Consider the following 144,179-nt stretch of genomic DNA (forward strand, 5'->3'; position numbering starts at 1 on the left):
AGACTCAAAAATGTTTAGGTCAAAACTGTTCTACCTAATTGATTGGAAGGGGTACGGACCTCAGGAGAGGTCGTGGGAAGCCAGCGACCATGTGCATGCACCTTGATTAGTCAGGAAATTCCACCGACTCTTCCCAGACAAACCAAAACCCCCGGAGGGAATAACCTTGGGAGGGGCCTTGGGGGGGAGTGCTGTCATGATGCCCGCTCCCGGGGAGCCGGTTCAAGCCCGGCGTCCCCGAAAGCGGACATCCAGTCCCCAAGGAAGGACCCAGCAACCCCATGTAGGGGCCCTTTGGACAGTGTCCTGGCGCCTATGGCGCCAGGCTCATAAAGGACATCAGTCCTGGCGCCATAGGCGCCAGGCTCATTATGGGAATGCTTGGGTGCACTTACCTGATGCAGACCATGCTGCAGGATCCCGGCCTCCTTGAGGCCTGAAAGGAACTACTTTACCTGTGGGACTATTTACCATCCGGGCGTGGTCGGGGAAGGATACATACCTGATTGGAGGAAGGATACATACCTGGAACTTTTTCCAAGGCTATTTAAACCCCACCCGAACAGCCACACGTGCTTCGCGTTGTTCTGCATCTAGCAGCTGGACGCTCACCGTGTCTGCTCCTGCATCCTGACTTCTGCCACGCCTGCCAGCATCCTGGATCACCTGCAAAGGAAGAGAAGAAGAGAACAGAAGAAGGAAAAGTCCTTACCTGCTAAATCCGCATCCCGGAGACATCTCGCCGACAATCCTGAAAAGGAAGACTTTAATTTAAAAGCTCATTGCGTCGATCGCTGCAGCGCCGCATTCCATTCACCTTTACAGGGCGCCTCCATGTTCAGCAGCGATCATCCGGATTCGCAGTCACGCCCCAGCGGCTAGGGAGAAAAAGACCAGAACAAAAGGTGAGAGAGAGAAGGGAATAAGGAAAGCTAAATCTCCATGTTAAGACTTACCTGTTGATTCATTCCCTCTTCATTTCGGGTCCGCGCTGCATCCTGGCATTTCCGGACCCCGGCCCCTAAGGGGAAAAAGAGACATCAGCGTTAATGAGCGAATGAAAAGACATTACCAAAAAACGCTCATTAAAGACTTACCTGATTTCTACAAGGATTTCACCTCTCATCTCGGGTCGGTGCCTGTTCCCCGGCATTCCGTACCCCGGCCGCTATGGGGAAAAAGACACTAGCATTAGTACATTAATGCATGGACACAAGGGGAACCTCTTATCAAAAAACTTACCTGGAAGCCAAGCAAGTTTGGTTCTCACCAATCCGAAAATCCAGTGAAGTAACTGGATACCAACGCGCCCCTGCATCAGAAGCAGGATGGAGAGCTCATCCTTCCAGACCCTAAGGTGAGATGCTATGAGAAATCACAGAAGGGTTTCAAGGAGGGTGAGAGGGGAAAGTGGGAGGCCGATTGCATTACCCCGCAGACAGTTAATCCCCTATTTTCGCCTACAGAAGGATACTTCTGCGAGCCAGACAAGCCACATTTGGGGGCCCGGTCCAGTCCGTCTTCCGAACCCTGCGCATCACCTTAGAAGAGGTCACAGCAGCGCGAATCAGGCCAGCGCCTCCGTGGGAGTCAGGAGAGCGTACCATCTGCCTTCTGTCTTGGATGATTCTTTCTTCACCTCATGATGAGGGCTTTGGAGAGTACCACTCTTCCAAAGGAAGTGTGGGGCAGTTGCCCAGCAATCAGGCCAATAAAATACAACACACTAGGGAAAAAGTCTAGGTGCACCCTCTTATGAGAAAGAAAAGAGCTTTATGTTGTACACAAAAGAATAAGGCAACAGGGTATTACAAATCCACTGCCAAAGAGATCTCTGTTGTCTTTTGTATAAGATTCAGGTTATAAACACACACATTGTCAGTCATGGTGCACTAGATATATAGTATTAACCCCCACCCTCATTGGCTACCGCCTATATACATGCTAATGATTACATATAGCCCATCAACTTTGATGTCAGCCTGGTCCTAGCGAACAAAGCAGCCTTTTTCTCATCCCAGACACATTGGTACCTCCATCATGCCCTCCGCAGTGTATGGGCATTATTCTTAGCTCTCCTTGGCACAAAACATAGATCATATTGTTCTCCGCTTTCCCCTTTATCAGTTCCCCTCCCCAAGAGTGAACCTAGCGTCCCACTAATCAATCAAATTCATGAAGGACATAAAGCCCATTTCCTTACACATCTGGTAGTTCAAACAGAGTGACCATCATTCTGGAGCGGGGCGCTAGTTTCCTAAATCTTGATTCATGTTTGGGCATCCCAAGACCTCTGCCTTTGCTCCCACAATCACGACCTTGGTGCTAGGCCACAGCTCTTCAATTCTTCAGCTGCACACATTCCTACCTAATTAGTTCAAATGCCTAACTTATGTAGGGGCATATGCGTGTTCTTTGCCGCACCTGGGAATCAGGATACAATGGTGAGGCGTTGTTCTGTGTTTCTGTGAAAACATGGCCTGCAAGGATTCAGGCCTACTTGTAGACTCAGTGTCAGTTTGTGTTATGACTGTCATGTATATATGTATACTACATCCTACATAATTCAATTACGACACCGCTCGTTAACTTCTCCCTTTATGATTTCATTCTGCCGCCAATAGTCCCCAACGATAACACCCTCCCACCCCCTACACCATCCCTACTCATTTCCATAGTTTCATATATTTTTTCGCAATCTAAATCGTCTAGGAGGAGCGAGGAATGTGGCATTGTTTTTCTGTTTTTCTGTGAAAACAAAGCCTGAGAGGATTCAGGCCTACTTGTAGATGCAGTGTTAGTTCGTGTTATGACTGTTGTGTTTTATATGTATACTGCATCCTTCATAATTCAATTGCAACACCACTGGTTAACTTCCCCCTTTATGATTTCCTACTCCCGCCATTTGTCCCCACCCATAACACCACTCCCACCCCCCTACACCGTCCCTACTCATTTCCATAGTTTAATATATTTTTTTGCAATCTAAATCATCTAGGAGAAGCAGCGATCTGGACGTGCATCCCAACAGAAGTACAGTAATATCTTCAGAACAAATCTGCAGCCTTAAAGGAACCATGAGGAACTGAGCAAATCTGCAGAAGGGATATACGACCTCTTCTTTTAAAGGCAAAAGTCCTCAGGTAATTGGAATAAAGTAATCCTGCCTTAGCGCTCCAATCCCTGCTCTTGAACGGAGTGGACTTTGCCCTCCTGATGCCACACTGACAGGCTGGACTGGCCCACCGGACATCCCCAGTAGGCCTCAGGGCATAGGGCCTCTTTGGGTCTTAGTGGTACTGTGGAAGGTTACATAAATAAACAAAAGAACATCCAGCTAAACTGGCTTGCATGAAATTGGCTGCGCATTTCTTTTCTTCCTAGGGTCGAGGATGGGCCGGCTTGCGCCTCCACATTTGAGGCCAGAGCACTGCACGTGTCGGGTCTGCATCCCTGGTTTGTGCTCGCTGGCATGCATCACATGATGTGCTGCACACATTGCGCAGGGGCAGGGCTGCGCACAGGGGGCAGGCGGGCGACCTCATGTCTCACTGCACTGTTCTGACTGAGATTTCTCTCTGAATCTGACAACGATGACTGGCATGGCGAGTGGAGCAGGGCAGTATTTAACCAGGTCAGTGTGTTATTGAATAGATAAATTGCTTGGTGCCGGTGGGTGGCAGTGTTGGTGCTCGAGCCTCGGACTGGCTTCAGACGATGGAGAGGAGTGGAATTGTGATTGCTCAGTGCTGGTTGGCGGGGCTTTTAGGGCCTGGTTACCTACCCCGCTCAATCAGTCATTGGAAAGCACCCTGCAATTTAGGAGCGCTCCGCTCACGGTTGCTGTGCTTGTTAAGAGCTTTTTTTTAAATCATCATCAAAGTGCTTGCCTTTTTCTTTAATAAGTATGTGTGCAGCGATCACTGGCATCCTGCATGTACAGTACCAGTATTTTCAGTATCCCACATGTCCTGGAAATCCCTGTCTCTCGTATGTAGCAATAGTACTCCTGGGCTCGTATCTGCATTTATTCATTGAAGTTGCGTAAAGCGCTACATGCAGAGCAAACTGTTTCAAAGCGCAGAAGAAAAACTGAGCGGGGTAAACAAGGAGGCAGAGACATGAAGGCATGGGTGCAGGGGATTTACCACTGCTTTCCCAGCGATCCTTGTTGCATTTCAGTAGTGGAGGACAGGCACTTTAACAACAAGCATTTAACGATATGTTACATAACATATGATCAAATACATTTAGCAAAGTTAGAGTTCATTACAATTGTCAATGTGGTGGGTATGTCACAGTGCAAAGGCCTACGATAGATGCATGCTGTCGTGAGTTGGCGGATTGGTTGTTGGATATGGATCAGAACTTGGTGTGGGGTGGGCAGTGCACGGGATGAGGAGGGTGGGGTTGTGAAAGACTGCACGCCCTGCAGTTAGAAATCAAGGTTGATGAGTTGGAGGAGAAGCAAGGCCTCAAAGACCGTGTACAGCATTGAATCATATTTTCTTCTCTTACATTCAGAGGGCGCTCACTGCACATTTTGGGGCCTAGGTCGGTGATAGTCCTACCTCTGCCGCAGAGATGATTTGGTTTGGCAGCCTGAATTAGTACCAGTGTTGCAGACCTGAGTGACCCCAATGGTTGGTTTGTTAGGCGTTGTGAGCAGAACAGACAGATAATTGTGCCAATTATTCAAATACGCTGTCAGGATGATGCATAGAGTTTTGAAGGCCCCTTTCGGTGGGCACTGTAGTAGAGATACTAATGCCCTTACATGGTCAAATTTCTACAAACAAATCATTAACCAAGGTGCTCTGTGGACGTTTGCAGGTAGGCTGATGTAAATGCTGCTGCTGTATTAGGCCAGGCTAGGCAGCGGAGTGCTCTCTGGCACCTCTGGCTAATCACAAATGTCAAGTAAGGGTTGATTTTTACTCATGATGTGTAGCTGATGATGGGTATTTGTGCATCCATTGGCCGCGGCACTCCCCGGACATTGCATGTGCTAGTAAGCCCGGTGTCATGTGTGTGCTGCTAACAGTGTTCATGGCAACTCCATGCACCAGGGTCCCAGTATTGTGCATGCGCCAGCACTTCCAGTCAGTAATCACGCTATCATGCACACACCGGTGTGCAATATGGTACACGTGCTGCTGCTGCTCCTGGTATCTTGAATGCTCTAGCACTCCGGTATTGTTTAAGGCAAGGGGGGTGCTCAAACATGTTGAAATTGCCTCTTGCAGCCCTAACACATCTTCAGCCGGCCCTAATACATAAATGGTAGGCATGAATCGTGACAGTGGATTCATGCCTACCATTTATGCAAATAGACATATTTAAAGGATACTGTGCAAGTGAGCCCACTGAGTCTTTTCTACTTTGCTTGAATTTATCCTGGAAGCATGTTCTCTTCTGTCCTAGGAACAAATGAGACACAAAATGCACGGCACACTTACCATGAGCATATTCTCTGTCTCACTGAAGATTAGACATGTGCCAATTTCCTATGTGCCATAAACGGCACTCGCCCACTGACAGCTGCAGAAGTAATGGCAATACCATGGTTAGATCTTTCATGGCAGCACCGCCTAACGATATCCCCGCTCCCCAATGGGTCTTTTCCACTTGGCGATGAACTGCGCATGCAGGACCTTTTACAAAACCCAAAGCACACACATGCATCAGAGACTGGAAATGTCCCGATCGACATGAGACTGTTTCTACTTAATGGGGTCATTCATGACGATGATACCTTCATGAAGCGCGCACTGAACACAAGACTCCAGAAGCTAAATGAGTTCATGCATCTATAGGAGCAGCAGTGCATTTATATATAAAAGACAAGGCTTTCGGGGATGGGTGGCTTCTCACTCTACATCAGTATGTGACGTTGCATTTGCCACCAGGGTCCCCACTATTCAGTATGTGACTCTGACATGCAGCAGACTTTTTGGTAACATGATGCTACTTTCACCAGCAAAGAGAATATACAGAATTTCAAACAAGCAAGCAAGTATTGAGTCTTTGTCTCAGTGATTGGGGGTAGAGGCGGGTTGGGGAGGGTGCTGGGTGGAGGTGCCGAGTTGTATTTAATGTGAGCTGCTAAAGCGATTTCCATGGCAGGCGTAGGTATGCGTAGGTGTAGTACGTGCATTTCGTATGCATGGCACAGACTTATTCTGCATGGGCTGGCAGGGGCTACAGATCTCGGTCACCCTTGTTCAGAATTATGTTAAGTAATATGATTAATTAAAACACCCTATCCCTCCCCTTGCAAACCGAGCAGTGTATGTCAGCAGGGCATCGTTGGCTCTAAGCACACAGCACACAGGCTATCATTGAGGCTTTTCAGTCCGCAGCCTCACCCACACAGTCCAATATTGTACTACCCACTTAGAGGAAAGGACTTTGAAAGCAAACAAATGGTGATTGTCAGAAGGTCTCCAGCAGCGGCTCCTGGGAGCAGAAGGAATGTGCGAAATGCTGCATAGGAAAAGGTGCACGGTCTCATCTTCCTAGGCCAAACAGCTCTCTTGTAACTCAAACTTGTATTTCAGCTAAAACACAGAGAACTCGACGATACATGAGCATTGCCTGCTGATAGGTGACATTGGGAACCCTTTGCCCACGTGAGGGTTATTTTGAGAATATGGGGTTTTCGAGGGGCAGTGACTTGTGCTCCCTTCCAGTCCAGTGCAGGGTAGTCTCTTAAAGGGGCAAGGTGATCAGATCCTACATTGTGGGCTTACGAGAGTAGTGAGCCCTACCACATGGACAGTTATTTAAAAATGAGGGCCTGCTGACATCTGTGGCGAAACCCATTGACCCACATTATAATAATCCACAAAACAATAGTGCTCCAATTCACCTAACTTCAAAATAGTTGTCCGCTTGATTAGGGGAACAATGTGAACTGGCTCATCTACCCAAGAACCGCCTTCCAGACATGGGTGGAGCCAACCTCAAAGTTTGGACAGAGAGTGAGGGGGCTGAATGACACGTTTGAAAGCTGATCAGGCATAGGGCCATCCACCTATTGGGCTTTCGGCCCCGCCTCTGAGCCCAGGAGGCTGTATACCTATTTCATTCTCCTTTTGCCCATCAGATGCATCTTTCAACCCAATGCAGGGGATGTTTAATTCCACAGTGCCATGCTAATCCCTGGAGATGTAGGCCATCTGCAAGTTGAGGCCGTCCTTTCGCTTCATCATAGGTTTTTTTATCATGGCCCGGTCAGGTTTTTGTCCTCTGGCTCTGTATCTCTTTTGTGCTGCTGTCGCAAAGTTAATTATGTAAATCCATTCTCCCACGTGAGAAATTTGACACGCTCTTGCCATCGCAATCCTTTGCCATAGGAACTCTCTGCTGGGCAGCACAACTACTGCTACCATCTGCCTCAATGTATGAGGGCTTCAGCCCTGCCAAGCCAAGGCCTGGCACCGCCCATGTCTCCAGACCTGGACCGCGATGGGGACACCCACCCATGCAGTAGGAGCGTGTAGCTCTATAAAAAGCAATACCTTCATACGTTTAGGACACTGCCTTCTCTACTTTGAGAGATCATGAACTTATTTAAAACATTCCTTTTGAAGCCATATATGTTTAAAACATGCTTTAAATTCACTCATTTTGACTAATTGTATTCAACGTTTTCTTGAGGGATATTCCTAATCCCGTTTTAGAAGGGTTGGGCTCAACGGCTGTGCTCGCTCGTTCGGCGAAATATGGGGCCACTTTAAAAAAAAATTCCAGGGCCACTTTTGGTTCCCAGTCCAGCCCTGCACACTGAAGGTGTTATTGCTCCAGAGGAAGTGGAGGCCACAGGAAAGAGAGAGATATGGTGGATGCCATCTTCCATTGACCAGAGCACCCCTGTCTATCATAATCCCACCCCTTTCATTTCTTACTACGAATAAAGGCCCTCAGAGATGCATCACCCTGGTGTGTGGCTTCTCCTTTTGTATGGGTGTGTTCCCTTGATGCCCAGGCCCAGGACAGCTGCTGCTGTGTGGCTTTGGGTATTACCTTCCATTACAAAGAGATCAAAGAGGAGGCCCAGCCCTCCAGGATCCTGCCCTGCCTTTTGGTGGGCTACATCCGGCTGACCAGAAAACACATCACTTTCCACAGCAGAGCTGACTCACAGGAGCTGACACATGTGCGATTTCAATTGGAATGTGGCGGTCGTGATAAGTAGTACCATGCACTTTGCCTTTGTAAGCGGATTCAATTCAACACTACAGCTAAGTCAATGCCTAGTCTGGGATGCTGATGGAAGCCCTTATTGATGTATTTTTATGTCCAGTTCATTTACTCTGGATGACAACCCTTATATAACACCCCTCTCTCAGATTCCCCCCGACCCCGCTGAGCCAAGAAGTAGGTTTGTTTTGCAAATTTAAAAGGTTTATTTGAAAATTAAGCAATATATATCTATCACACTTTTATAGTAAATTAATATTTGATAGCACACTTGTGAGGATGATAGTGATCAACAATGGATAATGTTACAGTGGTACACTCTTTTTGATGGCTTAGAAGTGATATAGAGAGGATGAAGTAGCTGAGAATGCTTTTATGGCTTCAAGGACAATGCAATGATGAATGAAAATGCAGTACAGAAAATAAACTTGATATGACTTCAACAAAAGACAATGTAATCACTTTTCTTTGACAATTCACCCTCCTCCCCCTTTATGCAAGGTAAGGAGATGAAAAGGAGAGCATACAGTTCTCAAGAATGCAAACAATATAATTCAGTTCCCCCCTAGCAAGCTTAGAGGAAACAGGTAGGAGTTTTAAACACAGGCAAGATACTTTGATGCGGTTGCAATTAAGTGAAAAATATGCTCAAATTGCTTTTAATTCCCTATAGGAGGTTCAGGGTGAGTGAGAGATACTTAAATTAATTCAGGATCACTTTAGCAATGCTCTATGAATGATTGTCAGGTTGCACACGAATTTCAGCAAGGAAAGCAAGGACAAATATTTTTACACATGGCTGAAATTAAGCAAAATGTCAAATTGCGGCAAATTTAGTTGCGTGCGTCGAGCGCAATTACGGAGGCACTATAAGGAGTAGGAAGTCTAGGCTCGTTGGAAAAGCTTAGAATCCTAGCTTTAAGGTGACAGTTAAAACTTGCTCCTAGCACAAACGGTTCCGGAGATATGGCCGATTTAGTAAAGGTCGTTTTTCGGATTTGAAATTTTAAAGCTCAGAATGACAGATGACAGTTTTCAGTTTTAAAGATGACAGAATGACACGATTCTAGGAGGCAGTTCTAATAGGCTAAAATAGTTTGGATTAGATTATTTTAAACTAAGAGATTGGTTTTGGCACAGTCCTGACTGGGTACTCATACTATAATTTAGACAGGAATGCGGCTTCGTCACCGATCGGGTCAGGATTGGCTCGACTTCTGCTAGCAGTTCTTCACAGCGATCTGGTCTCTGGTTCTCTCTGGTTCCGGATACAGCACTGCTTTCTGGATACTGCTACAGGTTCTTGCAAAAGTTCTTGGCAAAGTATTCAAACAGCTCGCCCGGCTGTTGAATAGTTTGGTTGGTTTTGAGGCCTGCTGAAGAGGATTCAGCTTGTGGATTCAGGCCTCTCTGCTACAAATTCTGGAGTTAATTTCTGGTCTCTGGAGATTGATGGATTTGAAGTCTGGATTTCTGTACGTGAAGTCTGAAGTCTCCCGGCAAAGCGTCCCGCAAGAAAGTGGAAAGTGAATGTCCCTACCTGGGTTTCAATGTTCCTTTTATGTGTTTTGAAAATGGGTGTGTCCCTGGGCCTAGCTAAGCCTGCCCCTCTCACTTATCATTGGCCAAGCTTTCCTCTCTCCCTTGATTGGGGGAAAGAAATGGAGTGTCAGAGTGATGCTGTAGGTTTTAGGTTTTCAGAGGAACCTCCCCTTGTCAAATTGCACACAAATCTATTTCTGACCCAAATACATATTTATCTATGTGCCATTTTTCTCATATTACAGGTCCAGTTAACATATTTCCTGTAGCACCAAACCATCCGATCCCTATCTTTGTACGATGTCGTGTCCACTGATGACAGAATTCTCCCCTTTTCATCCAGATAACAACCTCTAAACCTTTCCAGATTTTACACAAATGTGCACCAGGAATATGGGTTTCAGATGATAAAGTGTCAGATTTTTAACATGCATACATTTGGAGTAACAACCTTTTTTTCCGCTACTATCCCCAAGAACATACCACAGGGTCCTAACACCTCTTAAAATGTACACAGAAAAATCACAAAAATGATGATGTTATTTATATAATTTTGACAAGTCCGCACTGTGAATTATCCATCTTTTTAAAATCATGCTCTGGCCCCAAAGGGGTGTGGTTTTCCAAAGCACATGGTGGAATTTCTGGTTTATCCACTTCCCCCAAGCTCAGCTTGCCCTCACAGGCACTGCCCCTCTCAGTTTCTCCCAAGAGGAAGCCACTTTACGACCCCCCCAATATAACATTTGCCTTAGTCCAGGACAGGGCTTTGTTCAACTTCCTGCAGTCTGCAGGTACCACTCCCCTTCAATCAGAGAGGTGTCACCTCCTTTTGGTGGGGGCAGCAGGATGCAGCCAGACCTGGGAAGAGTTGTTGAGCAAGTTCAACTCCTGTTGGGGGTAGTTGCCGGGCAGAATTCACTCTCTTCAGACAGGCTTCAGCTAAATGTCCCTTTAGTTCCCAGTTTTGTACATTCAAATCCAACTTACAATGTTTGCACAAGCAGCTAGAATGCTGATTCTAAGTTCAAAACTATGACATTTAAACAATTGCAACCTATGTGACACTCACAAGTAGGTCAATCATTTATTCTAAACATTCGATTTTAGTGGCTTTAAACCCAAATTCACTTAAGCTGCTGACATCCCCAGCTATTTTTTAGATATACATTAAATAATGACTTCCTTCAAGTCATTTCAGAATATAGTTTTACATTGTATCCACCTCTTAGCAAGTCTTTCCTTGGCATGGTTTGGGTTCATTTGTTCAGTTTTACACAAAAGTCTGGTGGTTTTAAAACGCCGGCTTTCTGATAGTGGTGAGCACCAGTATTGCATCCATTTTGACATTAAGAAAATGAATTCCCCACAGTTCTGGGTTGCTTTTGGCAATCAGCATTGCCATTCCCAATGGTTTCAAGCTACTGTGTTTGTAGCCCAATGGTGGTTTTAGGCAGTGCCCTCCTGTGCTCACAACATAGGCAAAAATGGGTGGCAGCCTATTCTTCATGTTTTCCCTGTGCACTCTCTGGGGAGTTCTGGCCATCATGATGTTTTCAATGCCAGTAATGCACAGTTTTATGGTAGGGCTTGGATGCATGGGTAAAAACATCCCACACCTACGATTAGGAATTGCTTGTATTTGGAGTTTACCCTGCCGCCACCATGGGTTAGTTATGATCATCACAGTTCTGTTTACAGGGGGCATATGTTAAATGCTGCCTTTGTCTCTGCAGCTGTTGAGTGGGATCTCGTGATCTTCGTACCTGCTCTGTGTCACAGGAGCATGTGCCGCAGATCAGGCTACTGATGTGGCAGAGCACAAGTGCACAATGCTTTTGGCATGTGGTCCCCTCTGAGCGTGTTCAATATTAGATACAACCCATACAAATGCAATAAGAATCCTTGCACATTTCTTTTATTTTTTTATGTTGATTTTAATACAGTTTCACAGAAAAGGGTTAGATGAGCCATTGAAGCTCTACGTTTAAATGGTTGTCTGTCCTGATGAAGGCCCAATAGAAAACCCACTAAGATGATCTCCTGGATGTGCGAATCATCATAACAAGGGCTGAAACACCCTGTGCCGACAATACGCCATGGAAACATCCAGCTGTGAAAAAACAAATCAGCAAATACATCTACTTGCGCGCAGCTGCCAGGCAGTGCTCTGTACATCCGCTGTCAAACAAGAAGACTACATCCAGATATGGTGCAAATCTGTCACACTGATACGTATTGGATGTATTAAAAGTGGTTGACCCTGCATACCCGCACAGAAAGACTATGTGGAATTGATCAATATAAAACACACCCTTTACTAACCCCACACTGCACAATTATATTCCAATGAGTTAGGAATTATGTATCATCCGAAATGAGAAAAATGAGAAACTATTTTTACATTTGAATGTTATATGTACGTGAATTGTTTTTTGTTATTGTGAACTGTATTGATTGTGTATTATGACATTTTGAACAATAAAAGTTTTAAAGATAAAAGGACAAGTGAGGCATAATGCAGCATTCATTCCACATCTGCACAGATTTTTAGAGATGACGCTAGGTCTGGACACATCAGGGAGGGGCAGCTGTGTACTGACTCTTTTTTAATAATTACATTTCCCCTCTTTTGAGTATAAGCCCCCAGGCACAAAAATTAGGGGAAACCCCTGTTTTTTCAGATGTAGTTTAATACAGGCATCAGGTGTGTCCATGCATTCAGATTGTATTTAATCAGCTGATGATACAGTCCATCTGGCCCAGAGCCGTTCAAGGAGTGTAAATATTTAATGTAATGCTACTGAGTATTTGTATAGGGTCTTTTATCATTGGTATGATTCCAAAGCGGTGTGGGTTGTATGCCCTCAAGGACAGTAGTCCAGGTCAGTGCAGTGAGTAGTATAGTAAAAGGTGCTTCGGTGCACTCAGTATGTGAGCAGCCAGGGCGGATTAAGTGGTGTGTAGCTGCATTCTAGCGCTAGCCATGTTTCAGTGGTTGTTTGAGATCAGTAGAATGTGTGCAGCCAGACAAACTGGATTTGGGTTCTGCATTCTGGCTGTGGTGGAGTTTGTGAATGGGATAATGTGTGGAGCAGAGCCTATTTTCATGGGGTATACATGCGCTCTAAAGACTGTTGAGATGATCATGAAGATGTATAGGTATGTGTGCAGCTAGGCCTAATTGAGGGGCCTGGCTGCATTTTATTGTGTGTTGGTGCAGAGGAGAGAGTTAGCATATTGGTGTGTTTGAGTATCTGTGTGGATTGAAGGGAGACCCTGTTCTTGATGACCTTCCAGTGCCTGTTGAAGTGACAGTATCTCCCTTTGGGTTTGGGGCTATTAAGGTATGGTCTACACTGTGTCTTTTTGGATCTGAAATTGCTTATTGGAGTACTGCTGCATCCAGTTCATTTCTATCGGTTCTAGCACTACATACTAGAAACTGTGGCTGGTGCTCATAAACCCAGTCCAGCATCAGTGTCTGTGGTCATCCCTGTGTCTTGGCGAGTCTGCAATTGCTTTTAGTTAGTACCTTCTCAGTGTGTGGTTGCATCAGGCTCAGGCTGGAATTTCAGGTCAAGTGCTAACCTGGTTTACTTCCTTCCTGGCAGACAGAACTCATATCCTTTCTCTCCATCCTTTCTTCTTTGGCCCTTGTCCCCTTGGCTGTGGAGTGCTGCATTGTCCCGCCTTGTCTCCCATCCTTTTTAACATCTATATTTGGCCATTAGTGTGTCTCATCCACTAATCGGCATCAGGTGCTATTAATATGCTAATGACACTCAGATCCTGATCCGTTTATATCTTGAGCAGGCTGATATGCCATCGTGCTTGCATCAGTGCCTGTCTGCTGTGGGAGACTAGATGAACCACAATTGGCTGTAGTTAAATGGAGACAAGACGGAGGTGCTGGTGGTTGGCTCTCCCCCTGATCCTTCACTTTGGGTGTCCTCCTTTTGGCCATCGTCCCTTGGCCCTCTTCCTGTCCCGGTCGTTAAAGTAAAGAATTTAGGTGTGGTCATTTTTGCTACTCTGTCTAAGTATCAGCGGTTAGTCAAGCCAGCCATTTTCATCTCAAGATACTGATAAAGGTGCTTCCCTTTTAACCCCTGAACCTGCAGCTGCCAGTGTTAGTTACCTTGGTTTGGGACGCTTTGACTATTGTAATGCATTATACTTGGCCCAGCCTAAGGGCATTGTCCAGCTGCTGCAGCGCCTGCAAAATCTGTCCGCTCATGCGGCAAAGGTATCCCCTTATGGGGCTCATATCTCGCCAGCTTTGCGCTTTCTACATTGGCTGTCTGTGGCTCAGCGCATTGGGTTTAAGGCACTCTGCCTTGTTCATTGTGCATTGCACAATCAAGTGGCAGAATATCTATGGTCCAAATTCACCCGTTATCTTCCTAATTGGTCATTACGATCAGCTTCGGTGGGTCTGCTGTGCATATCATCCTTCTGCCGCTCTCATATTGGAGGCCGGCCTTTCTCGGTGGCCGAAGCTAAATTATGGAATGACCTTCCATTGGCATTGAAAAATCTGTGAAATCATTTGGCGGTTAGAAAGGCCTAAAAAACCTATTTGTTTTAGATGACTTTTTAGTTTTAGATGGGCTTGTGGATCAACTACCCCCCCTCTCAAGCACCATGCTATCTTTGGGTGACTGTGCGCTTTATACATTTTCATAACATAAAATAACTTCAGGTTCTGTACTGACCCGGCATAGAAGTGCATCGTAGATATGGTGACTGGTACTCAGTGAGCCCGAAGGCCTAGCATTTGGCCAGGCCTTGTTGTTTGTGCTGTGTTTGACTACCAGTTAGGTACAACACATCGATGTCCCTTCCAGGGATTTGCCTCGCAGTTTCATTGCCTTTTCCCTTGAAGTTGTAACTAAAGTTAGCACATAAGTGCTAAAGCATGCACATATTTGGATCCCGAGTAATTGTTTAAAGCGGGTGGTCTGGTGTTCCCGTCCTAGTTCATGGTTCAAATGAGTGAAATAACGCCACATCAAAGTCCCTTGAGAGAGCTGGGCATGCTAGAGCGCTCAAGAACTTATCTGATAAGAGAACATAGTGAATAACAGCAAGAGACAGATAGAAAGCCAAATAAAGCATCAGAATATAGGTGTTTCTGCACCCCACATGAAAGGAGTTCTGTGATCAATTCCCAGACATATCAGATTAAACATCACATGATCCGAGGACATTCATGTCTGTTATCCGATGGCAACCTGATCTGGCTCAAATCATATTGTTTCAAAAAGGTGCTAGAAGGCCCTTGGTCGGTAGTTCTGCTAAATACATTCCCATATAGTAGGATTAGCAAATATATAAGTGCTATTGGGCCCTCGGTATGTAGTTCTGCTCAAAGTATTTCCAGATAAGTAAGATTAGCAATAATATACATCTCCTGGACTGATATTGTAGTGCATATATGGAGGAGCCAATGATCAACTCAGTCATGGCGTTGGTACTATTAGTGCTAGCATTACGAGTCTAGCACAATCGATCCAGATATTCAGAGACAGATATCTCTTGGCCTCAGAACCTAGTGTGGAGGTAGGCAATGATCCAACTCTGTCATGGCGAATGTACACACATGCTACTAAAGTTCAGGTTTCAAGTCTAGGGCAATGGTTCCTTATATTTAGAGGTCAATATCTCCTGTCCTGCGAGCGTAGTGTATACCTGGTGGAAGATAATGAACACACAGAAGCCCAGTCATAGTGTAGGGCATGGATGATACTATTCTATGATGTATAAGGATAGCACAGTTAACTGCAGTGGTGTGTGAGATCAACTAGGTGTTTTGCCAAGCTCGTAGGATGCCAGCCGGTGCATAGCACTCAATTTATTTGATCATTGGAGCTAGTTCCTGTGCCCCAGTTGTTCTTGCCTTCCCATATTGAAGGAGTTAGCAAGTCATTTCTTGGACGAAGTGGTAGAGTGGTCACACCAGTCCCTTACCTGATTTTAGGGGAAGAGACAGGTTCTGAGCCCCTTCCAGAAGCCATGTTGTTTTCGAAGTGTTTATAGCAGGAAGGCAGTGAGTTCCAAAAAAACAGGCAGACCCTCCGATCTTGGTAAAATTGGAGGTGGGGACCACTTGGAGGAGAGCTGTGCTTTTGCTTAGGGTGAGGGTTGGGTGGTAAGGCACAATCTTTTCTTGTAGGTTTTTGGAGCCTGATTTGTTCACCGATTGGTTAGTAAATCACAGAATTTTGAAGGTGGCCCTATGTCCATTTGGGAGCCAGTGCAGAGTGCGGGGAGCAGGTGAGATGTGATCCCATTGTCTCAGTACGAGAAGCAGTCTGGCAGCCAAGTCTTGAACGCATTGCAGTGTGTTTAGTTGGTAGGACGGGGCAATCAGGTAGATGGAGTTCGCTTAGTCAAGTCTGGACATTACAATGGACATAATTACGGCCAGTCTATTGGGGTAGGAGAGGAAAGGAAAGATGCACTTCAGAAGCCTAAAGTGGAAATAACAGGATTTGGATGCATTGTTGATGTGGTCAGACAGAGTAAGTTCAGAACCCATTATGCTGCCAAGGTATTAGACAGTGGTGGTGGTCGGGGGGCAGTGAGGGTGGCCAGGGAGTTGTTTGGGCGAATTTAGATGTTCTGCCCTATACCATGATCCCCAGTTTCCTTGGGTTCAGGAGATAGTTAGTCCTCATCCTGATCAATGTCAGTGAGACATGCTGCTAGGTCAGGGTGATGGTCGGAGGTCAATTTAGGAATTCTCAAGATGATTTGTGTGTCATCAGCATAGTTATAGCAGGCGAGGTTGTGTGAGCGAATGAGCCCAGGCAGAGGGGTCATGAAAAGGTTCAAGAGAAGGGGTGAGAGACAGACGCCTTGCAGTGGAGCGGAAAGGGGTGAGATGGGTGATTTGCTGTCTGTTAGTGAGGAATGAAGCAATCCAGTTAAACGCTGAAACTCGTATTCCTAAGGAGTGCAGTCTGTCAAGGAGGATCATGTGTTTAATGGTGTCAAATTCTGCAGAGAGATCAAGAAGAATAAGTGCTGCGCATTCTTCTGGGTCTGCAGTGACTTTTGAGGTTGTCGCAGATAGAGAACAGTGTGGTTTCTGTTCCGTGGCATGGATGGACAACTAATTGGGCATGGTCTAGGAGATTGTTCGATTCCACAAAACCATTGAGCTGTGAGTATGCAGTGCAGTCGATGCGCTTTGCCAGGAATCTGGTGCTGGAAATGGACCTGTAGTTGATTGGTAGGGGAGGGTCGAGAGATTCTTTATTAAGAAGAGGTTTGATATGTGAGGAATTCTTCAATTTCACTAATAGTGGACTTATAATGACACTCAGCTGATTTGTTGACACCCTTGTAAAAGGTGATTCACATAGTTTGAGTGAAATATAGATCAATATGTTGCAGCTGTTAAAGATCATAAATAACAATAGTCTGGAGGTGTAATGGTATTGCATTGGGTCCTTAAAATAATTTTCGAAAAGGCTTTTATTTAGTTCCAGCTTCTCAAAATAAATCCTTGGAAGGCTCTTATATTAATCTCGTGTTGTGCTCTTTGTAACTTTTTGCTATGTCTCTGTTTTGCCATCCTGATTTAATTGGTTATTACACTCAACCCACTACTGTCTGCAACCTATGGATCATCATGTTTTCGACTTGAACTCCAATCAGCTCTAGCCAGCATAGTCAATGGTGTGGTATACTGGGAGTCGTAGTCCAAACCATCTGGTGAGCCACATGTTGCAGACCCCCGCAATAGACATTTCTTGGGGGCGGGGAAGCTCATATATGACCCTCATGTTGTGCGTGTTGGAACTATTCTATTGTCTCTTTTTCGTCAACCTGATTGAATGGGTCCTAGTTTGTATCCACTGGGATGGTTAATGCAAGATATGACAAACATATTTCTGTATCTCACTCGTCCTGTATTGCTTAGGATCTTCTAATAGAGAGCATACCAACATACTGCATTGCAGTAACTTTCAGTACAAGTTGAATTTGGAATACAGGTTTCATATAGAATTTAAAATATTCTGCGCGTAGCACAATGCAATGACATGAAATGCAACACTATAAGCTCACTTTAGGTTGTAGAAAGGTTTTGCATCTGAAAAGTGAAATACATGTTGGTGTGTTATTTGGCAACTGACAGATGGCTTGATCTCTAACAAACAAATGCATGTGTCTCTAGTTTGATACAACCTTTCACCATAGCTGTCACTTGGGGTTACCTTTAAGTTGCTACTTGAAAACCTTGTGTTCTCCTTTGCAAACACAGTCATGGGACCATTATTTCAGACTAATGATCCGATTATAGAAAAGGCCCATCAAGCCTATTTCAAGTACATATTTAGAAGGACTGCAGCTGTCCCTCTAGAATGGCCAATAGATCATCCTGAATTCCAGCAGCCACCATCTTTTATGAGCAAGTGCAGCTGTCTAAGTATTAAGCACATTTGTGAAACATTCTTTTTAAGTGTTGTTTTGTTTACCTCCTTTAGTGTTCCATTACAATGGGCTTATATTATTTTGCTAATGGCAGGTTCCAATCCTGTTCTCAAACTATATTCAACTAAGTTCCTAGCTGTAATGCCTGCCATGGGAGTTCCAAACTATAATGGCTGCCATGGCCTGAGCCGATTCCCGTTCCTGCAGACCACCTGTCCGTACTCCGGGTTATCCACCAGCACATTGGCACATAGTTGGCAGACTAGAACGTAACTCTGTGTGTTGTTTTCAATGTGCCAAAAGAAAATACTGGTATACAAGTAGAATTAGCTTCAGGGCATACGTAACATGAAGGGCACGGTAAGAATATTGATCATCCGCTTCTCTGTGCCACGTGTCCAGTTTGTAGGGAATGTTCGAGACAGCAACATAGATGCTATTTCTCCTGTGGCTGTCGGGCACAGCTTGGCATCCTGATTACGTGGGGCACTCCAATGTATTATGTGAGCATCGATGGTAGGCAAAATCAGCAAGATGAAAGCTGGTAGGCAAACTCAGCAAGATGAAAGCTCCAAGGAGCAATCGCTGTGATGAAAGGAAGTCTCTTTGCACGTGTGATGGGTGAGGCTCATGTAGATTTCGTTATTTCTCCAAGTGACTTGTGCATAGGGATATAACCAGTAAAATAGCTCAGTAGGCTGAGCACTCGCTGCTGCAATGTGTCTGTGATCAGCAGGTTGGAGGTTCGACTCTGGGAAGATCAACTCAGCCTTTCATCCTGCTGAGGGTGATAAATTAGTATGATATTGCAAATGAATGGGTGCTGTTGTATGTATATTTGTTCTATATGAAGCGCTTGAGCGCAAGTGCTATATAATAACACAACACTGTTGTTTGGCCTTGGACATCTGCTTGCATTCACTGTACTTTGGTAATATGGGCCTATACGAACTGATATTAACGATAGGTATGGTGATTAATTCTTGGATGAAATGTATATCACTTTACAGTGATATCATAACCATAAATGCCACTTCCTGTTTTGTCAAGGGGTGAAAGGTTGTGTCCCAGCGTGTCCTGTGATGTCACTTCGAGGTGGGGTTAAATGGCATCACTTCCTGTCATGTCATCAGATGTCGAGGGTCATGTGATGTCACTTCCGCTACCCCTAGCAGTTTGGTGAAATGACGTGCCTGCTTGTGCACAGCACAATCAGCTGCTAAACATGTAGCCTTGCCTCCCACTCAATCTAGAGTAAAACGAGTGTCCAGGCAAACTGCTAAGCCCATTCAATGGAGGGTTTCCAGCTTGGATGACATGTAAATAACTGAGGTGCAGATTGAAACTAGTTGATGGTGTGGGCCAGCTGCCGCTTTGCTTCATTTAGACTCATTTCCGTGCTTAGGCGATCAAGTCATGAATTGGACAAACCTACTTTTCAAAGTCGAGACTGCTTTCACCCACAAGCCACTCCCCAAACTGAGGTGTTACACAGATTGAGGTAAAATGTTGAAAAGCAGACCATCGCTAGCTACTTAGTAACATACTTTTTTTCCGAAACTGCCTCAAGATCAAACAAGGTGCATGTTGTGGCCTTGAAGGACGACAGGACGCTGTAGTGAGTCTACTCTACTTTATTAAATAACAACTGGTGTGGACTGGTATATGTCCAAGTTCTCATCAAGCACGTACTTACAGTTCAGTTAAGTTCAGGACTTCCCCAGTTGGATCACTGAGGGAAATGGGTGCACTAGGATGGCACGCTGTAAGCTTCTAGGGCTCCCAGGTAGCCTCCTGTGGCTGTGGTGTTATACCCTAGAAGCTATGATGTACGGCTGCTGGAAGTTCTCACTTTCTTGGCTCCTCATCAGGAGCAGCGCTGTGGTGCGACCGCTTCATCTGGCGGGCTGCCAGCTATGAAGCGGGAAACGTTTTCCCGCGGAGCGTGGGCTCGCGAGATCACGTTACGTGCGATCTCGCGAGAACACGCTCCCACGATCGTGTGATATCCCCACAGTGCAGTCCATTTTCATTGAACCATTTCTTTCTTTCTAAATACATGTGCTTCTTGGGGCTCTTCCTTGATCTAGCCTTTTGACACCCCATGCCACTTCCCCCCCCCTCCTTTGCTATAAATAATTTCAGGTCTTTGTTTATGAACAACTTGCAATGGCAGGTCGCTTTCCCGTCTGCTGAGTGCAGGTCCAGGTAGCTGATAGGAGACGTGGGGGCCTCGGAATCACAAACTGCAGTTAAGACGAAGGCCAAGACGAATCAAGGCATCTGGGACTCCGAAAGCAGAATCTCTGCCATTCTGCGTTGCTGGGCAGGCATCTCCCTCGTGGTCTGTGATGCAGTAGTCCCCGGGGCTGGGCGAGTCCTCTCATTATGATCAATCAAGAGCCATTACAGGTCGCAGATGTCTTGCCTTGACTCCAGGCTCGTCCTGCTCGTCTGTTTTTTTTTAACAGTGGTAGAAGACAGAAGTACTTGAACTATGACCTCTGCAGGAGACAGGGGTGGCCAGAAAGTCCAAAATGTGTCATGGGGTTGGGGAAGGTTGGCCTGTCGTCTTCACAAGGCATATGGGTGGAAACATTGTTTTCTAGAACATCCCGTTGACTTAGAAAATCTCTCCATTTGGAGACACATTTAAAACAGTTGAGTATTCCATATCTGATCCTTAACTAAATGCAAATTAAGAACATCTGGGCCCTAATTTATGGAATTTATTGCGCAGTATATAGGAACTTGGTGCGTGCAAACCGCATGCAAAACCCCTTTCATTGATCCATGGAATCGACTGCGCGATACTTTTCCGGGACTTGCTTGGACTTCGCACAGGTCCAGCACACTAGTGCGAGCGATCGGGTGACTTGAGCGAGACTTGTATAATTGTAATTGTAATGGGGTAGATTTAACAGGCTTAATACCCAGAGGTTTCTAAGCGCGGACCGAGGATCAAACTTCTGTTGCTGCGTGTTGTCTTGCTTCCAAGATGAGCGTGTTGCCCCTGAGCTATCCTCACAAGACCTAACTTTGCAGAGTGTGGATTGCTCCTACGCAGCGAACTAAATAGGGGGTGGGTTATACAGAATGGGGAAGAACCAGGGAAAATGTGGGCGTTCCGAGGGACGACCCGCATGAGACAATTGCGCGCCTTCAACAACTGCGCAGTACAAATAGTATTCCTGGATCTGACCGTGCAACCACATGTCTTGGAAATGACCACGCAAAGCTCTGGATCTAATCGCCACCCAAAGGCAGGCATACTGACACTTGTGCATGGGAATCACCACACAGAGGTAAGATCGCATGTTGGATTAAGGGGTGCGTGCGAGCAGCTGGGGTTCGATCGGACTTAGGGGTGAGTGTAAGCAGTGTAGAAGGGTGCAATAATGGTTTATGGGGGTTTGCAGGCATATTTTACAACTTTTATAATGCATGGTACACGTGATGTGGGGGTGCTCGGAATAGTTACAGGGGAGCTTATGCAGTGTCGCCGGGGTGCAGGCTTTGTTGCAGGGGGACCCCACGCAGTATTACGGGGTGCATGAGTTTGCGCCCGAGGACCATGCACAGGTAGGTATAAGTGGCTGTTTCTGCTTTGCGGGGGGCATGTTGGGGGCAATCCGGTTGCAACTTGTGTATGGGCTTACTTTGCGGGAACAATTCCATGAATACGTGGAGCACGCAGAATAACTTATGCTCGCAGGCTCGTGCAGAGCCATTCTCGGCACGCAGGCATTGCAGGCTTTATGCGCACTTTTCCTTGAATCAGGACTTTGTGTTTTATTTTTCTTTGTGTATGTTGGGGTACTTTTCAAATTGTTTTGTTTTTTTGTTTTTTGTTTAAAGTGCAGACCTAGCTCGAGAGCAGTGGAGCGCTGTACAGAGTGTGGGTAGCCAGCATTTAGACTAGCATCTTTGAACAGTAGCGCAGTACTGTGAGGTCTGCGCGTCAGTATGTGTGTCCATTGGAATTAATCCTTGGTCAGGTGTTTTGAAAGAGCCATGTTTTGAGAGATTACACAACATGAATTACATTATATTTTTCACTCTTGTTTCTGGCAACGTTTATGTTTCGTATGTTTTAACCAGTTACCATGACGCATATCAGAGTCGGTTCTGTGCGTGTTCCTATGCACCATAACTCTTGGGATTAGTTATTCATGGCTTACAATGTTCCCAAATAGGACATCATAGTTGCTTCATTCTGTTTAGTTTGTTAGCGTGTTGTTCCTTGTGTGTATTCCATTCCAGAATCTAGGGCTATATAGCAGAGCTCCTTAAAAAGAATGATCAGCATAGAGAGGTCATGTTTACTTGATCTGGGCTTTGCCTTCAAGCCTTGACATATTGGGGTGTGTTGATGATAACTAGAAACAACATAACCCAATTCATGTGTTTGTTTTTACTCCAGAAAAGTGACTGTGCTTGAAGCACAGTCTTTTTCTTAGAAATATGAAAGCTGCAATGTACTGTGTTAAATTGATGAATGCAAGGACATCATAAACTGGGAAAGAATTGCACTTCTGACCTGGATAGTAAGTGCTTTGACAGGTTTGTTTAACAATGAAGGCTGCAAGGATGAGGACATTTGCCCTCAGAGTGGGCAAAGCCCCCTCTCCAGTCATTGCGCATAAGCCTGAACCCATCTTTTAGCATACATTGGTTTGCAGAATCGCAGCTCAGCAACTGTCCAATTAAATAAGCTTCCGAAATTACTACAGTCCTAGAAACTGTGAACATGGATATAAAAAACAGTGTTACTATGGAACCAAAAAAAGGAGAGTAACGCAGTTTGATCTGTGCAAGGGGGGGTTTCTTTCTTGAATCAGAACCACCAGGATTTTTTCACTGGAAAAAACACTCATATGAAATTAATTATCAGTACAGCAATATTCTTCTACAAAGCATACTGACTTAGAGAGCCAGTGAAGTCTCATTAGGCTTAAAGCAGAAAAATATGTGTCACAAAAACTTCTGCTTTCAGATTTGGGGCTTTCTGGCTTTTTGGGCCCCACTTGAATATATTATCCTCGCAATTAAATTCAATGCAATAACTAAGAGAGAAAAGTAGGGATTGCACATTTTGAAACAAAATAGAATTAAGCATTGTCTGACAGCATAGGGTGCCCATTTTTGTGTACTGGTGGGGAGGGGTGGTGAGGATGGATGCGAGATGAGGACAGTTTGGTCCTATTGCAAACACCTCTGGACAGGCTTGAAGATTCATAAATTAGAGGAGACTAGTAGGGCACAGGAATATTGGTCAGGCATAGTGACATGCCCGACCAAAGAGGCCTCTCGGTAGAACTTCATGTTGTGAAATCACTCCAGTTCATCTCTGGACCAATCTGTTAGATGGAGTGCATGTGTTTGTTTAGGAAAACTATGAAACTGCTGGGCTTTGTTGGTGACATTGGTAGGATGGGAGGATGCTTGCAAATTGAACAACTTCTTAACAGGTGGGACAATATAGATCCGGATGAGTAATTTACATATTAGTTGAGAAAGATACAGCCAACATTTCCCAACCAATATTGGCCTCTTGAGAGAACCTGGCTCTTATGATCTCTCTCGAATAACATCAGTCAGTCTGCCCCAACAGCAAAGGTGTGAGAGATGAGATCATGTTTCTGTGTGGCCAAAGGGAGATATCTTCTGGTGCTGTAGATTGGAGGGTTGACGTGGGAGGGACATAGAAAAAGCTATACAGCCTTGCAAACTCTAGTGTGTTGGCGAGGAGTTGGAATAAGTGGACATGGATTGAGATTTGGTAGAATCAAGCAACCGGCCAGCTGGCAAGTGTCTTCTTAGAGCTTAAAGGTTTTGGGCAGATTCAGCCACATCTCAGGAGTTTCCTACATCTTACCTTTTCTCCAATTCTATCAGTCTTTCTGGGAGCGTCAATACACCAAACTAACGAAAGTCTACCCAACACACAGTTGATAGCGATTTCGAATTTTTTAAAAAGTGGTTGAAAGAATCCACCAGCCCTTTTCAACCTGCGTCATGGTGTGTAAGAAACACAATCAGAGAGTAAAACAGCAACAATGCCTAATTGACTGTCAATGATCACCTGCAAGGAGAAGATACAAAAAAGTCTACAGCCCTTGCATTCCTCACCTAAAACTACTGTGTAAATTAAATATGTAAGTGGGGATGCAAACGAGCCCACCACCCACTGCCTATGGAGAAAAGCCTTAAAACGTACATATATAGACTACAATAAACTTTTTGCATGCACAAAATGATTGTACCATGCATTTGTAACTATTTCCTCTGCAAGAGCATTTGCATGTACATATTTAAAGGGACCCTACCTATTCTGCCAAGCTTCACAAGTGCATCCTGTTGACCAATTTCCAGCAGGATTTCCGGGGGCACTCACACATCCACCCACCATGTAATCACATTCATCCAAATACATTCAAATAGCCATTCATACCCAATCATATATACATTTACACTCATTCTTCAATCACATTCATCCATTCTTCATCACAATCATACCAATCCATTCCGTGTTGCCCATTCCCACAGATACACCCACACAATCACCTATGTGCATCCCTTCACGTAATGAATTGAAGCACCTGCTATGCTCATCAACCTATACATCCATCTTCCAGCCACTCAAGCAAACTGATCCATCCATCCAAACAAACACTAAGGCCCTCATTATGACCCTGGCGGTAGCAGGGCCCTTGTTAAGGGCACGGCTGCCGCCGGTAATGATTTTTGACCGGATCCAAGAAAAGAGCAACTACCGGGTTATGCCGACCTTGGCGGACCCGGTAATTGCCGTTTTCTCTGACCTGGTAAAAATCAATCCCCATTCCCATTTGTGCACCATAGGGCTCAATGGGAATGGGGAGGATGCTAACAATGGGCCGTTAATGACGGGCCCGCTGTTAGCTTCCTGGCCTGCTAGCGGGTCCCGCTTTTCACGTCTGGTCAGACCAGACGTGAGAAGCAGGACCTGCTAGCAGGCCTCGTAATAGGGCATCCTGTAATGAACGTTGCCGGTCCCGTACCGGCACTGTTCATTATGGGAGCGCCAAGGTCCTAATGAGGCCCTAACACATTAAAAAAACAGACTCATTGGCTTTGCTAGTGCTTGTATAAAATCCATGAACACCTACATCCGTCTACTGGACTGCATCATGAACTCTAAAGGAAGTGTGCGCTTTTTTGCCAACGTAAAATTATGTGACTTATAGAAAAAATACAATTTGATTAGGCAAAGCGTTGGACATGCTGTGCATAGTGAATATTGTTTAAAAAAAACACCCATAGTGTTCAAGTGGCTGTCTTTCATTGCAGTGAGAGGGGAGTAACTTTAAAGCCAGGCTCATGTTTTGGGCAGAGTCAGTACTGCAAATAATAATATGACATTGTGCCATTCAGGAAGATGGGTAAGCTACATCATTAAATGCAATTGATTGTTCCTCTCATCTGAGACGAGAAGAGAACATTCTGATAATAACTAAAATCAATCAAGAATAAATAATTACAAAGGAATTGAACTAAATTAGCTTCAACCTCTGGCAGCGTTGAAGTGAGAAATGAGGAGATAGGGAAGAATATGCAAAGGATATGAAATGTGTACTTGAGTGGAACATTAGTTTACATTGCAGTGTGTCAGTGCCTGAGCAAGGGTTGAGGGAAATGGAAAAAATACAGTGTTTTGTAGTTGTGAATATTGTCATTACCTAAAACCTTGATTGCATGTTAATAATAAAGCAGTGCAGTCTGGTGTCTGCATTGTGCCATGCATTATTGATTTCATCATTGCGTGCAATTCCGTTGTGTTTTGTATTGAAATACACTACCTACTGTATTTAAGAGGAAATGCAGATTAATTCTCTGCATGTGCAAAAGAGGAAGTGTACCATGTCTAATGTCTCCATTGCTATCACGGTGCATACTTCCAACAGATGTGCCAGGACACATCCTCAGGGTGATTAATCATCTTTCTTTTCTCTGCACTAATCAGTGAAGCTGTGCACCCTGACTGCGTCTCAGTTGTGAAATGCGATTTCCTGCAAATCAAACAAAGTGTAATTCATCATACATTTGCTCCGATGCAACCTGGGGCAGATCCAAATGATGTTCAGGGCTGTTTCAGGTCACAACCCCAGGTGACCATGAAAATGGCAGGAGGGCGCTTTATATTTCCCAACAACATACCCTAACATAACACAGGTAGCTTCCTATGTTCTACTGCATACAAAATAGAGAAACATGTCAGTGGTGCAGTCTGGGCTTGTCAGTAGTACAAAAGGAAACAGACCTAAGTTGTATCACAACATTTTCAAGTACATTTTTATACATTGATTGCTTTTGAGATATGACAATGTGGTTAATAGATTGTACACAACCTTTCATGGTCATGCCGATGGGTCTCATAGTTGCAACAGCATGATAAAGTGAACATCGAATCAACTCATTTTACCAATAGCCATACCAGGGGGCAGGAGAGCATGTTCTCGTTTTAAAGACTACAATGCTGAAGTTTTAGTTCCACTTGGGAGCAGCATTTGTGCATATCACTCTTTTTTATCACCCTAACGAGCCACATCACCAACGCTTCTCACATTTTAAAGTATTTCCGCTCTGCCCTACTCTCATGATGTATAGCTGCACAGTTCTCATAAGCATTCTGGTGTGCTTCATTTACTGTAGTTACTGGACTTGAGGATAGAACCCCCCAGTCAACTGGAAAAGAGAGTTTATTCCTGGTGATCCCTTCAATCAAATGTGAAACTCTATTTGATGCTCCTCAGAGATGTTCGTTTACCAGCATAATTTGCTTTTATGTGTTGCATGTTTTGTTTTGTTTGTTAATTTAACAGCTCTTCACCCGTGCTTGGTGTAAAACACATGCCCCCACTAACCATGTAAGTGCCCACAGTGTATAATTTTGTCCTACATTACAATGAAACCCAAACCTGAAAAACGGAAAATGAAAGGGAATAACAAATCAAGAGGAATTGACTAATGGATAAGTCATATATTTAACCAATACCGAGTTCGATCCTTATTAGATAACCAATGCTGGTTGTAGGAATGGCAAAGGCTGGGGCTATATTCCCTGCATATATCAAGAGTAAAATGTGTATTCAAGTTATTCCATTAACAATATACAAATAATACATAATCCAAATTACGTTCTATTATTTACCAGCCAGATTAAATAAGAATGTATTTGCAAAAAAACGTTAAAACCAAAAATAAAAAATACCCCGCACCATGGGCGAATATTCATACAAATGTCACCTATAAACAGCAGCCAATTTGCAGAAGGTTATACACATTAGCTGTTTGTATTTTGAGCAATTTTATTTGTAAGGCCATGTCTAGGAACTTAATCAGATCGAAAAGAAACTGGGGCTCAGCACAGTTGAGCACTAAAGTCATGGCTTCCGTACAAGATCTGATATCATGGACCCAAAAGTGCGGTTTAAACCATGCCATCTGCGCCTCTTTATTAAAAGGGGCAAATCTAAAGGAAGTGTACCAGATCTTCATCCACCCGCATATCACACAGGCATTTAGGTGAGGCCTTGTACCAACTGGCTCTTTTGGCAAGCAGAAGTAGCTTTAACCTAGTCATAATGAATAACCTCCTCCCTGCAGGTGAATTGAGGCCACTGATTGGTCCAGGGACTAGAAGACTCCTTTTAGCCTCAACATGCATTGCCAGAGAAGGCGAAGATTTGACACTGTATGCATCCACCAGCAATGCTCTTTCACTAGACCAACATTTAATTGCAGATTTCACTTGAACCAGGTTGATCTCATGATTATCTGCCTCCTAATAATGCAGTGATCAAACATTTTATGTCTCCTATCGTGAGTGTAATACCAGCAATCAGTTTTTCAAGTGCATATATGCATTTGCCTGTTCTTGTTGCGAGCGACGGCAGTGCCTTCATCAAATTGTTTCCATCCATGTGTGGCCACGCATGTACTACACACTGCCAGGACCTCTATGTAACAATGGAAGCTGTGTTTTCACCCGCTTATCTGGTAACATTTTCCCCACTTACTTCCCCTTCACCAGCACCATTCAGCCTGTTCGTGTTGTCAGTTTGCACCCCACAAACTCTCTCCACTCGTTGTCACCTTGGGTGGCATCACATCCCCCTGCTCCTCATCTGTGCCCCACTCCTCCTCTTCTCCTGATTCTGTATCAACATCTGATATGATTGATTCATAGTTTAAACTACCCGCCCATGGGAATCCCTCTCCATACCGCTCATCATCCTTTTCAACATGTACGTTGCTAATCATAGTACTATCAATCCTAGATAAAATATCACTCACTCTGCATTTGTTAGTGTGTATTGGCACTTGTAGCCTGCCTTCCATTTCTAGATTTACTCGTGACAGCTCTGTCTCTGTCTTTCGCAGTGCTGTTTCTAAATCTCTCTGTGATCTTTTTTTCTGTTTCTATAACTAATGGGCATGTTGGATCTGCTGTGGAGGGCTCTGGGACAATTTCATAGGTTCCAGGGGCTCTCTGTCACAGGGCTGCATGGGGCACATACTGGGGTTAGTGTAGCCTGCATTTGCTTGCATAGGTTAACACTGATGTGGGGGTTGCAGGGCTGTGGGGGTTGTAGGTATCTCACAGGATGTAGGTACTACACTAGGTGCGTGGACAACACAGTGCACTTGTATTACAATTTCTCCACTTTTAGAGTCCTCAGGGACATCTTCCAAATTCTTAACCATTCTCCAAACCTCCAAATATGTGGTCCACAACATCTTTATTATTTGTTCCTTCTTCAGGCCACGGCTTGTATATCCCCTGCTAGTGTCCGCGACCCAATCCCTATGACATCATTTATAATCTTCTCCCGGTATAGTGGTAACGCTGTACACATGTATTCGAGTGAGGTGAGGGAACTCATAGACGCATCCGACCCTGCATCCATAGTAATCTTTTGTTTCCTAGACACTGATCAAGCAGTGCTGGCCTACACTGCCCTCCGAACACTGCCACACTCCTTGCTTCTCTTTCCCATTGTCTACCCCCACACACCACACACTTATTACACCACACCACCTTCCACACATTCAATATACCGCCACTCCACACTATAACAACACAATTAAATACACAATGGCTTAGACACTTGTTCAGTGTCCTCTTCGGGGTGAGGGAATTTACCTCCTTACACCCACTTATGCTGGGCGAAGGGATCCCACGCCTTCCATATGATGGGCCACACAAAAAAATCACACTTAGTTACACAATGGTTTTTGACTCTTCCTCTATCCCCTTGCCTAAGAAAGAGGGAATTTACCTCCTCATTTTTCGGAGTGGAGGGATCCCAGTTCCTGCATTTAATAGACCCCTCACCTCTATTTTACTTGCAACTCTGCATTTTCTACGCAATAGAAAAAATCCTGTTTCCTTTCTTTTCTCTTTTCCTCACAATGTATAACGTGACATCACCTTTCCTCTCGGCGGAGGAGATCCCTATGGCAACACTCACATATATTAAAAGCACTATATATTGCCACATGTTCTTTTACAAACCCCAGACTCACAATCAGCTCATTTATTGTATTTATTTATTTATAACATGCTTAATACCTGAGTTCGGTTTCTAAGCGCAGATCCGAGGTTCAAACCTCTGTTTCTCTGCGTGGTCTTGCTTCCAAGGCCAGCGCGTTGCCACAGTTCTATCCTCCATTCACAATTCCCCACACACGAAAGCACTTTTCCTGTTGTTTTCTCCCACAAAGGTTCATTTGCATATATGCGTTCTCCTGAACGCCTATGATATGGGGTCCCGTCAACAGCCTGCACAATCTGGGACCAGTGCCCCACTCCAAGGAGTAGGCAGGCTTTCTCACAAACAGATCCTGTGAACCTATTCATATCATGCACAGGGGACTAGTCAGAGAAGATGGGAACCGCACCCCAGAACATGCAGCTGGGACACCCCAGATTTCACAGAAAGTCTGGGATCAAATCAGGGTCACCAATTTGTAAAGAAAATAGCAACCCAAACCCAAACAGTAGCAATAATCCAAAATGCCAAATAATCAATGCTCTGCTTTTCAAGGGAAAACAAGGTTTACTACAAGCAAAAAGGTCTCAGATGGTCACATAGAATCAAACTGACATGGAGCTCATCATTTCCCAAGTGGTTAAAGGTTATAGAGCAGTAAACCACAAAATATGAATATGTAGGTTACAATCCTATTCCGCCACCCTCATTGGCTACCTCCTCTAGAAAAAGCTAATACCCACCTATAGTCCTTGGACCGATTGGCCACACATTATCTAAACCCATTCCCCTAAAGACGTGGTCCACTACATCATCACTATTGAATCCAGGTACAGGATTGGTGGTTTAAACTTATTGACACATTAGCAAATGCACCCAGATGTCTTTGGGCCAGGCGCACTATACAAATAAACAAAATAAAAATACAAATCGAGACTGCCACGTGATGGTCACCCCTCCAATCCAGCTGCGATGAAAGTAAACTGGCAAGGCAAGCTCTGCTTTGAATAGACAATAGGCCTTCTCATTATAGCAGGTGTCACAGAATACACGAGCTGCACCCCAAACATGTACTGAATTTACTTGCATCATCTCTGTTCCTCCTATCGCAAATCATGGAACGTTCCTGACACGGCTCCCCCTTATCTTCTTCCACCCCAGGTGCCCAGTAATGATGTGACTGGGGCACTGCTCTTGAGTCTGAATTTCACGGATTTATTTGTTTTCAGTTATACATGTACTTGTTGTTCAAATGGGATGACCACTCTTGGGTGAGGGCAGTAGTGCTCTAATTGTCATCTTGCCCATTGGCATCACAAACCCTTTTGCCCTATTCTCATGAGTTTGTTCTTCAAAGGGAGCATCTTTTTGTGCTCTTCCACAATAACATTCTGTTCCCCCCATGTTCAAGCGCTGCAGCTGAACACAATTATCTTTTATCTCTGCACCACGGGTGCCTCTGTCCTCAGCTTTTCTCCTCAGGAATGGGACAGGGGATTTGTTTTTGGCACTGAGATAAACAAAGCTTCACCTTTACATTCGGGGCTCATTCTGTTCTGTTCATGGTATACTAGGATTTAACATCTACTATGGCAACACATCTGCCATGTTAGCATACTGAGCTCGCTTCGACCGCAGTAGCTATCTGACTCCATCTTCCACTTGTTTCAGCTCTTCCCGCACACCTCACTTCAGACCATAACTAAATATACAACAACTAAACTCTGGGTCTATAATACTGCCCTATCTATAACCTCTGCATTCACAACATTAATACATGTGCTGCTCTTATGTGAGTATCTAATATGTGTTGAAACTAACTAAAACAATACATGCACCTTCTACTGCACAACCCTCCATCTGCTCCCACGATAATAAGTGACAATAGGTTTTCCACTAACTAAACCTTTTTGCCTAGCTGTGACGCGGTGCGTGCATTCTAACAGTTTGAGAGTGTAGGAGAAGGTGTGAGGGATTAGAAATGAGAGACAGACACAAGCTTGTTGATTTCTCAAGTATAGACATTTTTATTGCATGAAAATGGGTTTGACAAATGCCTCCCTAGCCCTATTCTAATGAGGAACTAAAACTAAGGATCTGTCTGTGCGCATCATCAAGGGTTAGGCAGAGCAGTAAAAATGTGGCAGTAAAGCTATTACCACTGCATTACCGTACTGCCCAATCCCGAGTTTAAGCAGAAAGTAGCAGATTTGCCTCCAGCTTTAAGCTGGAGGTAAATCTTGCCACTGTCTGCCCATTTGTGGCGCTATTACTGTGGCGCATCAAGTGCCAGTGGTAATCAGCTCAGGATCTGGTGCTAAAGCACCAGACTGAGTTGCAGTAATGAATTTGCATTGGCGGTATACAAGTGGATTTTCCACTAGAATACTGCCAAACTTCTGATGAGGCCCTGTGTCAGGATGTCAGTAACTGAATGTTACGTCCTTGTATATAAAATAACCTATACTGACCCTCACACTTAGTAAAACAGACAAAGTGTTCAAAACCAAACGTGTAAGAATGTCTCCAACAACAATTGTCCCAAAGGTAAAGACCCTTGAATGCAGAGGATGGTCCCCTTTCTCTGGATTCCTAAACATGATGGCAAAATGTCTCTTTACCTAACAGTTCCTTGGTGTCTTCACTGGATCAAAGTTCTTGTTCATTCAAAATGTTTTGTTTAAGCAAAATGTTCTGTAGCAGTCTTCCCGTAAAGGAGCATACATCTCTACTGATTAGCTTGTATAATCCCCTGCCAGGAATCTTAACACAACTTTCGATTGCCCGGTGAACTCTCTCTCTTTAGGATTCTCAGATTACCTGCTGTACTCGCCTGCCAGGAATCTTCGTACAATATCAACTGCCTGGTAAACTCTCCTGCCAGGTCTTCCTCTATGTTTCACAGTTCTTAGATTCATCTTTAGCTGTCTGGGGTATTCACCTGCCAGAAGTCCTATACATTTCATAGTTCTTAATTGTGCCACGATAGCATATACCATGCAACGTTTGGTATATCTATCTGTGGTAATATTCTGCTAAAATGTACTTGTTAAAACTTCTTCCCCACATTGACATATCCTGCTTCTGTATTTGATTGGGGTTTTGCTTTTATACTTTGTCTTGTCTGCATACAAACATTCTTCTTATAGCACATTGACTTGTTTCTTTGACTTGGCTGCATTCAAACAAACTTTGCCTTTGTATATATTCTGCATCACAAATTCTTCTTGTTGAGTGTTAAATCTGTACATTGCCTTGACTGCATTCAAACAAACTGCGCCTTTGTATATTTTCTGCATTAGCAATCTGGTACCTGTTAATAACTTGTTGGAGTGATTGTCGGAAGGCCCCAGGATCCCCATCTGCGTTGGGCAGACTCAACGGTCTTCTCCAGCATTCTTGACGTTGCGCGCACCTCTTCGGTAAGGCTTCTTCCTCTGCTTTCCAGGTTGGAGTGTGCAGACGCTTGCCCAGCACACGGTGCGGATCCGTGGTTACATGCCAGCTTTCCTTCTTGGCCCCAGGTGAAGTCTGTTGTCTCACAAAGCGACCGAACCTCCAGGAGCTTCTACACTGCTCCTGGTGTCTACACAGTCTCTCCTGCTCACTCACAGCAATCCTCTTTCTTTCCCAACGGGCTCCTCTGCATTGCCAGCTCAGTCGGTGTGCTTCACATTCAGGAGCCCCGGTGTGAATTGAAACATCTGCTTCTGCACCTCCCGCTGCATCTCTGCTCTTCATAGTGCAGTGGCCTTTATAAATGTCCCACTCATTGCACGTTTGGAAAAACAACTTGTCTGCATGTGGCACTTTGAGCACCTGTCACTCTGTGCAAACTCCCTTGTCATCTTCCTTGTCTCAGTGGTTATGGAAATTGAAGTCCATATTTCTTTGGGGCTTTTAACTCCTGGGTTGTTTTTTCCATAGTTTTCATAAAAATATACATCAAGAACAAAAGGTGTTTTTCGTGAGTCATGAGTGTTTGGGTGAGTAATGGGGGCCTGACTAGAATAACAATAGGCCATTAAGAACTAGGGTATCAGAGGGTCTTCCTCATTGGGAAGGGGAAAACACTTTGACTCTTCTAATGAAATCATGACATCTCCCCATTAATTGTCTCCTCCCATGTGATCCCCCTCATGAAACCTTTCCCAGGGTCAGAATCAGGTATGGGCTCCTGTCCACTGGCCACATGGGAGGAGGTCACCACCGGGGAATTCGTGATGACTCTATTGGATTCATCACATACCCTTCCCCTAATGTTGCTGGTTCTGTCAGCACCTATTGGAAAATGGGAAAGGAAGTCTTAAGTCTAATACGCTGGCTAACCGGCAGCCAATGGAGGGAACATACTACTGGAATTATATGAACTCCAAAAGAGGTGGCAGTTCATGCTGCTAAATTTTACAGACGCTGTAGCCGCAGCTTAAAACCAATCGGCTGGGCCAAATACAGCGAATTACAATAGTCTAGGCGAGTTAGAACCAGAGCCACAACTACCGGAGGGTGGATATGTTCAGGGATCATGGGGAGAACCTTCTTAAGGACCTTAAGTTGGTAATGGCCCTCTTTGGCAGACAGCTGCGACTTGATTCGCCATAGACAAGGAGGCTGAGAGGATAACCCCAGGTTTTTCACCTTACCAACCGGAGTGGGGAGAGGACCAAGAGTGGAGGGCCAGAAACATGAAACCCAGAGTGAAGGGTCAGGGGGAAACCCAACCACCAGGACCTCTGTCTTGTCTGCGTTCCGTTTGAACAAGTTGTAGTCCATCCACTCAACAATGGCAGTCAAGCAACTCTGGAGGGACGACAACACTTCAGTTCGATCACGGTCCAAGTGGATCAGGATCTGGGTGTCGTCGGCGTGAGAGTAGCAGTTGAGGCTGTGAGAGCGGATGAGACAAACCAGGGCCCAAATGTAGATGTTAAATAGGATCAGAGACAACGACGAGCCCTGTGGGACACCGCAAGTGAGGTGACAAGGAGTAGAAAGGAAATGTGGCATAGAGAGAGTCTGCGTACGATCCTCCAGGAATGAGGTGAACCAGGCTAGGACCAGCCCATATATTCTTATATGGGCAAGGTAAGATAACAGGATGGGGTGGTCGACAGTGTCAAGAGCCGCTGATAGATCTAATAAAATCAGGGCCCACACCCCACCTGAATCCACCACCTGGACATATCATCCTGAATGGAGACTAGCACACTCTCAGTGCCTCTGCCAAGCCTGAAGCCAACCTGTACAGGGTTGAAAACATTAGAAAATTCCAGAAAAGGCGAAAGAAGGGGTGCAACCAGGGATTCAAGTAATTTGGAGAGAAAATGAAGCAGAGAGGTAAGGCGGAAATTAGCTATGGTGGTTGGATCAAGTGATGACTTATTAAGAAGCGAAACAACCCTTGTGGATTTCAGCTCGGGTGGAACAACCCCTGATTGACATGAGTCATTTACAGCAGTAGTTTATGCTTCTAAAAGTTCTGGTGCAATTTCTTTCACAATCTCCACTGGAACAGCATCTGACGGGGAGGAGGATTTAATCTTTAGGATGGCTGCTAATACATCTCCTTCTGTGAAAGGAGGGAAGGTAAACAATTTAAAGGTATTTTCTGGTTGTTGTACATGAGGAATCGCCTTCACATTATCAGCACATAAAGCTAATGATTTAGCGATATTGGTCCGAATATCGTGGATTTTGATGAGACAGACACATAATTCTTCGAGGTTTAACCCTCGAAGTGAGAGAGCCCAAAGAAGCCAAAGATTTGACAATAGAGAACAATGTTTTTGGTTGACACAGAGCTGTTTCAATCCTGCAAGAAAAATAGAGAGCTTTGGTGGCTTTGATGTCCATCAAATAAGTAGAGAGACATGATTTATAGCTTTCTCTAAGAAGGGAGTGGTAAGATTTGCGCATCTTGCATTCGGTCTGTCTCACCTTAAGCCACGCTGCTCTGAATTGGTCGGAAAACCAAGGCTGAGAGGGCAGTCTCTGACATTGTATCAGTTTCAGAGGGGCACATTTGTCTGCCGTCTCCTGAAGCACCTGAGACAACAGTGACAGCGACGTGGGTGGTACAGAGCTGCATCTAGAGGCTATCTGTGCAGCAAAATCATTAGTGTTGACTGAGCGCTAGGAGCACAGTCGCAAATTAGGTGCCGGGATCTTGGTTGGTGGGTTAGAGAACTTAAACATGCAAGTTATCAGGAAATGATCTGACCAGAACACTGGTTCAATAGCATTAAAACTGAGTAAGGATTCTTCAGAGAAATTCAGATCGATAGTGTTTCCCAATTTATGTGTGGAACATTGGACTAGTTGATATATTTCAAGATCAGATGTGCTATCGAAAAGAAGATTTGTGTCAGCAGGCCTAGGGGAATTGAATTGCAAATTAAAGTCTCCTAACACTATAAGATTAGTATAGCGCATATGCATGTCGGCCAAAATATCCAGGGCCTATAAAACCAGTTCAGGATCTGTGCCTGGGTTGTTAGGCAGAATCATATGCAGTACCCTTTGGGAACACTACACACAATTAAGACTACAAGTGTAAGTACATTGTCACCTTTGGTACAAGCCTGTACTACAAAGTGAGCAGCCAGACTCATATCAAGAGAAGTGAGCAGTACAATAGGTTACACAAAGGACTAGCATTCACAGTGATTCAAACAAACACTCAAGGTTTCTTGGTAAAAGAATTTACATTTATTTACACAGTCATTTGGAAAACATTCCACTAGCAAGAGCAGCTCAATATCACAATCTAATACACTACAGTACACAACCAATCAGTTTCTGAACAAGTTCAGCTCCCCTGAAGTGGGTGCAAAATGGCACGTCACCTACTTTAAAAAGGGGTAGAATGACAAGGTTAAAAGAAAGATAGCACAAATACGTTCTAGAGGAAGGGCAAATAGTTTCAGTTCACTACAAGCAGCAATTCAATTAAATATGCCTGGACCAATTTCAATGGTTCAGAGTCTTGTATAGGATAGCTTAGTTCTGGTCGTAAACGGTTAAGTATTTGCCACAGTTCTTGGAAGAATTTGGTCAGGCGAAAAGTTATACGTTGGTTTAGGGAAGGACAAACTTTCAAAGTCAGGAAAGTTTCACAAACTTTCACCACGGTCGAACGGGGTTCTGCACCGCACTTGCACAGTACCTTGTAAGTGAAGAGAGGCTGTAGCTGAGGCAGTTGTTCCTGGCAGTTCCTGCAGATCTCGCTGTTCCTGAGCTTCAGTCGTGGGGACAAGAAGGAGGACATCGGGAGGTTCCTGCACTGCCCAGGGAAGAGGCCACAAGCTTGGCTCAACAGCACTCTGGAGAAAATTCGACCAGTATGGGGACGTTGTCCAGGTGGCTTACGAGTTGGTTGTTCCCATCAAAATCAAGGGAAGAAGTTAACCTTGAAGGGCTTCTCTGTCGATGGAGTTTCAGGCAATTTGGACCAGCAGCAGGGCTTGACCAGTGGACCATGAGTTGTAGCCGTCGTCTTCCTTCAGCTCGTCTTCGGTTCTTTTATTCCAGTGGTCGACTCTGCTTTCCAAGTCCCAGAGACCTACTTTTAAACAGTTTTCCCCCATTCATCAGCCGGTCAATCACACCAGGGTGCATTCAGGTCTCCTAGGAGACTAAGCACAGGGAGTTTCGGGCACCTCCCTCACATCCTGTCCACCGCTGACACTCAGGTGCTAGAGAAGGGCTTCAGCACTGAAGCCCACCGAAGGCCAACGAACAATGGGACCAAACCTGGTTTGGCACGCAGAGACAAACACAAGAAGGACCTTTCCAAAAAGAAATGGAGAATAAAGTTGACCAGATTCTGTTTTTACAGATAGGTCTTGGGCGCCATATGGAAAACATGGCTGAACTGATTTTTAGCTATTTTGTTTAAACCACTGCCACCAGCCATTTCAAGTGGGAAAGGGTAACATTTGACTGTTACATGAGTGTGTAGACTCAGGAGAAGCTAGGCAACCCCACCAGGACTCTATAGGAAGATAGTGTGTGCTGGGGCTGTACATTTAAAAAGACTAGTGAAGTCAAATTAACTTTACATGCTGGGGGACAGTAGTCAGTCCCAGAGAATGTATTTAAACCTTGGGGAGTCTGAAAGACACCCCTGTGCCACTGCACTGAGGGTGCTGTGTGACACACAGAATCATATGATGCCTATTGAGTTGTTTTAAAACTCGATATCCAAAGAACACAAAAGTAAAACACACATCAAAATACATGAAAGAGTGGGAAAAAAGGCTCACACTCTTTCCAGGTAGAAATTAAAATCCTAGCAATCCAGCCAAGTTTCTGGGGGTCTCAAAAGGAAAGGGAAATTAGCACATTCTTGAAAATTCTCCCTAACACTGCCCCCCCGCCCCCCATTTTGATGCTGACACCCAGACCTGTGTTTAATGGAAAAATCAAACCCTTGCAGGCTGATTGACCATCTCAGTAGTTTAGGGTTTCCCCTTTCATTTGCATCAACCATCTCAAGGGTTGGTGGTCAGTCTGAATCACAAAAGTAGATCCATACAAGTATGGTCTAAACTTCTTCAGTGACCACACAATAGCAAAGCACTCATGGTCAATGGTTGCCCACCTTGTCTCAGGTTCCTTCAGCTTCCTGCTGATGAAGCAAATGGGGTGCTCCCTACCTTTCCCATCCAGCTGACTCAGAACTGCACCTATACCTGTATTTGAAGCATCTGTCTGCACAATGAAGTTTTGGTTATAGTCAGGAGCTCTTGGGAATGGAGCTTGACAAAGGGCTTTCTTCAGGCCTTCAAATGCTTGAGTGCACTCCTCATTCCACCTGATCTTTTTAGGAAATTTGGGTGAGGAGACTACATTCAAGGGAGAAGCTATGGTCCCATAGTTCGCTATGAAGTTCCTGTAGTAACCAGTGAGGCCTAGGAAGGCTCTTACCTGGGTTTGAGTAGTAGGGGTGGCCCAGTTTTGTACAGCTTGTACTTTGCTAGGCAATGGCCTGATGTCACCTCCTCCTACCTCATGTCCAAGGTGGACCACTTTGCTCTGACCAGTTTGACACTTATTTGCCTTTATGGTCAGATGGGCCTGCTGCTCAAGAGCCTACAAAACATATCCTAAGTGGTCAACATTTTCTTTCCAAGTAGGCCTGAACACTGCAATGTCATCCAAGTATGCCATGCAGAAGTCCCCCATCCCATTCAGAACTTGATTAACCATCCTTTGGAATTTAGCAGGTGCATTCTTTAGTCCAAAAGGCATTACCTTAAACTGGTAAAGGCCTGCTTGGGTTGAGAATGCAGTTTTCTCCTTGGCAGTGCTATTTGCCAATAGCCTGAAGTGAGATCAAATGTACTGAGGTACTTGGCTGACCCAAGTTTGTCCACCAGTTCATCTATCCTGGTAAAGTGTGGGCACCAGTCTTGGTGACTGCATTAAGAGCTCTATAGTCCACACAGAATCTCAACTCCTTGGATCATGCCTTTGGCACTAGTACAACTGGACTAGACCATGGACTTGTAGATGGCTCTATTACCCCGAGATCAAGCATCTTGTTGACCTCCTCCTATATGTGGGCCCTTACATGGTCTGACATCCTGTAACCTCTGCTTTTAACAGTTAAACAGTCACCAGTGATATCATGCTGGCCCCAAGGGGTCAAGCCTGGTGATAGTGAAAACAGGGAAGCAAACTGATTTAACAGAAATGTGCACTCCTGTTGTTAAGGTGTCAGATTAGAAGAGAGATTGACTCCTTCTATGTTCTCATTTCTCATCTAATGGCTGGCCTCTGAGTAGGTCAGGTAGAGTTTTGCTCTCCTCCTCCTCTTGAGCTGTAGCTAGAAGCAGAGCTCCCACTTCTGGTCTTGAGACATAAGCTTTTAGAAGGTTGGTGTGAAAGTCTCTTGGAGCCTCTTTAGGTTTGCCTAAATCCACCAGATAGTTGACCTCTCCAAGTTTTCCCACAACCTTGAAGGGTCCTGTCCACTTGTCCTGTAAGGCCCTCTGCCTTGTAGGAACCATAACTAAAACTTTCTGATCTTGAGTAAACTCAACCATGTTGAACTTCTGGTCATGCCAATGTTTGACCAGAGCCTGACCGTCTTTTAAGTTATCTGATGCTTCTGTCATCATGTGTGAAATTCTCATCCGTGGACCTATCACATATTCAGTGACTCTCACCGGCTTGGGGGAAGGAGCACTCTCCAACCCCTCCTTAATCAGGGCCAAGGGGCCTCTAACTGGATGGCCATAAAGAAGCTCAAAGGGACTTAATCCAACTCCCTCCTGAGGGACTCCTCTATAAGCAAATAGAAGGCATGGCAGTAGAAGGTCCCACTTTCTCTTAAGGGGTTCCTCTAAAGCACCTATTATGCTCTTCATTGTATGGTGTAACCTCTCTACCAATCCATTTGTCTGTGGATGGTAGGCAGTTGTTAACTTGTAAGTTACTCCACAGTGTTTCCACATGGCCTGCATGTAGTGGGGCATAAAATTAGATCCCCTGTCAGAGATAACTTCCTTAAGAAAACCTACTCTGGTAAAAATACCAAGTAGGGCCTTAGACACCGCTTGAGCTGTAACAGTCCTCATAGGTATGGCTTTAGGATACCTAGTAGTATGGTCGACTACAACCAGGATAAAACTGTTTCCTGAAGAGGTTGGAGGGTCTAAGGGACCAACAATGTCGATTCCTACCATCTTAAAACTCTTGCCAGAGGATTGGCAAGTGTGACAGCTCCTACAGAACTTACCTACATCAGACCCCAACTTAGGCCAGTAGAAATATAAAGAGAGCCTTTCCTTGGTCTTCTTGAAACTCAAGTGACCAGCCAAAGGTATCTCATGGGCTAACTGTAGGAACTGGAGTCTTCTTTCTAGAGGCACTACAAGTCGTCTGTAGTCCCTTGGGATAGACTCAGTTGGTTCACTGTAGAAGAGGCCATCTTCCCAGTACAACCTATGCTTCCCTGGCTCTTGCCCATCCAGCTGGGAAACTGAATGTTGACGAAGACCATCAAGAGTAGGACACTCCCTTTGCCCTCTGTGGAAGTCTGCCCTGCAGGGTCCACCTTCTGCCAGTAAAGACTGCAGCTCAGGATGGTCTGCAGGATCCAGATCTCAAACAGGAGCAAGGTCCTCTTTCAGCTCTGATTCCTCAGCAGTTGATTCAACCACACAAGTGTGTTCCACACACTCAGCCTCAGCTGGTGGAGGAGTCACACTTGTGACTTTGGAGAGTCCTCTCTGGGATGTCCTTGTTGGTAGCACAGGAGTGCTGGCTACTTTTTTTTTCCTGGAGGTTTTAGGTTTTCCCTATTCCTCCTTCTTTTTTGAAATTGCAGTCAGTAAGTCCTGTGGACTGGGAGTTATAGTTTCCTCTATCATCTCCTCTTGAGAGCCTTTTAAGGTACTCTCTCTGTGCTTCCTAGTCTGCTCCTGTTTCCTTTTGCTGGGAGGTCTGGGGCTGCTTGATACAACTCCAAGAGTTTTCAAGTCATACCCCAACAGGATTCTCCCAGGTACTTCACTCTGCACACTTACAGGTATATTGACAGTCATGGCATCGCACTGGATGAGAGCTGGTAGCTGTGGAAGCATTTGGACCGGGCCTCCAGCAAGCTTAGTTAGGTATTTGGGTGCCTTAGCAACATCTTCTACCTTGAAAAAAGATTCATCAACTACAGTAGTACTGGCCCCAGTGTCTCTGATGGCCGGGGTCTCCTGACCATTCGCAAGAGCACTGTCTTTGTAATACCCTTTAGTATTGTCTCGAATGGAATAGGAGACATCTAAGTACTGCCGTTCCCACAGACCCACGGATATTAAAGAAAACTGGCTGAGACTTTCATGGTTTCCTCAGCCAGTAAGTGAAAGTTTCCACTTGCCATTGGTAGTTCATCCTCTGGAGAGAAGACTAAGGAGGCAGTGTGGATACCTGAATGTTTACCGTTACATCTGAGATCCCATTTCACAGTTGACCCACAAGCATAACATTTCCCAAATACGTTTATGAATGGGGGTTTGTTCTGACCTCCTTCTGGTTTAGCACCACAAGGTACAGTAGCCTGATTTGGTTTCCCAGGGGGCTTACCCTTATTATGTTTGTGGCCCTCTTTTGGAGTGGAGGTATTAGAATTCTCGCTGTTGTCTCTCTTGTGCTGCTTTCTCTCATCCTTCTTCAGTGTTATCCCAGAATCTGTGTGAGTAGCCCTGTTGGCAACCCACAAGTCAGCTGCCCTTGTTAACTTCTTTGGATCCATTTCCTGAGAGTCAGCCAAGTGCTATCTCAGCTCAGGAGAGCAGGCATCATAAATAGATTCCACCATAAACAGATTTCTCATACCTTCATAAGTGTTAACTCTGTAACCCTTAACCCACCCATCTAAGTTTTAAAACATTCAGTCACCCAGGTAGCCCAAGGGGTACCATCATGCTTTTTGAGCGTTCTAAACCTCTTAAGATATTGGGAAGGGGTCTTTCCAAACCTAGTTATTAAAGCTAGTTTCACACTTTCATACTCCTTTCTGTCTATTTCCCCCATCTCCATTACCACATCAGTTGCAACAGGGGATAGTCTAGAGAAGAGCCAAGGAAGCAACTGATTCCCTGTAATGTCTTGAATCCCATGGTTATTTTCAACCATCGCCAACCGATCCAAAATATCAAGCTTAACCTCATACGTACCCACAATTTCTTTAGGCATACGGGGCCTCTTGCTTTCAGTTTGGGCTTGGATTCTTTTAAATTACAATTCTAATCTCATCCTTTCCAGAGAGAGAAATTCAGAACTTAGTGTTGGACCTGATTGGGTCCCTCTGGTCAAAGATTGAGGCCTAAGATCAGGTACAGGTAAAACAGGGCCTACATTTTGAGAATCTTCTGCCTCATCTAACTCATCCATAACATTTGAGTTACCCTCTGAAAAATTATTATCCTCATCAACATTTTCTACATTTGCTGCAGGGATAGGTGTTTCAGACCCACTCCTCAGACTTTGGTATTCCAACAACTTTTCTATTAGTTCAACCTTTTTGCCTTTTACAGTGAGATTCCTAGCTTTACACATTTCTCTCAATTGATCAAAACTGTTAAAGTGACTAGGGACCCCTGTCTGTAGCTGTCCAAATCAGACATGAAAAAACAATTGCTTCTCTAGTGGTGCTTAGCCTTTTGAAGGTTATTTGAACAAAGGTAAGAGTAGCACTCTAATTGTAACAACTATACTTTATCCTCACCACTGTACACCAGTGTTAGGCAGAATCATATGTAGTACCCTTTGGGAACACTACACACAATCCAGATTACAAGTGTAAGTACAATTTCAACTTTGTTACAACCCTCTACTACACAGTAATGTGGTAGCAGTGGCTGAGCAGCCAGACTTATCTCAAGAGTAAAGTGAGCAGTACAATAGGTGTTAGGGAGAATTCTCCAGAATGGCTAATGTCCTTCAGCCGCTTTGCTGGATTTTTAGGATTTATTTTTTTCACCTGGTATGAGTCACCTGGTATGACCGTGAGCCTTTTTTCCCACTCTTACATGTGTTTTGCTGTGTGTGTTAAATATTTTTGTGTTCATAGACTGGAGCTTCAGCTACTCCATAGGCATCATCTTTTTACTGTGTGTTACACAGCACCTTCAGTGCAGTGACACAGGGTTGTCTTTTTCAGACTTCCCACTTTAAGCTCCATTTTCTGGGACTGACTACTGTCTCCCAGAACATGTAAAGTTGCCATTGACTTTATTAGTCATTTTGAAATCCCAGACCCAGTACAAACTATATTACATAGAGTTCTGGAAAGGGTTAATAGTTGGCCCTTTTTTCTGTTTCTCATGGAACATTGTTTCGTTCCCTTTTCATTAAGATTTGGCTGGTGGCAGTGGTAACTACCCTATTTTTCCTACTGTGGTTTTTTTAAATAGCCTTGGTATTGTTTTAGGCTATCTTAGTAGCCTCAAACTTAAACCCACTGGTTCCAGCTGGGTTTATTCACCATTTCTTTTTGTAAAAGTCTGTCTCGTGTTTTACTCTGTGCGCCAAACCAGATTTGGTTCCTTTGTTCGCCGACGTTTGGCGGGCTTCTGCATAGAAACCCTCCTTAGGCGCCTGAATGTCTGAGGGGGACAGGATGTGAGGGAGGGGTTTGAGACTCCCTGCACAGGGTCACCTTGGAGACCCATGTAGCACTCTGTTATGATTGGCTCTGGTGACTATCCCGGCGGGACAGCCACCCTGCTGTGTGATTCACAGCCAGGCTGTGTGAATGGGGAAAACTGCATAAAAAGCATGTCTCTGGGACTTAGAAGGCAGAGTCGCCACTGGATCGAGAGAACCGAAGAGAAGCTGACAGAAGAGGACCTCTACCATGACTGAACCTCCCGGTGAAGCCCTGCTGCGAGTCCGAATCTCCAAACTTCGACGACAGGCAAGATCTGCAAGCAATCTTCTCAGCTTGAGCTGGTGGGAACAACCAGTTCGCCAAACTGCAAGCCAGGCCTCCCTCCTCTGGTCGAATTTGCTGTGCACAGCTACAGTGAACCGGATATCCAGGAGGATCGGACCCGGCATGAGTTTTAAGGAGCGCATCTTTTATTCGTTGCTTTGCTCTGCTGTTGGTTTCTTCCATGGGCAGTGTAGGACCCTCCAGTCTTCCTACTTCATGTCAGTCCGACAGTCGCTTCAGGAACCGTGAGCCTGCAGGACCTGCCAGGAACATCTGCCTCAGCTACAGCCTTTTCCTTCATTTAAAGTACTGTTCAAATCCGGTCGTTCGTTCCATCCGACCGCGCTAAAAGTGTTTGAAATCTTTTGCCAATCCGAGGGCTTGTCCTTCTCTATACTTTAAAGTAACTTTTTATCCGACCAACTTCGTTCTGAACTCTTGACAAAGACTTAACTGCAAACTACTCTGAACTGTGTGATCCTCTGCAAAGACTTTGGTCCATTGACTTTGGCACTGGCCTCTTGATTTTATTTCCTCACAGTAGTTACTTTTTCTAGATTGCCCTGCTTACTTACTTGTTGGTGCTGCTCAACTTTTGTCTAACTCTGGCTTTCCCTCCCTTTTAAATTACTGGAGTGCCATTTTGCTCACACTTCATTTTGAGCTTAACTTGTCCAGAATCTATTGGGTGTGGTGTAGTGTATTAAGATTGTGATTTTTCGACTGCTTGATAATAGTGAAATGTTTTATAACTGATGTGTAAATACATGTATATTCCTTTACTCAGAAACCTTGAGTCAGTGTTTGTTTGAACCATAATAATTGCTGTCCTTTGTGAAACTATTGGTACTGCTCACTTTACTCTTGAGATAAGTCTAGCTTCTCAGCCATTGCTACCACTTTACTGTGTAGTACAGGCTTGCACCAAAGGTGGATTTGTACTGTCACTTGTAGTCTTAATTGTGTGTGGTGTTCCCAAAGGGTACTGCATATGATTCTGCCTAACAATAGGTTACACAAAGGACTAGCAATCACAGTGATTCAAACAAACACTTACTCAAGGTTTCTTGGTAAAAGAATATACTTTTATTTACAGTCATTTGGAAAACATTCCACTAGCAAGAGCAGCTCAATATCACAATCTAATACACTACAATACACAACCAATCAGTTTCTGAACAGGTTCAGCTCCCCTGAAGTGGGAGCAAAATGGCACTTCAGTTATTTTAATAAAGGGTAGAAAGACAAGGTTAAAAGAAAGATAGCACAAATACTTTGTAGAGGAAGGGCAAATAGTTTCAGTTCACTACAACCAGCAATTCAACTCAATAGGCCTTGGCCAAAGTCAATGGTTCAGAGTCTTGTATAGCATAGCTTAGTTCTGCTAGTAAATGGTTAAGTATTTGCCACGGTTCTTGGAAGAATTTGGTCAGGCGAAAAGATATACGTTTGTTTAGGGAATGACAAGCCTTCAAAGTCAGGAAAGTTTCAAAAACTTTCACAGCGTCCGAACGGTGTTCGGCACCGCACTTGCACATTATCTTGTAAGTGAAGAAAAGCTGTAGCTGAGGCAGTTGTTCCTGGCAGTTCCTGCAGATCTTGCTGTTCCTGAGCTTCAGTTGTGGGGACAAGAAGGAGGACATTGGGAGGTCCCTGCATTGCCCTGGGTAGAGGCCACAAGCTTAGCAAAATGTTGGTTTAAGGTGTGAGTGCCTTAAAGTCAACAAACTGGTATCCTTCCCACTGGCTATCCAGTTTTCAACAACACTCTGCAGAAAATTCGACCAGTATGAGGACGGTGTCCAGGCGGCTTACGAGTTGGTTGTTCCCACCAAACTCAACGGAAGAAGTTAACCTTGAAGGGCTTCTCTGGCGATGGAGTTTCAGACAATTTGAACCGGCATCAGGGCTTCACCGGTGGACCAGGAGTTGCAGCAGTCGTCTTCCTTCAGCTTGTCTTCGGTTCTTTCGTTCCAGTGGTCGACTCTGCTTTCCAAGTCCCAGAGACCTGCTTTTAAACAGTTTTCCCCCATTCATCCCATCCTGGCTGTCACTCCCACAGCAGGGTGGCTGTCCTTGCCTGACAGCCAGTCGGCCAATCACGCCAGAGTGCACTCAGGTCTCCTAGGAGACTAAGCACACAGAGTTTCGGGCACCTCCCTCACATCCTATCCACCCCAGACACTCAGGCGCCAGAGGAGTGCTTCAGCACTGAAGCCTGCCAAAGGCCAACAAAGAAAGGGACCAAACCTGGTTTGGCGTGCAGAGACAAACACAAGAAGGACCTTTCCAAAAAGAAATGGCGAAAAAAGTTGACCGGAGTCTGTTTTTACAGATAGGTCTTGGGCACCATATTGGAAAACATGGCTGACCCAATTTTTAGCTACTGGCGTCCGAGGTTGGGAAAAATCATGGTAGTTTGTTTAAAACCACTGCCACCAGCCATTTCAAGTGGGAAAGGGTAACATTTGTCTGTTACATGAGTGTTTAGACTCAGGGGAAGCTAGGCAACCCGTCCAGCAATCTTTAGGAAGATAGTGTGTGCTGGGTCTGTAAATTAAAAAAGACTATTAAAATCAATTTAACTTTATATGCTCTGAGGGACATACGTCAGTCACAGAGAAGGTATTTAAACCTTGGGGAGTCTGAAAGATACCCATGTGCCACTGCACTGAGGGTGCTGTGTGACACACAGAAAAAGATTATGCCTATGGAGTTGTTTTAAAACTCCAAGTCCTAAGAACATAAAAGTAAAACACACATCAAAATACAGGAAAGAGTGGAAAGAAAGGCTCACACTCTTTCCAGGTAGAAATTAAAATCCTAGCAATCCGGCACAGTTGCTGGGGGTCTCAAAAGGTAAGGGAAATTAGCACATTCTTGAAAATTCTCCCTAACATGGGTTTTAGCTCTCCCTAGATGTCTTCCTTTCAGGTGGGAATGGACAATTTTCAGCACAATCCTCTTATGGATTCTAGGTACCACAACTTGTGATCAGATCCAAAATACTCCCTTTAAAACAGTACAGTCTTTACAAAAGGAAACACTCCACCCTTCTTTCTTCCATCCTCCTTGGGTAATACCAGAAGAAAAGGCTTGGCCCGCAAGGGATCATTCCTTTGGGCAAAGGCTAAATAAGGGATAACTACAGGTTCCTCCTTTGCCACAGGAGGTGGAGCTTGTTCAGATGTAACGTGAGGCTTTATATTTGACTCTCCAAAACCCTTGGTTCCCTTTTTGGTTTTGGGATTTAGGAAACAGGGCCTTCTCCAAAATCCCTTGGGCTATTTTCTCCACTGCCTTGATTTGATAGGCATCTTTGCTGTTATATTGCATCAGTGCATTTACATCTCCTCTGTAGTCAGGGTCTATGATGCCTGCTAATATGTCTAAGCCATATCACTAGGCTAGACCTTACTTAGAGCAGGTCTAATGTAGGTTCCAGGACGAGGAATGGGGACTAAATATGTGGGTATTAAAACCTGGTTGCCAGGTTGAATCAATTCTCCCTACTACTGCACAAGTCAAATCCGATAGAGTGTTCCGTGGCAATGGTTGGATCGTAAGCTTGGTTACTGAGTTTTGCAAATTTACGGGTTCCCCAGTTTATATCAACTGAGCCTGATCCCATACCTGAAACCTGAGGGGTTAGAAATGAGAGATGGACACAAGGTTGCTGCATTCTCAAGTGTAGACTTTTTATTAAATGAAAATGGGTTGGAAAAATGCCTCTCTAGCCCTATCCTAACATTTTTTTTAGAAACTAAAACTAAGGATCTGTCTGTGTCAAGATGTTAGTAACTGAAAAACCGTCCTTGTGTCCAAAACAACATATCCTGACCCTCACACTTAGAAACAAACAACAAAAGGTACAAGGAAATATCTTTAACTTAATGTTAGGAAAAGTGTTCAAAACCAAAAGTGTAAGAATGTCTCCAACAAAAATGTTCCCAAAGGTAAAGATACTTGGATCCAGAAGATGGCCCACTTCCTCAGGATTCATGAACAGGACGGCAAAATGTTTCTTTCACTAACATATCCTTGGTGTCTTCACTGTATTAACAAAGTTCTTGTTCATCCAAAATGTTCTGTTTAAGCAAAAGGTTCTGCAGCAGTCTTTTCGTAAAGGTTCTTGTATCTCTGCAGATTACTTGGTATATCTTTGTACAATCTCAACTGCCCGGTAAACTCGCCGGCCCGGTCTTCCTCTGTGTTTCAGATTTCTTAGATTCAACTTTAGCTGTCAGGGGTATTCACCTGCCAGAAATCTTATGCATTTCACAGCTCTTAAGTGTACCACAATAGCATATAACATGTGACGCTTGGTATATCAGTCTGTGATAATAATCAGCTCAAATGTACTTTTTCAAACCTCTTCCTCACATTGGCATCTCACGCTTCTGTATTTGATTGTGGTTTTGCTTTTATATTTTGTCTTGTCTGCATACAAACATTCTTCTTATGGCACCTTGCCTTCGTTCTTTGCCTTGGCTGCATTCAAACAAACTTTGCCTTTGTATAAATTCTGCATCAAACATTCTTCTTATTGAATGTTGAATCTGTACATTGCCTTGACTGCATTCAAACAAACTTTGCCTTTGTATATTTTCTTCATTAGCAATATTGTACCTTTGAATCACTCGCCGGTGTGGTTTTTTTCAGAAATCCCCAGGGTCCCCAGCTGCTTTGGGCAGACTCACTGGTCTTCTCCAGACTTCCTGACGTTGCTCATGCCCCTTCGGTGTGGCTTCTTCCTCTGCTTTCCAGGTTGGAGTGTGCAGACTCTTCCCCAGCACGGCTCCACGGTCACATGCCGGCTCTCTTTCTCAGCCCAACGGGGAAGTCTGTTGCTCGCCGAGAGACCGAACCTTCAGCTGCTTCTGCACTGTTCCGGAGGCTCCACTGTCCTTCCTGCTCACTCGCAGTGATCCTCTTCCCTTCCCAATGGCCTCCTCTGCATTGCCGGCTCTGTTGGTGTGCTTCATTTTCAGGAGCCCGGGCGTGAATGGAAATGTCTCTTTCTGCACCTTCTGCTGCATCTCTGCTCTTCATAGTGTGGTGGCCATTTTTAAATGTTTCGCTCACTGCAGGTTTGGAAAAACAACTAGTCTACATGTTGCACTTTGAGGTCTGTCACTATGCACAAAATATTTTGTCCGCTTCCTCAACTCAGTAGCTGAGTGGTTAAGGGAGTTGAAGTCCATAACTTTTTTGGGGCTTTGAACTGCTGTGTGTTTTTTCCATGGTTTTCAAAAAAATACACATCAATAAAAAAAGTGTTATGTGTGAGCCATTAGTGTATGGGTGAAACCTTGTGGTCGGACTAGGATAACAGGCCATTAAGAACTCAGGCATCAGAGGGTATTCTTCATGGGGAAGGGGAGAACACTGTGACTCCTTTAATGAAGTCATGACATCTCCCCGGTAGTTGACTCCTTCCATGTGATCCTCCCTCATGAAATCGTCCCTAGGGTCAGGATCATGTAGCGGCTGCCACCCCATGGCCACATGGGAGGAGGTCAACAACAGGGAATTCAAGAGTACTCAATTGGATTCATCACAAGGTGTAGTGGGAAAGTGAGAGAGTGAACGGAGGAAGAGAGTGTAAGAGTAGCCAGAAAGGGAAAGAGATTTTGTAATGAGTGAAGTAGTAACAGGCATAGAGAGATGAAACTGAGGGATATCAGAGGAAGCGGAGGGTAGTTGGAGAGATTAGGTAATAGAAGTAGGTGGGAGAGAGGATTGTATATTATCATAGGGGGAACTGGTAGGAGGAGAGAGAGAGAAAGAGAGAGAGAGAGGGGCAGGGAAAAAGAGGTAGAGTCGGATAAAAACTGAGTGGAGACAGAAGGGAAGTTAGAGGAGGCAATAGGAGAAGATTGGAAAATCAGGAAGGGAGGAAGATTGGAGGTGAAGTACAAGAATTAAAAAGGAGTAGAACATACACGGATATCAGATCAGAGAGAGGAACAAATGGGAGTGCGCGGGTGAGAGTGAGTGGGGTGAGTGGCTGGAGAAATACAATCAGTATTCATTTTTGGGGAAGAACTACATTACGGATTAGGGCTTTCCCTAGGGAGTCCTGGAGGGAATCAGACAGCAAAAACCTCACCCTTTAGGTCCTCCTATGGTAGAGAGGGTATTCTTGATCGTGGGTGTTACCAATGTCTAGTGTTCAAGTTGACCTTTGGTGTTGGGGAAGCATGTGCTAGGGTGGAAAGAGCCCCAGGAGAATCAGGGACAGGCCAGCAGAGAACATAGCCATAAACCCCTTCAGTCATTTTACCATGCAACTAATACCACTGCACAGCAACCTCCTACAAAACCTGCAAATAACATATGTTGAACCATATATTGGGCTTGTGAGTTTTGTAAGGCTATCTGTGGTAAGTGGTGACATTGTAATTTTGTCTCAGCCACAATGTAGGGGGCCACCTATTTCCAAGATAAATGTTTAGAATGCAATCTGAATCATGAAGATCACTAAATTGCCTACAAGGGCTACAACTGGAGCTTCCAGCTCTAATCTATATGGAGAGGAGGATGTAATTCTGCCGCCTGCAGGAAAATCCATAGTCAAGACTGGCCTTCAGCTCGAAGTCCCCAAAGGCATGTACAGAAGAATTGCCCTGAAGTCTGCTTTGGGATACAAGCACTCACTAGATGTAGGAGTGGGTGTCCTAGACAGGGACAACGAGGGAGAGCTCAAGGTGGTACTCTCCATCTCAGAAGCAATGCTAAAATGTTCAAGCAAAGTCAACCAATCGTCCAGTTGGTATGTGAAGAAATCCTGGCCGAAGAGGTTGAGGATCTGGATGATAGTGTTAGGGTTGACGATGGATTTGGGGATATGACCAACCCCCAAAGGGGACTGCTGTGTCCAGCATCATTGGAATTTGTCAAGAGTGTAGATCCATTGTTGTGTCATGCGCACAAAGCCTTTGAAAGCAAACATGAAAGCAAGACCCTGAAATCTCTACACTTCGTGGAAAGAAAATCATTCCTTTACTGAGTTGATGTAAACTCGAAGAAAGAAGGAGACAATTACTATCAACTATTGATCCCGAAAGTGTTTCAGTTGCACTGAAGTTGGCAAATGCAACTTCACTGCTGGACATATTGGTGCAGGAAACCCAAAAGAATGTAATGAGTCGATTTCTCTGGCCTGGGGTCTATGCACAAATAAGACAATCTTTTGGTATTTCAATAATTATATGCACTGTACCCAATATATCAAAAGACCGCCCAGGTTGATGCCCAAAGAGCTCTGCTTTAGCCCCTATCATTGATGAGCCATGCAATTGAATAGGTGTGGATTTGTGAGACTCTTGGGGTCTTCTCGAGTGGGGACTTAATATATGTATTGGTTAGTACGGACTGCACAACCAGATACCCAGAGGCCTTCCCATGGAGATACACTACTATGAAGTCAATCCTGAAAGTGGTAATCACGTTCTTCAGCCAAATGGGATGGCTCAGGGACTCTCTGATGGGCTAGGAGAGCACCTTTGTGTTGAAACCGATGTGAGAGATCAAGGGACATTTGAACAACAAAAACGTATAAAACATCAATATATCATCCCCTAACCAGTGAGCGCATGAAAAGTTTTAATCATAAGCTCAAATACATTCTACAAAGACTAATCTGTGATGAAGGAAAAAAAAAATGGAGTAGATTTAGTACAACAGGCTATCTTCAGTGTAAGGAAGAAACCCCAAGCCTCAACCAGATTCGCACTGTTTGAATTAATCTATGGATGAAACTGCAATGTCTACAATATAATCTTTGCGCAGTCCAGGCAATGGAGTTTGCCACCTACACTCGCTACTAATGTCTCCTCTGCTGGTTATTTAACACGTGAGGATCTACTGTCTCATGCTCCTTCTAATACCATTTTTCCACAGAATTGTACTATATAAACCCAAACTACTGTTGACCAGTCCAACATTAGAAACCCTTTCTTACATTTTTTAGTTTTTTATTAAATACAGGTTCACTAGCTTCCCATGACCATGATTGCTATAACCTGATAGATGACTATCACCCTGGCTTGCTTTTCGTCACAGAAACATGGCCACGTGTGCACTCTGACCCATCAGTAATTTTAGCCTTACCCTCCAACTACAGCATTCTCAGTGGGGACCGATTGTCGACCTATCCGGGTGGAGGAATTGCTGTAATTTATAAATCTACATTTAATAGATCCTCTATACAAATTGACCATAGCCTTAAAATGGAATCTAAACTGCTCTGTCTTTCGGTATCTGCTTCCATGTCTTTGACTGTTGTGGGTCCACCGCCCTCCTGGCTATGACCGCTCTTTTCAAGTTATTTGCCTTGCAATTGCTTCTGAACTCCATTTAAAACACTCTAATCTGCTCATTGTTGGTCATTTTGATCTTCCAATCACTAAAACCAGTGAGCATTCGATATCCCAACTGTTTGCCACCATGTCAGATTTAGGTTTCCTGCAAAAGGTTTCCTACCCAACCCACCGTCTTGGCAACACTTAAGATCTTGTGTTTGCTGATAAAGAGATCATTAGTATTTTTCATGCGTTCCCACTAACCTGCTCATTTCACAGTTCCTTTCTCTATCCCGACTTTGCTTCGCCCCGAAGCCCGGCCAACACAGTTCTTCTGGAAACGTGGCTGGCATTCCACCTCTCGCCAATCTATATGTACTCAAATTGAGTCATACTGTGCCAAGTCAACTCCCTGCACACTAACCACCTTAGAACAGGCCTTTGGCAATGCAGCAGATTCCATTGCCCTCTGAACCGCTCTAAAGCTAAGGCTCATCCTTCAGAACCCTGGTATATGGAAGATCTAAAGGCACTAAAGCTTCTCTGTAGGCAGGCAGAAAGAAGATGGCGACTACATTACAAGCCAGCCAAAACAATCATACTCTAGCAAGCCTCCAGTAACTACCAGAAAGCAATTTTTCTGGCAAAACATTCCTACTTTAATGAGAAAGTCTCAGCTGCTATTAACCAACCTAAAGCTCTCTTTGATTTGGTAAAGTCGTTATCCTCTACTGCAAAAATCTCCTCCAATATGATATCTTTGCATCTTTCTGTGACTCTCTGTCTTCATTTTTTGAGTCTAAGATTCTCTCAATCCGCAAAAACCTCAATAGTGTAGGCTCTTCTGTTGACCTCCTGAAGGTATCTTCTGTTGACACTGGGTCCCTGGCAGGTTTGACATCATTTCCTACTTTGTCTTTGCAAGATGTACTATCTGCTATAAATAGGCTAAAATCAGCTTCTCCCATAGACCATATTACTCTTTCAATTCTGAAAGATATTTCTGCCAAACTTGCTTCTGGGTATATCCCTAATGATTGATAAACCTACTAGGGGGGCACCACAGGTAAGTACGAAATACTACAATGTCACTGGTTACTAATGTATCCTGGAGCTCCGGGTTTAACCCTTGCTACAAGAGACAATATACCAATATAATATTCATCAGAATCTCTGGTGAAATGCCCGGTCACTACTCTCAGGAAATCATAATTATCTCTTCTTGTTTGTCACAAAATGATATAGATATATAAGAAATATTAATGTATCACTTGTAAATAAGCCAAATTTATTGAGCACAATTGTATAAAATTATATCAGTCTCCTCACTGATCACAGATCAATTCAAATCAAATGTTTCTCTCCATGAGTCCATTAACACAATATAAATTAACTTTTCAAATCAATCACATGAAAGTAATTCAACAATTGTTAATAATTTCACCACAGTACAAATGTACAGTTGTAATTATTTACAGTAACCACTCTTTTTCAATGTGTTAAGGAAACCACATCAGAGTTACTTTCAATCTTCATTTTCAAGATGTGGTCCACACATCTACATCACTGCGCGTTTCGGGGCATCAAGGCCCCTTCTTCAGGTGAAGTTGTGACTGTCAAAAGAAACAGAAAGATGCCCATCAATCAAAAACCCATCTTACAAACTATGATGTCACTTATAAAAATTGTGTCATAAAAATTTACTGACCAACCTGTCTATTTTCTTGAAACGTAATGTTCCTTGAGGTATGTGACTTGCACCACACCACAATAGGGGATGAAAGAATGTATCCTTCAGTTCTAGCCTTCCCATGAAAAAGATAAACTTCAAAAAACATGGTACCAAAGTCCAAAATCAATGATATTTACCAACTTGTTCTAGCCGTGGTTGTTCACTCCATGGGTCAACTTATCGTTGTCCTGATTATTCATTGGGGAACATACTCTCAACGTTCTGTACTAAAAATTAGATAAAATGAAATAAATACCTACGTTAATGCGTACTGTATTCTATTAATTGCCTTCTTGGCATTAGCGTGGCAGCAGACCTGCCCGCTCCTCAATCCCCCCCGATTCTTACCTCTCGGTTGGTTTTCTTGAACGCGATGCAGGAAAAGGAAACGTGGCTGCATCAACAGCCTCCCGTCCCTCATCCGTTAATTGACTTCCGTTTAAGTACATGTGATCAAACCTTGTCACGTGATTCCCCACCGCTTTTCTGTTATTAGTACGTCTTCCGAAGGTTGTGGCATATAAAAACCTTAAGGTATGTTTTGATCTTGAATGTATATGGTACGCTTTATTTTTCACAAATATTCACCCCCAACTGTGTACCGAACAGGCCGCTAGAACCTCACTTATTCAAGTCATGTGGTGACTATCAGGTGCATAAATCAGTAGCTTGCGCCAGCCATATTTGAATGAGGACTGATCCACATATTACTCAATACTTACTATGTGGTTATCCCAACACACTGACAATGATTTTCAGCATGGGACAAGGAGGGACCTTGGAGCACACCACATGCTCAAGCTTTTCAGCATGAGTCAACAGTTCTGTATCAACTATCAGATTCTTCAACAGTTAAGTCTCCTTTAAATAAAAGTATTTTGCCTTTGAGGGCCTGATTCATTCAACAAACAAACACAAACTTCTGTTCCACATGTACTGTAGGTGATGGCTTCACCCCTGGGTCCCTTCTTCTGGGCACAGACCCTTCACCATCCGTATTCAATGAAACAACTAAACAGTTCCTTATCTCAATGAACTTTGGGTGATGACTTTTCACCTCTGGATCTCCCTTGGCTGGGGATGGACCCAACTGACAAGGGGGACAATATGCTTCCCCTGGTCTTCCAATACTTCTTGCTTTCCAGAACCTTAATGTCTTTTTAAACAGTTCTTCAGGCTTTGCTCCTGGTTGTCGGCTTCCCTGTGATGGGTTCACTCTCGCCAACTTTTAAGGACAGTTCACTGTGCACACCCCTTGGTCGGGTTCACTTTGTTCAACACACTATTCTGGTTGTCAGCTTCCCTCTGCCGGGTTCACTCTCGCCAACATTTACCAACAGTTAATTACGGAACTTTAGACTTCGCCCCTTCTCGTTATTATCACTGTGCTGGGTTCACTCTAGCTAACTTTACAAAACACAGTTCATTACAGTTAATTATTCATGCGCTCCTTTTCACCAAGCAGGATTAATTTCCCTTGGTTTCCCAATCATCTGTCGGGCAAAGACATTCGACGATACAGATAATTTCACAAGGCCCCCTTATGACCACTTTGACCTCTTCTTACCTTCTCCCAAGGCTGGCTATGGTAGTTTTTACCATTGGGTAAACACCAGAGTTTTCTGCGTGAGCACCCATGTGGTGCCAGACTTCTCTGTTTGGTGGTTTTCACCCTCTTTCATCAAAGGCTGCCTTACAAAGTTCAAATTAGCTGCTTGCTACTTTGCGTTCAACACAGCCCGGTTTCTTATGGATTCTCCCCACGACTGACTGGTTGTGATGAACTGCTTGGCTTTTGTCTCCTTCTTTGGAATCAAGGTTGGTACCTCTGAGACAAGCGCCTCTCCCCACCTTGGTAATCAGTGGAGGAGGGTCTCGTGTCCCATTGACATCTGCTGCAACACACGCTGGCCTTTGTTTGCAGTATTATGTTTCTATCTGTGGATGTTTCAAAGGCCTTGATAGGAAAGGGCAAGGTTGCTTCTCTCCTTGTCACCATCTTGGTATTCGCCCTCTTTTGCCTCCTCTTGAACTGCCGTGCTGCGTTAGCTCTCACGTTGTGCGGTCTGCCTTGCTCGTAGTGTGCTTCTTGCTCCACTTTTTATCATTGTGGTGAGAAAGGAATGGGTCATCAGGTGTGTGTGCTTCGGGTTAATTGCCTGACTCTACCTGACCCTTGGGTTGGAATATGTCAGGTAAACAGTTTTAGCATTAGTTCATTTTTTATCATAGTGTAAAAAAAGTGTTTGTATTGGAAAAAGAGGGGTTTCGAGTTTCTGAGTGTCCTACGGTGTAGGATGGGGAAAAGGTGCCATATGAAAGAAGGTGGTTAGGCAAGTCAGAAAGGTAGAATGTATAGGGGTTATGAAACTAACAGGAATGACAAGGCTTCTTATTATAAAATAAACAGGAGGAGATGTGGGAATGGTAGGGTTTAGTCAAAGAGGACCAGGAGTTTGGAAAATAATAATTAAAGGGATGAGAGTGGCTGGGAGTATTTGGATAGGAACCAGGAAAACAGGGATTCTGGGAGTTGTGGTTCTTAGCAAGTTTACCAGATGCAAATGGGTTGTTGACTTTACCTTTGAGAAAGAAGATTCAATGGATGGAAGAGATGATGAGCAGGAAAAGCTTATAAAAGCTTGAGGGACTTTGTTCACCGCACCATTCTCCCCATGATGGTGTGAAAACAAAATCAAAATATCGAGGCTGGGTACCCCAAAAGGAAATAAACTGAACACGGGTTACAAAGGAACATACAAAGTACTTTATTTTATACTGAATCCAGTTACTAAGAACAGAGCAAAATCAGATAGCTATCGGCCCTCAGTGCAACACAACATACTCCAGCATGGTTCACTGTGTTCAGTGAGAGACGCTGTACATTAGAATGCATTTGGTTTTTATACTCTTTGTGAGCACGATGTCCAGCCCCACTTCGGTTTAATATTCCACTAATACATCACCGATCTAGGGTTCATGCCGAGTCTCGCATATCCGCCTATTACTGGTTTGTTTTTAATAAATATATCAACAAGCCTATACGGCAACTGTGTATTCTGAGATTTTCCATGCAGGTCTTCTCAAACATTAATACAATGGGCCTCATTACGACCCTGGCGGTAAGGGGTTTACGCCAGCGTTAGCTGCGCCGACCCCTTACCGCCAATTACGAGGTCCCCTAGCGCCATGGTGCTTTTAACACCTGCTTTTAGCAGGTGTTAAAATCCATGGCGCTAAGGGACCATGGAGTTAATTACGCCACCGTAATTTACGGTGGCGTAATTAACGCCTTCCCCACTCCCATTATGCCCTATGGGGCAAAAATGGGAATGGGGAAGGGTAAATGGGGATTGGGGACTTACCGCCCCGCCAAGGTCGGAATGGGGCGGTAAGTCCGCCAACCACCATGGCGTAAACGTAGTTTACGCCATGGTGGTAAAGTCACGGCCCAGGCGGTAACTTACCGCCTGGGTCGTAATGAGGCCCACTGTAGTTAAACAAGTGTTCTATGTTCAGTATTTGAATACATTGTTCTTAACATATGCTCGCGGATTAATTTCATTGCACGAGTAATCCTTTACACACAGGTCAACGAAGGACAAGGTCTCCGTTCACGACCTCAACAAGTGCCCTGGAGGCAAGTTACATATTAGCTACATACAGAGGTCAAGACGGCCATTTTGTATTTTGGAATGACATCGTCCACCATTTTAACTCACAGGGTGACTTTACAAAGCAAATCTAAAATGGTGGATTGACCTAAAATGGTGGCTTACATTGATTTTAAGGTCAGGACCTTGCAACACGGATTTCTTCGCAAACGACTTGTGAGCAGCTTGGCGTAGGCCAATATACATATATTTATTGCGATAGGAGGCACGATATAATTTCTCTTTTAACAAACCCTCCTTTTGGCCTATGCCAAGTGCTAAAACTACTTTGGATCTCCTTGCAAATAACTCCATGCATCACCGTCCATGCACCCTGAATCGCTGTCGGAAATATCTATTGCCATTAGGTCATTCGCTAAAATTTCTTTCAACACATATTCTTTGGAAGTTTTATCTGACTCCGCCATGGAGAAAGGGAGAATTACCACCCCATTACAAGGTTGGCAGGGCGGTAATTCCCCCTTCCTCCATGGCCCTTCCCCATTCCCATTTTTGCCCAATAGAGCTCAATGGGAATGGGGAAGGCGCTAAGTACGGTGCCGCAAATTTCGGCACCGTAATTAGCACCAAGGTCCCTTTGCGGGTCCCTACTTTAACGGCTGGTCTACACCAGCCGTTAAGGTCGGGTCCCGCAAAGGGGCCTCGTAATTAGACGCTAATAGGTTAACGGCGCGGCAGCCTTTTACGGCGCCATTAACCCATTAGCGCCTGGGTCGTAATGAGGCCCTTTATGTCCTATCGTACCTATCGCTTGTGCGTGTGCGCAACATCCCCCTAGCATCGAACATAGCATCGAACATATACTAGGTAGACACTGAATACAGCAACAAAGAAACAACAGGATTCCCAAAATAATCAGCAAGACCAAAAGTACCATCCAACCCCAAGATCGCAAGAAGTCCCAGAACCAAGCGCTAAGATCCCAGTTTCCCTCGTAAACGTGCACTTCTGAACTAAGGACATGCAGATTCTGTATTGCCTTTGGTTGGGGAGGAATCTGGCACAAAAACACAGCAAGCGGACCCCACTAATTTACACACTCCACCACGTTCAGCCAGAATGCCATCTGGTTTTGAAGTGCTACTAGTCTTATTGCCTTTTGTTCTAATGTCATATTATAGAGTATGTCTGTGGTCTGGTTGATGGTTCTCTCCAGTACTCTCGCTAGTTTTCTAATATCTTCGGAATTCGCTATCTGCCCCCAAAATGGCACAACTGATTTTGCCATATCTCCCAAGATTTGTGCTGGGGTGTCACCATTCTCGTCCCGCCGTGGACGAGCCTTTGAAACTTCTTTTGTACTAGCTATAAACACCCCAGGTAACAGGATCCCTAAATAACAGGTTCCCTGCCAATCCCTGGGCAACCATGGGAATGCTACATTACCACAGACAAAGTAGACAGGTTCGCCTACATACAAAGGTCTGTTTTCCCCAGTCAAATTTGCAACATTGGCACAACCTAGAAAATCTCCCATTGACTGAGTTCCATTCCTCTGTATGCAAAAAGAAACTGAATCGGGGCTATGATTAACAGTGTAAGAAGGAGGCATGGCATCCTTATTGCCTATTGGAGCCATCTTGAAGGAAATCAAAGATTGAAAAGGACGAGATAGTCTATCAGAAGGCCTAATAGTAGCAACGTTAGGTTTACTCCCGTTTGCGAAAAGCGAGCATCCCAGGGGAGTCAAAACACGTTTCTCAAAACTATTCAAATTGGTGCCATCAAAGTTCCCTGAGATGCTGTCATTCCAACGACCAAAGAACAGTGCTCTAAGAGAAGCATAGCAAGCAGTTGTCAAAGGTAAAGGATGAATATACCAACCTAGCCCCTTATCCCCCTGTTGTGGTAAATGTGAGCAGACCCAACAGTTAGACTTATTAAAAATGGCATGCATAGCATTCATGATAAGTAGTAGAGTATTATTGTGGTACCTTTGTCTATGCTGAGAGTCCCTAGGGGACAGAGTATGCAAATGTACAAAGGGAGTAGGAACAGCGGATACATTTTCAGTGGGCAACAAGGATTCTAAAGGATGCATTTCCTCAAGGTACCACAATCCTAAGACAGTAAAAACCCAAATACCATTATAAAAACACAGCAATACGTTTTTGCAGCACGGGCATTTTGTCCATTGTCCCGGTTGGTCACCCCCTCATTTACAAGTCCCATACGAGCGGTAGCGGTGGCAGACATTGTAGTCTTCAAACGGATACCCCCAATGTTCGTTGCTGGCGACCTCCCGGCCGCGCGACTTCTTAGTCCTTCCACAACCCTAGCCAACAGAATCCCCTTTGTCAAATTTGGGCAAAAACAAGCCCTCGATGATCCTTTTCTTCTTCGAATGCACAGCCGAACCGTGCCGTAAGTCTATCAGATGCACAGCAAAACCGTGCCATAAGTCTATTTTCTTGGACGCAAATTGTACCTTACTTTTCCCGGTACTGATTGATCCGGAAGCAATATGTCGTCACTTCCCGTTGGAAGCAACGTGTCAGAGACGAAGTGAAGATGCCGAATTTGAAACAGCAGTTTCCGGATGCAAAACTTTTGGAGAGTGTGGAGACAAAATGGTGCTTCACTAAGCCTCACGGGCTCAGAGAGATTCTCTGACTCACTCTAGACGCTATTTACTGATTTGGGATCATTGGTTGCAGCATTAGCGAGGGGTTCTGTTTCTTCTGTAACGTGTGGCACTGGATGAGGAAGTTTCTTGATGTGGGACGCGTGGATCCAGTTCTTTCTTCCAGAGACCCGCACCGCTGTTTGGGTGAACAACAGGACCTGGAACAGGCCACGCCAGCGAGGCGCAAGGCAGGAAGAGCGCTCAAATGCCTTGATGAGCACCCATCATCCAGGCCATATACTGTGGCCTGGGCCCTCGTATCGCACAGGTAAATCTTCTCGTACCTGGTGATAAATGAAATACAGGTTTTTAGTCAACTGGCTGCAATAATCTGAAAGTAATACATTTTCAACATTTCTCAATGAATTGCATTTAGGAAGGTTGCAAATATTGGCAGGTCTCCCCATTACCACCTCAAATGGAGAGAGCCCAGTCTTAGTTTGAGGGGTTGTACGCATGGATAATAACATGATCGGTAAGGCGTCCCGCCATTTTAGTTTGGTGCCAGCACACGTCTTAGCGAGCTTGTTCTTGATGATACCGTTGTGTCTTTCTACTAGTCCGCCGCTCTGAGCATGTCTGGCCGAATGGAACCGTTTGTCAATTTGTAATGCCGCACATATCTGCAGAATTACAGCAGCGACAAAATGTGGACCATTGTCCGACCAGATATCTCTTGGTAGCCCGAACCGCGGGAAGCATTCCCTTAACATGGTTTTTGCAGTAGTCATGGATGTAGCATCTTTAAAGGGGAAAGCCTCAACCCATTTACGAAAAGCACAGATGACCACCAGCACATATTTTTTATTGTCACATTGTTCCATTTCAATAAAGTCAAAGTGGATAACTTCAAAGGGGACAGAGGGTGGCCCAAATCTTCCCCTTGGCGTTACTGTCCCCTTTCCCACATTGTGCTCTAGGCAAATCATGCATTCCTGGTCGTAGTGGTGGGCAATTTTCAAAATTTTGTCATTTTCCCAAACTTTTCTCTAACATTTTTGTCATCTTCTGGGCACATACATGTGTAGGACCATGGGCCATGACGACCATCATCATTATGTATGCGTCAGGGAGTAGCCATTTCCCTCCAACTATATCCACCCAACACCCATCATCATCAAGTTTCCCCAAGCCTTCAGCCCACCTCTTGGATTCTTCTAACGTGGCATCAGCTTGGATATCCGATACAGACCCAACACCCTCATCCATTGCATAAGCATTTACAGTCTCCCTTGAAACATACATCTCCGTAAGGGGATCTGTAGTAGTTTGTCTAGCTATCTGATCAGCGAAAGCATTCCCTTTCCCTATGTCATCTGTAATCTTTCGATGTGCTGCACATTTCATAACTGCTAACTGAGTAGGGAGCGCAAACGCTGAGAGTAGTTGTACTATTAGGGAGCCATGTTGGATTTTAGTGCCATGTGAAGTTAGGAACCCTCTCTCTGACCAAAGTCTCCCAAAGTTGTGAACCACCCAAAAGGCATACTGACTGTCAATATATATATTTACTGCAAGCCCTTCGGAAAGTTCACAAGCTCGGCTCAATGCTATAATCTCTGCGGCCTGCGCAGAATTATGCGTGATTCTCTTAGTTTCCACAACCGTGCTTAATTTAGTGATTGCATAAGCAGCTGTGGATGTACCATCCGGAAGTTTGAAGCAGGAGCCATCAGAGAACAGCTCTCCTTGCGGATTATCCAAAGGAGTGTCTTTCAAATCAATTCTACCCTTTGTTTTTTGTTCGGTAGTATACAGACAATCATGTGACTCTTCATTGCCGCAAGTAGTATCTTGCGGGAAAGGTAGGAGTTCAGCTGGATTAAGAACACAACACCTCTTAATTTGAATGTGAGGAGAAAACAAGATCAATTCATATCTTGTCAACCGTGCAGAAGTGAGGTGTTGCGTTTGGGTTCGGTTCAGTAGAACATCTACAGAGTGAGGCACCATCAGGGTTTGATCATGGCCTAGGACCATTCCCTCACTCTGTTTTACAGACGCAGCAGCAGCATCGACTGCTCGTAAACATCTTGGCAAAGTGCATGCTACAGGATCAAGGGCGGAAGAAGAGTAACCGCATAGCCTATTCTTCCTCCATGTTCCTGCGTTAATACTGCCAAAGCACATCCATCACATTCATGCACAAACAGCACAAAGGCCTTTTCATAGTTTGGTGTGCCCAAAACTGGTGCCGAGCATAATGCAGTCTTAAGAAAGTCAAACGATTGCTGGTGTTCCGCGTTCCATGGCAATGGCGAAGAAATGACCTTCTTTGTCAAAGCCAACATCGGTTTGATCACTAGTGAAAAATGTGGGATCCACAACCTACAGTACGGAGCCATACCTATCAAGGCTCTAACTTCCTTCTGTGTATTTGGGACAGACATGCCAGAAATGTGTTTTATTCTTTCAGGTGTCAATCTTCTTCCCTCCTTTGACAGCCTCCTGGCAACAATATTGACATTTTTTAAGCAAAGCTTTGTGACCATGCTTAGCTAGATGGATAATCAATAACACAGTGCCCTCCTTACAGGCGCTCTCAGAGTCAGCAGCTGAAAGCAAGTCATCAACATACTGAAGCAATGTACAAGTAGAGGGCAATTCAAGGGTATCAAGCTGTTCTTTCAAAGCCCTACTATAGATGTTAGGACTCACTGTGTACCCTTGAGGGCACTATCCTTGTGTATAGGAATACTAAAGAAAGCATTCTTTAGATCCACAACACTAAAGTAAGTAGCTGTAGCTGGAATCATGGTTAATATTGTCATCACATCAGGCACAATTGGAAATTGTGGAGCGACGACTTTGCTTACAGTACATAGTACATGCCGGCGACCCCTCCTGTGGTGCGGGACAGCTAAATTCCAAAGATTGTCTATCGCTGCGGAACAACGCCCTGAAGCAGGTAGACAATTTCCCAGGCATATCAAATTATTGGTGATACCTGGTCAATAATTGTGTCTGCAGATACAATGCGCCAAATTCAAATTATCAGGGTTGAATTAAGAGTCGGGTCACGACTCACCTGAACAAACGTAAGGAGGACCGATCGGATTTCAAAGAATCTTACCTAACTAATCTTACCTCGTGTATGGTGATTTCGGCAAATCTGCCCGCCTCTATAAGTGGACCCTCGTCAAGATGCCGTCTCGGACCACAAGCTAATCGTCCAGGGATCGGGTCGTGCAGCGCTGCTCAGGTGTCGCGTCTCGTTCAGTGGGGCCCCCTTTTTGCCACACTGTCCGATCCCAGTCCGATAGCCTGCGTAAACCTTCGATAATCCGGCATCAATCTTGAGGGTCCCTATTCGGGCACCAACTGTGAAAACAAAATCAAAATATCGAGGCTGAGTACCCCAAAAGGAAATACACCAAACACGGGTTACAAAGGAACATACAAAGTACTTTATTTTATACTGAATCCAGTTACTAAGAACAGAGCAAAATCAGATAGCTAACGGCCCTCAGTGCAACACAACAAACTCCAGCGTGGTTCAGTGTTTTCAGTGAGAGACGCTGTACATTAGAATGCATTTGATGTTATACTCTTTGTGAGCACGATGTCCAGCCCCACTTCGGGTTAATATTCCACTAATGCATCACCGATCTAGGGTTCATGCCGAGTCTCGCATATCCGCCTATAACTGGTTTGTTTTTAATACATATATCAACAAGCCTATACAGCAACTGTGTATTCTGAGATTTTCCATGCAGGTCTTCTCAAACATTAATACAATGAAGTTAAACAAGTGTTCTACGCTCAGTATTTGTATACATTGTTCTTAACGTATGCTCGCGGATTAATTTCATTGCACGAGTAATCCTTTACACACAGGTCAACGAAGGACAAGGTCTCAGTTCACGACCTCAACAAGTGGCCTGGAGGCAAGTTACATATTAGCTACATACAGAGGTCAAGACGGCCATGTTGTATTTTGGAATGAAATCGTCCACCATTTTAACTCACAGGTGACATTACAAAGCGAACCTAAAATGGCGGGTTGACCTAAAATGGCGGCTTACATTGATTTTAAGGTCAGGACCTTGCAACACGGATTTCTTCACAAACGACTTGTGAGCAGCTTGGCGTAGGCCAATATACATATATTTATTGCGATAGGAGGCACGATATAATTTCTCTTTTGACAATGGTACCACGTCTCACCTGGGGCAATTCTCCGAGCATAACTTCAGGCTCCCCTACCCAGGTGATCTTACCCCACTGGTCCACCCCAAGGAACTGCATCCAACAGCGATGTCTGTGTCCTAGCCACCTTAATAAGGGATTCATGGGCTCACCTGGTGAAGTACCCTTAGCTTTCTTACACAAGCCAGCACACAACATGCCCTGCTAGGTTCTGCCAGCAAGCTTCCTACAAGCTTCCTAGGTGGGAGAACTAATGGTGGCAACAGTAAAGACAGACACAAGTAATCACAGTTCAAAGGTGTTTATTAAACTGTATAAATGTGTGATAAAAATGCCTAATCTAAACATATAACTAAGGTGGGTGCATGCTACAACCATCAAATAATTATAAGGTGGTCATAGTGATGTCTTGTCAAATAAAAAGGGCCTATGCTAAAAATACCTATTGCCAATCCTTACTCTAAAAGAGTGTGGGATAATGTTCAGTAGAAAAGAAAGAAGCGTTCACAAATAATATGTCAGGATGTTATCGCTGGGGTCTCTTTTACCCATGTTTTTAGCACAGGACAAGGCCTGACTCTTGAGCACAGCACACTCTTGGGCTTCTCTGTCACAAGGCTATCGTTCTTCTCTGCGATATCAGGATCCTCGGTGGTCAAACCTATCTCAACAAAAGTCTCCTGCCTCTGAGGGCCTAATGTATCCAAAATAACACTATAGATGCCTTTCTATATGCACGTTCTGTGATGACTCTTCACCCTAGGATCCCCCTCTTCTGGGCTCGGGTCCTTCTGCAATGTTAGCCTCTGTCCGTCGGGTTCACTGTGGCCTTTTCTCAGATTCTTTCACTTATCATATTCATGAGTTTCAATGTCTTTTTAAACAATGTCTCATGCAGACATCCATCAACCGGGTTCACTCTTGTCACCATAATGTTAACAGGGTTATTGTACCTCACCCCGTTCAGCAGGCATCTCTCAGCTGGGTTCCTATTTTCCTCTGGTACAGTTTGTCTTGCTTTACACAACACAGGATTTGTTCCCCTTTGCTTTCCTCTGGGTTACGGTTAAAGACTTTCCAGTGTACAAGGTTTTTTTTACTCAAACCTTGTATGACCACTTTGTCCACATTCATCGGCCCTCCTACGGCTTTCTGATATCAGTAGTTTTCACAAAAAGGGGACCGGTCAGAGTCTTTCGAATGAGCACCTATGCTGAGCCGGACCACTCTGCACCTGGTCTCCCCTTGAGGTTTCAAAATAGTTCTGCAACACACCAAGGGCCTCATTACACGGTAGGCGGTAAACCATGGTGCTATTAGCATTCCAAGGTTGGCGGGGCGGTAATTCCCCTTTCGCCATGGCCCGTCCCCATTCGCATTTTGCCCCATAGGGCATAATGGGAATGGGGAAGGAGCTAATTACGGTACCGCAAATTGCGGTACCGTAATTAGCACCAAGGTCTCTTTGCGGGTCCCAATTTTAACAGCTGGTCTACACCAGCCGTTAAGGTCGGGTCCCACAAAGGGACCTCGTAGTAAGGCGGTAAGAGTTAACGGTCACCGTTAATCCTTACCGCCTTCCGTGTAATGAGGCCCCAAGTCTTTTGTTCCTTGATTCACATTATGTCGCCACTTGCAACCTTCGCTCAATCACAATTGTTTTACTATCGGCTCTCTCTCTCCGACTCACCGGCTGTGATGAACCGCTTGGTTTTTCATGTCTCTGGAGACAAGGGCGGTACCACAGTAGCAAGCGTTCCTTCCTGACTTGGTTATTAGTGTAGGATGGTTTTGTGCACCTTTGACACCTGGTATGCCACACGCTGGCTGTTGTTCCTGGCCTTGTAATTCCTTTCTCTGAGGCTTCGCAGGTCTGGGCCAATAAGGACAAGAGTACTTCCCTCTTGGATGTCCTTTTGGTTCTTGCCGCCATTCTCCTCCTCTTGAATTGCTGTGCTGGAACAGCTGCCTCGTTGTGCGGTCTGCCTTGCTCGAAGTGTACTTTCGTGATCCGCCTTTTATCCCTGTGGGAAAGGGAAAGGGCCGTCAGGTGTGCGTAGTTATTTATTTATTTTTTTTAAACAATTTTATTAGTTTCTTCAAACAAACAATACAAACCAAACATGCAGTGCATATATCAACAGTCCAATTGTACATCGCTTAATTGTGATCACTGCTTCCCTTATCCCACCCCCCATTCCGAGCCTATTACTTCCCTCATTCCGTTCCTGCATCTTGTGGTAGGGTCTCTCGTTCCATGAGTTCTGCCGGGTCTTGTATTGACCCAAACAACTCTGCTATTAATAATTTCCAGGCCATCAGAGTCTCTGCCTCTTCCCCCCCCCCCCTGCGCTGTTCGCTTCTTGCCATACCATGGTTTCTGCATCCACCCATTTCTGCAAGTCTTTCCACCACATCTCTACTCGCGGTCTGTGGCATGTCTTCCGTCCCATAGCAATTCTCCTCTGTGCAAGCACATATGCCAGATCTTTCAGTTTACTCACATGCTTGAGTTTCTGCGATCTAGGGAACCCCTCCAACAAACAGGCCCATGCTGTGTCCACCACCATCCTGACCCCCTTCTCCGCTAGTTTTTGTGCCACTTTGCTCCAGAAGCGTTCAATAACCGGGCATGACCAAAACATATGCACCATACCCACCTTCTCCTCATCACATTTAGGGTATGCTTGCCGTCCTGCATTTTCAAACCTCGATATCCTATGGGGTGTCATATACGCCCTATGCGTAATATACAGTTGTATCTGTTTTAATCTCGCATTCCTCGACACCTTCATATGGTACCCCTGAACTCGTTCCCACATCCCGTCCTCCATCAGGGCTCCTACTTCCGATTCCCAGTCTTGTCTCAATTGTGTTACCTCCTTCCCAAACTTAGACATCATCATTTCGTATATTCTAAATATCTCATGTCCCCCCTCCATTATATCGCATATTATATCTATGGTAGCATCTGGTTCTTCCTCTAGTGCAACTTCGGGCCATATTTTCTTGATTCTCTGTGCCATTCTATGATATGTAATATACTGGCCCGTGTGCAACCCAGTTTCCTCACACAGCACCTCAAAATCTATGATAGAGCCCTCTCACCAGATATCACCCATTGTTGCTAACCCAACCGGTTCCCAGTGGTTCCTAATTATCATCCTTAGCTGCTTATCTCCCCATGTTAGTGCGACTAGTGGTATCTGCGGGGAACATGGGGATGGGTTCTCCATCATCTGCCATGCGCTGCGCCACATCTTCCATCCAAGTATCATCATCTTAGGGCGCCCTTCCATTTCTGTCTTGGACAACCACATCATTTCTTTCAGGTGAAATGGGGCGCAGTCGTGTCCAAACAACCTGGATTCGGAGGTCACTTCATCTGAAAGCCATTTGGCAACATACTGCAGTTGGCTCGCTATATAATAGACCTCATAATTAGGCAGTTTTATCCCCCCTTTCTCATAAAAGTTCTGTAGCTTCCACAGTGCCACTCTGTTTCGCATGCCATGCCACAGGAAATCCCTACACATACTGTTCAGTTTAATGAAGAACTTCTTGGGTATCAGGTATGGTATATTCCCAAAATAGTGCAGAAGCCTAGGTAGGACCACCATCTTTAGCATTGCCCCACGTCCCATCATTGCCAAGGGCAACTTCACCCAGAATCTCATGCAATTTTCGATTTTTTTAATGGCTACCTCCGTGTTGTGCCTATGCTCCTCTTCCACTGTGTGGCATACATCTATCCCTAAATAACGAAATGTACTAACCGCCCATGGTATCTCTAACACTGGTAACTGTTCCATTAGAATCCCTTTATATCCTCCCAATGGAAACATGCTGGACTTCTAAGGGTTCACCGCTATACCAAACAACCCCGAATATCTCTCCATCACTTCTAAAATGTATTGGAGATTTTCTTCCGGGTGCCGCAAGTACAGCAGCATATCATCCGCATATAGGGAGATCAGATGTCGTTCCCCTCCCACCGCAATGCCTATGATGTCATATTGTTGTCTCAAATATATTGCTAGGGTTTCCAGGGCCAATATATAGAGCATTGTAGACCACAGACATCCTTGTCTGGTGCCTCTGCGAAGCTGCCATCATTCCCATATCACTGCTCCCATTTTAACTCTGGCCAGCGGTTCACTATACAGCATTTTCGCCCACTGTATATATCCAGGCCCCATCCCATAGCCCGCCAGGGCCGCCAACAGCCATGGCCACTTGACCGAGTCGAAGGCCTTTATTGCGTCCAAAGATACAATTGCCATTTCACCCTCGTTCTCGCTCCCAAACTCAATGACCCGTTGGAGTCGTCTATGATTGTTGGATATATTCCTATTCGGGACATAACCCGTCTGATCAGGGTGTATTAGTTTAACAATAACCCTCTTCAGTCTATTTGCCAAAACATCTCTCAGTAGCTTGCTGTCTTGATTCAACATCGACAAAGGTCTATAGGAACCACAGCTATGCCCAGGCTTGTTAGGTTTGGGAAGCGGTATTATAATCGCTTCTCTAAGTGACTCTGGCAATCTTCCCAGCTCAAACGCTTCATTCGGCATTTCTAACAGTGGGGGAAGCACATCTTCTTTATATACTTTATAAAATTCACTTGGGAGTCCATCAGCCCCAGGGGTCTTACTAGTGGGCAACTGTCTCACCAAATCTTCTAGCTCCTCCAAAGTAATTGGTGCATCCAACTCCTCTCTTTCCTCCGCGCTTATCTTTGGCAGTCCTATATCCTCCAATGTTTCTGTTATCGTCGCGCGACTACTCTCCCCATGATCTCCATATAGTTGCCTATAATATTCTGAAAACTCCTGATTAACTCATCCTTGGGTGTCAGCTACACTACCGTCTTCCCTCGTTATTGTTCTAATTGTGGGTCTGGGGGTTTCGCTCTTATATAACCACGCCAAAGCTTTCCTGGTTTATCCCCTCCCACATGCTGTCTCTCTATATATGTTTTATAGTTGAGGTTACACAGTCTTTCCCAGTGATCCGCGCATTTCTGCTGCAGCCTGAGTATCAATTCCATTTCTTCCTTAGTAGTACTTCCACCTCTCAATGCCTTTTCCAGTTCCCCTTCTGTCTCCCATAGGTCAGCCAAGATCCCCCCTTGCAGACCTTTAGATTTTGCTATGGCTACCCCTCGTATCACAACCTTAAAGGCTTCCCATAGCCTTTAAGGTTGTGATGCGTGCCCGCTGAGTCCACACTGCCAGTATTCGTCTCAAAATAGGTTATAATCTCCTCCCTCATATCCTCTCTAAAAAAGGGGTCTCTCAGTGCTTCCGCTTGGAGGCGACATGTCGGAATCCTTGCTCTCGGGGGGCAGTATTGCCATCCGAGGATCAAGGGCGAGCGGTCCGAAAGGACCTTTGCTTTATATTCTACTTGTGTAATCTCTGTTATTACCTCTGGTGCAGCAAAGACATAGTCCAGCCTCGTATGTAACTGCTGCGGGGCAGAATAATGCGACTATTGCCTTTCCTGAAGGTGTCTCATCCTCCACACATCTCCCAAACCAAAGTCATCCAGCAATGTCTGCAGCGCTTTAGCAGCTGGGGCGGGTCTGTCCATCTTCCCGTCTGATCTATCTACCATAGGGTTTAGTACACAGTTAAAGTCCCCTCCCCATATCACTGCGCTCCCCATGCACACGATAAGATAAGTACAGAGCGTTCTGAAGTATGCCGCTGTATTCGGATTCGGGGCATACGTATTTACAATACTTATCTCCCTATTTTCCACCAATCCCCTCAGTATAACCATACTCCCATCCCTCTCAGCTATCTCCTGCAACCACTGAAAAGGGACATGGGGCGCCACCCAGATAAGCACTCCCCTGGCATAGGCAGAATATGGTGAGCCCACCAACACTCCCTTCCATTTCTTAGCAATCGTCTCCATTTTATCCCGTGTCAGGTGGGTCTCCTGCAGCAGAGCAATGTCTGTCTTTTGCCTACGCAGGTACAACATGACCTTGTTCCTCTTTAAATAGCTATTAAGCCCCCTAACATTCCAGGTAATTACCTTAAAGTCCCCCATGGCCTATTAGAGTTCCACCCCGACCCCCACTGGTGCAGTCCAGATCTAAGTTCCATCTCAATCTATATAGGCTTGTTTCCCAATTTAAACTCCCCTTAACTAAAAACACACCAAACTCCCCAACCTTCCTCCCTCCCACCTCCCTTCCCATCCCCAACATCACCCCCCTAACTGTCGGCCAGCTCCATCCCTGGATCTCAGGCACCCCCGTATCTAGCTCTTTCTGGCAATAGCCTGTACTCGCAGCTCAGCCGGGTGAGGTCGCCCTAGTGGCTATCCTACTACAACTACTACTACTCGGGGGGCAGGGTGCCTTCGTCCTGCCACTCCAATCCACTTCAATTCAACCACGCATTGCTACTCAATTTACTTATGTACTCGGCATTCTATATTCCAGTCCATTAGGTTCTACAAAATGAAGGATATCACAGCCTAGTATCAGCATTATCCGTCTGCACCCATCCATCATTATCTCTATCATAGTCTCTACTGGGGTGTCCCGCTCTGTGTCAGTTCAATATACATATAATATCCCAATCACTTATCGTGCTCCTCATGGGCCTGGTCCGCATCTCATAAGGGGCGGCCCTGTATGTCCAGCCATGTTGCTGCTTCCTCTGGGGTGTCAAAAAAGAACATTCTGCTTTTGTGCAACACTTTCAATTTCGCGGGGTACAGAAGCATGTATTTAATTCCGGCCATGCGTAGCCTCCTCTTAATTGCCACATAGCTGTACCGTTGCCTCTGGACTAACATTGTGTAGTCAGGATACGCCGTGATGGTGGTTGAAGCTCTTTCGATCGTTCCCCCTTTACGAAAGTACTCCAGGATCTTCTCACAATCTTTATAGTTCAGTATCTTCCTAATTATCGCGCGAGGAGGGGCCCCAGGCTTCGGTTTCCTCAGGAGGGATCTATGTGCTCTCTCCACTGTAAATCCTTGCAAGAGTTTGTCAGCCCCTATTTCTTGCAGGATCATGTTCTCCACATAGTCTGTAGGGTCCTGGCCTTCTTCTCCCTCCGGCATGCCGACCACGCGGATGTTATTCCTTCTCGCCCTCCCTTCAGCTTCCTCCGCACGGTTCTCCAGGTTAGCCACCTGTTGCTTTAATATGTGGACCTCCTTTGCATTATTGGTGCTGGTGTCTGTGTTGGTTGTCACCCCACATCTTGTCACAGCAGGGTGACGTCTATGCCCACCGCATCTATTTTAGCCTCCAAGGAAGTTCGCAGGTCCGCCATTGCTATTCCCCATGAATCTCGCAACTCCGTTATAGCCGTTAGTATCTGGTGGTTTTCAGTCGCCGAGGTACTCTCTGTGGGTGCGGTCGCGCCACTATGCGTCGATGCCGCAGGAGACTGCTGTGTCCTGGCCATGCTTCCTGCTTCCATCGTGGGTTGCTTGACTTTGCTCTTTACTCCTCTCCCCACCATCCTGCTATCTTAGTTATGTGTCTTAGGTTACTTGGTCCGTGGTGTGGCAATTCTGCTTCGCTGCCTTGCTGAGCCACCTGTGAGTCACTCCAAGCCAGGCGGCTCCTTAGGTCAAGTTATGTTTCAGATGGGTTGCATCCTCCCACGTATCTGATGCCCCCAGTGTTGGGGCTCAACTTGCTTCCAGTGATTTCATCACTGCGGCAACCCGTGGCTTAGGCGTTCATCCACTAGGGCATTGAATTTACCAACCCCCACAGCAAGGGTTTGTCTACAGTGTCCATGGACCACCCAACAGGCACCTTTATTCAATATATGTCACCGTCCAGCAGCTGCTTAGGATGAGCCAGGCGCAGTCTTCCCCAGGCGCTGTCTCATTCGTAAAGTGCAACGCAGTGGTCTTGGTGACCACCTTCAGTACATGCGCCTCATTTACCACTAGTTATACCCAAGGCCAGTGCCTCCGCTCGGGCTTCTGTCTCCAAGGAAATCAACAAGGCACTCCCTTCCAGTTGGATGGACACACTGGGGCAATGATCTCCTCTGTTATGCTGCCAGGAACGCAGGGCTCACAGTGTAGCTGTTTTTATTATTAAAGTACAGCATAGATATGCCGCGCCCCTCGCTCCCGTGTTTTCATTGCCCTTTGTTCATGAGGGTACGGATTCCCTTCGCCAGCCTGGTCACAGTGTGGGCAACATTGTTTCCACTCCGGTCACTCCAACTCGCCCACTTCAGGCAATTAGCAACAGTAGATCCACGCCGGCTTCTTCGCACAGCGCGGGTCCTCTATTATATTGCGCAACAATGTATTTGTTTCATCGGCTCCCACTCAGCAGCTGATCTTTCCACAGCTGAGATGCTCCATGCAGTCCGCACTGGGTTCGCTAGAACCGCGTGGAACGTCGGTCGGCACGGACACTTCCACAGCCGTAGCCGCTCGGGACACCTTTGTCACTTTATATGTTCAGCCGTCGCTGGTCTCAGGCGCCTTAGCCCCACGAGCGTCTTGTCCGTGGTGCCGAGCGCTTACGCTTCCAATGTTGCAATATGCGCTGCAGCGGGAGCACAGTTCCAAGAGCAGCCGACTCCGCACGATCCAGTCTTCTTTAACAGCCTCCACCGCCTGCCGCTTGGGTCCGTATGGGAGCTTCCCCTGTATTGGGCTCAATTCCTTTGTTGGCCACCATTTTGTATCTCAGCATTGCAATGCGGCCGCCATCCGAAAAAGCTTGTTATTTCCTTTTTGACCGCTCCGATTCATGTGTAATCTTCAACCAGTGCAGAGCACACTTTTCGAATTCCTTTCTTCCATTTGTGGGTGCCGTGGATTGTCTTTATGCGTGTTTTCGCCGGATCAATGACGGATCTCTAGGAGCAGCTCTACAGACACGACCTACTCCATGGCTAGTTAGCCACGCCCCCCAGGTGTGCATAGTTATTGTCAATTGCCTTACTCTGCCTGACCCTTGTGTTGGGACATGTCAGGTAAACAGCTTCGGTTTCAGTCTATTTTCTGTCACAATGTATTAAAGTGTTCATGTCAGAAAAATGCTGATAGAACTTCTGCATATCTTACGGGATGGGATAGGGAAAAGGTATTATAGGGAAGGTGGTACGGCATCTCACCAATCAGTGTCCCACTTCCACTCCCCGATGACCCCTCGTCCAGGTGATCCTCCCACACTGGTCCACCCCCAGGAGCTGGATCCAATAGCGATGGCCGTGTCCCGGCTCCCTGGATGACAGATCCCCGGGGACTAGTCAGGGAGACACCTTGATGTTTCTTACAAGTGCCAGAGAGTCTCTGAACAAAGGACAAGGCTGTTGCCTGCAGACACTTTCCTCAGCTTCAGGCTGTCTGCCTTAAAGGACAACATGAGCCCTGCTAATAGACTAGGAGGAGTGCCACAACAAGCATTAACCAGCATCCATCTTTTAAGGACATTTTTGAGACACTCAAGCCCCTCAAACCATGGACGGCTGCACCACTGGCTGCTGTCAGGATGCAGTCCAAGACGCCTCGACCAGTGTTCCAGATCCACCAACCAGCACAGAGACAATGGGCCTCATTACGAGTTTGGCGGCAGCCATGGGGCTATTGGCTCCATGGCTGCCGCCAAACCGGGCTCCTTTACCGGGTTTCCAGAATGGGGAATTACCGGGCCATTCCGAGTTTGGAGGGCCCGGTAATTCCTCCCTCTGAGAACCTTCCCCATTCCCATCTGAGCCCCCATAGAGCTCAATGGGAATGGGAGAGGGAGCTAACAAAGGGCCGAGTACGACCGGCCCGTTGTTAGCCCCCTCTTCCCCTCGTGGGACCCGGTAACGATGCCTGGTTTTACCAGCGTCTTTACTGGGTCCCGCAAGGGGACCTCGTAATTTCACGGAACGGGTTTAACAGGTCCACCTCCATTAGCGGAGCCCGTTAACCCGTTCCGCGAAGGTCATAATGAGGCCCAATGATTTTTGTCCCAGAGCTGCTATGTAGGATAGCTTGCAGCCGTCCGCCCACCCTTGCTTTTCGAACTGCCTGCCGCCTGGAACCCGCAGCTGTCTCCCATCTTAAACTCTGTCACAGGAGCTAAAAGCATCCTGGAACCGACTCAACGCTGTCAAGCATCAAGATCATCTCACGCACCAGGTACATTGTGTTTCTGTACCCCTGGTCCTTCTCCAAAGGCCCCTAGTGACATTTAAGACCCCTTGCTCCCTTGGTGCTGAAACCTTATAACCTTGAACAGTTAAGACCGATTGCTTTACCGACTACCCTCCTGTCAGTATCCAGAGTGCCTCCCTTTCCTTTGTGAAACTGTCAGTCCTCTGAGTTCCTTTACAGAGTGGGTTATGTTTTTTTGTGTGCTAGAACTAGAACTGTCTCTTGTAATAATAATAAAGTAGATATGTGTACACAACCTTGACTGAACAGTCCCTTTTATCATTGGGTAATAATTGTATTTTCTCTGTGTTGCAACTAATCAACGATCTTGCAGAGATAAGCTTGCTGTTCCATCCACGTTATCAAAATTGGACAAGGCGGTTTATAATTTACTTGTTTTTCCAATCTGTTCAGATTCCTTCTGATTTACTAGTGGTGTGGGGCTAATTGATATCACTGTCATGGCCAATCTTGGGAGCATCTTATATCCTCAAAATCATGTGGATGTGTGGTGCTGCTCTGGATTTATATTCATTTCTCCAAAAGACATGTTCTACTTCTCCGAGTGATGGGGTAGATTTGTTGCAGATGAAGTGCAGCATGGCAATGAAGCGATTGTGACAGTATCCTGAAACATTGATAGGGTAAAGAGAATGGAGTTCTCTTGGTGTTTTATATCTATTCCATCTTTATTTTGGTGTGCAGTGCCTAAGCAGTCATGCAAGTCATCCCATGCATATTCTGCACAACTTAAAGTAGCAAACCTTAGCATACAACATACATCAGCATGACGTTCAAACCAGCATTCTTTTGTACCACGCATGTTTGCCAAGTCATTTGTGATACTTCACTGCAAAACCTCATCTTTCTATTTTATCTTTGAAGGAGTTGCATAGCTGACATGTTTAAGAAATGAGAGCCTGTTTTTAATGTGTGTGCAACTCTATAACATAGAGTTTCTGGTTAGCTTCTGGACAGGAGGTGGAAAATGTATTCTACATTTTGTCTGAGTCTTCGGTCTTCAGAATACATTGGGCCTCATTACGACCCAGGCGGTAAGGGGTGAATAGTGCCGTAAAAGGTGGCGACGCCGTTAACCCCTTACTGCCTAATTACAAGGTCCCTTTGCGGGTCCTTATCTTAACGGCTGGTTTTACCAGTTGTTAAGGATTGGATCCGCAACGGGACCTTGGAGGTAATTACGGTACCGCAATTTGCAGTACCGTAATTACCGCCTTCCCCATTCCCATCGAGCCCTATGGGGCAAAAATGGGAATGGGGAAGGGCCAATGGTGAATGGAGAATTACTTCCCCGCCAACCTTGGAATGGGGCGGTAATTCCGCCATTACCATGGCGGAATCCAACGTCAACCATGGCACTAATAGCGCCATGGTTTAACACCTGGGTCGTAATGAGGCCCATTCATAAAGTGCACTGATTTGTGTGGCTTCTATCATCATAGCTTACTTCGTTTCCTGTAGGAAAGAGTAGAGGAAAAGAACTTGGGCCTCATTACGACCTTGGCGGTAAGTGAAAAACGATGCCGGTAAAGGATTACCGGCATCGCTTACCGCTAGGTCCGATTACGATCCGAGTAAGTGCAATTAGCGGCACCGTAGTTAACGGTGCTGCTAACAGTACCAAGGGCGCGGGCACGCGACCCCCCATGCCGGAAATAGCGGCATGGTGCAAATTGGGGAACATCACAAGTCAAGCGGACATGCTCTTAATGCCCTTGCAAAGGCCGTAAAGTACCTTACCGCCATGGTGCAAATACCGCCATTGCGGACCAACCGTAAATGCCCATGTGCAGTGTTCCCAGCTGCCACAGGTGCACACAATCAGCACAGGTGGAGGCAATACAGACTCACCAAGTACAAAAAGAGCACACCCCACCCCTTCCCACACCCAGTCACACTCCACAATGATTCCAATAGGCCCCCAATCCCACGCATCAGAGCCAGTCCATTCAACCTAACCCCTGAGCAGATCCACACCCTGTACTGTCTGGACCGGGCACCATCACCACCATCGTGGACATGATACACAACGACATCGTCAGCATGATTGAAACACCCACCGCCACCCCCCCCCTACTGAAGGTAGTGTCCGTGCTCCACTTCCTGGCCACAGGCACCTACCAGCACACAGTGGGGCACTTGTATGGCATTTCACAACCATTATTCTCACGTACGCTGATCCAAGTGCTTGATGCCCTCCTCAAGCACACAGACGACCACATTTCCTTATCACGGTCTGCCCGGAGATCGCAAACACCAAAGTGGGTTTCCATGCACTCGCCAACATACCTGGTTGCATTGGTGCCATCAACTGCACCCATGTGGAATTGGTGGTCCCACATGCCATTGAGGTAGTGTACCACAACCGTAAGCTATTCCACTCAATCAACGTGCAAATGGTATGTGACTCCAACAGGATCATCACACATTGTTGTGCCCGATTCCCCGGATCAACCCATGATGCAATGGTCCTGCATAACTCCACAATACCACGCTGCATGGAGTGACATGCAGGGCCAAGATCCTGGCTACTCGGTGAGTCTCATGTCATGGCCATGGAAATGTGAAGTGGGTAGGTGATTTACGTACCAATGCATACTTTACCTGCCTGAAAGGGGGGGTGCATACTTTACCTGGCTGAAGGGGGGGGGGAGATGCATACTTTACCTGGCTGAAAGGGGGGGGGAGAGATGCATACTTTACCTGGCTGAAAGGGGGCGGGGGGATGCATACTTTACCTGACTGAAAGGGGAGGAGAGATGCATACTTTACCTGGCTGAAAGGGGGGGGGAGATGCATACTTTACCTGGCTGTGAGTACCATAGGCAATGGAGCCAGCTCATACCCTGACTCAGCCCAAACTTTAGATGACACCTGAACACATAATGCCCGATATAAGCAGCCCTACCATGTGAATGAAGGTGTGTCCCAACCATGACACAACCATCCGCAAGTGCACTGTACTGAATCGGACCGCATCCACCTCAAAGAAATGCACCTACATGCAATGACTTCAGCCAATACACGTCACCAAACACCATCAACTGAAAGGCCAGTCCCCCATAACTGCGCACAAAGGAGGCACATGACGGACATAAACATCAATACACCACTACACAGACAGAGAGGCCAAAATAAATTGCATAACAACATTTGTAGTGCTCAGTGAGGTCATCATGAGGCTGACAGCAATGTTGCCATGATGAGAGCATTGATATCACTGGACATCTGCCAGATCACCAAAACAACCACTATGGACTAACACAGTGGATGGGCACTCACAAGGCACTGGACCCCCCTGCATACACTGGTTGATGGCCTGCAAAACAGTCTATGAGAGGAATACACATATACCGGTCACATAGTGTGACTCCATTCGTGCATGCAAATGTGGTGCAAAGTAAGAGATGAATGCATGCCATGCTGGCACGTCATGATTTGAAGTTTGATGTCATGACTGACACATACATTGTTGCCCACATACAGGTGATGCAGGCTATCCCTTGAAGAGGTGGCTCCTTACCCCAGTCCGGAACCCACAGAACCAGCATGAGGAGGACTATAATCGTGCACATACACGAACCCGTGTGGTGATTGAGCAGACATTTGGCCTCTTGAAGGCACGGTTTCGCTGCCTCAGCAGGTCTGGTGGGGCACTCCTGTACCGACATGAGAAGGTGGCGAAGATCCTCATGGCATGTGTAATGCTACACAATATGTGCATCAGACGAAATGTGCCCCTGCCCCCTGATGCTGAACTGCAACCACCTGACAATGAAGATGAGGAGGGTGCAGATGGGGCAGCACCTCAGGGAGGAACGTGCCATGCGCCAAACTCTCATTAACCAATGCTTCTAGCACACACGGAGGGTGCGTGTCACATGGAGATGGCACTTGGGGCACTGTGTGTGTCTGGGACATGCACACTGTGGCCTGTTCACCAATAAAGCACACATACGCAATGAGCAATGTCCACACATGTGATTTGTGCACAAGCAAAAAGTGTATTGAAAATGTGATTTGAATTAACACACCCACTCCCCCCTCCCCCCTCAACTCCCCAACACACCCACTCCCCCCTGCCCCCTCATCTCCCCAACACACCCACTCCCCCCTCCCCCCCTCAACTCCCCAATACACCCACTCCCCCCTCCCCCCTGAACTCCCCAACATACCCACTCCCCCCTCCCCCCTCAAGTGAGGGGACATACTACAACATCAGCATCCTCCACATCACTATCCGAGCTAGCTGCAATGGCAGCAGTCACCCCAATCGTGCTGCTTCCTTCAGACACATTCCCTTCAGTGGGCACCAGTTGATGATGTCTGTTGCTGGTGGTACCATGGTGCTTGCCTTGGTGATTATCAGTGCCCTGGCCTGTGTTGTGCCCATAGATTTTGGCTGCTGTGGGGGATTGTTTTGTCCAGCAGAGGTGGAGGGTTGGTGTGGTTGTACTTCGGGCCTGGCCTTCTTGGCAGGTGTGGTGCCAGTGTCTTCATCGCCAAGGTCTGAATCAGAGCCTGTGGTGGAGCAAAGGAGGGAAAGTGTTATTGATGGGTCTGCGGACATTGAGCAGGCATTGTGATGCCTGCCATCATTTTGATAACTAGATGGTGCACATTGGAGGCAGTGACATACAGGTTGTCTCCCTTTTGGGTGGAAGAAGCATGGAGGAATGTGGGTGCCTACAGTAAGGGTGTGCATACTGCATGTGTACAGGGTGGAGGTCAAAAATGCCTGTAGGCAGTCTTCTGCTGATGTGTCGCGTTAACCCTATTAGGCAATATTGTACTTCACATGATTCTGGACTTCAGTAAGTTTGGCATGGCTTGATTTAAGGCAACTACCTGTGTCACCTGATGTCGGGGCTCCTCTCTCCATTTCTCCGACCCCCTCGATGCTCTCGATGCCAATGGTTGTGGCACATATCTCCTCCCACGGCTGCAATTTTATTGGTGACTCTGCTCCTCCACCAGTTGCCATGCCCAGGTTTCTGTTAGCAGACAGTATACTCCTTACGCGGAGCCAGAGATCGTCCCACCTTTTCCGGCACTGTCTTGCATTGCGGGGTGTTGTGCCAACTGCACTGACCCGCTGTGCTACTATGGCCCATATGGCCTTCCGTGCTATCGCCGGTCTGGTCATCTCTGTTGAGAATACGACATCAGCGTTTTCCTGTAGGGTTTCGGCCAACATGTTGAGCTCCTCCCTAGTGCAGCGCTCCTGCCGCAGCCGATCGCAACTTTTTTTAACAACTTTCGGCATTCGGACGATGGGTGGATGCAGGTGAAGGTTTGTGGCGAGTCTGGGGGTCAGATGTCCATTGGTTGCGGAGGATGGCAATGGATTGTGTTTTTAAAGATGGCCGCCATGCTCTTTCCCGTTCCGTTGTGATGATGCAACTTCCGTTCACTGCTTAATAGCGGTCACCGCTATTTACGGTGATCGCTAATATCGGTGGGAGGGGTGGCGGTCGTGCACCTTGCACGGCATACAATGCCGGTAGATGCCGTTTTTGGGACGTTACCGGCATGGCGCTGATTACATTACCGGCATGGTGCAATGCACTTGCTCGAGAGGTCGTAATGTACCGCTTTTACCGGTTTCTGGCCAGCATGGACACGTTAGTTGCGCCATGCCAATAATGTCCATTACTTACCGCCAGGGTCGTAATGAGGCCCCTTGCCTCTAAACCCTTTCCCGTATGCTCATTGAAGATCCATCGGCATGACGCATTTGCTATATTTCTAATTCATCTTCTATGGTGTATGTGGAATGTAGTGGGTGACTTGCATACTGTTCTAAAATGTTGGCTGCAGTAACAGGATCCACATGTACAAAATGACAAATTGTTGGTGAATCTTCAATTATTTGGGAGGTTTCTCTTATTTGTTCTTCTGTTTAGCAGCATTGTATTGAAAATAAAAAAAAATACATATGTGCATTTAGAGATGCACTATTTGTAACTTTTTTTACATTACAAGTAAGGGAAATACAGTTGCAAAAGAATTGTTGAACACTGTTAAGTGGCAGTTGGTGTGAGGTAATCCAATATGTTGGCAGTACATGTAAGTAACTGCCACTTAATGTGAGCAGGTGGAGAATGTTGCAATACAGGGCATTTGATAGCAGTTGTTTAAGAAGAGCATATGCACATTGAGATGCTTATTACAAAGTAAGTGGCAGCCACCCTGTATATATATTTATAAAGGTGGTGAACAAAAGAACTTTTAAAAATAGATGCATAACTGTACTATGTCTTGTTAGATGTAGGTATAGATATTGTAGAATCTGCAGATAGAAATCTGGGAGAGTTTCACAGTAGTTTGTTATGCAGGAGGCTCGGAATGAGTTAGATGTAGAGTTTTTGGATGTGTTTGGTGGATGTATGTGTGACTGTTCGGAAGTAGCCAATGAAGGAGTTTTATACAGATAAAAGTAAAAAGGGTAGAAGGGTTTCCCTGCGCGAGGGTGTCGGTGGATGTCCATGATAGTCTGCGGACCCGCACATACCATGCAGGTCTTTTAAGCATGCTCTGCATGGAAAGAGGACTGCAGAGACTACGAACAGTCACCAACATCTGCGGGCATTAGGAGGATTAGCCATTGAGGTTTTGTAGTTGTGGATGAGTTAACATGCACTGGAGCACATGGTAGCACATGTTTTATTTCTTGTGTGAAGTGCTGGAAGGGTGGCTATGGCTATGAAGAAGCAGACTGTGATTTTGGGAGATTCGTGGATTCACTTGTTGAAGGTTTGTGCAGGGCAGCTTGACATCTCTGGTAATCTTCATTTAGAAGTAGTGGAGGTGTTATGGCATGGAGTTCGGAGAATGAATCAGAGTGAATTTTAACCAACGTGTGAAGAGATGGTGCATTTAAAACATCCAGAAATGATTCTAGTATATTGTGGAGGAAATAGTTTGGGCCATGTAACTGGAATATCTTTGCAGTTTGCAATAAAAGATACGTTCAGAAGGCTAATGGAACTATTTCCAGCCACAATGATTTTTTTTTTCACAGATTACTCAAAGGGTAATGTATAAAAGCTCAAACTTGCTTTGTCCAGAAACTGAAAAAGTAAAAGCTCAAACTTTCTTTGTCCAGAAACTGAAAAATGGAGGCGGAATGTTAAGAAAGATGTATGTGCTTTTTTACAAGATGTTGGAATGGCATCTTTCCACAATGAGAATATAAAACATGATGGAGTGAACATTTTCCGATGAGATGGAGCTCATTTATAACAGATGTTGGAAATTAGATTTTTCCTTCCAATGTTTAGATTGTTTTGAAACAGTTTTTGTGAAAGAAATGATAAAGAAAGAAGACTATGTAGAAAAACATGTGATGGTAGTAGAAATACAAAGAACATGAAAAAGGCTGTAAAAGAAGAAAATAAAGGCTCTTTTCAGACCCACCACTATAATAAGGAAAAAAGTAGTAAAGTGAAGTTAAAATAGCCAATTTTTAATGCAGATTAAACTGCGGACTAAATTAGGCCAGATAAGGTGTTTAGGAAGTTTCGGTGTTGGATGATGTAATGTGTATGGAAGTGTGAAAGCCTTGATTATGGCTGAGTTACACTGTATGCTTGTTTTTTGTAATAATTTCTGTCAATTTATTATCTCTCGCATACAAAAACTCCATTATTTCCATTAGCATAGAACATAATACTAAAGAAAATGTTGGTGAAAGGTGGCTCCCAATGGAACTTTTATTTAAAGTTTATGATTGTTTTTTTTTTCCTGGAGAGATAGGCAAGTAGATAAGGTGGGGGCAGAGGGAGGGGGCACCAACCACTGATAAGGAGGGACAGGTGAACAGAGGACATTTTTGGGCCTGACGTTAAATCTAATGTAGGGTGAACTGCTCCTCGTGTTTGTTGACAGCAGCCTCGAAGGCACTCCGAAGCTGCTTCCCCCTGAGAGGATTGCATCAAAGTACATATAGAGAACTGTTGTCCTAGAAAGGAAAGGGCCAACAGCCTCTTGTATGGCCTGCAAGGTATAAGGAGGAATCCTCTGCCCCACAGCAGTACATTGTGTCATGACCGGAGTAGTCAAGGAAGATGGAGTAGAGGAGGTGAGCGTATTACCTGAGAAATGAACCGCCTTTCTCAGTGCACCCAGAAGGAATGTGTGGGTGTGGCGGCACATAGAGGTAGTACCAAAGGAATACTGCCCATGTTGTCGGCCACCACATTCATGATTTGCTGTGGGTGTTCGTGGTAGGTACCTCCTCTACCTCATCTTCATCTTCCTCTTCCTCTTCCTCTGCGTCAGTTCGATCAGAAACACGTCATCACACCACATGGGAGCGGTCACCTCATGACTTTTGTCAGTGTCCGTGATGTTGTCACGCGTTCGCGAACATTGGGGACAGAAAACAGCATAAAACATTGTAGAAAGTTGCTTGAAGTATTAAGCATGTTGATAGGAGGTGGGTAGTGATAATGTTTTTGTTTGAAACTTCCTATATTGGCTGAAAATATAGTTAAAAAATGTCAGTGAAGTCCAGACACCAACCCTTGATACGTGACTAGACCACACAAGTGTGGTCATATGTTGATGTTCGGGACGCCTGTGATGCTGGAGTGAAGTCTGCAAACCACACGCTGAAAGCTGATGGGCGCATGTTCAGTGACGTCTGTGATCAGGCATGTATGTTTGAAAACTAATTAAAAGTACGCGTTAGAGACCAGACATGTCTGGACGAGGCACGACATCCACGAATGTCAGACACTGCAGTGATGTCACAGTGGTGGATGTATGCAGAAACGAACATGCATGGAGTCTGTGGAAAGGTGGACAGGTACAAGCAGGGGCAGTGAAAATCAAGATTTCTAATCACATGATGTTTGACGTAAGTTACAAGTTCTTTAAAGTCATTGCTAAGTTCTATTTTTAAAGACAGGTTAATTATTTCATTTTGCGCAGTTGGGGATTGGGATTTGGATTGTGTTTGTAGTTTTTGAGGTTCTTCCTGATTGCTTTTTGGTGTGGTTTCTTGATCTCATTATGTAGAAATAAGAAATTAATATTTAAATAAGTTCTGTATAAGTTACATTATTTGTTTGCTTTCAAACATATATTGTTTACAATAGGACATTTGCTCATCACTTATTTCATCTTTAGGAAAGTACTCCTCTAGCCAATCAAGTGGACTTGCCATTTCATTCAAAATATAGAATGGTGATATTTGCTTAAAAGAAATGTTTATATCATAAATGGCACTAATTTTGTAACAGATACATTTCCAATGTGTGGTTGTGTCTCAGTGTGTATGAAGAGCCGCACTAAACTGATAATGTTAGGTGTACAGTTATGCTTTCTGTTTGGTATATTCCATAACATTATGTGCTAATGTTGAATTGTATAAAGATGTATATTTGGGTGTACTAAATATTAGTAATGTCGGTTTATGTATATGTTTTTGCTTTTAGAAGGGTACAAAATGTTGTGTTGTCCACTGTGCTTTTGGGTTATGTTGATGCTACCTGGTGTCAAGCAGGTCCGCAAACTATTGTATGGTCCACTGGCGGTAGAGCTGCTAGATTGGAGGCAAGTGTGATTTTTAGGTGTAACCATTAAAAGTAGATATAAGGTACTTCTAGGAAATTAGGGGGCACTGCTAAAATTCGATGTAAATAAGTGTCAGAACTTTGTTAAATGGACATTATGGTTAAGTTGCACTAATGAAAACCTATGAAATTCAGTTTAGAAAATGTTGTTAAATGGACATTTTAATTACGAGTAAAATCAAAAAAACATAGAAATTCTCCAGTTATGGTAAGCAACCATAACTCGCACCACTGCCATGCACTGCTAAGACTAAGAACCAGGACATCAATGATTACATCACAAATGGCATCATTGATGACATCAAAGATGGAAAACTTTCTTTGTGAGACTCTGGCTGTTGCTGGCTGCACCTTTAATGTGTGGTGGTTGATTTTTTACAACCACTATCCACAGCTGCAGTAAAGAGGAAAGGTGACATGTCCCAGGTGAAGCAGTTGTGGCATGGGCAACACATTACTCTCGTAACTGAAACATTGGGGGCAGTAACATTGAAACAGGTAAATTGACAATGTTGTAGAAGTTGAGGGTTCATTCCCTGTTGGTGGCCTTCCAATGAAACTGGATGCTTCCAAGCTTTGGAAAAGAACATTTGAAGGTCCGCGTGTTAGTGTTTTTTCCACAAGATGGATAGTATTTTCTTTATTTTTTTTTTAAGCCGTATTTTTATCTTGAAATATTTCCAACTGTAGTGGTCTTCATTTAAAAAAAAAAAAAATTATAGTACCAGTGTTTTATTATCCCACCCTATCCTCTCTTGTTCTCCAAGTTTACTTAACCATCCCCATCCTCTGTCCTGCACCACCCAGTATAACATCATGTGTTTATTCTCACCGAGTTTATATATCCATGTTTGTTTCTTGTAGTGGTATTTTCTTATACTTTTTTTTAGATTATTGTATGTTTTTTTAAATCCAAGTTGGATTTTTTCCCCAAAGACCCAATGATAAGTATGTGCAAAGAGAGCAACAATGTTGTATGCACAAATGTTGCTCTGCATACAAGATATGAGGGTCATAAAAAAGTGTGTATTACATTGTGTTTATTAAAGTTCGTTTTTGAATTGTTAATGTTTTCTTTTAGAAAGATATATATATATTTTAACCATAGATGAATAACCACAGCTATGGTGTAGTTCAATGGGCTGTCGGATTTTGGAGGTGCGAGTAACCTCAGTGATGAACTATACCTGCAGCTATAGCTGTAATGCGCAAAAGTTCTCTTTTTATGTACTCTTACTTTTTTTTAAAACTTGATATTTTATACTTGGTTTATTAAAAGAAACACACACAATCCTATAGCAGAAGCTACCATACATGAGCCATCATTGGATTTGTTTGTTGCCACGGCTATAGAACGTTTTTGGGGAAAAAATTAAATGTGGACTTTTTTAAGATGTATTGAGTGTAGTGTTTGTAAACAGTTATTGTAACATTGCAAATCATGTTTATACATTAATATAATACATATAGTGTACATATTTGAAAAAGGTAAATAAATATGCAACCATGACAAGTGTGAATGTTCATGTGTGAAATACAAACCTGTATTGTTGTATGTTAGTGTACAAGCAGGAACAGGTACATCGTTTTTAATTTATGCAATAAGAGCTATGACCCAAAATGTAATTAATTGCTCTTTAACATGTGTTGTAACTGCTCCATCAGGTTTAGCATCATTTCGTGTAGAAGGCGATACTTTAGATCACCTGTTGTTGCTACCAGTGGAGGATGAAAACAAATGAGAGTATCAAAAACTTGTATCAAGTGCAGCACAAGAAGTGGGAAAAGTTCATAGAAAATTAAATAACGTGATTGTAGGTGAAGTAAGTATGGTGTCTAACTTGATGTTAGCTTTTATTCACTTGCAAATGCAGGAGGTTTTGAAGACTGATTACAACATTTTCTTTGGAGGTAAACATGTAGTTGTTTTTGGAGACGTGTTACAATTAACTCCTGTGAAAGGTCAACCAGTTTTCAAAATGCTGCACTCTAAGGATAGTCATAAATGTATACGAAGTATTAGTCATTTTAACCTTTGGAATTGTTTTAAATTCTAGGAACTTACCATTAATATGAGGCAAGATGCAGACTTAGAGTATGCAGAAATGCTTAATGAGATTCGTACAGGTGTTCTTGAGGAGAATGTAAAATCAATTTTAAAGGGAAGAATGATTTCTAACATGTTTCATGCAGATAGCAGTCTGTCTGATGTCATGTTGACCCTTAAGGAAATACACATTTCTTGTGTTGTTTTTATGTGCACACTGCAGAGTGTGACAAGTTTAACTCTACAATTCTACTGTCAGAGAAGCAAAATATTGTGGATGTAAAATCCTGTTATGTTTTAGATGGTCATGTTATGCCTCTAGAGTTGGATAAAAGAGCAAACGCTTGATTAGGTCAACTAGAGAATTCATTTTCTAAAACAGCTTGTCTAGAAGCATTTTAAAAACTTTGCATACATGCACGAGTAATGTTAAAGAGGAACTTGAAGGCAGGAATTGGTCTAGTCAATGGAGCAATGGGAATAGTGATTGCATTTCACACTTTTCCTCACAGTGCAAATATTGAACATGTTGAAGTAAATTTTGATCATTTAGAAGGAAGTCATTTGATTTGTCAGACCTCTGCACATTTCATGCTTTTTAAGGATACCTTTTTGAAAAGAGCACAGTTTCCATTGTGCTCTTCTTATGCAATAACTATTTATAAATCACAAGGGTTGACTTTAGAAGCAGCAAATATTGACATTGGTCATACAATATTTAAAGAAGGAATGTGTATGTAGCTTTGTAACATGTGAAAAATATAGAAAGTTTATTTTTAATACACCTTGATGAAAGTAAAGTGACAGCTGACATTTCTTGCATTAAAGAATAAAATATGTTGCATGTAATGTAGGATCCTCAATTGAACCTTATACCTTTACCTGCAAATCACTTATCCAGGAAACATAAGGGATCAATGAAAGTACATTCAAATAAAATCAGACCTTGTAAGATTAAAAAGCAAGGTAATCTAAAGGAGTTGAAGAGTTGTTCAACTATAACATATTCTCATTGCAGATTTAGCAATGAAACAGGAGTTGAATGCTATTGTAATGCAGCTTTGTGTATGTTGTTTCAAATGACCGCATTGATGCAAGAAATAGCTTCCACAGCAGAGAAGCCACTGTGTGTGGAACCTTTATTTCTCAAAATATTTGTAGATGAAAAACCACACAGTATACATTTGGCAATGTCAATCTGAAATGTACTAGCTGTTGCTAGTGGAAATCAAAAATGTTCTCAAAATACACAGGAAGATAGTCAAGAATGTTTCATGACTGTCTTCAATGTATTAGTGCAGGAAACAGTAGGTGTAGCTGTGTATTTAGGAATTAGCTATGAGTGGAATCATGCGTCCACAATGTAAGAAAGATTACTCTACTCTGGATTTTTGTGAAAGAATTGTACATGCGCCTATCGCTGATCTGAAAAATGTAGACTTGTCTGATCTTGTAACTAAAGCATTCCATGACGTGCAATACAGTGACTGTGGTTGGAATTTACAATCAACACTGTATAATCTAGTTTTTAATAACTATGTATTGATTATGTTACAAAGATACAGTGTAGATCATAGGCTAATTAACACGTCAATAATGAATTTTAAAATTGGTCAAGTTTCTATTAGTAAGAAAACCTTTAAGATGTGTGCAATTATTTTTCATGAGGGGGCATCCATTGAATGCCATAATTTCATGATATGGGTGCGCACAGAAGTAGATTGGCTCGTTTGTAATGATTCTATAGTCACACCAAGCTAGATTGCTAAAGGGTTAAAGAATGCTTTCTTTATGTTGCTAGAAGGAAAGATTTAAAATATATGTTGCAGATTGTTTGTGAGTGTAAGCATGCAAAATAAAAGTTTGAAATAGAAGAATAGGGAAATAAGTGTTTTATGTAATGTAGAAGATGGATTGTGACGAGGATGTATTTTAAAAACAGTATGCAATAAATGTAGAGGTCATATATTAATGATTACATAAATTAGAAGAGAAAAAGCATTCTGAAATCTTCTACTTTTGTTTTATTGCGTAAAACACTGTGGGCCTCATTACGAATCAGGTGTTAAGGGGTTAACGGCGCCGTAAACGGCGCCGACCCTTAACGCCTGATTACAAGGTCCCTTAGCTTTTTGCAGGCGTTAAAATCCAGGGTGCTAAGGGACCATGGTGCTAATCACGCCACCGTAATTTACGGTGGTGGAATTAGCGCCTTCCCCACTCCCATTATGCCCTATGGGGCAAAAATGGGAATGGGGAAGGGTAAAATGGGAAATGGGGATTTACCGCCCCACTCACCTTGGAATGGGGCGGTAAATCCGCCATCCACCATGGTGTAAACGTAGTTTACATCATGCTGGTAAGGGTACGACCCAGGCGGTAACTTACCGCCTGGGTCGTAATGAGGCCCAGTATATTTTAATATGTACAAGTGTTCCCTAAACGTGATGGGTTACATAAATGGTTCCATGTACACTATTTTGAGTGTGAGGGATTGTAGAAGGTCATGACTGTGTACATGTGAAACAAGTAAACAGTAGGTAACAGATACAAAAACCATATAGTACAATATTTGTAAAACAAATTAGATGTAACTATAAATAAGAGTTTTGGGAAAGAATTTAGATATATTGTATCTACTTATTAAGTGTATAGGTGGTGAAAATAAGTAGTTTAAGGAAGGCATGGTATTACAGGTATGACATTGAAACACAATGCAGGCTTCTTTTTGTCTGGGATTTGGCTTTCTCTGTATCTCCTTCACCGTTTCCTGGAGGCCAATACCTCCTGCTGGGATCTTCAGGGTTTCCCTACACTTTGCACTGGTCCCTTTTTCGGTCATCCTGCTCCAGTGGGTTCTCCTTTGCCCCAGAAGTTCTGCACCTTCTTGTGTCTCACCTTGATTACCATGTGTCTCTATGTTCTGCCTTTTATCCATTTCGGTGGAGCTAATGGGTATCAGATGCATGTGATTAAGGCCAAGTGCCTGACTTTGCCTGACCTGATTAATGGAACATGTCCAATGAGATATGATAGTGTTAGCCTCTTTACTCTCACTTGCCCTCTTCCTCGGCCCAGTGTTTGTATAGAAAGGGTGGGTTAAGATGTTTAAATAACAATTCCTAGTTTTTAAATGTTTTAAATATGATGTGTACAATATAAAATGTCATTATGAACTTCTCATGTGTGTAGGTTGCCAAACAAAGGATGCACACAGGTTTTATAAGAAGTATGTGTTGTGTATGCCTTATGTACCTCGAGCACGGTGATGTAAGGCACGAGTAAAAAAGGGCCCGCCCCGCCACACGTGCAGGCAGTACCGGGCACGATAGATACAACGAGTGTTGTGTATATTATTGCAGCTCCTCAGCCAGGGCGCACTGGCAGGGAAGAACAGAACACTGGTGACGAGGGAAGGATCCAAGATAACAACACAAACAGCTGTAACTCGGCCCACGTGCCCTCGCCACGGGTGAAATTTTGGAGACACGGTGGCATCTGCCATCTCCTCTTGAAAAATCTCTACATTTTGAAGACTACAAAAATACAAAACCAGGAGGTTTATGTGAACATTCAGTGTGCCTGCAGACCCATCTCCAAGCCAGGTGAAGCAGGAAGCGCCATTGCACCGCAGACGGCAAAGGAGAAGAGCTGTTGGCTACCTGAAGGCCCCATCAACACAAAAGTCACAAAGGTGAGGAGTGATTCATCAAACACACAACAATGGCAGTGACTTCAACACCGGAACAACATGGCGACTGGCCTGGCCACACCCAGAACCAGCACGCCGTCATGGATTGAGAGTCACTGACACCCACAACACCATCCCCTCGACCTCACAGTGGGACGACGATGGCGCTGGGGCCGTTCGACCCATACACCAACCCATCGTCAGTAGGACCCCGTTGGGTATTGTGGATCCAGAAGTTTGAGATGGCGATGGACTGCAAAGACATCACAACGCCCAGCAAGATGAGGTCTTACCTTCTGCTCAATGTGGGCGAGGACGTCCTGCGCATCTTCAACACACTGGTAATCGGAGATGGCTCAGACATCTATCAACTGGCCAAAGACGCTCTCACAGCACATTTCATGCCACAACTGAACCCGGATTACGAAAATGTAATCTTCTGCACCACAGTTCAGGTGGAGGAGGAAACACTCGACGCATACCAGACAAGACTCATGAAACTCCCACTCTTGTTTGAATTTGACAATGTTGAGAAGGAGATAAGGTGCCAAATTATCAACAGCATGCACTCTGAAAAACTATGCAGAATGGTGTTGAGCGAGAAAGGTATTCACCTAGCCAGTATCCTTGAATATGGGCACCAAAGAGAACTGTTGCACGTGAGGGCAGTGTTACACTCACCTGATATCTCCGGGGGCGTCTGGAAGGCTCTGAAATCTGGAACCCTGGATGCGTTGTTGCCCAGTGCTGAATAATGAATCTGCAATTACAGAAGGGAGGATTCGTGATAACTGTCTCTAATGGGTGAATCTCTGACCTCCCTCTGACCGATTAGCTTCCCACTGGGTTCTTTTCTCACCTTAGTTATTTGTAGGGTGAGCTATCCATCCTGTGTTTCTTGTGCAGGGGCGCTTGACGTTTGTTGGCGAGCTGCCTGAGTTGCTTCACTGGTGCAGTATGCCTTCCCTGGGCCCAGGCCTGCTGTGACCCCGAATCTGCTGGAAGGCAGGTAGGTTTGTTAATTGTAAGTCTTTGTTCTGTTTATGGTGGGAATTCGTTAATGTCTTTATCTCATTCTTTTCAGTGCAAAGGTCTTGATGCTGGCGTGCCGGATGGAGAGGCACGTTTCTGGGTAAGAGAAAGTGCGAAGCGTAGCGTCTTTATTGTCTTTTAAAGCTAAGCTGTGTTTTCTTCTTCTTCTCCTCACAGGCCACTGTGGTGCTGCGAGTGGATAAGAGGGCGATGAAAAATAGGCCCCAGGAATCCGCTAAGGTAAGTACAGCGATGTGCGGTTGTTTAATATTGAAAGCGAACCTGAATATGCCTCTTTTCCTTTGCAGATGTTGCTGTAGTGCTCCAGATGCAAGCGTGGCGTAGCGCGATGGAATTCAGGTAAGACTGATGGAATTCAATGTTTTGGAAGAGCGTGTTCTAATATTGTTTTTCCATTTCACGTTATTGCAGGTCGCAATGTTCGAACAGCAGCTGTGGTAGCGGTTTGCCGGAAGTCCTTAAGCTAGTACTCACAGGTGAGTGATGTTTCTTCTTCTCTCGGTTTCCACAGATTGCAGTCCAGTTGAGATGCTGAGTGCTGGATGGTGTTTTCTCAGGTAAAACAGAATACTCTTTTTCTTGTTCTTGCAGGATTACAGGAAGATGCTGAAGACCAGGAGCTGGACACGGTGACCGTCACTCTGCTGGTTGCAGAATAACACAAAGCGTGTTCTACAGTCAGGGTGTGGTTTATATAGCCCAGGTAAAGTAGTACCAGGGAAAGTAGTTCCAGGCCTGCCACACCCAAAACAGTAGACCGCATGACTTGGTTCCTAGAACTAAACTGTGTGGGTGCTTCCATGTTGGATTTAAAGGCCCATGTGCATAAATGGGAGCTAGTTTGAACAGCCCTTCCTTCCTACATATGAGCCTGGTGCCAAGGGCACCAGGACTCGCTCCAGGAGCCCCTTTGCAGTGGTTTGAAGGCCCTCAGGGTTTTGGTGGGAGCCTGCTTGTGGCATAACTTGTGTCCCCTCACAGTGGTCATGACAGGCAGCACACATGGGCACCACATTGCAGAAGCTCCATATGGCGCCGACGACGGCGGCAAGAGCTCAAATCGCCAACTGCCACCCACCGAGGGAAGAATTTAACGACACAAACAAATCACCACGGTGGCAATCAAGGATCCCAGGGCCGACAGAGTGTGGATGGTGTGGAGGTGTGCGTCACGGAAGAAGAAACTGCCCCGCACAAGGTACCACATGTGGAACATGTGGCCGGAAGGACCACTACGCGCGCATCTGCAGATCATTGGGCAATCGCAACACCCCCAAACCCAACCGCAACAGGACAAATGCACCCCCAAAAAGAAGAAACAAGCCAACACCCGCTGCGTAGAGGCTGCCAACTCGTCAACCGACGAATCCCGTGATGACGATGATGATCCAGTGAAAAATGCGGAAAGTGGACAGACGAGAAGGAGGAGGAAGGCATACTTGGTCTCAGCACTTCACCACAGGGATGTAGAGTCGGCAAAGAGACAAAGAAGAAGCAAATGCCTAGTGTCCTTACAAGGCCAGTAGATGCAAAGAACACTGGAGCATGAGTAAACGTCATGCCGGCAACAATGTTACAGAAGCTGCGTCCCCGCCCTGGCCTCAATCCAACTGACACACTATTATTTGCCTACAGATGCAAAACCCCACTACCAGTTGAAGGATGTTTCAGAACAACACTAAGCAGGGGTGATCGAGCCCTCCTGTCAAAGGTATACATCATCAATGCAGGACTCGAGTGCCTACTCAGTGGCTATGCAGCGGAAGACCTGGGACCAAACCGTTTCATCTGCAATGTAGCGGACTCAACGGACATCACCAGTCTCCTGGGAAAGTACCCGTGCATCCTCAATGGCATAGGATGCCTAAAAGGAAAACTTATAACGCTCCACATCGACCAGTCAGTACAGCCCCGAGCAGTACGCCACAGAAGGACCCCATTCCACATGAGGGACCTGGTTGAAAAAGAGCTGCAAGAACTTGAAAAAGCAGGAATCATTGAACAGGTAACAGGACCGACGCCTTGGGTGTCTCCCATGGTGGTGACAAAGAAGATGAAGCAGGCGGGGAAAGTGAGAATATGTATCAACATGTGCCTTCCAAATGCAGAAATCAAGTGTGAATGACACATCACCCTCACACTGGATGAAATCATCACAGATCTTACAGGGTCAAAAGTGTTCGCGAAGATTGACCTCAACGCTGGGTACCACCAGCTACAACTACATTGTGAATCAAGATACATCACGACATTCTCCACGCACCTCGGCCTACGCCGTTATAAAAGACTGAGTCTTGGAATATCCTCAGCAGCAGAGGTTTTCCAGCATGCCATTCTGGAGGTAATACAGGGCATCCCCGAAGGGTTGAACATCAGTGATGACATTCTCATCCACACCAGCGACAGACACAAACACATGCGTCGCCTCGAGATGGTACTCAGCAGGTTAGAGAGCGCTGGGTTAACCATTCACAGGGAAAAGTGCGAGTTCCTGAAGGAGGAGATCACATTCTTCGGATACATGTTTAACAGCGCGGTAGTGTTGGCAGACCCACAAAAAGTCATGGACATAAAGGAGGCCTCCCCCCAACAACTCCAACGGAGGTACGCAGATTCTTGGGAATGGCAACATACTGCGGGAGGTTCATTCCCAACCTGGCCACGATTTCCGAGCCACTTAGAGAACTCACCAAATCGAACGACAACTGGGTCTGGAGCCCCAACTGCCAGGAGGCGTTCGAGCGAATTAAAACATCCCTCTTAGCCAAGACGACAATAGCTTACTACGACCCCACACTAACAAGAGAACTGTATGTTGACGCCAGCCCTGTCGGCCTCGCAGCCATCCTTGTTCAAGTGTTTCAAACAGAGGAAACAAAGCCCCTAGCCTATGCATCCCGCGCCCTAACGCCAATAGAGCACTGTTACTCATACATCGAGAAGGAAGCCAAAGCAGTGTTGTGGGGATGCTGCCATTTCCACATCTATCTTTACGGATGGAAATTCAGGGCCTACACAGACCACAAGCCCCTCCTTCCAATATTCACGGGGTCATCCTCTCACCCGCCAGAATAAGGAAGTGGTTGCTTTACCTGCAACAATACGAGTTTGAGTTGACCTACCAAGTGGGCACCGACAACCCAGCTGACTTTCTATCCAGGCACCCGAGGGCAGCCATCCTAGGAGAAGTGAATGAGGCAGAAGAAATGGAAAAGCACATATGCCAGATTGTACACACTATGAAACCCAAAGCAGTCAGCATCAACGACATTGTGGAGGCCACCCAGACCAACCCCTCCTGTGACCTGATCAAGAACACCATCATATCAGGCGAGTGGAAGTCTTTCCTCTGCAATGTACACAACCGCACGCCCGCAGCCAGAGACTTCCTCGCGGGCATGTTCCCAATACGACAAGACCTGTCGGTCACCAGCGAGGGGTTAATCCTGAGAGGAGCCCAGATTGTAATCCCAAACAGTCTGCAGGACAGTATTGTGGTGTTGACCCACAAAGGCCACTAAGAAATAGTCAGAAACAAAGCCAGGATCCGACACCGGGTGTGGTTCCCACACTTTGACACCAAGGTGGAGCAACTCATAGCAACCTGTCTCCCGTGCCAGATAACAAGTGCACCGTCGAACCCTGAACACTTACAGTCAGCAGGGCGGGGGTCCTCAAGGTGGGATGCAATCAGCATCGATTTTTGCATGGTTCAGGAAGGGACATATCTACTTTTGGCCATTGATGACCATTCCAGATACCCAGAGGTGGAGATTGTATCCTCAACAGTGGCAGAAATGGTAATAACGGCCCTGGAAAAGATGTTTGCCACACATGGTCTGCCACGACACATCAAAAGTGACAATGGACCGGCATTCCACGGTACGGAGATCAAGAAGTACCGGGATGATCTGCACATTCAATACCACCACATCACGCCGAGGTGGCCACAAGCGAACGGCGATGTGGAAAGGTTAATGCGAACCATCAACAAGGTGCTACGCGTATCCAAGGCACATTCCAGCCCCTGCACAGTGGATCTGTACCGATTCCTACAAAACTATTGGGTGACACTGCACAGCTCCACAGGGCTACCACCAGGAAATTGATAAACTTGTCAATTCCCCATCACCCAAGCAGGGGCATAGACACCTATAATGGTGACCGCACTCAACGAAGGAGAGTGGCAGCAAATTAACACATGAGCATCAGGAGGCATGCATGGAAGTCGGAACATCAAGTCAGAGACCAGGTGCAAACCCCACGAAGACCAAGCTCAAAACACAGTATGACCATCTATCCTGGACCGTCACCCGAAAGGAAGGGACAATGGTGACGGCAGCACAAGGGCACCAACTGATCACCCGGAACGCCTTGTGGTTCAAGAGGGTGCCCCGACAAATGTGGACTGATGGGGACCAGCATACCTCGGAGGAAGCGGAGCCGCCACCGAAGGGTGCAAGCCATCAACCCGAGGGAGAGGCGACCCTGAGCTACGAGTCATACGAACCACCAGACGGCCTGGAGGAGGCGTCTCTGAATGATGAAGGTGAGCCCAAGCGGGAAACCAGCCCGGGGACAGGCCCAAGGCCAAGGCCAAGGCCAGGGCATTATGCGTTAAGGACAGTACTGAGGGCCCCGGAGAAGCTAAGAGACTATGGGCCTCATTACGACCCTGGCGGTACGGGGTAAACAGCGCCGTAAAAGGTGCCAGCGCTGTTTACCCCGTACCGCCTCATTACGAGGTCCCCTCGCAGGACCCAGGAAGCAACGCCTGGTAAAACCAGGTGTGCTTACCGGGACCCGCGAGGCGAAGAGGGAGCAAACAACGGGCCAACTCGTAATGGCCCGTTGTTTGCTCCCTCTGCCATTCCCATTCAGCCCTATGGGGGCTGAAATGGGTATGGGGAAGGACCGGGTCTAGGTCCTTGGAGGGAGGAATTACCAGGCTTTGCGAACTCGGAATGGCCCGGTTATTCCACATTCTGAGGACCCGGATGTGATTTTGGCGGCAGCCATGCCACCAATAGCGGCATGGCTACCGCTGAACTCGTAATGAGGGCCCATGAGTGGTAAAGTGACATTGGGGGTTGGCCAAAAAAACTGTTCTGGACTAGAGTGCACAGAGGAGTTAAGATAATTTGTTGACCTAGTTACCAAGGTTATTTGTTATTGTTGTTTGTTGGGAAAAAAGAGGAATGTTGTGTACGCCTTACATCCCGCAAGCGCAGTGACATAAGGCACAAGTAAATAAAGGGCCCGCCCCGCCGCACGTGCGGGCACATCCAGGCACGATAGATACAACGCGTGTCATGTATATTAATGCAGCTCCTCAGCCAGGGCTCCATATAGACCCCCTTCTTTTTTCCCTCTCGCCGGCACACCGCAGGGAAGAACAGAACAGTATGGAAATGAAATGTGTTAGGTTATTGATGTAGTTATTGCTTAGTGTAAGTGTGTTTACACACAAGTTTTTACTGTCTACCTATTATATGAAATATACGTTTGACTATACTTTAAAAAGATTAGTACTCAAAAAAGGTTTCCCTGTTGGCATGTCTTTATTTATTTATTTGTAAAACTGAAGACATAATTAGATTATATGTCTTGGTTTGCTGATGAATGTTGCATAAAGTAATCTGTAAATGTGTTATCATGTCGTATGAAATAATGTTTTACTTTATTGGAACATATGTGCATTGTAGTGAAATGCCTTTATCGGTGACCAAAATATTGATGTTGTGAGCAACTCTTTTTAGAATTTGCTTATGCAAAACCAAGATCGTAGTTACCTAAATGGTTAGTATAGTTGAGGTGAAAATACTGCTTTTTTATTTTATAAAATTGTTTCCATTTTTATTTTACAGGTTATTATATAGATATACTTGTAGAAAGTGAAATATTGTATAATTTGTATATGTATATATAATTATTGTTAAATATTTAAAATAACTGAATAGGTTATTTTTTTTCTCTCCAACAAGAAGTTTCTTTCCTCTTTAGCATTATTAATGAATACAATCTGTTATTGATTTTGTACTAGGAATACAACCATTATGAAAGCAAAAACATAAGCCATTGCATTAATAATATTATTTGTAGCCGTGGCTACAGTATCTGCCAATGAGTTGCAGGATTATGCTTGCACGGGTTAAGGCAAGCAATGACTGGAGTACTTCTGTGTGCAGCTAACGGCTCCCCTGTCAATATTGTAACCGTGGTTAAAAACAAACAATTTGGGGATTTTGAGTACTCAAACTGCACAATATAAATGACAATAGATGTTGTAAAATATTTTTGCTGTTTGTGGTCAATTTTATCTATTTTTGTAACTTAAAGGGTGGTCCTTAAAAGGGCTGTTTAGGGGGAAAGAAAGATGTGGGGTGGAACAGGGGAGGAAAACACAAAAGGATGAAACATGTAACAAAGCCAATTAAAATTAAAAAACATTTTTGGGGGTATTTTTTTCTTTTTCTTTTTTGAAAAAATAGGGGGGAAATTTCCATTTAAAAATGGAATTAACAATGGCAGTTTATCTGGTTTTCAGATATTAATTTCTTCCAATCCTCAAATGTGGTACCTCCCGTGGTGACTCATTCAAAGCATTGTTCACAGAACACTCCCATCACTGAGGGATCGGGAGTTGGTAAAAGTGTAGTGTCCAGTTGACACTGCTGCTGAGGTTTTGGCTTCATTTGCTGTTGGTGATGTTTTTGACTGGTGGATGGAGGTGGTGCAGGTGGTGCTGATCTCCGTCTATGTAAGGAATGGGACCCATGCATTTTTATTTTGTGAAGTCCATGCGATTTCTGATGGCCTTCATCAATGTCATCCCAGTGTATTTGCACTAGATGGTTGATCATGATAGATGGCCTGGGCTTTGAGATGGAACATTCAAAGGGCCATGTCATAGAGTTTTGTTTCACAATATGCAAAGTACCTCCTCCGCCTCTTTTCAAGAACAGTGTTCTTTCACTTTGAAGTAGTGCCAACTGTCTGCAGTGGTCTCCATTCCAGTTGGTTTCTTCCTGGGTGGCGATGGATTGGGCAACCAAATGACATCATCACTGATGCTACTTTCGTGGTCGGGCATGTTGGAATGTGCAACTACGGAGGAATATGTAAAAGAATGAAAAAGACAACACGAAAAGGACAATGGCCTCATTACGAGAATCGTGGTAAAAACAGTCATTACCGGCATGGCGGTACTAGCGCGTCCGAGTTCCCTGATGCTACAAATAGTAGCTGATTATGAGAGAGCGTGCACAAGCGTACCTCCATGCCATTAATGGCTGCACCGCCATGCCGTTAAAGACCTCCCAACCCCCGATAGCGGCATCATGAAACCCACTGATACCGCCTCCACCCATGAGCAACCCCTAAATAACGGACCCAGTAATACCATCATGGTAATACCGAGTCCATAATACCGGACCCGAAAGTAACGTCATCGTGCCGGAACGGGAAAAGCGCCGGTGGCCATCTTTCAAAACACAATCCATCTCAATCCTCCAAACACAGTACTTGTACCGACTAGAGAGCAACCCGAATCACCTTAGAATGTCAAAGGCTACCATGAAAGGTGCCCCCCAGCAGCGCAAGAAGAGATTTTCCGATGATGAGCTGAACATGTTGGCCGACACGTTGGTTGGCCACGCTGCCAAAGTGTTTGCTGCAGACGTAAGGCATCCAGCCCAACTTTGCAATAAAGAAATTTGGGAGGAAGTGGCCAGGAAGGTCGCTGCAGTCGGCACCACCACCCGCACTGTGAAAGACGCATAGAAGCGGTGGGACAATCTACGTCTCTACGTCTGAAATATTATGTCAGCCAACCGCAGGGAGGCCCTGGAAACAGGCGGCGGTGACCACTCTCCCACAAAACTGACAAGGTGGGAGGAAACATGCAGCAGCACCATAAGCATGGAGTCAATAGAGGGATTCGGGGACGTGGAGTTGGGAGTACCGTCATTGGCAGATGGAGGTCAGTGTCCCCACAAACCACAGATAACCAAAGCATGACGTAGCCCAACTAATGTGATAGTGAGGTAAGGCAATACATGGCCCATTATACACACATTAACATAGCCAGGTCCAGATGGTGGGCCAAACACTGGCACATTGATATGCATGCTGCATGCCAATTCCATAACCAATAGACACCAAACACACAGCAAAACAGCATATTTCACACATCACGCAAACTGCAATACAACGGTAGGCCACACAGCAGACACCAGTGCCAAAATGTGATTACCCGATGTTAAGATGGATTTCTGAACTCTGACCTGGAGGAGCAGAGGTTCAGAAGGCCAGCCTAGTTTCTTGGAACAGGGTAACCTCTGGACAAGCCAGACCAATCAGGGTAGCGAGGGCGGCAGTCAAGACTAAGTCTCAAGAGGGGTGAGGGTGACTGAAAGACCTCAATGAGCACACAAAGCAAGGACACTTACAAATTACTACACACATGTGTTATATTAAAAATATACACACATTTATTACAAGGCCTTTGTAACATCGACCATAGCAAAGAATCACAATAATACTGAAGTAAACCAACACCTCACAATCAATACAATATATATACAAGACCAAGGGGTCTAAGGAGTTAAAAGCACGAAATATGTAAACCACCTAGGTTGGGAGGAAAACAGGCAGTGCAAGTAATCATTAGACCCAGTTCGACATCAGAAATTCTCCTAACTAAGAGGCAGTCCAAGCCCTACGAAGAGAGGAGCCTTATGCTCAATAGTACATGCACACGCTTGTGCCAACGGACAAAATAGGGTCTCTTCAAGGGTCTCTGACAGTTCAGGAAGGTGGATGAAGCAATGAAGAACAAGTCCCCACTACTCAAGCAAGACCTCCACTTGCGGGCAGAGGCAGGGTGAGAGTGCGGGATGGAGTCGCTATTTCGCAACAGTGGTAGAGAAGAAATGGCTTCCTGCGCTAGAGGCCACCGGTTGGGGTATGGACTACTCACCGGTCCCCGACGCAGGCAGACCCAGACTTCGCCAGTTCACTTCACTTTGCTGGCAGGTTTGGATACGACAAGCAGGACGTCTCGACATTGTGTAGTTTCCGCGGTAGCAGGTTTCAGGGTCAAGGGGGGTCACAAGTGCAGCGAACTTGCACAGGTCGTTTCCAAAGCAGGGCAACATGGTAACCACCTTTACTCTGGTCCGGGCGCACTCGTTTCACTTCAGACCTGGGAATGACAAGTGTACGAACTTCAGAGTGAGGGTGCCGGGGACACAGAGCAAGCAGGATACCAAGTTTCGAGGGCTTCCTCAAAACGGCGGCAGTGACAGAGCAAACGTCCCATGTAAGCTGGTCAGCCCACTGGTTGGCCCAGGGACACTTCCGAAGAGGCTTACTTGCAGGGTTTGATGAAGGTGCAGAGAATAGTTGGTCCCACTATTCCAATGGGTCGAAGCGCCTTCGGAGACCTTCTAGGATGATCAGATGCAGAGGGGCCTCGCAGGATGACAGCGGCTCAGGGTGCCAAACCTTCCAGCGGGTCACCAGCGGTTCCTCGACTCAGCTTCTTGTTGCAGGATACTTGGCTCCTTATCCTTTATTCGTGTGAACTCTGGAGATCGACATGATAGTGGTGTTTTCGGCCTCCTCTTATCCAAAGTTCCCTTTGTGCCAAAACAGAGAGGACCCAATGGGAGATCTGCTTACAAACACTCACTCCATACGTGGACCAATCATGGACCACGGTGGTCCCAGGTATTCAGGACACTCCAGACTCTCTGGCACCCAGAATGTATATTGGGGACAGACGTCCCAGCCCACATCCCGGAGGCACACACACAAGGCATGCAGAAGCCCATGAAAGCTTTGGGTTTTGCGGGAACGTGCATGACCAAATAAGGACTGACACGGGTCGGCTTGACCTGGGGAAGGTGAAGGGGCAAGATGGCCAAAGGACAGGACAAAGAACCTCGTAGCATGGCTATTTTAGAGCCAGGCCACCTATTTGTGCCAAACGCGGTAAGCGCGGATAACATGGCAAAAAGGGTTCATAACATAAGATAAACAATAGCTGCCACCGGTCCTGTCCGTGACACACCTACACAGTTCATAATAAGTCCAGCGAGAGTTTCTAGGGCCTTTGGAATGACTAGAGACCCAAGGGTGAGGTAAAGTAAGTTACATCGCACTCTTGTAACATGTTGCACAAAAGCTACAACAGGAGGAAAGGACTAAGGGAAACGAAGTCTCCCAGTACTGACTGTCTTAAGGGCATGTCAGTTTCCCTATAAGAATTGAGCGAAAGCCCAGAGGAGTGTGGCGAGGGCTGCGCTACTCTGGCAAAGGTTAGATCAGGGTATAGAAAAGCAGCAAAAAGTTTGGGGGTTGACACATGGAGGGAAAATTACATTCAAATATGAAATCTTTCCTAACACCCGACGTATGCAATTATGGCCCCCCCTATTGCAAGCACCCTGTCTGCCACAGCTACAAGAATGCAATGCATCAAATGGGAACAACTGCACTAACACCAATGTATGCATCATGCATGTACCACCATCACTGATGCCCTGCCTCTCTTGGTCCCACACAGACACGGATGCTGACAGTGATGGCCAGGATGCGCCACACAGGCCACTACACCCGTCAAGGAATCCAGGCCCAGCCATGCTGGCACCAGACCATCAACATCTAGGGCAATATCGAAGCCCAGACTGCCACACAGAGCAGCAGCACCAACACAGGGTAGGCCACAGGACTGCCAAACACCATCCGAGACACCAGCTGATGAACCTTGTCGACTGTGTGTGAAGCAGAGGCGGACGGGACACAGTCTGCTGCCACCAGCTCCATTGGGGAGGCAGCTGCCTCAGCTCCCATATCGATGCAGAGCGAGAGGGCCACAGTGATGACCACTCTGACGGGGATGCCAACCTCTATGGGGATGGCGCGCATACGCCAAGCCCCCGGCCTGCCTCCCAGCACACCACATAGGGCACCCCTGAAGGCACCCATCAGCACCAGTCCGGAGGACAGGGGAGTACACATCTTTGGTCCCCATCAGAGAACAGCCCTGTATTGGACCCCCCTGAAAGTGCCCCGTCCACCACCACAGCCACCCGTGACATGGAGGGCCACATGGCAAGAATGGAAGGCCGCCAGGAGCAGATGATGAAGCTGGTGAAGCAGTACGTCACAGAGGGAGAATTGACCCGCCGCAAACTCTGTGAAAGCAATGCTGCACTCATTGTGGCCATGAACAACAACACAAAGCTAATACATGAGGGTTTAACAGCAGTGACCCAAGTCCTGGCCAGGATTGCTGATCACTTACAGCACCAGCATTCTGCACCAATAGACGCACAAGCAGGCACGTTGACATCATCCGGCACACCTGCCAGCTCTACACAAACCAGCCCTGTAAGGTTGACCAGGCGCAGCACACGGCTCACTGATATGCAGCCCCTGGAACCCAAAAGACAGCGCCACTAGCAGGGCCACCCTGCATTTGCTGACTGCAGTTTAATGCCAAAACATTTATTGCACATCATGTGTGGGATGTTAATGGGGGAGTGGGTATGGGGGTAGGTGGAATGAGGTGTTGGGGGGAGGGGTTTTGTGGTGTTGAGGGTATTGGGGGGAGGGTGTGTGTGTGAGGTGGAGGGTTAATTCACAATGATGTAGACTGTTCAATACACCTGTTGTGTGCAACAAAATTTCATGATTTGACATTGTTTATTTGGCGTGTGTTCATTCAATTCATTACAGTGCACAGTGCCCAATCCCCCACACACCCTGTGTCCATATGCACACAATCCCAGTGCCCAGTGTACAACTAACACAGGATCCTCAGCATCCCAGTGTTTTAGAAGAAATCGCCAATCACAGCACGTGCATCTTGTGCATCGCGACCTGGCAAAGCTGCTACTTCCCCTCCCTCATCATCATCATCCTCATCCGGTGCATGCTGGTCAATGTCAGGTATCAGTGGTACTTTTCTCCGGATGAAAATGGAGCAGCGCTGCACATTGGATACCGAACTGTCTTCAGGACATGTGAGTCAAAAGTCAGACTGGATTACAGGAGGGGGTCATCCTAAGAGGCGTTAGTTCGACGCTCTGGCTAAGGTCTTGGAGTTTTACAGCTGCTGGTAATGCGGCTGTGTGGGCTGTCTGCAGGAGTCAGAGGCCTAGGTCTGATGCATCAGACCATATTGACAGAGCACCGCCGACTCAGACTCAGACCTAGGCCTCTGATCGTCTTGCTGGAGTCACATACCATCTGCACATTGATGGAGTGGTATAGCTTACGATTGCGGTACACCACCTCCATGAGGGACCACCAATACCACATGGGTGCAGTCGAGGGCACTGATACAATTGGGCATGACTGCCAGTGCATGGAAGCCAACTTTAGTGTCAAAAAGCTCCTGGCCAGTCCGTGGTAGGGATATGTAGTCACTTGCGTGCTTCAGGAAGGCGTCCATCACTTGGATCAGCATGCCTGAAAACAAAGGTTGTGATATGCCATGCAGCTGCCCCACTGTGTGCTGGTAGGTGTCTGTGGCCAGGAAGTGGAGCACAGACACTACCTTCAGTAGAGGGGGGATGGTGGTGCGGATTTCAATCAGGCTGACAATGTCGTTGTGCATCATGTCTACAATGGTGGTGATGGTGTTCCAGTCCAGACGGTACAGGGTGTGGATCTGCACAGGGGTTAGGTTGAAAGGACTGGCTCTGATGCAAGGGATTGGTGGCTGCCTACGTGGTACCACTGGCTGCACTGGTGGGACTTGCTGGGCCTGTCTCACCCTCCTTCTCCTCCTGCGTCTCCTCTGTAGTGCCTGTTGTTGTTGTTGCAACAGCATGTGGGATCATTTTGGTGTGGGAAGGGGTTTGGTGTGTGGGTGTGCTCCTTTTGTGCTGGGCCAGACTCCATTTCCTCCACATGTGCTGATTGTGTGCACCTGTGGCAGTTGGGAACACAGCAGATTGCTATTTACGGGTGATCTGCGATGCCGGTAATATCGGCATCGTGGTGACCCTATTTACTGCCGGTCAGTGCATGCCCACGTAACTTGTGATGTCCTCCTGTTAGCGGCGTCCCGGTATTGCCGCCACGAAAGGCATGTGTACGCGCATGCCGGTACAGAGGGGCACGGTTCAAGCGGTGGCGGTAATGCCGTGATATCGACTCGTAATGGGCCGGACCGGTAGATGATGCCAGTGTTACCATTCCGGCATCATTTGTGACTTACCACGATTCTCGTAATGAGGCCCAATGCCTCAAAAAATGAAAAGGTTTAAAACAAAATGAAAAAAAAGTAAAACAAAAAGATAAACTAAACAAATCACAAGACAAAGGAAAATAGAAGTGGGGGAAAAGTGGGTAAAAAGGATAAAGAATTTAAGGGGTGAAGTGCCAAAAGTTCTTGTAGTTACTCAGATAAACTTTCACTAGCAAGCACAGATAGCAATGGTAAATCTAAACTTTTTTGTGGGTGTGGTGATTATTCGTGGCTACAGACTGCTGATTGGACAGGGTGGTACGCGTGTAATTTTTCGAACGGCATGGGTGTATCCATGTTAATCCATTTGAATGTGTGATTGGACAGTCCATAGAAGCATGTAACAATGACAGGTAGGCGCATCACGGGATATGATTGGCTCGGGAATGAGGCACAGGGGTGCGTAGTCACATCAATGTAATTCAACGTGCTAACGGATGATTTTGCACATGCTGATATCATCGAATTGGCATGGGTGTAGTCATGGCTCATTCATTGAAGCAACTAGAAAGATAGGAGCCCACAATGCAAATGTCCGCTGAGAACAGGTGTGAATCCGCGTACCAGTGTCAACAGAACTTTAGAACTGATTGGGCCTTCGTAGTCGTGGGTGAACCACCGCTGCCATTGCTGTATTTAGCCACGCATTCATCTTCTGTGGAGGCGGCTATAACACTGTTTAAAATATATATATATTAATGTACATATAAATGTGGGCAGTAGGCTAGTAAAGCTTGTATTTTAAGATATATTGAGTGCAGTCTTTGTACACAGTTACTGTAGCCCTTCAATAACTTTCTATTCATCAACAGTACATATAAATGTGAACACTTTTTAAAAGTTAATAAATATGGAAACAAAGTTTTTTAACAAAAGGATTATTTGTGGGGAATGGGGTTGGACAATTGCTTTTTATTTTACTTTCTACACATGATACATTGTTTTGATTAGCCCAATTGTTTGTATTGATAATGTCAATTATGTCAATTATGTATCAAATAACAAAACCCTTTAAATTCAATGAAAAACTTTAGTTGAAGGGACTTTAAAGTGAGCAATACATTGTCGCAAAACCCTTGAAATTCAAGGAAAAAACGTTTATTTCAGAGACGTTAAGGGGAGAACTTAAAGGCAACAAAAACCCTGAAATTTAGCTAGTCATCTTAACTTTATGCCCCTTGTTGTGCAGCCTATGACCACAATGATGACATCACAGATCACATCACTAATAACATGTTATGTGAGAACCACCTCGCTGCTACATTAATCGCTACCTCACTCAACCGAGACATGACTCACAGCCAACTCTGTCACAAGCTTTGACACTCTCCTTCCTGATGCCTACAAGACCCTCTCTGCGCCCACACCCAACAGTCCCGGTAAGCGGTTTAGTCCTGATTTCCCGGAGTGGATCGCTGCTTCTATCATTCCTATGCAGGACTATTCCTCCTTTGAGTGCCTGTTCTGCAGGCTCTATCTGTCTCATGGCCTTTCTCTCACTGTGGCCTCTATCGGCCGCCCGGCCAGGTAGTCACCTTTCTCTCTGAGTGGCCAGATATCTCCTCCTCCCTCCTTGCCTCTACTTCTCAACTTCTCCTCTTCAGAGACCTTAACATCCACCTGGATGCTTCAAGTCCTTCTGCAGGACCCTGGATGTTCCGATCCCTTCGACCCCCTCTCCAACCCTCTCATCACTCCTCTCTCCTTGAGTGACCACTTTCTCCTTTCCTCCCATCTCTCTCTCTCTACCCCCAGGCCAAGCTGATCCCAGCACTGCCACCTACCTCATTTGACCCATGAATCGTGTGTCAGTTGAGGCTTTCATTGCTACTTTCTCTCCTCCTTCTGCACCTTTGGCTGACTCACATCCTGACACAACCTTCTCTAACCTCCATCTTTCTATCTTTGACACTCTTGATGTACTTGCCCTTGTCATGAGGATCCACGTGAAGCCTAAATCCAAGTGCAACTCGTGGTATGACTCATACCTCGTCACCCTGAAATGCAAGTGCAGGGTGGCAGAGAGGAAGTGGAAGGCTACAGGTGCACCCTCTGACAAACTGGCCTTCCACCTGCTCCAAAGACAGTCCAGACTCTCTGTCCTCTCCAAGAAGAGATCACACATCCAGAATCTAACAACTCGGCCAAACTCTTCAAAATCTGCAAGAAGCTGGCCAACCATGCTGCACTCTCTACCTCTCCTGTTCCTTTCCAGGCCCTCTGCATGGCATTGGCCTCTCATTTCATCACTAAAACTCAGGACATCCAGTCCACTCTCTCTTCCTCCTCCTCCTTCTCTTCCACACCTGGCCTGCTTGTGGCCTCCTCTCCTCCTACCTTCTCTTCCTTTCACTTGTTCACCCAAGTTGATGTTTCTAGACAAGTCTGATCTATGAAAGTCTCACCAAAGCAGGTTCTTCCCTGTTCTTCCAAAACCATCGAGGACCACATTGACACTCTTGCTCCAGCCCTGGCTGATTTCTGCAATCACTCTTTTGCCACTGGAACTTTTCCCTCCCCCCTGAAGCACTTCCTTGTGCACCCCTCCTCAAGAAGCCCTCAGCCGATCCTTCCACTCCGGTTAACTATCGCCCGAAATCTATCACTCTTTTCTTGGGAAAACTCTTGGAAAAGCTGGCCATGTACCAGTTTACCCTTCATATTGAATCTGTTGGCTGCCTCCATGGCCATCAGTCTGGCTTCACAGCGGCCAGAAGCACAGAAACTGCTCTCCTGAACATCTGTGAAGACCTCCTCTCCAACCTTGACTCTAGCCTTCCTTCTGTCCTCATTCTCTTTGATCTTTCTTCTGCTTTTGACACGGTCAACCATGCCATCCTGCTCAAGCACCTCTGTGATAACCTGGGTATCACTGATCAGGCCCTGGCAAGGCTGACCTCCTTTCTCAGGTCTTGTTAGGCAGAATCATGTGCAGTACCATTTGGGAACACTACACACAATTAAGACTAAAAGTGTAAGTATAATTTCACCTTTGGTACAAGCTACTACACAGTAAAGTGGTAGCGATGGCTGAGCAGCCAGACTTATCTCAAGAGTAAAGTGAGCAGTACGAGAGATTACACCAAGGACAACAATCACTATGGTTCAAACAAACACTGATTCAAGGTTTCTGAGTAAAAGAATATACATTTATTTACACCATCATTTATAAAACAGTTCACTATCATAAAGCAGCAGAAAATTACAGTCTTAATATACCGCAACAACACCTAATCAATTCTGGACAAGTTAAGCTCAATATGAAGTATCAGCTAAATGGCACTCCAGCAATTTAAAAGGGAGGAAAGACAAGCTTATGGAAAATCAATAGCACCAACAGGTTATAGGCAGGGCAATCTAGAAAATGCTACTACAACTAGGATTCAAGTCAATAGATCTAGGCCAGTGTTAATGGTTCAGAGTCTTTGCAGAGGATCACACAGTTCAAAGTAGTTCACGGTTAAGTCTTTGCGAAGAGTTCAAAACGAAGTTGGTCGGAGGAAAAGTTACTTAAAGGAGAAGAGCAGGACAAGCATTTGTAGAGGCGAAAGATTTCCTGGCTTTCACCTCGGTCGGACGGAATGAACAACCAAATTTACACAGTACCTTTAAAGAAGAAGAATGATGTAGCTGAGGCAGTTGTTCCTGGCAGTTCCTGCAGGCGTGCGGTTCCTGGAGCTTCTGTCGTGGTGACAAGAAGGAGGATGGCTGGAGGGGCCTGCACTGCCCAGGGAAGAAGCCAGCAGCGGAGCAAAAAGACAAATCAAAGGTGGGCTCCTTAAAACCCAAACTGGTTCTCTTCCCACTGGCTATCCGATCTACTGCAGCGATGCATAGTAAATTCGACCAGGTATTTGGTGTTTAGTGAGCTGGTTGTTCCCACCAAGCTCAAGAGAAGAAGATTTCTTGCAGATCTCCTCTGTTGTCGAAGTTTCAGGCGATTCTGAGCTTCAGCAGTGCTTCACCAGGTGTCCAGTAGTTGCAGCAGTATTCTTCCTTCAGCTTCTCTTTGGTTCTCTCGTTCCAGTGGCGACTCTGCTTTCCAGTCCCAGAGACTGGCTTTTCATGCACCAAATCCCCCATTCACACAGCCTGGCTGTCAATCACACAGCAGTGTGGCTGTCCTGGCAGGGCAGCCACCTAGCCAATCAAACAAGAGTGTGACTTGGGTCTCCAAGGAGACCCTGTGCATGGAGCTTCAAACCCTTCCCTCACATCCTGTCCACCCAGACACTCAGGCGACTAAAGAGGGCTTCTGTGCAGAAGCCTGCCAAAGGACAGCGAACAAAGGAACCAAACCTGGTTTGTCACGCAGAGTAAAAAACTAGAAAGACCTTTACAAAAAGATATGGCAAAAGATCTTGACCGGAACCAAGTTAAAATAAAAGTGGATTACCGGTTTTGAGTTTGAGGCTACCACCATAGCCTCAAATGGTACCAAAGGCTATTTTCATAGTCTACGGTAGAATAAAAATGGAAGATACCACTGCCACCAGCCAAATCTTAGAGAAAGGGGAACGCACTAATGTTCCATGAGAATCAGACAAAAGGGGATAACTATTAACCCCTCCAGCACTCTATTGGAAGATAGGGTGTAATGGGTCTGTACATTTAAAAAGACTACTAAAGTCAATGCTAACTTTACATGTTCTGGGAGACAGTAGTCAGTCCCAGACAATGGAGTTTAAAGTGGGAAGTCTGAAAAGACAACCCTGTGTCACTGCACTAAGGGTGCTGTGTGACACGCAGAAAAAGATGATGCCATGGAGTTTGTTTTAAAAACTCCATAACCAAAGAACACAAAAGTAAAACAAAATGAAAATGAAAAGTTCAAAGCCCCAAAATATAGCAAAAGAGCTGGAGGGCTCTAAGGTAGAGGGAATTAAGCACTTGTTTGAGAAATCTCCCTAACAGGTCCAACTTTGGTCCTTCCTCTCTTCTATCTCTGTCTCTAACTGTGGTGTTCCCCAAGGGTCTAACCTCTCTCGCTGGCTGTTCAAATAATATTTGGCTCCTCTCGCCCACTGAATAGCTGCTGTCTGCTCCAACTTTCAGTGTTATGCGGATGACACCCAGCTCTCTTTCAGGCTCCTCTCGGTACCTCTTCTCCTTCTCTCATTCCTGACTGTCTGTCTGCAATTCAGTGTGCCGCTAATGAGCTCTGCCTCAATGCCAGTAAGACGGAGATCCTCCTCATCATAACGCCAGCTCCCTCCTTTCCTCTCACTCTCTGGCCGCCCATTCTGGGTTCTCTTCCTTCTCCTACCTTTGAGGCTAAGAACTTTGGGGTCATCATTGACGGAACTGTACTAAAATGTCACCCTCAATTGTGCGCCCCAAAGTCACTGCGACTTTGGGCAAGCGCAAAATACCAACTCCCATTACAGCACCCAAGCAGAGTGGGCACTGCAGGGGTGGCCCCCACTCTTCTTTGGTGCAGTAACATGAGTCAGAGGGTCGGGGGCAAGAAAGTAAAAATTAAAAAAGCACCCTGCAGCACCAGATCCGACCCACATAAGTGGGAGGATCCGACGCTGCAGGGATAGCGCAGCAGGGTGCGCCGAAAAGGTAAGTGGGGTGGGGGAGTCGGGTATGGTAATGCAGGCCGGGGGACGTGGGTAAAATGATCTATTTGATCACTGCGACATGCTGTATTTGCCGTCGACATTTTCATCGGCACAGTTACAGGCGGCTCAGTAATCACATAGATTCATCTTTGACCCCACCCTCTCCTTCTCTCCTCACATTTGTGACATATTTAAGAAGTCAAACTATCAACGGCATCTCCTCAGAGGTATTCTTCCCTTCCTCACTTTACCCCAGAAGCTCACTGTCTCCAGAGTTTTGGTCCTCTCAAGTCTGGACTACTGCTACAGCCTCTTCCTAAATCTTCCTGTCTCTACTCTCCGTCCTCTACAACTTATCCAGAACATGATTGGAGGACATGTCCTTTGCCTCAAGCCGAGGTATGGGATCTCTCCAGCTCTGAAATCGCTTCATTGGCTGCCAGTGGTGGCAAGGATCAAGTTCAAGACCCTCTGCATTGTCCACAAGGTTTTCTGGGGCCTGGGTCTACACTACCTCCAACTCTCTCTTCCTAAGTATCTCCTTTCTCGAGCTCTCTGCTCATCCACCTTCAACTCTCTGAGGGCCAGATGTTTTTCCAAGCAGAGAGTCGGGGGCCGTTCTCTTTATTTTTGCTGGGGCCTCCCTCTGGAACAGCCTCCCTTCCACTCTGAAACTTGAGCAGAACCATCTTCAGTTCTGTGAAGCAACTCAAGACCTTCCTCTTCACCTCTGCTTTCTCTCTGCCTCTCCCCTGCTAATGATCCATCTGTTCCACGCACTGGTCACCTGGTCACCCTCTGAATTTGGGCCCAGGTCCCTGCCTGTCCAGTTGTACCTTGCACTGCCTCTTGGCCCCTCCAGCACTTGTGGTCTGTATCTGTAACCCTACAGTTCCCTCGCTCTGCACTCATGAGCCACCTGCTGCCTGCATCGCCCGTTGCCAGCACCCGCTGGTGGCACTCTGTTACCTGCACTTCTCTATCACCCCTTGCATTTGCACTTCCCCACCCCCCTTTTTTGCACTTCTCCCCTCCCCCTCTCTGTGCCTGCATGATCTGATTGACACAAGGCCTAGTAAGATCACTGTTTTGTCCTTCCATTGTTTCCCTCTCCTGGTCTTGTCGCGCCTAGAAACATGTATGTGCTGGCACGTAATATCATTGCCATATAATATCATATCACTGCCACCATCCTGGTTCATGACCCTCAGGTTAACCTCCTTCTCTTTGACTGGATCCTGTCTTCTCTCATCAACTTTCTTCCTTCTCCTGCCTGTCCCCTTTCTTCCCTCCCTGCTCCATCACTTCTGACTGAAGTAGCACACCCCTGTATTCCACCTCAGAAAACCTTCAAAGGCATTGATCGCATCCACCTGGTGACCCTCGATGCACATTCAGCAAACAAACACTCTGCTGACATCTGCCTCCTTCTTGAAGACACTGACCTTGACATTCTCGCACTCACTGAGATTTGGTTCAATGCCATCTCAGTCACTCCTTTTGACTCTCTATTACCCAATGGCTTCAAGATCACCTCAAAGCCTCAACTTCACTGTGGGGTTGCCTTAATCTTCCGTGAGTGGGTTCCTTCTTCCAACTTACCCACTCAGCTGTATTTGTCCTTTCAGAGCCTAGTATTCACATTTGTTTTCTCTCCCTCCTCCATCCTGCCCATTGCTACCATTTACTGGCCTCCATGTGCTACCTCCCTGTTCCTCTCTGAATGGGCTGATTTCTGTTCCTCCTTACTCTCAACCACATTCAACCTGCTACTCCTACCTGACTTCAACATCTCCGAGCACAGCATACATACTCTTCATTGAGCTCTGTACCTATGCCTCTCCATTCTCCCTTCTGGTCCAACCCACTCTGCCAGACACACTCTGGACGCCCTCATCCACTCCGACCTCCCTCTCTCATCTTCTCTTTTCACCCTCTGTCCTGGTCTGACCACTCTCTTCTCTCCTCCACCTGGGTCCCTATGGCCTTGTGACATCTTCTCCTAAAGCCCTGCCAACTTCGTTCACAAACATCCGCCCGGTGAAACCAAGTGTCAGCTGCTACCTTCACTTCCACGTTCATCCCCCCTTGCCTGCCCATCTCTTATTCTACCACTGACTCTGTCTGCTCACAGCAACCTCCACCTATCCATCCCCAACACCCTTGACAGTCTTGCCGCAGTCAGGAGGATCTACTTGAATCTCGCCTCCAAGCGTAACACTTGGTATGACTCTGAACTTGCAAATCAGAAATATAAGTGCCGGTCTGCAGAGCGGAAAGTGGAAAACCTCACGTTCACCCTCTGACAAACTGGCCTGCCACCTGCTCCAAAAGCATTACAGACTCTATATGTGACTAAAAAAGGCCCCACATTCAGGCACGTGTATCTGGCGCATCCAACAACATGGCTGAACTTTTCAAAATCTGCATGGTACTTGACAACCCGTCCGCAATATCCTCCGGCCCTACTCCTCAGGCCCTCTGCAATGCACTTGCCACTCACTTCACCAATAAAACTCAGGACATCCTGAACAGCCTTGTCACACACTCTTCCAACCCATCCCTTGCCCCCTTGCCTCCCTTGGCCACTCACCCTCCTCCTTCCTCCTTTTCCTCCTTCACCTTTGTCTCACCAGAAGAAGTAACCAGAGTTGACAACTACATGAAGGTCTCTTCCAAACAGGTTGCCCCTTGATCATCCAGAACCATCAAGGACACCCTTTGCTTTCTCGCCCCTGCTCTTGCTGATCTCTGTAACCACTCCTTTGCTACTAGTTCCTTTCCATCCTCCCTCAATTACTCCCTTCTGCGTCCCCTCTTAAAAAACTGTCTGCTGACCCTTCCTGCCCAGCCACTATCGCCCCATTTCCATCACCCCCTTCCTGGGGAAACTACTGGATGTGTTGGCCCTGCCCCAACTTAACTCACACTGAACTTGTTGGCGGTCTCCACAACCATCAATCTGGATTCTGAGCATTCAGAGGCACATAAACTGCTCTTCTGAACACCCGTGAAGAACTGCTCGCATCTCTTGATTCCAAATCCCCTGCTGTCCTCATCCTTCTTGATCTCTCTTCTGGATTTGACACAGTCAACCACTCCATCCTCATAAATAGGCTCCATGACACCCTTGGTATCTCAGAGTAGGCTGACCTCTTTCCTAACTGATTACTCGTCCAATGTTATTCTGGGCAAACCTACTTCCTTCTCCACCTGTGGTGTCCACCAGGGCTCTATTCTCTTGCCTTGGCTCTTTAACATCGACCTTACTCTGTTGGCATGCCTCATCTCCTCCTTCTCCCCCAACTTCTGATGACACGCAACTCTTCTTCAAACTTCCTGCAGATGCCCTTGTACCCTCCGTTATCCCTAACTGCCTCTTTGCCATCCAGGCCTGGTGCACTTCCCATGATCTCTGCCTCAATGCCAGAAAAACAGAGATCCTTCCTATTGGGACCCCTGCAACTGTCTTCTTCCCTTCACTCTGGCCTTCTACCATTGGCTCCCCCTCTGGTCCCTCTTCGGAAGCCAGAAACCTCTGAGTCATCTTTGACTCCTCTCTCTCCTCCTCCCTCACACTCAGGATATTGACAAGAAGTCCCACTTTCAGCTCTTCCTTCTAAAAGTATTCTACCTTTCCTCACCTTCCCCCAGAGGCTCAATGTTTCCTGGGCTCTGGTTCTCTCCCGGCTTGACTGTGCAATTGCCTCCTCCTGAATCTACCTTCATCCACCCTGCAATCACTCGAGCTAACCCAGAATAGGGCAGCAAGACTTATCCTTGGCCTCAAGCCGAGGGACTGCATCTCTCCTGCCCTACACAGTCTTCACTGGCTCCTGGTCCCAGCATAGATTAAATTCAAAACCCTCTGTATTATTCACAAGGCTGTCTGGGGCCTGAGGCCACATTATCTGCAACACTTTCTGTCTAAATATCCCCCCTCTATACCCCTGCGCTCCTCTGGCACCAATTCCCTGTGTGTAAAGCGCTTTGCTAAACAGGGGCAGATGGTTGATCTCTACCTCAGCTGGCTCTCTTCTTTGGAACAGCCTCCCCCTCCCTCTTCATCTTGAGCTGGACCCTCTTAAATTCCGGTAAAGCCTCAAAACCTTCCTCATTACCCCCTCCTTCCCTCCCTCTCTCCCCTGCTAATCACACAGCAGCTTGATTGGTGTGCAAGGCCCCTCCCTGTTGTCCTGTGGGCACTTTGAAACAGTATTTGCTTCCTGTATAATTGCCTAACAAGCGAACAATAAATAAATACATAAATAAATAAATAAATAAGCACTGATGACATTACAAATCAAATTACTGATGCCATATGGTAACAACGCTAATTACATTTTATATAACTGATTACATAAATAATGGAATTAGACATAACATAATTTATAAGTTAGCTCATGAACAATTACCTTAATAACAATTTAGGCCATGGACTTGGCCATGGCAAATGCTGGGGTCACTGTCCAGCACCAAAGGCCCTAGCTGGTGATCGGTTGATGTTTAAAAATACCATTGTGAATGGTTAAAAGCCATGCCTAGTATCCCAACTTTGGAAGCTGTAGTCAGTGGCCATGGCTAAAGGCCATAGCTAGTGCCAATTAATATGTTAGAATGTACAGTCAGCACAGCTGGCTAGTATTGTGTTGAAGACCGTAGCTAGTGGCTGGTTAGTGTATATAATATGCAGTGGCATGGCAGAAGGCCATAGCGAGTGGCCGGTTAGTGTTGTATAATACACAGCCGGCACGGCCGAAGGCCATCGCTTATTGCATTATATTATTTTAAAATATACAGTGGGCATGGCCAAAAGATATATAAAATGTTCATGGTCAAAGGGCATAGCTAGTGAGGCCCATTTATATGTTGCAACATATAGAGGGCACAGCCAAGATTGTGGCCACTGACCAATATTGTGCTAAAGTCTATGACTCATGTTTGATCAGTGTATATAATATACAGTGGACACAACTGAAAGCTGGAGCCACTGGTGAAGGCAAACATGTATAGTAGGTGGATTGTTAGTGTTTTAAAGTATACACTGCACATGAGTGAAGCCTGTGGTCAGTGTTCATGACTGAAGGCCAAGACTAGTGCCCATTCATGTGTTAAAGTATATTTGGCCATGCACACTGACCGTGGCTGAAGGCCATGTTTAATGCTGGTTACTGTTGTAATGTAATTAGTAATGTCATCAGTGATATGATCAGTTTATTGATTGGCCCTCACTGGGTCCGTAGCATCCAGACAAGGCGCCGGTCACCACTACATCCCTTGGTGTTTGTTCTGTGAATGGCTTCCATGGATAAAGAGAAGGGACGACATGTACTACCTTCTCCCTTTCCATAGCGGCTATTTCCTTTGCTTTTTTTCTTCTATCTATTTAATGGCCATCATGGAAATGTAGAAAAGACTATGGGCCTCATTACGAGGTTGGAGGTAGCCATGGCGCTGCCTCCAAAATCGTTCCGACTCCGGTCTGGTGGATGGAGCAATTACCGGTCCATTCCGAGGTCGACGGGACCGGTAATTCCCCATTCACCAGAGCCATTCCCCATTCCCATTTGAGCCATAGGGCTCAATAGGAAGGGGGAAGGCGGCAACAACGGTACCGCAAATTGCCGTACCGTTATTGACCCTGGTACCCCTTTGCGGGTCCCGTCCTTAATGCCTGTAAAACCAGGCGTTAAGGAAGGACCCGCAAAGGGAACTCGTAGTAGGGCGGTAAGGGATTACCGGCACCGGTGCCCTTACCGGTGTTAGTAATCCCTAACTGCCCACCTCGTAATGCGGCCCCATATATAGTAAATGGCTGCCAGCGAAAGGGTCAACGGACTTCACTTCCAATTCCTTGGCGGACATCTTTTTTTTGTTTTCATTTGCGAAATGCTGGAGTGTCTTCAACCGCGTAAAGACACTATTAGTACCCCAGGACTAACTGGTTGAAGACTTCGGCAGATGCATTGCATCAGAAAGAAAAGATCCTGGGATGGCCTCTTGCTCATCCAAGTGGTACTGCTGGAGCTAGGATCAGCACATCTGTAGTCACCTTATGAAAAGCCTCCTCTCTGAACCAATCTAGCATTTCTAATAACTCTTCAAATATAGTATTTCAGTGCTACCAGTGTTTGAAGACTCTGGCTGCTGCTGGCAGCACATTTAATGGTTGGAGGTTGATTATGCACAACCACCACTCAGAGCTACAGTGAAAACATAAGATCACATATAATCCAAAAAAGGCTGCAGCCCAGTATGGGCCAGAACATCTTGTGCAATTTCCAATACGCATCATCCACATCATCCCAGAAGACTTGCACCAGATGATTTATCATAATTGATGTTCCCAAGCTTTCTAACTGAACATTAGAAGGCCACGTATGTTCTTGCACAATGTTAGACATATTCAAATGTCCAGCTGGTAACGAAAATATAAAATAACAAAAATAACAACACTAAAGGACAATGCCACAAAACATGATGCCGCCTCTCTGAACCTCTCTAGCATTCCCAATAACTCTTCAAATAGAGGGTGCAGAGAAATCTTTGTGTGGCACGCATATTCATGGAATTCCTGAGGCATCAGTAGCCATGGCGCAAGTAACAGCAAGCTGCGCGAATAATGCCTGCAACATGCCCCATGCACGGTAAAAAACAAGAGAAATGCCTAACACGGCGCAATCCTCCGCACCATCCCTGGACCAGCATACAGGCCCCCTAGCAAAATCGTGTGAAAAGACCTCATGATCCCCGGCCGCACCCCAGTGTAATCACAAAAAAACACCCCGCGATCCCCAGCCGCATCCCACCATAATCACCTGAAAACATCCTGCAAACCCCATGCGCACCCCCTTGAAAACGCGTGCCCTCCCACGCAAGGCCCGGCCCACCACTAGCCAAATAGCTCCCCAACACTTTCACAATCCATGGCATGCACCCCCCTCCAGGCAGGACACCACCACCCCAAACACCATCACCAGTGACCCCACCCTGCAGGCAGCCCCCTCCACATGGGATACCTCTACCCCAGCCCCCATCATCCGTGACCCCACCCTGCAGGCAGCCTCCTGCACATGGTTTACCCCCACCCCCCATTACCGTGACACCAAACTGCATGCAGCCCCCTCCACATCGGATACCACCACCACAGCCTCCATCAACCGTGACCCCACCCTGTAGGCAGCCCACTCCACATGGGATACCCCAGGCTCCATCGCCTGTGACCCCACTCTGGAGGCAGCTCCCACCACATCGGACACCCCAGCCCCCATGATCCGTGACCCCACCCTCAGGCAGTCCCCTCCACATGGGATACCCCTGCCCCCATCAGCCATGACCCCACCCTGGAGGCAGCCCCCTCCACATGGAATTCCCCAGCCCCCATCACCCGTAAACCCATCCTGGAGGTATACCCCTCACCATGGGATACACCCACCCAAGCACCCATCACCCATGACCCCACCCTGCAGGCAGCCCCCTCCACATGGGACACCCTACCTCAGCCCCCATCACCCATGACCCCACCCTGCAGGCAACCCACTCCACATGGGATACACCAGCTCTGCCGCCCGTGACCCCACCCTGGAGGCAGCCCCCACCACATGGGACACCACAGCCCCCTTCACCAGTGACGCCACCCTGCAGTCAGCTCCATCCACATGGGATAACCACACCCCAGCCCCCATCACCCATGACCCCACCCTACAGACAGCCCCCTCCACATAGGATACCCCAGCCCCTATCACCCATGACCCCCCCCTGCAGGCAGCCCCCTCCACATGGGTTACCTCCACCCCAGCCCCCATCACCAGTGACCCCACCCTGCAGGCAGCCCCCTCCACATGGACACCCCCACCCCAGCCCCTATCACCTTTGACCCCACCCGGCAGGCAGCCCCCTCCACATGGGATACCCCCACCACAGCTTCCATCACCTGTGACCCCACCCTGTAGGCAGCCCACTCCACATGGGATACCTCTACCCCAGCCCCGATCACCGGTGACCCCACCCTGCAGGCAGCCCCCTCCACATGGTTTACCCCCACCCCCCATTACCCGTGACGCCACACTGCATGCAGCCCCCTCCACATCGGATACCACCACCACAGCCTCCATCAACCGTGACCCCACCCTGTAGGCAGCCCACTCCACATGGGATATCCCAGGCCCCATCGCCTGTGACCCCACTCTGGAGGCAGCTCCCACCACATCAGACACCCCAGCCCCCATGATCCGTGACCCCACCCTCAGGCAGCCCCCTCCACATGGGACACCCTACCCCAGCCCCCATCACCCATGACCCCACCCTGCAGGCAACCCACTCCACATGGGATACTCCAGCCCTGCCGCCCGTGACCCCACCCTGGAGGCAGCCCCCACCACATGGGACACCCCAGCCCCCTTCACCAGTGATGCCACCCTGCAGTCAGCCCCATCCACATGGGATAACCACACCCCAGCCCCCATCTCCCGTGACCCCACCCTACAGACGGCCCCCTCCACATAGGATACCCCAGCCCCTATCACCTATGACCCCACCCTGCAGGCAGCCCCCTCCACATGGGTTACCTCCACCCCAGCCCCCATCACCCGTGACCCCACCCTGCAGGCATCCTCCTCCACATAGACACCCCCACCCCAGCCCCCATCACCTTTGACCCCACCCGGCAGGCAGCCCCCTCCACATGGGATAACCCCACCACAGCTTCCATCACCTGTGACCCCACCCTGTAGGCAGCCCACTCCACATGGGATCCTCAGGCCCCATTGCCCGTGACGCCACTCAGGAGGCAGCTCCTTCCACATCGGACACCGCAGCCCCCATCATCCGTGACCCCACCCTCAGGCAGCCCCCTCCACATGGGATACCCCTAGCCCCCATCAGCCATGATCCCACCCTGCAGGCAGCCCCCTCCACATGGGATACCCCCGCCCCCATCAGCCATGACCCCACCCTGCAGGCAGCTCCCTCCATATGGGACACTTCAGCCCCCATCACCCGTGACCCCACCCTGCAGACAGCCCCCTCCACTTGGGATACCCCTGCCCCCATCACCTGTGATGCCACCCTGCTGGCAGCCCCCTTCACATGGGATACCCAAGCCCCTATCACCCATGACCCCACCCTGCAGGCAGCCCCCTCCACATAGGAAACTCCCACCCCAGCCCCTATCACCGGTGACCCCACCCTGCAGGCAGCCCCCTGCACATGGGATAGCTCAGCCCCATGACCTGTGACACCACCCTTTAGGCAGCCCCATCCACATGGGACACCCCCACCCCAGTCCTCATCACCCATGACCCCACCCTGCAGGTAGCCCCCTCCACATGGGATATCCCCACCCCAGCCATCATCACCCATGACCCCACCCTGCAGGCAGGCCCCTCCACATGGGATACCCTGACCCCAGCCCCATCACCCCTGACCCACCCTAAGGCAGCCTCCTCCACATGGGACACCCCAGCCCCTATCACCAGTGACCCCACCCTGCAGGCAGCCCCCTTCACATGGCATACCCCCACCCCAGCCCATCACCTGTTACCCCACCATGCAGGCAGCCCCCTCCACATAGGACTGCCCAACCCCCATCACCCGTGACCTCCCCCTGCAGGCAGCCCCCGCCGCATGGGATACCCCCACCCCAGCCCCTATCACCCATGACCCCACCCTGCAGGCATCCTCCTCCACATGGGATACCCCAGCCCCAATTACCCTTGGCTGCACCCTGCAGGCAGCCCCCTTCACATGGGATACCCCATCCCCCATCACTAGTTACCCAACTCTGCAGCCAGCACCCTCCACATGGGACACCCTCACCCCAGCATCCATCACCCATGACCCCAATCAGCAGGCAGACTCCTCCACATGGGATACCCCCACCCCAGCACTCATCACCCGTGAGCCCACCCTGAAGGCAGCCCACTCCACATGCAACACCCCAGCCCAATAACCCATGACCCCACCCTGCAAGCAGCCCCCTCCACATTGTATACCCCACCCAGGCCCCCATCACCTGATACCCCACCCTGCAGGCAGCCCCCTCCACATAGGATACCCCAGCCCCCATCACCCGTCACCCCACCCTGCAGGCAGGCCCCTCCACATGGGATACCCCAGCCCCATCACCTGTGACCCTACCCTGCAGGCAGCCCCCTCCACATGCGACACCTCCATCCCATCACCCCACCCTTCAGGCAGTCCCCTCCACCTAGGATACCCCCACCCAAGCACCCACCACCCATGACCCCACCCTGCAAGCAACCCCCTCCACATGGGATAACCCCACCCCAGCCCCCATCACCTGTGACCCCACCCAGCAGGCAACCCCACCACATGAGACACACCAGCCCCATCACCCGTGACGCCACCCTAAGGCAGCCCTCTCCACATGGGTTACCCCCACTCCATCCCCCATGAACCGTGACCCCACCCTGCAGGCAACCCCCTCCACATGGGACACCACCTGCATGATGAACCCTGACACACTGACACATCATGGCTCTATCGTTTGTGTGTCGTGCACCTTGACTGCCGGTTAGTGACACCAGCCTGAATATACACCGAAACATGTATCCTGCAAACACAAAATAATGCATTCACCCAGGCCATATCCATGAGTATGGCAGCTGGGCAAACAGAATAGCTGTCCACAACAATCTCTCAACATACACATGTATCAAGTGAATGCAAAAGTGAGTGCTTGCTGGTCATGTGACATTGTCATGACAAATTGTTCACCAATGACAGATTTCAACCACCCTCAATGTTTGCCACATGAAAACACACTGGACAGGCGTCCCACATCCTGAGCTTCATTCAGCTGCCATTCCTAGAAGATAATCCCTAATGAACACAGCACTGGTTTGCACATGTGGGAAGGACATGTCAATCGGACAGTGCATCATGCACCGAGACAGCTGCAATGAGCAGCCAATGTGTAAATACCAGGAAATGCCAATAGTGTATCCCAGTGTGTTAGGCCCTTTGGGAACACTGCAAAAGATTTAGGACTACAGGTTTTAGCAGTAAATCCACTTGGTAGCAGTCTGTCAGATTTACCTGGTAGCTGTGGCTGAGCAGTCAGACTTCTCTCAAGAAGAGTTAGGCAGTATGCAAAGTATACACAATACGCACTCAGATACAACAATACAAGCAAACATTGACCAGAGCTTTGGTATCAAAGTATATAATTATTTATTTAAAAACACACTATTTGAAACACTACAGCGATCTTATCGTAAAACACTCTAAACACAGTTACTATTATAATATATACAACCCTTATTCCTTATCAGATAAGTCTTAGTTAACACCACTTATTTTCATACAGAGGTGAGCGCTTAACTATAGATGGCACTCCAACAAGTTCATGAAGAAGGGAGGGAAAAAGACAGAATATGGGAAGGTACACCACTCTAAGCTTTAGGAACACTATTAGCAAGGCAGAAGAGCAAAAGTCACTTGTGAGCCAAAGTCCATAGGCTGGGCCCAATCTTAGAGAGAGCAGAGAACAAATGCGCCCAAGATCACACAGTTACACTAGGCTTAGAAAGTCTTGCAGAGAGTTCGAAAAGAGTTTAGAGAGGCTCAGAAAAGTTTAGCCAGGGTGTCCCAGGCTAACCCAGGTTCGAAAGCCGGGGGCTAAATCTACCCCGTACAGTCGGTGGCAAGGGAAGCCAGGCGGGACACGGTACCTTAAGTGGGAAGGATCCTCCAGCGGTGGCAGTTGTTCCTGGCAGCAGGTGCAAGTCTCATCGTCGTCCAGGGGAAGAGAAGATCTCGACTTGGAGGAACGATGAAGGTCGTTGCACTGCCAGGGAAGAAACCAGCCGCGGAGTTTTCCGGTTAAAGGTATTACCCTTTAATTCGCGGTCGTGGTAAAACGTGGTATCCCGGTTGCCGGGGTGCTTGGCACAGGCAAGGCGGCCACTAGATATGTCGGGAAGGCGAAAAGACGGTGAAACTGGTTATCCCCACCAGTCAAAGGAAGAAGACTCTCCGGCGGTAGATCTCCTCTGTCGTTGGGAAAAGTGGTGAGACGGTCCAGCAGGGCTCCACCGGTGGTGTCGTCGTGGCAGGTCGGCTCAGCTTCTCCCTCGTCGGATTCTTAGGTCCTGTGGCGACTTCTGAAGTTCCAGTCCCCAAAGCCCTGCTTTTATGCAGAAAACCCCCATTCACTCAGCCTAGCTGTCACTCAAACATGCTAAGTGGTGAGCCGGCCGGCTCACCACTTGGGCCAATCAGGACGGAGTGCGACTTGAGTTACCTAGGCAACTCAGTCCAGGGTGCCTAAATCCCCCTCCACCCCTCCTAAGTACCCCAGACAGAATGGCACCACTTTGGAGGGCTTCTGTGGAGAAGCCCGCCAAAAAGTGGAACAAAGGGCTCGACTTGGGTTGGAGTCACAGAAGAGAACACAAACGCCATTTTAGAACCGAGTTTTGGCAAAAAATACCAACCAGAGAATTAATATTAATTAAATAAACCGGCGGTATGTTCAAGGCTATCATAATTAAATAAATAAAGATAGTAGCCTCGAACAATGGGAAAATCCCATAGAGAAATATTTGCGGTTGAATATAAAAAGTAGTATCCACTGCCACCAGCCAAAACTCGATCAGGGGGGACGGAGACGTGCCCCCTTGACTAACAGACCCCGGGGCAATCCAATTGCCCCAGCCAGTACGTCCACAATATGATGGTTTGTACTGGTTCTGTTCAGAATTTAAGACTAGTAAAGTCAATGGTGACTTTACATGCCCTGGGAGACAGTAGTCAGTCCCAGGGTATGGAGTCTATACTGGGGAGTCACTATGACACCCCTGTGTTACTGCACTGAGGCTGCTGTGTAACACACATCACAAAAACACATGAAGCCCTATGGAGTAAGAGACCCCATAGCCCATTAAACACATCTAGAGTCAATGAAACACACTCAAATCATGTCCAAGAGTGAGGGTAAAAGAGTCTCACTCTTGGCAGGAGAAAAAAAAAAAACCCAAAAATCAGCCTAAACAGAGAATTCTCCATAACATAGTGCAAGAGGTTGACCAACAGCACAGATGATGATAACTGTAAAAACACATGCTGGTGAAGGGGAAAACACCACCTGTGTATTAGACAGCATCAAGAAAATCATGTGCAAATGTCCTGAGCATGTAACACTTCCACAGTCACCCCTCCCACTCCACTCACAAACACAGTGAGGGCACATACACATTGATGCTGCACATGTGAAAGGAAATGCCATTTGACAGTGAACACACATAATCCCACTTCACACACCACCACCAGTCTGCCCCATGCGTATAGTCACCCCACAAATAAACCCTGAATATAACACATGAAAGTAAGCAACCACACACTTCACTAACACAGAATCAGGGCTACTAAATGAACTAACAAACAGGCACACTGCAAAAATAACTGTGACAGATTATAACTGTGAGAGTTAAAAATAAATATATTAAACAGTTGTATTTGAACCATACATACTGTAAATAAAATCATAAATCATAGGGCCTCATTAGACCGACGGCGGTGGACTAAGGTGCTATTAGCACCTTGGTCAATGCCGGTAAAATACCGGCACCGCCTTGGTGGATAGGGGAATTACCGCCCTATTCCAAGGTTGCTGGGGCGGTAATTCCCCCTTCCCCATTGCCCTTCCCCATTCCCATTTTTGCCCCATAGGGCATAATGGGAATGGGGAAGGTGCTAATTACGGCACCGCAAATTGCGGTACCGTAATTAGCTCCCTGGTCCCTTTGCGGGTTGGTTTTTAACACCTGCAAAAAGCAGGCGTTAAAGTCTCCAACCCGCAAAGGGACCTCATAGTAAGGCGGTAAGGGTTAACGGTCACCGGTACCATTAACGGTGACCGGTAACCCTTACCGCCGTCCGTGTAATGAGGCCCATAATCTTAAAAGATGTCCATGTAAAAATAAAAAAATAAAAATGTCTATGTGTATAAAATATATTTACACAAAAAAAATCTATAACATTACAAATAAAACACCACAAACACACCAAAAAATGATGTACAAGAAAACATGGAGGATAGTCCAGAGTCCACTTCAAAACAAATAAAAAATAAAAGGAAACTTACACCTATAGAACTATATGCAAAAAAATGGAGTAATGTCCGTTATCCAAGCTCCAAATAATAATGTAAAATGAAAGGAAATTTATATCTACAAAACTATGTACACAGGCAGCGAGCTAGTCCTCCTTGTCACCAATGTCACTCAATGTATCGGCAAGGCATCATCAAAGACTGTGTCCACTTCCCATAGGTGGGCCTCCGCTGTCTCCTCAAGGGCTTGCAGGGACTCCAGCATGGAACTCTCCATCCCCTCCCACTCCCTGCAAGTATCCTCGAGGATGTCAGCCCTCCTCTCTGCCCGACGCAGTGCAATCTCTGACCTGGCGATGTGTGACTCTCGCCTCCAGAGCCCACTGCCTTGCTACCTGGATTCGCTGCCCATATCGCACGAACATGGAATACATCCTCGTTCTGAGGTCCACCTTTGTGTCCTGCCTGACGCTGGATACTTGCCTCCTTGAGATGGGATGCCTCCTACTTCGAGCCTGCTGCTGCCAAATGGCCCGGTGCCTGCTTCATGTGGACACCCCTCTGGCTGATGACATCAATCAAGGGTGTCGGGCCCGTGCCCTGCTCCTGGGTGCCTGCTCTCCCTCCATTGCCATTGCTCCTGTCGTTCCCTGGATCATTGTGGTGACCACCTCAGCTGATCCACTGTCGACTCCCAACTCATGCAGGGATGTTAGCTCCAACAGGTGGGCCGCCATGGGTGGGACTGGTGCACAGGGGGCCCTGGTGGTATCTGGGCTGGAAGGAACCCAGGAGGACCACTCGCGAACAGAGGAGCAAGACAAGGAGGGGGGTTGCATAAGTGGCCAGCCCACACATAAAACTCTAGACCAGGAATGCTACTAGCCAGTTCAGGAGATGCCAGACGTCATTGTGATGACGTGCAAGCACACGAGTGCAAGCCTGCACTTCCTCACATATGGTGCTGTTACGCTTCCCGATACTGACTAGTAGGGGTACCACTCTGTCACGAATGGCAACATCCACATGCAGTGGGGTGTCGGTCTGGGTGTACACCGACCCCTGCAGATGGGTCTGGCTTGGGGCATGCTGGCAGGTTCATGCTGCTGTAGGTGCTGAACCAGTGCCAGGATTTTGCACAGGAACCTCAACGGTGACCTGCACAGCCTCATGCTCTGGGTCAGGACTGCAGCAGTCACACCCACCTCACGTCCCCTGCGCCGGGCCCCATGGACTGGGATAATACGGCCCCCTTCTCCTGCTCCTCCCCTGCCAACCTGGATGCCTCCACAGAGTCCTCTGCAATGGATAGCCTCTGTGTGAGCTCACCTGTCCCCCCGCTGCAGAGGAGTCCACATCCACTTTCGCCTCTATCGGACATCCCCTCAGCAGCTGTGGCTGATGTTTGAGACGCGGCACTAGTCTCCTTGCTTCCCAAAGAGATGTGTCCAGGGGGAGTGACTGGGCCTTGCTTCTCTGCCCCGTGGAGGCATACCTGTTGCCTTGCTCCACAGCACCTTCTCCCCCCTCTTCTTCCAAAGCAACTGTGGATAAGGATACATAGAATACAAACATCAGGTTACTGCACCGATGTGTGTTTGGCACCAAAAATATGCGGATGAAGTACACTGCTAAAGGTTACAACCATCATCACCCTCCACAACACACAGATACATGCAATGTACAAACATACACATACATGTCTGTCCTTCACAACACACAATCACATCCGTGGACATGGCACTGTCACAACCTATCATTTGTGAATGTTACACACACATGCGTCATGGGCCATATACATGTCATCCACACACATCACCTAAGAGTCCTCAAGCAGTGCACTGAGCTATCACATCAGAGTCACCTCAACATCAATCATGCAACAAGACAAGGTTATACATTGAAATGCACCTATTACATCCATCCAGGAGTGATGTCCAGTCACACCTTAGACACATTCACATGAACACCATGCATGTTCATCATGTTGACAACACCATCCATCTGTCACACCTCTCACACATGCACTTCTCAGATACATGTGACAAACCATGTGCACGTCGTGAAATGCTGCAGTACAACACACAAAGCAAAAGTAATACCATTGAAATTACACATGGTTCATAGAGCACATGTAGAGCACTGTTTGGGACATGCACACAGACATCCGTACAAGAGGCATAATTGCTGTAACGCCACGGTGCACACTCCCACCCTCTCCTCTTTTTTTGTGGAAAATATATCCACCATTAGAGATACCATAAAAGAGGAGGCGGAATTGTCTGCTAGGGATAGGGTATATGTTGAGCGCCCCACAGCTTTGGGGTTGTGGAACACGTTCCCTCTTTTTTCTAATTCTGACATACTGCTAGCTCTTAAGTGCCTTAAATCGGCCTCCCCTGCGGATTCCATACCACTGGCCCTTCTAATGTCGCATGTGGAGGGGGCTGCCTGCAGGGTGGGCTCATGGGTGATTGGTGCAACAATATCACAAAATGGAGGACAAGAACAAGATACGGTTTATTGGACTATGTTCAGTCAAAGTTGGACTTAGAGGAGGAAACAGAATGCAGAAACTGTGACAGGAAGAAGCAAGACTAATTTGCCGTTATAGATGTGTAAAGAATGGCCTCAACACTGAACATGACTATTATGTTTTTCTGTAAACATGCCGCTGTATATTAAAACTTACACCATCCCCCCCTTCTTTCGTGAATCTGCCCAGGCCGCAGCCATCCCTCCCCGTTTTTACCATCAAGACCTAGGTGCTCACTTCCCTTTCCAGAGAGCACCCCCACAACCATCCAGCCTATGGTTACCCAACCAAACTAACAACCTAGACACGAGAATAACTCAGCATAGTGGTTCACCCACCGAGCCCATCTGCAACCCTAGTAACATGCGCTAATCAACCTATGGGATACCACCTGCCTGACGCTCCCAATTATGAACACAAATTGTCCCAATTGGACACATCCAGCCAAATTGAGCTTGCATACGGGTGAAATAAGAGTAGTACGCACCAGGTACATTCAAAACAAGGGATCACCCAAGATGAAAGCAGCACTCTGCTACCATCAGGCACCCTACCTGACACCAGGACTGGTAAGGGCCCCTGCTTTTAGCCCCTCTGCTAGTTTTAGGCATCTCCTGTCCGCTAGTTCGCAATCTGGACACATTTAGCAACTTGGGAGCAAACCCCCCATTTTTAAACCTTAATATAAACAGACGCACCGTTCTAAACCAGCTAGTTATGACTGCCCACCTCACAAGCTTCATCCATGCACAAATGAGGGACCACAAATCCCATCATGCCGCAGACCTTCACGGACAGGTCTGACACTACCTTGTACTAATAGTAGGAGTGTCTCCGACCTACGCACGTGCACTGCACACCATGAGTCGTTTTTAGTACTGAATAGCAAAGAGGCAGACACAGATACCGCACTGAGGACGCACTGACTCTGCAAGACTTAAATTACAGGTAAGTCTTGCCACCCACTGCAATACGTGATATCTCCCAGCAGAAGGCTCCCCAGCCCAGGCTTCTCCCGCAGAGCGTCTCAATTAGTGCCCACACTAAGAAGCAGACTCCTCCGTACTTTGGCCCTTAATTTAATTTCCAAGGTTCGGTTAATACAACTGCAATAGCCACCTCACGGATGCACTATCTTACAAAAATGCACACGAGTTTAACCAGAAGGGGTATACTCCGAGCGCACTTCAGAACTTTAATCACCAGCATTAAAGAACACCAACATTCTTGTTTTCACTGCTCCCCACAGATGTTAGTTCCATTCATCCACGGCTAGATGTGCTGTGACACACGGGATTAGCCACCGCAAATTAGCCCACTCACTTGGATGCTTGACACACCACGGCTCCCCTTAGAAGCGCGGCTAGAAACTGGGGCGCGGCTCCCTGTATAAGCTTCGCCGGACACTGGGCCACAGAAACCGACCCCCCTTGGCCCAGCCCCATTCAACAGGGACCTCTCATGCCCTCTCCAGCAGGTATCCCTCACAGATATGGTGCTCCCAGCCCACAACCACCCCCTACATGGCAAGTTCCCCAGCCATGGGCCCAGACAGTCATTCAAGATTCACACTGCAGCAAGTGGTATACCTAACCCAGATCATATCCGGGCCACCAGCATGTTCATAGCTGAACTCAAGGGTTACTCCCTTTATACGGACTCAAATGTACAATTTAATTTACAGAGCCCATTGAGGAGCCCAGCTGTCACTCACAGGACTGACTGCGCACATCATCTCAGGATCCCATATGGGGCAACTATCCTTCACCACTAGGTAAGAGGACAACTCACCAACCAAAACAACTTACATTGTTCCAACTGTAACCAACTAACCTAGATTTTCCACTTCTTTCGTTCTCTCCCTCTTCCTCCCCCAATATTCAACTATTGATTTGCCTGTACATTACCATTTGTATATAAATGTGATATGTTTTATGCAAACTGTTATCTAAATCTCCACAGGACTTAATAACTATATTAATTTCACCACACCACGCACCTGGCAATGGCAGACATGCACTATGTGCAATTCTCACCTCCATAACCAACTGTGGTTGCATGTGTGTTAATTTTACACATGTATCAACCTTGATAAAGACCCACGGGTCGAAATATGTGTCGGCTGACCTCAACTGGAACCATGAGGCCACACAACAAACAATTTGATGAATAACATTTTTCTTTGCACTTATCACCAAATGAAAAACGGTGTGGAAAATCTATTTCTGAAAAAGTAAACAAACAGTGAGGTATCCATGATAACCCCTGATCAGATTCAGGATGCACACGCTTCATCACTCACCGGAGTTTCCTCTTAATCTGGCAGGCCTCCCACCCCTTGCAGCTGATTCACATGAATCAACTCACTCATGGCCTCTTCATGTGGCATGGGCTCCTGCTCCTGTGTTGACCCACCTCCAGTCACCATAGCAGAAGCGAGGTTGGCACCAAGCTTCGATTTGGTTTGACGGTGGAGGTCATTCCACCACTTCGTGACCTCACGAACAGTGCGTCTCTCATTCCCCAAGGCGTTGATGCCATCCATGACTCGCTGCCAGTGGACCATATGCTGAGCACGTGTTTGTGTGCTCCTTGGCTGCGTGCACATGTCACAGTGGTGTTCACGCAGGTAGTCAATGAGGAACTGGAGTTCTCCATCATTGAAGGTCCTCTTCCTCAACGTGGTGGTCTCCTTTGCCGTGCTTTGGTATTGAGCCTTTCCTGGATTGTGACACCCCAGCCCCCATCACCCGTGACCCCACCCTGCAGGAAGCCCGCTCCACATGGGACACCCCCACCCCAGCCCCCATAACCCATGACCCCACCCTGCAGGCATCCCCCTCCACATGGGATACCACCTCCCCAATTACCTGTGACTCCACACTGCAGGAAACTCCGTCGACATCGGATACCCCAGCCCCCATCACCTGTTACCCCACCCTGCAGCCAGCACCCTCCACAATGGATACCCCCACCCCAGCTCCCATCGCCCGTGACCCCACCCTGCAGGCAGCCCCCTCCACATAGGATACTCTAGCCCCCATCACCTGTGACACCACCCTGCAGGCAGCCCCCTCCACATAGGATACCCTCACCCAAGCCCCCATCACCTGCGACCCCACCCTGCAAGCAGCCCCCTCCACATGGGATACCCCCAACCCAGCCACCATCGCACATGATATGATATATGATATGATGATATGATATGATATGATATGATATGGCATTTGTAACGCGCCTATACACAAGTGTTTCAAGGCGCGACGAGGCAGGGAGGGGGGAACAAGGGGAAGACAGACAACGATCCTACTAGGCCAGGTATCATTCAGACCGCGCAAGTGCAGGGGTAGTGGAAGGGAAAAGTGCAAGGGGAAGGGGAGGGGGAAGTGCAGTACAAGTAAGTAGAATAAAATAAATAAATAAATAGGGCCAGCTGGTGGCAAGTGCAAGGTAAGTGCAGACAAGTGCTGGGAAGGGGGGGCTGTAGGGATACAGAGACAGTCCCGCAGTGCAGGGGATGCCAGGGAGGCAGTGCAAGTGGAGAGTGGCTGGGCCCAGGACCGAGGTCGGTGAGAGTGGCCCAGTTGCAGATTCAGTGCAATTTCAGTGTAGAATTTAGCAGGGGAGAGGGACAGAGAAAGCGGAAGCAAAGAGGAAGGTTTTGAGGTGCTTCCGGAACCGGAGATGGTTCTCCTCAAGTTTCAGGGAGGCAGGAAGGCTGTTCCAGAGGGAGGCCCCTGCCGCGGAGAGAGATCTACCCCCAGCTCGTTGCTTTGAGAAGCGGCTGACCCTGAGGGAGTTGGAGACGGATGAGCGAAGATATTTAGGAAGAGAGAGTTGAAGGTATTTTGGCCCCAGGCCCCAGAAGGCCTTGTGGATAATGCAGAGGGTTTTGAACTTAATCCTCGCAGCCACTGGGAGCCAGTGTAGAGATTTCAGTCCTGGAGAGATACGGTCCCTGGGCTTGAGGCCAAGGACAAGTCGCGCAGTTCTGTTCTGGATGAGTTGCAGAGGGCGGAGATTGGAGGCAGGCAGATTAAGATAGAGGCTGTTACAGTAGTCCAGCTTCGAGAGAACCAGGGCTCGGGAGACAGTGAGCTTCTGGAGGAAGGAGAGGAAGGGAAGAATACCTCTGAGGAGGTGCAGCTGGTAGTGTGACTTCTTAGAGACATCAGATATGTGAGGAGATAAGGAGAGTGTAGAGTCGAAGATGACCCCGAGGTTTTTAGTCTTGCAGGTAGGAGCAGGAAGAGGGCCAAGAGAGGCCGGCCAGAGAGCTGCAGGGAAGGAGGGAGTGGGTGTGCCGATGCGAAGAATCTCAGTCTTACTGGCATTAAGGCAGAGGTCATTGGCGGCACACCATTCCTGGATAGCAGACAGACAGTCAGAGATGAGGGAAGGAGAGGAGGAGGCCGAGGGTAGCCTGAAAATGACACAACCCTGCAGGCAACCCCCTCCACATGGGATACCCCAGCCCCAGCCCCCACCACCTATGACCCCACCCTGCAGGCAATCCCTCCACATGGGACACACCAGCCCCATCACCCATGGCCCCACCCTCAGGCAGCCCTCTCCACATGGGATACCCCCACTCCATCCGCCATTAACCATGACCCCACCTTGCAGGCAGCCCCCTCCTCATGGGATACTCCCTCCCCCATCAGCCATGAACACACACTGCAGGCAGCCCCTCCACATGGGACATCACCTGCATGATGAACCCTGACATTCTGACATATCATGACTCCATCGATTATGTGTTGTGCACCTTGACTGCCGTGTAGTGACACCAGCTTGAATATACACCGGAACATGTATCCTGCAAACACAAAATAATGCATTCACCCGGGCCACATCCATGAGTGTGGTAACTGGGCAAACAGAATAGCTGTCCGCAACAATCTCCCAACATACACATGTATCAAGTGAATGCAAAACTGAGGGCCTGCTGGTCATGTGACAATGTCATGACAAATTGGTCACCAATGACAGATTCCAACCACCCTCAATGTTTGCCACATGAAAACACACTGGGCAGGTGTCCCACATCCTGAGCTTCATTCAGCTGCCATTCCTAGAAGATTATCCCTAATGAACACATCACTGGTTTGCCCATGTGTGAAGGACATGGCAATCAGACGGTGCACCACGCACCGAGTGTTAGGAAAGATTTCATATGTTTATGTAATTTTCCCTCCATGTTTCAACCACCAAATGTTTTGCTGCCCTTTAGACACCATTCACTGACTTTGCCAGAGAAGCTCAGCGTTCAGCTGCACTCCTCTGGGCTTTCGCTCACTTTTTATGGGGAAACTGACATGCCTTTAAGACAGTTAGTACTGGGAGACTTTGTTTCCCTTAGTCCTTTCCTCATGTTGAAACTGTTGATACAGCACACTTGGGTCTATAGTCATTTCCAAAGGCCCTAGATACTCTCGCTGGCATTTTTATGAACTGTGCAGATGTGTCATGGACAGGACTGGTGGCAGCTATCTTTTTGCATTCTTTTGAACCCTTTCCTGCCATGTTAACCATGTTAACCGCGTTTGGCACAAATAGGTGGACTGGCTCCAAAATGGCCATGCCACGAGGTTCTTTGTCCTGTCCTTTGGCCATCATGCTCCTTTACCTTCCCCAGGTCGAGTCGACCCGGGCCGTACATATTTGGTCATGCATTTGTGACCCTCTTGCCCCTGAAGCCTGCTGCAGTGAAACTGGGGCGATTCGTCCACCCGGAGTGGAGAAATCGCCACTGTCCCATTTGGGAATCCTCACTGGAACTCAGGAACTAAAAGGTGCTGAGACGTCCTTTTTGCCGCCATCGAACCTGCAACCGAATTGGACTAACCTGTCGAAGTTTGGGTCCCCTTGCCTCAGGGATAGGTGAGTAATCTTTGCCCCAACCGGTAGCCCCTAGCGCCAGAGCCCAACTTTACACACAAGTGGCCCCTGGGGGTCCCTCTCCTGTCCACTGCTATTGCAAAATAGCGACTCCATCCCGAACTCTCCAACTGCCTCTGCCTTCAAGTGGAGGTCCTTCTTGAATAGTGGGAACTTATTCTTCATCACCTTATCCACCTTCCCGAGCGGCTAGAGACCCCTGAAGAGACCCTGTTTTGCCCATTGGAACAACGCGTGCATTGGCATACATGTACAATTGAGCACAAGGCTCCCCTCTTCTTAGGGCTTGGACTGCCTCTTAGGTGAATAACTGATGTTGAATCAGGACAAAACATTAACTGCACCGCCTGTTTCCTTCCCCTCTAGGTTGTTAACATATTTCGTGCAATCCACCCTTTAGACCTCCCTGGTCTTGTACATATATTGTATTGAATGTGATGTATTGGTCTACTTAGTGTTACTGTGATTCTTTGCTATGGTCTATGTTACCAAGGCCTTGTAATAAATGTGTCTATATTTATAATATAACACATGTCTGAAGTAATTTGTAAGTGTCCTTGCTCTGTGTGCTCATTGAGGTCCTTCAGTCACCCTCACCCCTCCTGAGACTTAGTCTTGACTACCTGCCATAGCTAACCTGATTGGTCTGGCTTGTCCAGAGGTTACCCTGTTCCAAGAAACTAGGTTGGCCTTCTGAACCTCTGCCCCTCCTGGACAGAGTTCAGAAATCCTTCTTAACCCTGAGACAGCTGCAATGAGCAGCCAATGTGTAAATACCAAGAAATGCCAATAGTCTATCCCAGTGCAAGAGGTTGACCAACACCATAGATGATGATAACTCTAAAAACACATGCTGGTGAGGGGGAAAGCACCACATGTGTGTTACACAGCATCAAGCAAATCATGTGCAAATGTCCTGAACATGTAACACTTCCACAGTCACCTCACCCACTCACAAACACAGTGAGGGCAAATACACAGTGATGCTGCACATGTGAAAGGAAATGCCATTTTACAGTGCACACATAAAATCCCACTTCACACACCACCACCGGTCCACCCCATGTGTATAGTAACCCCGCAAATAAACCCCGAACATAACACATGAAAGTAAGCAACCACACTCTTCCCTAACACAGACTCAGGGCTACTAAATGGCCTAACAAACAGGCACACGGCAAAAATAACTGTGACCGACAATGACTGTGAGAATGGAAAATAAATATATTAAACAGTTGTATTTGAACCATACATACTGTAAATAAATAATAAATCATAATCTTAAAAGATGTTCATGTAAAAATAGAAAAATAACAATGTCTATGTGTATAAAAATATTTACACAATAAATGTAACATTACAAATAAAACACCTCAAACACACCAAAAAACTATGTACAAGAAAACATGGAGGATAGTCTAGAGTCCACTTCAAAACAAATAAAAAATAAATGGAAACTTACACCTACAAAACTATATACAAATAAATGGAGTAATGTTTGTGATCCAAGCTCCAAATAATAATGAAAAATGAAAGGAAACTTACATCTACAAAACTATGTACACAGGCAGCGAGCTAGTCCTCCTTGTCACCAATGGCACTCAATGTATCGGTAGGGCATCATCAAAAACTGTGTCCACTTCCCCTAGGTGGGCCTCTGCTGTCTCCTCAAGGGCTTGCAGGGATTCCAGCATGGACCTCTCCATCCCCTCCCACTCCCTGCAAGTATCCTTGAGGATGTCAGCCCTCCTCTCTGCCCGACGCAGTGCAATCTCCGACCTGGCGATGATGACTCTCGCCTCCAGAGCCCACTGCCTTGCTACCTGGAGTCTCTGCCCGTATCGCACAAACATGGAAGACATACTCGTTCTGAGGTCCACATTTGTGTCCTGCCAGACGCCGGATACTTTCTTCCTTGAGATGGGATGCCTCCAACCTCGAGCCTGCTGCTGCCAAATCGCCCGGTGCCTGCTTCGTGTGGACACCCTCCGGGCTGATGACACAGGGGGCCCTGGTGGTATCTGTGCTGGAAGACGCTCAGGAGGATGACTGGTGCACAGAGGAGCAAGATGAGAAGGGGGTTGCATAAGTGGCCAGCCCACACATAAAATTTGAGACCAGGAATGCTACTAGCCAGTTCAAGAGACGCCAGACTTCATTGTGATGATGTGCAGCACACAAGTGCAAGCCTGCATTTCCTCACAAATGGCGCTGTTACGCTTCCCGATACCGACTAGTAGGGGTACTACTCTGTCACGAATGGCAACATCCACATGCAGTGGGGTGTCGGTCTGGATGGAAACCGACACCTGTGGATGGGTCAGGCCTGGGGCATGCTGGCAGGTGCATGCTGCTGTAGGCGCTGAACCAGGACCAGGATTTTGCACAAGTACCTCCACGGTGACCTGCACAGCCTCATGGACCTGCACAGCCTCATGCTCTGGGTCAGGACTGCAGCAGTCACACCCACCTCACCACCCCTGTGCAGGGCCCGATCGACTAGACTAATACAGCCCCCTCCTCCTGCTCCTCCTCAGCCAACCTGGATGCCTCCCCAGCGTCTTCTGCAATGGATGGCCCCTGTGTGAGCTCACCTGTCCCCCCCGCTGCAGAGGAGTCCACATCCACTTTGCCTCTATTGGACCTCCCCTCAGGAGCTGTGGCTGATGTTTGAGACGCGGCACCAGTCTCCTTGCTCCCCAAAGAGATGCTGTGTCCAGGGGGCGTGACTGAGCCTTGCTTCTCTTCCCGGTGAAGGCATCCCTGCTGCCTTGCTCCACAGCACCGTCTCCCCCTTTTCTTCCAACGCAACTGTGGATAAGGATACATAGAATACAAACATCAGGGTACTGCATCGATGTGTGTTTGGCACCAAAAATATGCTGATGAAGTACACTGATAATGGTTGCAACCATCATCACCCTCCACAACACACAGATACATGCAATGTACATACATACACATACATGTCTGTCCTTCACAACAGACAATCACATCTGTGGACATGGCACTGTCACAACCGATCATTTGTGAATGCTACACACACATGCGTCATGGGCCATACACATCACCTAGCAGTCCTCAAGCAGTGCACTGACCTATCACATCAGAGTCCCGTCAACAGCAAACACGCAACAAGACTAGGTTACACATTGGAATGCACCTATTACATCCATCCAGGAGTGATGGCCAGTCACACCTTAGACACATCCACATGAACACCATGCATGTTCATGATGTTGACAACACCATCCATCGGTCACACCTCTCACACAGGCACGTCTCAGATACATGTGACAAACCACGTGCACATCGTGAAATGCTGCAGTACAACACACAAAGCAAAAGTAATGCCATTGAAATTACACATGGTTCATAGAACACATGTAGAGCACTGTTTGGGACATGCACACAGACATCCGTACAAGAGGCATTCTTGCTGTAACGCCACGGTGCACACTCCCACCTTCTCCTATTTTTTGTGTAAAATATATCCACCATTAGAGATACGATGAAAGAGGAGGCGGAATTGTCTGCTAGGGATAGGGTATATGTTGAGCCCCCCCCCCCCCCGGCTATGGGGTTGGTCCACGTTCCCTCTTTTTTCTAATTCTGACATACTGCTAGATATTCAGTGCCTTAAATCAGCCTCCCCTGTGGATTCCATACCACTGGCCCTTCTAAAGGAAGCATTGGGTGATATAATTGCTCATATCACCTTGGCTGTTAACCTTTCATTTGCTACGGGTGCCATCCCGCATTCACTTAAGCATGCCTTGGTCATTCCTTTGCTTAAAAAACCATCCCTGGACCCTGAAGTGCTAGCCAACTATCGGCCTATTTTGCTCATGCCATTCATGATGAATGTGCTGGAGGCCCTGGTCTCTCCCCTTTTTGTCCTACTTTCTAGAATCCTATCGGTATTTTGATGTCTTCCAATCTGGGTTTTGGCCGGGGAGAGGCGCTGAATCTGTTCTTAATTTAGTGCTTGATGATCTGGTGCGCCTGGTGGATCAGGGGGATGTCAGAGCTGTTCTGCTATTAGATCTGTCAGCGGCCTTCGACGTGGTCGATCATTACACGCTGGTCTCCTGGTTGTCCGCAGCCGGCCTATCCGGCCAAGTTGGCTGACCATTCCCAGTCGGTCTCGCTTCCTCCCTTTCGCTCTGTTCCTATCTCAATTTTATGTGGAGTTCCTCAAGGGTCAGCAATGTCTCTCATTTTGTTTAATATTTATATTAGACTTCTGGTCCTTCTTCAGTCGCATGGGTGCTGCTATTATTTTTATTCGGGTGACACCCAGATTCTGGTTAGACTGGACCTCATTCAATCTGAGACAGCTGCACGGTTGAGGAAATGCCTTGAGGAATTAGGGGTATGTATCACATCCAAATGGCTGAAGCCTAATGCAAGCAAGACCAAGATTTTGGTCGTAGGCACCACCTCTCCCCACCTGTTTGGGACCGCTGACTTTTGGCCCTCTTCTCTTGGTCCTCTCCTCATACCTATCCTGTCGGTCAGGAACTTGAGGGTTAAAATCACTGCCTACCTGGCCATGGATGAGCAGGTGGCAACGGTCTGAAAGGTTGGCCATTTTAAGCTCCAGGTCTTGCGGAAGGTTCTTCCTTTTATTCCCACAGCATGCCAAGCCCCGGTGGTCGCTGCTCTGGTATTGAGTGTACTGGATTATTGTAATTCGCTCTACTTGATGCTACCTGATCAAGCGGTTACAATTACTCCAGAATGCACGGGCCAGATCTATCCTACGCCCCCCCTTCGGAGCACATATGTCTCCATTGCTGAGGCAATTGCATTGGCTTCCCGTATCAGTTCGGATTACGTTTAAGTCAATGTGCATTGTACATCAGGCTTTCTACGGTATTGGAGCGGAGTATTTGCCGACTAAATTTATGCAGTACCTGCACCCCATTCTCTCTGCTCCCAGTCGGCTCTTCTGGTTGTCGTCCATCGATTCAGGTTGGCACCCTCAGGGGGGTGTGCCTTTTCTATTGTGGCAGCCAAAGCCTGGAACGAACTTCCCCTTGTACTGCGGGGGACGGCCGGCCACCTTGTTTCTCAGCAGCGATTGAAAGCACTACGATTTTAAAATGGGTCCTATACTGAAAACCTCTCTCTTGATACCGACGCCATGATGCATTTGGACGTACATGTGCTCAACAAGTTCTGTTAACATAACATAACATACATCAACATGCACATGCACTGTGGAGGCCAGCAACACATGGACACTCACTTGACGACTCCAGACGGAGCTGCAAATCGCTGATGTGGGTGTGCCGCGCTGGGTAGAATTTCTCCAGGACCCGAGGCAGGTGTGGGTGTGCAAGGTGGTCCTGGGGCTGGGCTGTGGAACGGTGGTGATGGAATGGCACATTGGGAGTCTTCGGGATCAGCTGAGCTGGTCACAGGAAAAAGGACAGGGGCACTGGCAATGGCTTGACATCAGACACTCAAATTGCAGGACAGGTGGGTAGCAGGCACACACAATGGGCAGGCAACAGCAGATGGCTCATAGATGGCAGCACAGAACAGTAGAAGGCAGGTAAAAAGGCTGGCAGGCAGGGGCATGGTTCTTCTTTGTTTCTCGCATGGGCAGCTGGAAACAGAGTGACGGTTACTCCACGCATACCAAATTAGCGCATACACGTGAAATCAGAGGAAAGGGCCTAATGACGTAAGTTTCGTTACACGCGCTGGCTGTTGGCTGTTGGTGTTCAAATTCGGGATAAAGGAGTGCATAGGAGAACATTACACCGTATGTGCGAATTGGAGCAGATGGACGTGTGGACTTCAGAGATTTGTGGGGTGCAACGCAATTTGATTACTACTGTGACAGTGCAAGCTTCTTATTTTAGTGGGGGATTTGCCTCCATGTACACTTGGCTGTATATTTTTTCAGAGGCTAACGGTGAGTCGGATACTCATTATTCATACTATGGGTGTCCCTGTGTATCGTGTACCCCCATTATTAACATCACAGTGGCTTTTGTGGGTTTCGCGTATGCAGTTTTTGTGTTGCTGGGTGCCACAGTGTATCGCGTAATGTGTTTTCTTTTCACTGAGCTACCGAGGGGTCGTGTACACTCATCTTTGATTTTTGGGGTGCCTGTGCATTACGCGCCCATTAATTTTTTCACCAGGGTACTATTGAGCCTTGCTGGACCACACCAGTACGTTTTACATCACATACCCTGCCCCCTCACTCTTATTGCCCAGGACAATTGCTTTGTGGGCCTCCCATTGTACAAATCCATCTGTACCATGGTTGGGAAGGCCCCAAGAGGGAAAGGTGGCTGAGGTGGCCAGGGTCGGGACGTGCAGAGAGAGCTGTGCACCACCACCAACAGGGTCAGGGAGCTGCAGGTGATGCTGCTCACCACAACACCCAGGGTCTGGGAGCTGCCAGGGAAGCTCCTGTCGCCAACAACCAGGTTGAGGGAGCAACAGCAGTATCTGTTGTTGTTCCCCCCAGGGACACAGACACGCAGGGGCAGCTGATTTCCATGTGTTTAAGGGGAAGGGACGTGCCCGCAAGACACCTGACCCCAGCACCGTTGGTCAGGGATCTGCAGGGTCATCTGCTCTCCACTGCACCCAGGTTGAGGCACCTGCAGGGTAGCTCCTGTCTCCAACAACCAGGGTCAAGGAGCAACAGCAGTATCTGTTGTTGCCCCCCCCCAGGGACACAGACACACAGGGGTACCTGATGTCCGTGTGTCCAAGGGGAAGGGACGTCACCGCAAAACACCTCACCCCAGCACCCTGGATCAGGGATCTGCAGGGTCATCTCCTCTCCCCGGCACCCATGTTTAGGCACCTGAAGAGGCATCAACTGTCCCCAACAACCAGGGTCAGGAAGCAACAGCAGTATCTGTTGTCGTCCCCCCAGGGGCACCAACAAGCAGGGGCAGCTGATGTCTGTGTGCCCAAGGGGAAGGGACGTAAAGTTATAAGCCCTGGACCCAGCTCCCATGTTGAGGGACCTGCAGGGCCAGTAACTGACCCAACATCAGTGGGTGATGGCATGGCCCAGGCCACTAGTGGTCCAGCCCCTAATGCCTTGAGTGGGACCAGCCACACAGAGTCTGCACCACCTTCCAAGACGCAGAAGCATGCAGAACCAAGAAAGGCTCAATCCCAAAGCATGGCAAAGGAGACCACCACATTGAGGAAGAGGAGCTTCAATGATGAAGAACTCCAGTTCCTTGTGGACTACGTGCGTGAACACCACCGTGACATGTGCACGCAGCCAGGGAGCACACATACACCTGCTCAGCATATGGTCCACTGGCAGCGAGTCATGGATAGCATCAACACCTTGGGGAATGAGAGGCGCACTGCTCGTGAGGTCACGAAGTGTTGGAATGACCTCCACAGTCGAACCAAATCGAAGCTGGGTGCCAACCCCGCTCCTGCTCTGGTGACTGAAGGTGGGTCATCACAGGAGCAGGCGCTCAAGCCACATGAATAGGCCATGAGCGAGTTGATTCATGTGGATCAGCTGCAAGGCGTGGGAGGCCTGCCAGATTAAGAAGAAACGTCCAGTGAGTGATGAAGCGTGTGCATCCTGAAAATGATCAGGAGTTATCATGGATACCTCGCTGTTTGTTTACTTTTTCAGAAATAGATTTTCCACACCATTTTTCATTTGGTGATAAGTGCAAAGAAAAATGTTACTCATCAAATTGTTTGTTGTGTGGGCCCATGTTCCCAGTTAAGGTCAGCCGACACATGTTTCGACCCGTGGGTCTTTATCAAGGCTGATACATGTGTAAAATTAACACACATGCAACCACATTTGGTTGTGGAGGTGACAATTGTAACATAGTGCATGTCTGCTGGTGCCAGGCGCGTGGTGTGGTGAAATAATGTAGTTATTAAGTTCAGTGGAGATTTAGATAACAGTTTGCATAAAACATATCACATTTAAATACAAATGGTAATGTACAGGCAAATCAATAGTTGAATATTGGGGGAGGAAGCGGGAGAAAACGGAAGAAGTGGCAAATCTAGGTTAGTTGATTACAGTTGGAACAATGTAAGTTGTTTTGAGTGGTGAGGTGTCCTCTTGCCTTGTGGTGAAGGATAGTTGCCCCGTATGGGATCCTGAGATGATGTGCGCAGTCAGTCCTGTGAGTTTCAGCGGGACACCTCAATGGGCCCTGTAAATTAAATTGTACATTTGAGTCTATATAAAGGGAGTAACCCTTGAGTTCAGCTATGAACGCACTGCTGGCCTGGATATGATCTGGGTTAGGTGTACCACTTGCTGCAGTGTGAATCTTGAATGACTGTCTGGGCTCATGGCTGGGGAACTTGCCAAGTAAGGGGTGGCTGTGGGCTGGGAGCACCATATCTGTGAGGGATACCTGCTGGAGTGGGCATGAGAGGTCCCTGTTGATTGGGGCTGGGCCAAGGGGGGTTGGTTTTTTTGGCCCAGTGTCCGGCAAAGCTTATACAGGGAGCCGTGGCCCAGTTTATAGCCGCGCTCCTAAGGGGAGCTGTGGTGTGTCAAGCATCCAAGCGGGTGGGCTACTTTTAGGTTGTTAATCTTGTGTGTCATGGCACGTCTTGAATGGAACTGACATCTGTGGAGAGCAGTGAAAACAAAAATGTTGGTGTTCTTTAATGCTGGTGTTTAACGCTCCGCAGTTCGCTCGGAGTATACCCATTCTGAAAGGGATGAGTGTGGTTAAATTCGTGTGCATTTTTGCAAGATAGTGCGTCCGTGAGGTATATTAACCGAACACTGGAAATTAAAGGGCCAAAGCTTTAGAAGGCATTTGCACAGTGTAGTAAAATGCTATGTCACTCATGGCACAATGTTCTGCCCGCTGACAGTGTTCATGGAAGGTAGGGGTAACATGAAACCACCTATGGACATGTGTGGATGGAATTTCTACTACATGCATTCCATGATGTGTAGCATATGCTTCCGACACAAGCACTTGACTGGCATAGCTGAGTCACTAACATCACTGATGTACATAGCCAGATGCCACATTGTGTTGGAATGCCGGAAATGTCTTTTAGTATCCGTCTGTTGTGGATGACTACTACAATGTTCAACTGATGTGCACCACACTGGTTGTATGCACTCTGCAGTACACTAAGCATGGGTCAGTAAACCTTAACATGGTTCACCCATGGCAGTCATACAAATGCAGGCAGAAGTGCTACACAATCATACACATTTATTTAATCTACATACACATATTCAGGATGCACATGCTTCATCACTCACTGGACGTTTCCTCGTAATCTGGCAGGCCTCCCACACCATGCAGCTGATCCACATGAATCAAATCTCTCATGGCCTCTTCATGTGGTGTGATCTCCTGCTCCTGTGGTGACTGCATGTCTGTGTAACTGGGGAGGACGACAACAGATACTGCTATATCTCCCTGACCCTGGCGGTTGGGGCAGCAGCTGCATCTGCAGGTGCGTCAACCTGTGTGCTTGGGAGAGCAGATGACCCTGCAGATCCCTGACCCAGGGTGCTGGGGTCAGGTGTTTTGCAGGGACGTTCCTTCCCCTTGGACACACAGACATACGCTGCCCCTGCGTGTCCATGTACCTGGGGGGGCGACAACAGATACTGCTGTATCTCCCTGACCCGGGCTGTTGGGGGCAGCAGGTGCCTCAACCTGGGTGCTTGGGAGAGCAGATGACCCTGCAGATCCCTGACCCACGGTGCTAAGGTGTTTTGCAGGGACGTCCCTTCCCCTTGGACATACTGACATCAGCTGCCGCTGCGTGTCCCTGTACCTGGGGGAGGCAACAGATACTGCTGTATCTCCCTGACCTGGGCGGTTGGGGGCGGCTGCTGCATCTGCCTCAACCTGGGTACTTGGGAAAGCAGATGACCCTGCAGATCCCTGACGCACGGTGCTGGGGTGAGGTGTTTTGCGGGAACATCCCTTCCCCTTGGACACACGGACATCAGCTGCCCCTGCGTGTCCATGTCCCTGGGGGGAATAACAACAGATACTGCTGTTGCTCCCTCACCCTGGTTGTTGGGGACAGGAGCTGCCCCTGCAGCTCCCAGACACTTGGTGGTAGGGAGAGCAGCATCACCTGCAGCTCCCTGACCCTGGGTGCAGGGGACAGCAGCATCACATGCAGCTCCCTGACCCTGTTGGGGGTGGTGCACAGCTCTCCCTGCATATTCCCGACAATGGCCACCTCGGCCACCCCTGCACCCTTTCCCTCTTGGGGCCTTCCCAAACATGGTAAAGATTGATTTGTACAATAGGAGGCCCAACAAGTAATTGTCCTTGGTAATAGGAGTGATGGGGCAGGGTATGTGATGTAAAATGTACTAGTGTGGTCCAGCAAGTCTCAATATTACCCCTGGTGAAAAAATGAATTGTTGCATAATGCACAGGCACCCCAAATATCAAAGATGCGTGTACATGACCCCTCTAGCTCCCATGAAAAGAAAAAGCATTACGCAATACGCTGTGGCACCCAGCAACACAAAAAATGCATACGCGAAGCCCACGAAAGCTACTGTGATGTTAACAATGGCGGTACGCGATACAAGGGGCACCCAGAGTATGAATAATGCATACGCGACTCACCGTTAGCCTCAGCAAAATAATATACACATGCGTCACAGTAGTGAACAAAATGTGTGGCACCCCAAAAATCTCTGAAGTCCACACGTCCGTCCGCTCCAACTCGCACATGCAGTGTAATGTTCTCCTACACACTCCTTTATCCCGAATCTGAGCGCCAACAGCCAGTGCGTGTCACGTAACTTATGCAATTAGCCCCTTTCTCTGATTTCACGTGTACATCAGGGGCATGTCAGAGCTGTTCTGCTATTAGATCTGTCAGCGGCCTTCGACGCGGTCGATCATTACACGCTGGTCTCCTGGTTGTCCGCAGCCGGCCTATCCGGCCAAGTTGGCTGACCATTCCCAGTCGGTCTCGCTTCCTCCCTTTCGCTCTGTTCCTGTCTCAATTTTATGTGGAGTTCCTCAAGGGTCAGCAATGTCTCCCATTTTGTTTAATATTTATATTAGACTTCTTCTGGTCCTTCTTCAGTCACATGGGTGCTGCTATTATTTTTATTCGGGTGACACCCAGATTCTGGTTAGACTGGACCTCACTCAATCTGAGACAGCTGCACGGTTGAGGAAATGCCTTGAGGAATTAGGGGTATGTATCACATCCAAATGGCTGAAGCCTAATGCAAGCAAGACCAAGATTTTGGTCGTAGGCACCACCTCTCCCCACCTGTTTGGGACCGCTGACTTTTGGCCCTCTTCTCTTGGTCCTCTCCTCATACCTATCCTGTCGGTCAGGAACTTGAGGGTTAAAATCACTGCCTACCTGGCCATGGATGAGCAGGTGGCAACGGTCTGAAAGGCTGGCCATTTTAAGCTCCAGGTCTTGCGGAAGGTTCTTCCTTTTATTCCCACAGCATGCCAAGCCCCGGTGGTCGCTGCTCTGGTATTGAGTGTACTGGATTATTGTAATTCGCTCTACTTGATGCTACCTGATCAAGCGGTTACAATTACTCCAGAATGCACGGGCCAGATCTATCCTACGCCCCCCTTCGGAGCACATATGTCTCCGTTGCTGAGGCAATTGCATTGGCTTCC

The sequence above is a fragment of the Ambystoma mexicanum genome, chromosome 12, assembly GCF_040938575.1.
Source record: "Ambystoma mexicanum isolate Mex_15411 chromosome 12, UKY_AmexF1_1, whole genome shotgun sequence".
In the NCBI taxonomy this organism is placed as follows: domain Eukaryota; kingdom Metazoa; phylum Chordata; class Amphibia; order Caudata; family Ambystomatidae; genus Ambystoma; species Ambystoma mexicanum.